Here is a 144,179-nt window from a genome sequence, read left to right as displayed (position 1 = left end):
TGCAAAGCAGAAGCCATAAATCAATACTGTCTAAAAGCGCCGCCCACTTCTTTGGGTCCGGTCTTATCTGAAATGGAAAGTAGCACAGTGGAATCATGTTTTGTGGTCTGACGAGTCAACATTTCAAATAGTTTTTGGACAAAATGGCCATTGTGTTCTCTGGGTTAAAGAGGAAATTGACCATCCAAGCTGTTATCAGCATCAGGTCCAAAAGCCAGCATCTGTCATGGTATGGAGGTGTGTCAGTCCCCATGGCATGGGTACCTTGCACATCTGTGAGGGCACCATTAATGCAGAAAGATATGTACCCATTTTGGAGCAACATATTCTGCCATCCAGAGCAGGACAATGCCAAACCACATTCTGCCCGGATTAAATTTAACCAACTGCTTTCTTCAGTGCTCAAATGCTTAATAAGTGTTACTATTAAAAGAAAAGGTGATGTTACATAGTGGTAAACAGTCAACAGTCCCAACTTTTTTGGAGTGTGTTGCAGTCATCAGATTTGAAATTAGTGTATATTTTCAAAAATAAATAATGTGTTAATAGTGTGTTTTCAATATAATACAGGGTGAACTAAATTTTCAAATGACTTTTTTTTCCTCACATTTTCCATACTGTCACAACTTTTTCGTAATTGGGGTTGTATTATGTTCCCTTTCAAAGGGAACTCCATGTTGAGTTTAGCATAACACTTTGGGAGCGCCCATAGTGTTATGCTCAACGCAACATCTCGTTCCTTTCTCAGGGAACAGGGTTACATGTGTAACCCAGACTTTTTCTTGTGTTGTGTTGCATTTATAGTGATATATATTATTATTGTTATAGTGTATAAACAAATATCCCTCTTATATTACTTTTATATGCTACATACATATATACTTAAATATTTTTTATAGATGAAGTCATACTTGTATGCACATTTACATAGGCATGCACATACATACATATGCATACAATGTGCACTAGAGAAAGAATAGTTTGTATATTATGTAACCCACTAAAAATCACTAATTGGATGTGACAGGTCTAGGTCAAAGGTCATCATCAAATCTAATTATGTTAACCAATCAAATGTCATTAGTAACCGTCATTATCTAATTAGCTGTCGTTAATGGCCATCACCAACCGTCATTTTCGAATTTGCTGTCGTTAATGTCAATGTTAATTTGAATGTTAATTCGCGAATGTTAATTCGCTGTCGTCACACACATCTTTAACACATCCCTCTCTACTGGCACATACCCTACATCACAACCCTACAGGCCTGGGTTACCCCACTGCTTAAAAAACCATCACTTAACCCTGCTGTAGTTGACAACTACAGACCCGTTTCCCTCCTCCCTTTTCTTTCTAAAACTCTTGAAAGAGCCATTTTTAATCAACTCTCCAATTTTCTCACACAGAACAACCTCCTGGACACCAAGCAGTCTGGCTTCAAGAGCAATCACTCCACAGAGACTGCTCTGCTTTCCGTCACTGAAGCCTTACGACTAGAAAGAGCAACCTCTAGATCATCTGTCCTCATCCTACTTGACCTCTCTGCTGCTTTCGACACTGTGAACCATCAGATCCTCCTGTCAACTCTCTCCAGCCTGGGCATCACTGGAACGGTTCTGCGCTGGGTGGAATCCTATCTCTCTGACAGATCCTTCAAGGTATCATGGAGGGGAAGTATTTCTGAAACTCAGCAACTCACAACTGGCGTTCCACAGGGGTCAGTTCTGGGTCCACTCCTCTCTTCTATCTACACTACATCTCTATGGCAGGTGATTGAGTCTCATGGCTTCTCATATCATTGCTATGCTGATGACACCCAGCTCTATTTGTCCTTCCAGCCTGACGATCCATCCGTTTCTGCACGCATCTCTGCTTGCCTGTCGGACATCTTGCTCTGGATGAGGGAACACCATCTTAAGCTCAACCTGGCAACATCTGAGCTTCTCGTCATCCCACCCTCAATCAACCACAACCTCACTGTACAGCTCAACTCAACCACACTCAAGCCGACCAGGATGGCCAGGAACCTTGGCGTGATTCTTGATGACAGCTTGACCTTTTCAGACCACATCTCAACAACTGCACGGTCCTGTAGGTTCATCCTATACAACATCAAGAAAATCCGACCCTACCTCACCGAACAGGCTACACAGATACTAGTCCAGGCTCTTGTTATCTCAAAACTGGACTACTGCAACACACTACTCTCGGGCCTCCCGGCCAGCTCCATCAAACCCCTTCAGATGATTCAGAATGCTGCAGCACGCCTCGTCTTCAACCAGCCCAAGAGAACCCATGTCACACCCCTCTTCATCTCCCTCCACTGGCTTCCTGTAGCTGCCCGCATCAAATTCAAGGCCTTGATGCTCACCTACAAGACCTTGTCTGGAACAGCACCCTCCTACCTCAACTCTCTCCTGAAGGCTTACATTCCCTTACGCAATCTGTGATCGATAAGCGACCGACGTTTAGTAGTTCCCACTCAGCGTGGCGCAAGGTCCCTTTCCAGAACCTTCACACTAACTGTTCCTCAGTGGTGGAATGAACTTCCAACCTCAATCCGGACTGCAGAATCTCTCACCATCTTCAAAAAACAGCTAAAGACCCACCTCTTCCGTGAACACCTAACCAACTCATATTTAAAAAAAAAAAAAAAAAAAAAAAAAAAAAAAAAAAAAATTGCACTTACACCTCTACTCTGTGCACTTTGCTTCTTCTGGAACTCAATTAATGGATCTTGTATGGTAGCACTACTTGTATTGTTCTCTGCTTGATATATCGCTTGTATTTTTCTCATTTGTAAGTTGCTTTGGATAAAAGCGTCTGCTAAATGAATAAATGTAAATGGCCATCACCAACTGTCATTTTCTAATTAGCTGTTGTTAATGGTCATCACCAACTGTCATGTTCTTAACAGCTGTCGTTAATGGTCATCATCTTTAATCCTAATTATGTTAGAGTTGTATATCAAAGATGATGTTACATACATTTTGCACTTATGATCTGCACTTATATCAAGTAATCATATGTTGAGCCATGTACACATATGGTCTGCACTTAGATCAAGTAATCATATTATGTTGAGAGAATCACACCAAAGATAATATTACATATGGTCTACACGTATGTCATTAGCAACCGTCATTATCTTAACAGATGTAGGTCATCATCAACCATCATTTTCTTAACAGTTGTTGTTAAAAATGGATAATGGTTTATATAATAAAGGTTTGTTGTAATCTGTTGCGTTCCCACACACACACAGAGAAGATACCCCTGACCAATCAGAACAAAAGAAATTAAAATGCTACATCCAGTAGGTGGCGATATATACACCATAAGTTTATAGAAGAAGAAGAAGACCACACCCACCCTCTTGATTTAATATACTTTGTACTTACAACACAACGTGTATGAGATTTCAACATGGCTTGCCCTAATGCACTGAAAAAAGTTCACTCTTTTTTGGGAAGATTAGAAAAAAATTTAGAGCATGGAAAGATTCAATATTGGGTAATGTCAAACGGTTGTACAGCCGGATTTTTTTTCGATGCAGAAAAAGGAGACGTTGTGCTTTTCGAGTTCTCGGTCCCGGGTCACATCCACTGGAGCCGTGCTACAGCGATCGTAACTTTTGGTGAGGGTGACTGGAAAAAGTTCAGAAAATGGTGTAAAGATTTTGACTACATTGTTAGAATGGATTTCTTTTCCCCATATGCGTACAGACGTAAATTGAGCAGTACATCTCTGCAATGCAAATACCACATCAGAGCAACAAATTTCTCCAAGAACCAGGTTTCACTGCACTGTGTTGCTGTATTATCAGGTGACGACGCACCTGATAACAAAGAGAACTGTGAAGTGAGGTATGAACGAACCAGCTGGCACGATCTACAATGCTACGTACAACAAATCGATGAACTATTCCAAAAATTTGGAAGAAACAAAGGAACAGTGAAAATAAAAGTAAGGCTAGAAGATCTCTTCTGAGATCGTCAATATACTACTCTTGAGCTGAAACTCCACCTTCCCCAAGACTTCTCCTGCATGATATATAAAAATCAGTCTGACTACATCTCAAGTCAAAGCCTTCTGAGCATCAACAAGCAATATGGCTCGTGAATTCATCCCCGTTTTCTACAACTCTGTTTCTACCCTGGATGATGATGATGTGAGCAGTTCAGGTTTTGAAAACGGCGAAAACCTAGGAAAAAAAAATCTGACCTTTCTGACAACGAACAATGAAACCGACGGGTGTATAACCAACACCGTGCTAGCCATCATGCGTGCGGTTAAGGGAGAACTGCTGGACAGAATTATCCTACAAGATCTGAAGGACAACTGCCACGGCTGCACGATCGATCGTCTGAGTCAACTCCAACACTCGTGTTTGTTCAATCCTGATGAGTACTATCTGCACCTAAACACCTACAGATTGCTGAAAAAACTGTTTAAACCGTGGTTCAAATACACGTTGGCAAAAGGTCTGAAACTGTGTGGTATCAATCACACTCCATCCCTGGAAAAAATTCAAGGTATCGCAGAAGCCATCGTGTGTGAATGGCGAGACGAGCCTCACACCAAAACCGTGCTGAACGAGGTCAAAGAGAAAACCAAAGACATTTTCAACGAGCAGGTGTACGAAGACGTTGTGGACTACTGGACCTTTCACTCATCTCTGGAACTCGCTGATCCCCCACATACATGGGAAACTTCAAAACACCCCACGTCTATTCTGACTGCGAGAAAAGCCTGAAGCCAAACAAAAACAAAATGCTGAAGACATTCGTAAATAACATGTGTCCATTACACACTTGTGTGTATCAAGTTTTACATGTTTTGCTCAAACGTTTGAATATAACTTGAGTATAACTTATCGTATGTCTAAACCTGTGTGTGATGTAAAGTTGTTTAGAAAGGAAAACGTTGCTTTGATTGAATTTGTAATACCATGCTCACGTGTTCTGAGATAAAATGCTTAATCTACACTTGTGTTCGATCATTCATGTCTTGACACTCGAAAATGACTGAACGATTAATGAAGAATATATATTATACGCCGTCAGAACCTGGTTTGTACGGTGGCGTTGAGAGTTTGCAAAGAGCTATTGTTGAGAAAATAGGTAAAAGAGCTAATGATACTGAAATAAAAAACTGGTTAGCAGAGCAGGATGCATACAGTCTACATAAACCAGTATCTACAAAGTTTAAAAGAAAAAAGGTTTTTGTAAAGAACATCGATGAACAATGGTAAGCTGATTTAGTCGATATGAGCAACCTGTCAGAGAGTAATGACAACGTGAAATTTATGATCACGTGCATAGATATTTTATCCAAATTTGCCTGGGTACGTGTGTTACGAAACAAGACCGGTCTCGAGGTAACTAAAGCCTTTGATTCCATTCTGAAGGAAGGTAGAGTCCCCAAAAAACTACAAACTGACCAAAGGAAGGAGTTTTTTAACAAAAATTTTCAAACATTAATGAAAAAACATGACATTGTTCACTTTGCTACAGGTACGGAGCTAAAAGCATCGGTGTGTGAAATGTTCAACAGAACGCTAAAGACCAGGATGTGGAGATATTTTACTGCTTTTAACACGAGAAAATACACCGACATAGTCCAAGATTTGGTTCAAGCATACAATCACAATTACCATTCCAGCATCAAAATGAAACCTGCCGAGGTCAACGAAGCCAATTCCTTCAGAGTATTTAAAACCCTCTACGGACTGTTCTCACCTAAATTAAAGAAACTAAAATTTAAGTTTAAAGTCGGTGATATCGTTAGAATTTCCCGTGTAAAAAGACAGCAAAACTTTTTGATGAATATTTTACAATCTCCGAGCAGATACCGAGAGATCCCCCGGTATATAAATTACAAGACTATGGTGGTGAAAAAATCGAGGGAATATTTTATGTACCCGAGTTACAAAAGATCCTTATTGGGAAGGACAAGGCATTTAAAATTGAAAAAATCTTGTCTGAAAAAACCGGAAACCGGAAAAAAGTTTGCCTGGTGAAGTGGCCCGATAAATTTAATTCCTGGGTCCCAGTCGAAGACGTAGTTAACATAACAAAAGGATCGTCGTGAACAAAACTGAAATCTATATTCATTAAACCATGGAAGAGTGTGGATTCTTTGTGACCCTTCTAAGCAACGCGTCGTTGGATATTTTCCCTAATAATAAGATCGCGCACTGCACTACTAAATTCGCCAAACCAATTAATTTGAACGTAATATGGCAAGTCTCGCTTGCGGAGGTTCAACATATCCAGAGTTGGTACTCGTTAACAGAGGAAGACTGTCTATGTCATATTATCCAGAAGGGTGGAAAGAAAACACAAAACAGTAACTTTAATATCATTCAAGGATATTATAAAAGTATCGAAGAACTGATTAGTGAAATCAACAAAAACATGAAGAAATTGGATCTTGGAATAGAGATAACCTATAACCTATAACTATAATATGCATCGTGTCCCAAAAACATTTTGTGTTCAAAGCTAATGGAAAATTAGCATATATGCTCGGTATAAACCCCGGTGTTCCGATAACGGCTCGAGAACCAGATGCACCTAACCCCGCTGATATTCACGCAGGCTTTTACACGATGTATGTACATACAAACGTTATCGAGTATCAACGAGTCGGTGACAGTTTTGCCCTGTTACTGAGATGCGTACATATATCGGGTGAAAACAGCAAAGTCGTCACAATTAGTTATGATAAGCTGCATTACGTACCTCTCACCAAGAACCACATAACCGATATAGTAATCGAAGTCAAATCGGATCAGAACAAGCCTATACCTTTTAGTTACGGGAAATTTATAGCTAAACTACACTTTAAACTTTTACACTAAACATTCATTCCGTATGTAAAATGATGGATAGGGGCTACGTTCATCCGCAGTCCTACGTGGATTATCAGGCATCCATCAGGCTGGAAATGGTCTTCCGGGTTTTCAAGGCACCCCCACCATGTATGGGTCGGGTTTGGAAGGACTGTTCAAGGGTCTTTTTGGAATGCGGTTCTGTTCCTCAAAAGGGGGTTTGCTATTGCAAAACCTCATTTAAAAACAGCGGCTAAAGGTTTAGTAAGCGACGTAGTGAGCAACATTATGAGGAAGACACAAACTCAGAATCAAGACGGATCGGGGCTTGCGTTGATTGCGTGTAAAAAATCTAAAAGGCTCCCAGGGCGTCGACACGTGATTCCGAATAGAAGACTTAAGGTTACTAAAATCAAGACCAGTGTGAAAAAGACCAGGCAGAGAGGCAACAGGCATCCTTCCATCTCTCACAAGAGAAAGCGACTGAACATTTTCTAACATCATGGCTTTCTTACACAGTCTATCCTCAGAGTGTACCAAGACAGAATTGTATATTTTCACATTACCTTATACCCAAACGAGTATCGAAAAGTACACTTATGTCGAAATACCTCCACTTTCCGCTCTTACGGACAACGGGCCCCTGGAGTTCTACGTGGCTGGAAACGGGGAGGATTACCTCGACTTGAACAACACTTTTTTACAACTGGCCTGTAAAATCGTGAACCTCGACAGTTCCAATATAGGTAACGATGCAAAGGTTGGGTCGTTAACTATCCAGTAGATTCACTTTTTTCACAAGTGGATGTCATGCTCGGGGATCGTCTTATTTCTCAATCAAGCAGTACATACCCATACCAAAGCTGAATTCTGTTTGATGAAGGAAAGAAATACGAACTTCTTTCTGAAAATACTTGACGCTTCTCTTTTTGTGAAGAAAGTAACTGTCTCACCGTCTATAAAAATCGGTCACGGGCAAGCACTTCTCAGTGCCACAGCCAAGTATCCGATCGAAAGAGTCTGTTTGACCTTCAGTCTAGCTGCAGGGAGCCGCATTTGTTCACAACAGCCCTTTACCTAAAACCATTATCTTTGGGATGGTAGACAACAATGCCTTTAGCAGGTCTTACAATAAAAACCCTTTTAATTTTAAACATTACGTTGCAGAGTGTATCGCACTCTATGTAGACAGTCCTCAATATCCTGCAAAACCATTTCAGCCTGTTTTTCAGTCCGGTAACGTGGTCTGGGAATTCCATTCTTTAATTTTAGCATCAGGAAAGCAGCTGAAAGATCAGGCTTTGTCAATAAACAGAGAAGAGTACCTGAACGGATATACTTTATTCGCATTCAACCTGAATCCTGACGACGATTGCGGGCAAGATTTGTCATTAATAAAGTCGGGAAATATGAGATTGGAACTCAGATTTCGACAACCACTTCCGAGCATGGTGAATCTAATCGTGTACGCCAGTTTCGATAGTATTCTAGAAAAAAACAATCGAAGAAACGTGCTCATCGATTACCAGTAATGCATGGATAACAGAGAACAAATGGAGGTTATGAGAAGTTGTCCTGAAATAGATAAAATATTTCACGGCGTGATGGCCTGTGACGAGCTACCTACAAGTACACTGAGAAAGTTTCCTGCTTTGTTCATCGTAAACACATGCCGGGTGAGCACTGACTAGCTTTATGCCTTAATGACGAAACCACCGGAGAATTTTTTGACTCGTACAGAAACCCTCCAGACTACGAACTCTTTCCTCGATCGATTCATTTTTTTTTTGACAAAGAACTGTTGCAAAATAAAATATAACCCTGTACAAGTTCAAAACTTTACTTCAGTTTGCTGCGGGCAACACTGCGTGTTTTTTCTGTGTCACAAAGCTAAAGGTTATTCGTTTAAACGTATTATGTCCATGTATAGCAAAGATTTAAATAGAAATGATAATGCTGTTGTGTCTTTTGTTAAAAAAAAATGTACCCTAGATTAAATAAAAAGCATTCATTTACTTGTGTCCAATGTGTTAACTCTAGATATGTTTCATTTGCATGTGTAGCGGAATGTTAAATAACGACGCTTCACAAGAAAATTGTTAAACAAAAGTTAATTTATTGAAATAAAGGGTAACACATTATAACATTCGTTGTCCCTCGTCATTTCAAAACCCAAACCAGTCAGAAGTGTTAAAAACGGGGGATTTGAAAACTCAAATCCTAGTCTCAGAATCATAGTCTTTGCTTTTAGGTGGGGAAACAAGGTGAGAGGTATCTTTAGATCTTTTTATGTCAGATATTTTGCGTCGAACACCTCCATTAGGTATTGCTGAAAAGGGTATATTTAGGTTGGCTACTGTCTGTAAGAACTCTTTCCAGCCTAAAGGCCTCCGTTTATCGGATACTCGTCGAGGGGCAGTGAGATTTTTAAGCAAATCCACCATGTGTGATCCTTTGATAGTGTTTCCTTTAAAAATAAATTCACCATATCGTTCCACGAAGCACCGGCTTTTAAAAGTTTTTCCATAATGTTCAAAGCGTTTCTTTTGTTTCTCGCAGAAATGTTAGCGAGCACCTCTTTTACGATCTCATCTTTGGGCGGTTCGGTCACCGCTGCTTCCATTTTGCTTTCCGGTATTTTAGGTAGGGTCAGGTCCAGTTGAGCGGTTTCCTGCTCTCCTAGTTTAACCAAGTTTAAAAAATTTTGCAGTGCTGACGTGTAGAGTTTCACCTTATCGTAATTGTTCAGATCACTCCTTGACAAAATACCTCGTATTGCATCGTCCAAGTTGTTTTCGACACTCTTTCTTAAGCTTTCCTTCTCTGCGGTGATGTTTCTAAGTTTATCGAGCTGATGTTGAGGGACTAAATACATTTTCTCCGTGGTCTCCATGTTAATTGTTGTGGGATGCAATTATGCTGCTTATAAAAGGGATGGCTACACTGAGCAAAGGCAGAAGAAATCCTCCGGATTGATTAATAACTTTCCCTTTTCAACAAATAAATACCCGTAAGGTCTAGAAAACATTCTAAAAAATACTTGCTGTTACCCGGATACATTTGACGAGCCAGTATGCTGATCTGTAATTTGTCCCTAGGGTTTTTAAAAAGAACCATGTAGTTGGTGTTCAGGTTGATTGTTCTGCTAGTCTTGCCTTGAAAAAACAAGTTTTGAACGAGGTAAATGACACTCAGATTTCTGTGATGTGTGTATTTTGTAAAAGCCTTTTCTACTTCATCGTTTTTACTGGCGGATTCCATGAAGTCATCGATTACCAACAAGTTTTTTTTATTGGGAGGAAATAGTTCATCATTGCACAAAGAATCAGGGATTCCTTGAAGAAATTTTATATTTATTCTGGTCATCATTTCATCGTACAGAGGTTGCCAACACGTATAACACCAGACAATGCTTTCGGGAACTACCGACATTGCCTCTTTACAGTTTTCCAACAACATTTTGATAAAATAAGTTTTTCCACTATTACTCGGTCCACATACGATACATGAAAAGGGAAGTTGCATCCTAGCGTCAAAAACAGTCACGTTCATATTTTCCATTACAAAACACATCAACAGAAACTATATACACATATATACATGAATAGTCTTAATATCCGTAAGGGAGAGTTGTAAAATCGGGTAATAACACACGCTTATTGTACACAACCCTGAACCTTTTCAACTGTGTTTTGTTTCTCAAATGAAACCCCTTTTTATCTCTCACGATTTGGTTATGCGTGGTTACGAGTTGACCGGTTTGATCCGGATTTTTCACTCGCTCGTCCACCAGATCTGTCAGTGATTTCAAATTGACAATTTCAGAATTGATACAATTTAAAGTAATGTCTTTAGCTTTCATGGTTGTTTTTCCTTTGACGGTTTTGTAACCGTCGGTTTTAGGACCCGCGCTAACAAATTCTATGATTTGATCATCATCATCTAGTTCGCTGGTAAGACCACCCAAGTAATCGCTTAAGGGCGGCATCCAGTCACCTTCCTTACTTTTAAAAATGATGCTGTCGGTGTCTGTATACAAACAACGCTGATCCAATCGAGCCATCAAATTCTACAGCTCAAGTCTAGCGTACGCTGTAGAGAAAATGCCGATGAATACATCGGCATTCAGCGGTTTAATCAGTCTCTTGTCTGCGTACCACCACTGAACCATTGCAACCTCCTCATTCCAAAAAGAGAACTGGCTCACATTATAAATATCAGAGAACATGAACTGTAAAAACTCGGCAGTATCACAAATTAAGGTCGTGGTTGATCTGTCTGGTCTTTGACACATCTTACCCCACAACGAATTTAGCGCGAGTTTAGCCACGGATCTTTTGGGAGGATTAGCGGTGATACATTTCGCATCCAACGTGATCCCTTCGTTCTCCTTATATTTGTGAATGTACTCACTTTTAGAGGATTCATCAATGACCCAGGATGGATAACCTGAACTTTACTGTTTGGTCTTGAGGAACATTTTAATATATCTCGTAAAAAGCTTATCAGACCTTTTAGGAAAGTGCCACACTTCAAACACTTTTAGAATTTTGTAACCTTTATCGACAGCTTTCTCAATTTCGACAGAAGCCCATGTTCCTGTAAGAGCGCTCTCCTGATCCGTATGATCAGATTGTTTTAGCTGATGCTCAGCACACGTTCTACATAAAGGAAAGAGGAGTTTGCTTTTTACACGACACGGGAGAACAGGTGTCCACAGACCCCTAGGCGGTAATACGTTTGCTCTGACGATACCAAAGTAATATTTCAGTGGTTTGAAGTCGCGATAAATTATGATAGGGTGATCGATCGGGTACGTGTTTGTCTTATTTACAAATGGATAAAGAGAGGTAAAATCGAAATAATCGATTCTCTCACCGGACTGAGCTACATAATGCAAACGCATTTGTTCAACCGCCGTAAAGAGCATCTCGCGGGTTTTAAACGCTCAGAAAAGTCAAAGTCTTTTAGAAAGTTTAGCATGCGGTTGTCGTTTTTCTTCATTTCATTCCACTCGTGTTCCCACAACAGAGTAACTTGAAAATTGAGAGTGTCTTGCAAATTTTTAATTCTCTCCATCGATTTTTGATGGACATCTCCTTGGATGAGCTAAGAGGATGCGGGGTCATTGAGGCAAAACACTTTTCACAGCCGTGATAAAAACATCCAAGAAACCCAAAAACCTTACGTTTCCCCCCATCTTCACAGTAACCATCTATGTAATAGTTACCAAACCTGACTTCACCTTTGTTCAAAGCGTGCCGAATGGGTAGGTTTTGCGTTTTAGAGACGTATTTGAGCCATTGTATGGAAGGTGTTGAGAAAGATTTCTGTCCGGTGATGTAATTATCAAGTGGCGGAATAGCTAAAGTGTCTTTATGTAGGAACTTGGTTCTAAAGATTTTCATGCACACAGAAGCGATCCTTATGCATTTAAAAGGATCGACCTTTGTACTTTTCAGAATTTCTTCTCTGAAAGCTAAACAGCCCTTTCTCAAAATGTCTACGTCATTTGCACAGTATTCGGCCATCTCTTTCTTGAAATCAAAGACTTTGTCGGAAACCATTCTGTATCACTTAAAGAATTCTTCTCTATCCTTAGGCATCATGCCATCTACACCGTAAAACTTAGGGTCAGGATATGGTCCTACGTAATCCTGATGTTCTACGGTGTTCCGGGGAAATGGGGAAAATAGCCTTTCTTGCTTTCCGAAAACCCCATGGCTTTCGGGATGCTGCTCAACTTCATGGGTAAGAACGATAGACTATCAATGTAGGACTGGCGAAACGCTGTATCAATGAAACACAAAATTTTACCGCCTTGCGCTATGATTTCGGGCGTGATTCCTTCCTTCACTAAATGGTTTAACAAAAGGTATGAATCGAACCCTCTAGCGTTATGCGCGATAAACATATAACCATTGTAGGTATTACAACGAAACTTCTTAAAGAAGGCATTGACGCAATCATCCCCTTCAGCCACCCACTCCCTTAAAATCAATACAGCATATGAAATTAGCTACATGAGTTCCTGTTTCCTGTCTAGTCTCGAAATCGGAAAACACATAATCCTTATTTTTGCATTCTTTCCTAGCCCGCTGTATAAAACATCTATGCTCGATATCCTCGTCGAATTTTTGGCCACAGAGTATGCATTTCGAGTGCGCGCACTCATGTTTCTCACGATTAGAAGGTTTATCCCGTATCACACGATTACATTTACCGCAGTAGAATCCCGTTTCACACATAGAATATCCGCCTTTGCGCGACTGAATCGTTGCCTTATGCCTGTTGAAACAGTATTGCAATCTATATAGTCTATGACACTCTGGGCATTTAGTTACATTCTTAGGGTGCTTGTGACAATCGGGATCGTGACAAACGTTGCAGCTATAATCTCATTTATGTTTCCATAAAACGCCAAACCCCGAGTGACAGAAATGACAAACATGATTCGTTCCTAAAAGTCCGGTGATACTTTTAACCCCATAATAGTGGTTGTCATGCAAAAATAAGTAAATCGTTTTTTCATGGGGAGTCTTGCTAGTTTGAAAGAAAGAGTAACCGGCTTTGCTGACAGAACAGTGTACAATTACGATTTTACAATTCAAATGTCTCTCAAATCTCGATATATCAGCGAAGCTGACCGTGGTGTTTACGGATAAACCCACATCATGTTATAATTTTCTAGCGATTTGTTCGGTTTCAAAATCGTTTTTTTCATGATTCAAAAGTTGGGTAATGCACAATGCGAAACACATGTTGTCTCTGTTGTGCAAAACGTATAGATGCTTCATTTTCTTCTGCATGGTTTCTGAATTGAATATATGGCCTATTTTTCTTCTAATTCCACCACCCCGAGGTGGTCGGACAATCTGGACGACTATTTCAAGGGTATTATCAGTAAAAATTTTGCATTTACTCTGAATTACATTTTCAAGCATGGTCAGAAAATAATGTAAATCGATGACACCGTTGTCTAATTGAACGCGTGATGAAACATTGATCGTATCACCTCTGATTTCAACGGTGGCAGCATCCTCAGCAGAAATTAAATTGTTCGCGATTTCAATCACACTGTTTAAAATGTCTAAAACATAACTATAAAAATCTGCAAAGCTGTCGACATTAGCGATCGAAGAAAAATTCAATCTTCTCCTAATCTCAGTGTTGTTGAATCTTTCACGATTAATTATTCTAATATTAGGATCTAATCCATCACCATCTTGATCATCTTGGATATTAAGATCTAATCCATCACCATCTTGCTCAACTTGAATATCGGGCGATTGATTGTTTTCCATTTGAGAATCTTGGATATCGGGTGATTGAATGTTTTCCATTTGAGAATCTTGGATATCGGCGATTGAATGTTTTCCATCGGACGGTTGTACTCATTATAGTCTTCCGAATTTTGCGGAATATTGGCTGGGTTTTCGATTAAGTTAAATAGACTATCATTTATCCTTATAAGACTTTGATTTAGCTCATATATCATATCATGAGAAGATAATGGTCTAGGTTCCTGAGCGTTTTCTGGAGTTGAGACGATATTGTGTCCGGGAGATAATGCCATATTTTCACTGAGTTGATTCACCGCATCTATTAAACAAGGATTTATCTGCATAGATTGTCTTTGTTTGTTTAGATTATTTTGTAACTCTAACAGACATTGATTTAATTTGAAAAATATGTTGTGCGACCTCACCGGCGTGCTTGATACAGTTTGACTTGAATTTTGGCTGGGATTTTCATTTTGAGTATTGCTCTGGCCTGACGATCTTAAATTTTCATTTAACTTTTGACTGTATCGATTAGATTAGGGTTTATTTGTACTGAATGACCGTGTTCATTTAGGTTATTTTGTAACTCTAGCAGACATTGATTTAATTCAGAAAATATATCGTATGGTGTCATCGGTGTGTTTATACATTGTAATTTGGACTCTGATTAGGTCTCTCACTAACAACCTGTTGTGACAGAATTAAACTTTCATTAAACCGGTTGATCGTTTCAGTTAAACACGGGTTCAGGGTTGTATACGGATCATGATGTAACGGACCATTTGACGAACTCTGGTTTCCATCATAACAGAAATCATGGGGTAATGGAGAATTTTTGGTTCTCATTTTTTTAGTCACTGTATCCAAACTGCATTTCGGTCGTTTCTGCGCCATATCTATCATACAATTTTCTAATCAACTTTATGTTCACTGTGAGGCAACTATTCAAATTTTCAAGTGTGTTGTACAGTAAAGGGACAAATCCCGTACCTCGACCAGATTCAAATGTATTATCAAGCTGAACAAAGTTTTCCAATAAAGCAGTCTTTGCTTCAAAGAATTCACGCCACGCTGTACAGATCTCCTGTAATTCAAGGTCGGGTTGAATGTTGGCTTCCGAGTTAAATTCCTCTCGCTCTTCTATTGCATCAAAATTTCCGACAACACTCGTATCTATAAGTCACAGAACACGTGAAAGAATTTTATTTATTTATTTTTGTGATGGACAAATAGAGGGTAAAATATGTCGACTCACCTGAAATATCTCCGTCATAATCACTGATAGCCACGATGCCCTCAACTTCTGAATATGACATAAACTAAAACATAAATACGTATGAAAGACTTTACAGCATGAAACATTCATAATTTTAGGTTATGACTTACGAGTAGAGCTCAGACTCGATCAGATGTCTCGAGATTCTCATCATCAGAAATAATCACAACGCAGTTATCTTAAATCAGTAAAGCAAATAAAACATACTTTTAGTAACTTAACAGTTCCCTTTTTAGCTCACTACACAGATCTGAGAGACAAATATTAATTACCTATTAGAATCGCATTCGTTTGATACGATATCCTATACCAGGCATGTCCAAAGTCCGGCCAGGGGGCCAAATGAGGCCCGTGTTCAAATTTCCACCGGCCCGCAGCCTCTGTCATAAAATCAATAATTTGCAGCCCGCCAGCACTGTTGACCACAGTATAAAATATACGCGTACAAAAAAGCTATTTTATATTTCACCAGAAGATGGCAGTAGCCCTTTGGCTGCACTCTCGCTGCGTGACCCTTGTGTGACCCTTTCCAGCATATTACTAAAATGGCGACTGTAACTAAAAAAAAGGAAGTAGACAGCGAGGGTCGGCGCTTCCAGGACAAGTGGAAATTGGAGTATTTTTCAGTGAAATACGAAACAACTGTGTCTGCCTAATTTGCCAATAGACTGTGGCTGTTTGCGGGATTTTTCAGCTATTGAAAAGGAGATCACACTTTTTTCCACTCCTTTCTCCGTGGACCCTGATGACGCTCCAGACCACCTGCAGCTGGAGCTCATTGAGCTGCAGTGTGACACCGAGTGTCACAGTCGGCACCAACAGCTCCCTCTTGTCAAATTTTACCACCAGCTGGATAAAGGCAGGTTCCAAGAGATTCGAACCTTTGCTAAGAAAATGCTGAGCTTGTTTGGCTCAACATACTTATGCGAGAAGACATTCTCGGTTATGAACACTAACAAGAACCGCGTGAGGACGAGACTAAGTGACTCTCACCTGCGTGACATCTTGCGCATCAAAACCACAGTTTTTGAGCCAGACCTGGCCTATTTACTGCAGTCGAGATCTCAGTATCACCCTTCACATTAGTGCAGGAAAGTTATTTGTTTAGTCTTCTGAGGTGAATAAATTCTAAAATCTCAGTGTATTGATTTTTATTTTTTTGTGTGTGTGATGATCAAAACCACAGTTTTGAATATGCGCTGAGTCTTTTTAATCGGTGTATTATTTGTTCTTGTGTTTTTGAATTGACAATCAAACTGGGTCTCGTAAACCCGACAAATTAAATATTAAAATCAAATTCGGTCCGGCAGCCCATTTTTCCATTTTGTATTTTCGATCTGAGTCTAAAATTGAAATAATGAGAACTTTTTTGTTTTTGATATTCGATTTGAAATCAAATAGCATATTTTTGTTTTTTGATGGTCAATTAAGTTTAGTGAGCATTTAATAGTGAATAATATGTAATGTTTCAAATGAATATAAGTGTTTTAATCTTCCCAAAAGTTTTTTTTTTTTTCCTGACAGACATTTCCTTCATTTTATGTGGTCTTCAAATATGAAAGGCAGAGTGATTTTGGTAAAAACTTGTTTAGATTTATTTGTGTTCTGTGTGAAGAAATGAAATGCATGCCATTTGCAATAAAAAATTTCATGAAATAGATAATTTGCATTTAATGATAATGGTTCAAAGAATGTCAGGCTGAATGGTCATTTTTCACCTCACCAAATCTGGCCCTCTTTGCAAAAAGTTTGGACACCCCTGTCCTAGACACTACAATCAGATGAATTTAGTTCAGTCTTGCTCTGTAATATAAGTGTATTGAACATTACATTTTAGATATAGTATCCTACCAGGTTACATAATGGGTGGATAAGGATAATGATTGTTGCACTCAGAAAGGTTAGGGTTATATCAATATCAAATGGATAATTACATAAACATTCTATTTTATTTGTTTAACATACATCTTACCTGCTGAGAAATCCATGGTGTCTGGAAGTTTTGAAGTGTAGAGTCTGGAACTTCTTTCGATGCTTTGCCAATTTTCCAAACCGAGTGTCTGACTTTTATAGACAAGGGCATATGCGTTTATGTACGTGTAGAATGCACAATGAACGTACGGCTCAAAGTGCTGACCATATGTGTACATGTCTCAACATAATATGATTACCTGATCTAAGTGCAGTTATCTTTGGTGTACATATCTCAACATAATATGATTACTTGATCTAAGTGCAGTCCTTATGTATAGAACAACGTATGGATCTAAGTGCTGTGCATGTGTGTACATATCTCTACATAATATGTTTACTTGATCTAAGTGCAGTCCATATGTATAGAACAACGTACGGATCTAAGTGCTGTGCATGTGTGTACATGACTCAACATAATATGATTACTTGATCTAAGTGCACTTATCTTTGGTGTACATATCTCAACATAATATGATTACTTGATCTAAGTGTAGTCCATATGTGTACATGACTCAACATAATGATTTTTTTTATCTAAGTGCAGTTCATATGCCTAGACTGTATGTAATCTTATCTTTGGTGTACATTTCTCAACATATGATTTTTTATCTAAGTGCAGTCCATATGTAATCTTACGTATCTTTAACCTAAATACTTAACAACCTTATGTCTACACACCAGATTATGTCTACACATCAATTAGCTATGAATTAATTATTGAAACAGATTTATGTGTAAGCCCCGGACTCCGGCGATTTATTTTATTTATTTTTATAGCCGCCTGACTCACAACTTTATTTATTATTATATATTTTTTATTATTATTATTTATTTATTTTTATGGGGCTAGTTGTGTATTCAGCAACTTTATCATTAATTAATTAATCTATTTATTAGACCCGCCGGACTCAGCGGTTGATCAGATTAAGGAAGCTAGAGTCATCGCATACATTTATAACGGAGGTTATAGGTATCTCAAAGAGGAAAATAGATATAACTCACTCGAAGGACAGAGCCACAAATTAGCATTTCATCCGGGACCGAGAACTTGAAAAGCACAACGTCTCCTTTTTCTGCATCGAAAAAAAATCCGGCTGTACAACCGTTTGACATTACCCAATATTGAATCTTTTCATGTTCTAATTTTTTTTCTAATCTTCCCAAAAAAGAGTGAACTTTTTTCGGTGCATTAGGGCAAGTCATGTTGAAATCTCATACACGTTGTGTTGTAAGTACAAAGTATATTAAATCAAGAGGGTGGGTGTGGTCTTCTTCTTCTATAAACTTATGGTGTATATACCGCCACCTACTGGATGTAGCATTTTAATTTCTTTTGTTCTGATTGGTCAGGGGTATCTTCTCTGTGTGTGTGTGGGAACGCAACAGATTACAACAAACCTTTATTATATAAACCATTATCCATTTTTAACAACAACTGTTAAAAAAATGACGGTTGGTGATGACTTACATCTGTTAAGATAATGACGGTTGCTAATGACATACGTGTAGACCATATGTAATATTATCTTTGGTGTGATTCAACATAATATGGTTACTTGATCTAAGTGCAGACCATATGTGTACATGGCTCAACATAATATGATTACTTGATATAAGTGCAGATCATAAGTGCAAAATGTATGTAACATTATCTTTGAAATACAACTCTAACATAATTAGGATTGAAGATGACCATTAACAACAGCTGTTAAGAACATCAGTTGGTGATGACCATTAACAACAGCTAATACGAAAATGACGGTTGGTGATGGCCATTAACGACAGCTAAATAGATAAGGTTGCTAATGACATTTGACCGGTCAACATAATTAGATTTGATGATGACCTAGTGGGTTACATAATATACAAACTATTCTCTCTCTCTCTCTTGCACTTATACACATTAACATATACAAACATACAAGTATTCACCTATTTTTAATTTCCAATTTTTACATATTTTTTGTTGTTGTTATTATGATATATGCATTGCTATTATTAGTTTTCTTTTGATGTAGTTGTATTATTTTTTACATGTTAACTTAGTGTTCTTTATAATATTTAGAAAATTTAACATTGTTTAGGTGGAGGCTTTAAATAAACCCTCATGGGTTTTCTGCCTCTCACTGCACTGTTTATTTGTATTTTTGCTATTTCTTTGTAACAATAAAAGAACAAAAAGAACATGTTAACAACATAAACTTGTCAGCATCTGCATTTAAACAAGACAACAGAGAACAAAAGAACAAACTATGAAACCGAACAGAGAAAGTGTGTGTGTAGACAGAGTGAGTGAGTGTTTTTTTCTTTTTGTTTTGTTTTGTGTGTGTGTGTGTGTGCGCCCTGCCTCCTTCGACAGGTTTGCTTCTTCCCCGTCTCCAAGACTGAGCCGCTAAAAAGTGAGCGGTTGTTGCGTCCGCATTCAGACCACTGCAGCATAACCTTATTATATGTGATATAAACAAATTATTAAAACTACATATTTATTAACATTTAACAGTAACGGAGGAACAGCACAAAATGTAGCAAAGTAAAAGTAAATTTCTGTGATTAAAAATTAACTTGTGTAAGAGTATGGCCAGTAAAACCTAGTCTTACCATAAGGACTAGAGACTCTGAGGGATGGTAGTACTCCTCCAGTCTACACCAATCTCATCCGGATCGGCCACACAGTGGCGCTACAGTGATCAAAACCAAAAGAAAATTACAAAAATGGCCATAACTTTTGATCCGTTTGTCACAGATTTATACAGACATGCCTTACATGTCCTTGGGTCAAGCCGAACAAAACTTATATCTCTGATTTCATTTCTGCCATGAAATATTTTCTGCTATATTGTATTTTTATTTTTTTGTAAAACGTACTTTTGCAAACTAGTCCTAGGCTGTGCACTGAACCAAAACAGTGGAGTCCCATTCTCAATAATTATTGAAAAATGTTGAACTTTTGATTTAACCTCACAACGGCATGTCAAAATGTTTGAATTGGGCGTGGCCACTTTTATTTAAATACCTATAACTCTTGAACGGTATGAAATATTTTTACCAAAACTGACTCACATATATTGGCCCAATCTGAGGACACATAAAAAAAAATAAAAAAAAAATTACTGTGTGTGACCAGTTGGTGGCACTATAACAAGAAAAAAAAATGAAATTGGCTCTAACTAAGGAACCATTGGTCCAAGTGACTTGAAAATTTGAATGCAGTGTCTTTGTCCCATATAAATATATTTGAGGACATTCATATATCTTGCAAAACATGGCTGCCATCAGCCAATTAAATTTCAGTAGCTATTAGACAAGGTTAACAAAGACAGATCGGAACGAAACTTGGTGGATCTGTTTGGTTCTTGTCCCAAGAAGTCAGTGTGAAATTTAAATTCAATCGGCCATTGGATGGTTTTATATACTGTAGTGTTTCACACAAAGACAAGTAATTCATAGGATTTTATATAGCTGCAGATTCTGAAAAAGTATGCCTCAAGAACTACTGGTGTCACTCAAATTCTTTGTTAAATATTTGTGATTAATTTAATAACATTCTTTTGCAAACTAGTCCCAGGTTTTTCGCTCAACCGAAATATAACCAGTGCAGTACAATTGTCTGGACTCCTTCGATCAATAATTATTTAAAAAGTTGAATATTTGATTCATCGCCATGACAGCAGGCAAAAACATATGGGCTCAATCAAATGCACTGCATATCCGAGCTTGGCCACGTGGTGGTGCTATAACAGGACAAAACATGAAATTGGCACTAAATATGGAACCCCTGGTCCAAATGACTTGAAATTTTGTGAGAAGTGTGTTTGACCAAGATCCCATCAGTGTCTATGAGGACAGTATGGATCTGGAAAAACATGGCCACCATTGGCCAATCAATGTTCAGCAGCTATTAGACAAGTTTAATGAAGGCCGATATTCTTAAAATGATCTTGCCTTTTCTCTGATATAGGTGCTTATAGGCTTGCACAATATAAAGTAATATCTTTTCACACATGTTCTTAAAGGCCCTAAGGTGTTAAACCCTGATAATTGCTGCATGCAGCTATATTTAATAGTAGAATCAGAATCCAAATCAGAATGAGCTTCATTTAAATAAATAAAATAAGACATGATAAACTTAAGGCAGAACAGACATGGTATAGATCCTATGTACAGTGATGCAAGGGATAATGCAGTGTACAGAAGGTGGGGGTATACACTGTTGTGAAAAAGTATTTGCATCTTATACTAAATAGTTTTAGATCTTCAAATGAAATACAACATAAAACAAAGGCAACCTGAGAAACACAACACTTTTTATTTATTTATTTTATTGAAGCAAAAAGTTTTCCAATGTCTTTCACCAATGTGAAAAACTAATTGCCCCCTTAAACTTAAAATCTGGTTGTTCCACCTTTAGCAGCAATAACTGCAACCAAATGCTTCCGATAAGTGGAGATCAGTCTTTCACTTACTGCTCGAACTAGGACTGCTGTGGATCATTGTCTTGCTGCATTATCCAGTTGTGTTTGAGTTTTAACTTACAGACTGAACATTCTCCACAGAACATTCTACCAAAAGGTTTGAGGATCATCAAGGTGTGTTTTGGCAAAATTCAGACGAGCCTTAATGTTCTTCTAGGTTATAAGTGGTTTTCACCTCGCCACACATAGATGACATTTTTTTCCCAGTGTCTTTCTGATAGTGACCTTTATTGATGCAAGAGAGGCCTGTTGTCCTTGGCTCTTTTGTGACTTGCTGGATGAGTAGTTGCTGTGCTCTTGGAGGAATTTTGGAAGGCCTGCCACTTCTGGGAAGGTTCACTACTGTGCTGAAGTTTTTCCATTTGGAGATAAAGGATCTCACTGTGGTACTTTGGAGTCCCAGAGCCTTTCAAATAGCTTTGTAACCCTTTCCAGACTAATGTATTTCAATGACCTTCTTCCTCATCATTTTTGGAATTTCTTTCAATTTTGGCATAGTGTGTTACTGAGTAAGACATTTTAACCAACTTCATGCTGTTGAAAAGTTCTATTTAAGTGTTGATTTGTGTTACAAAACAGGACTCGAGACAGGAAGTAAGCGCAGGAGTGCAGTCTTTATTTGCCACTTAACTAAACACACGAGGAGGCGGGAAACCAGGTCTAAACATAAAACTCAAACTTAAGCAAAGAGCATGAAACTTAACAGGGTGTGGAAACTCTACCACATTTAATTGACTTAAACAGTTCTCCTTTAACTAGAAAGGAGGCAGGAAACACTCCTAATTATGGCCTGAACACATCTAACTGTGGCCTGAACGCTTCATTTAACTAGAGCAGGACATCAACTCTGGTATGGCATAAACACTCTTAAAAAGGGATAGCACAAACACTCAACTATGGCGTGGCATAAACACATTCTTAACTATGACAGGGCATAAACTAAGGAACAGGAAAACAGACAGAGCATGGCGACATCGCAACCTGGCACCGTTATTCATTCCATCTTCTCCGCTCCGCTTTGCTTTAACACTTTAACGCCGCACGATGTGCGCAGCAACGCGAGGGGTTTAAGTAACCAGTCTCCTAATTGCCGACAGCTGGCAACACTTGACACGGCTTCAGCGTCCATGCCCACTTCAAACACGTGCACGTTGTCACCACAGCGCCATCTGCCGGCGGGATCGTAACAATTTGATTGAACAGGGCTGGTAGTAATCAGGCCTAGATTCATATAGTCCAGCTGAACCTCATTATGAATGCAGTTTAATAGATTTGCTTCAACAAATACAGTGGGGGAAATAAGTATTGAACGCTTCAACATTTTTTTCAGTAGGTAAATATATTTCCATTGAGGTTATTCACATGAAGTTTTCACCAGACATAAGTATTAACTCAAGAAATCTGCAAATATAAAGAATTCACAACATTAAAGTCCATAAATAAAGTTATGTGTAATAAAGTGGAATGACAGGAAAAAAGTATTGAACATGCGAAGAAAAAGCAGTTTTCCAAGGCAAGGTTAGGCATGGAACCAGCTGAAATCCCTAAGTAGCTAGAAAGTAATTATACGTCCTATCTGTGCAAATTAATATCAGTTGGGTTAGTAAATTGATGGTCTATAAAAGGCTTTTAGTTACCAAGGTGTAACACAAGAAACATCTCATGATGGGTAAAATCAAAGAGCTCTCCCAAGACCATCGCAACCTTATTGATGTAATCAGATACAGACATATTTCAAAACTTCTGAATCTTCCAGTAAACACCATTGGGGCCATTATCCGCAAGTGGAAACAACATCACTCTGTCATCAACCAGCCACACACAGGAGCTCCTCACAAGATTTCTGACCAGGGAGTCCAGAGAATAGTTAGGAGAGTAGCCCATGAGCCAAGGACCACTCGGAAAGAGCTCTAGAGACACTTGGAGGCAACAGGTACCATTGTCACAGAGAAATCAATAGGCAAAGTATTCCACCGCCATGGCCTCTATGCATGCTCACCCTGCTACATTACTCCATTACTAAAGAAAAGGCATGTCGTAGCTCATTTCAAGTTTGCTACAACTCAGTTAGACAAGTCTAGGAAATACTGGGAGAGTGTAGTCTGGTCAGATGAGAGCAAAATTTTACTTTTTGGCTGCCATACTACACACCATATTTGGAGAAGAAATAGCACTGCACACCACCCTAAAAACACTATACCAACAGTGAAGTTTGGAGGTGGAAGCATCATGGTGTGGGGCTGTTTTTCATCGCATGGTACTGGCAGACTTCATATAATTGAAGGAACAATGAATGGAGCCCTTTACCGGGAGATTCTTGAGAAGAATCTGCTGCCATCCACCAGGAAGATGAAGATGAGAAGTGGATGGGCCTTCCAGCAGGACAACGATCCAAAGCATACAGCAAAGAAAAGTCTCAATAGGTTTCACAGAAAAAAAAATCAAGGTGTTAGAATGGCCCAGTCAATCACCTGACTTGAAACCAACTGAACAAGATTTAAAGACAATATGTTTAGAAGAATGGGCCACAATCACACACGAATAATGCGGCTAGTTCATTTCTTCATACAGTAAGTGTCTTGAAGCTGTCATTACAAACAAAGGCTTCTCCATTAAGTATTAAATAAATTTCAATTAGCGTGTTCAATACTTTTTTCGTGTCATTCCACTTTATTACACATAACTTAATTTATGGACTTTAATATTTGGATTACTTTATATATGTGGATTTCTTGAGTTAATACCAAAACCTGGTCATAATTTCATGTGAATAGCCTCATTGGAAATATATTTACTGAAAAAAATTTTGACAAGTACAATACTTATTTCCCCCACTGTAGCATTATCATTTAACAGTTGTATTTTGGGTTTACTCAGGTTGCCTTTGTTTTTATCTGAGATTAATTTCTGAAACAATTTAGTATGAGATGTACAGAAAAACAGAAGAAATCAGGCAAATACTTTTTCACAGGACTGTATACAGTTAGTAGAATAAATAGGAGTGAATTTAAAATTGCACATAAGAGTCTATTCACTGTGGGGGGAAAAAAGCAGTAGGAGGGTCCTTGGAGGTAGTTAACTTCAGGAGGGAGCTGTCCTGTGGGAAAAAGCTGCTCTTGTGTTTGGATGTTCTGGTGATCAGTGCTCTTTAGTGCTGGCCAGAGGGCAGCCATTCAAAGAGGTTGTGGCCAGGGTGAGTTAGGTCTGAGATGATTTTTCCTGTCTGTTTCCTCATTCTGGAGGAGTGCAGTTCCTGGAGGGAGAGCAGAGGAGCACCAATAATCCTCTCAACAGTCTGGACTGTCCGTTGTAGTCTTCTTATGTCTGATTTGGTAGCTGAACTAAACCAGATGGTTACTGAAGTGCACAGAACACACTCAAAGACAGCTGAGTATAACTGGGACAGCAGCTCCCATGACTGGTTGAACTTTCTCAGTTGATGAAGGAAGTACAGCCTCTGCCGGGCCTTTTTCACAGTGGAGTGAAATGGGGTGCTGTTGAGTTCCTCCTAAAGTCCACAATCACTTCCACTGTTTTGAGAGTGTTTAGCTTCACATTGTTTTGACTACACCAGACAGCCAGCTGTTCAACCTCCTTTCTGTATGCAGACTCACTGCCATCCTGGATGAGGCCAATGACTGTGGTGTCATCTGCAATTTTCACGAGCTTCACAGAGGGATCTGTGGAGTTGCAGTCATTTTTGTAGAGGGAGAAAAGCAGTGGGGAGAGCACACAACCCTGGGAGTGCTAGTGCTGATAGTGCAGGTGCTAGATGTGAATTTTCCCAGCTTCACTAGCTTCTGCCTGTCTGTCAGGAAGCTGGTGATCCACTGACAGATGGTGGTTGGCACACAAGCCTGCCTTAATTTACACAGGAGGAGATCTGGGATGATGGTTTTGAAAGTCAAACTGAAGTCCACAAATAGGATCCTTGTATAAGTCCCTGGTCTGTCACGTTGTTGCAGGATATAATGCAGACCCATGTTGACTGTATCATCTACTGACCTGTTTTCTCAATAAGCAAACTGAAGGGGGACCAGCAAGGGCCCAGTGATGCCCTTCAGGTGGGCCAACACCAGTCTCTCAAATGATTTCATGACCACAGACATCAAAGTAACAGGTCGGTAGTCATTCAATCCTGCAATCTTGGGTTTCTTTGGAAGGGGGATAATGGTGGAGCATTTGAAGCAGGAAGGGACTTTACACTGCTCCAGTGATCTGTTGAAGATCTGGGTGAACAGCTGTTCTGTGCAGACTTTCAAACAGCCATGTGTGACACTGACTGGGCCTGGAGCTTTCCTGATCTTCTGTTTCTGGAAGAGCTGGCACACATCCGCTACTGTATTTTTGGCCTGATTGTACAAGACTTTGTCCCCACTTCTGTAAACATCTTCTTTGGCCTGACAGAGCTGTCTGAGTTTTGGTGTAAACCATGGTTTGTCATTAAATTAAATAAGTCCTGGTGGGAACACACAGGTCCTCGCAGAAACTGATATAGGATATTACAGTATCAGTGAGCTCATCCAGATCAGTGGCTGCAGCTTCAAAAACACTCCAATCAGTGCAGTCAAAACAGACTTTTAGTTCTAGTTCTGCTTCACTGGTACATCTCATTAAAGTCCTTAATACATACTTGGCAGATTTAAGTTTCTGCCTGTAGGTCTGGAGAAGATGAACCAGACAGTGATCAGAGTGCCAGGTTTCCATGAAGCACAAAACAGCTTCCTTACCTAAAAGAAAAGCAACAAAAATACAATTTGCTTCCCTAAATTAACACAAAAAACAGAGACCAAAAGGAACCAACTCTCAAAAGAAATGGCAGCCACACACCTACTGCTGGTGAACTAAGTGATACCATATATACAGTGATAAATATACACACTATCTCTTAACACATGCCCATGTGAAAACCATTTCCACCATCCTCCTCCTCTCTTCTCCTCTTCCTCTTTAAATATGGTCGCCTATGAGTGACATCATCATGGGAGGCAGGAGCAAGGCAGGCTACGACAGATCAGAAACTCTGGATGGGAGTTGGACCTGCACATAAAACATGACACAAACACGCACAAAACAGGACTTCCAACAGCAAGATATCAAGGAAGATATCAAGGGCTGTAACAATTGTCTAATGTTTAGCAGTTCGTCCCTGGTAAATGTTACTGGAGAAAAGTGACTAAAGACAGCACAAACAAACAACAAAAACACTGGGGAGCTCCAAAGCAAGGAAACCATCTGCAGCGCCATCTTGGAAGGATCTTTTATTATTATTATTTTATTCACTAAAATGTGATGGGCAGCCCAAACCGTAAGTTATAATGTAAGACACACCATGGTGCAGAATTCCATGCCCTGCTCAGCAAAGATAAAGGACCAGCATTGGCCTGATGGTGGTGCTATAGTGCTAGCATTTACAGTTTTGTCATGTATCTCAAGAACCGTAAGTCCCAGACTAAGAATTAATTTTTCTCTCATTCCTTCAATTCTGCCAAATTCAGCTAGACCCCACCAACTAATTTCCACTATGAAAAAATTATTATTATTATTATTTTGCTAATTTCCAAAACCTACTTTTGTGAGCTGGTCCTAGAAATTTTGATTGATTTTAACAAACCTGGTGTCAGTCTATTCAGCAGAGTACCTCAATAATTATTAAAAATAAAGTGACATTTGTGTGACTGCCACATCAAGTAATTCTAATGAAGCAGATAATGAAGTAGAATGTCCTACAGACATTTTACATATTGGCTCATATCACCAATACCTTAAGTCTTACTGTAAAAAATATTTTTAATAATTATCAAATACATGTTGACATTTGTAAACAATATGGCCACCACATCAATCAATTCTGATGTGGCAGAGTGCAATTTACTTAAAAAGCTGTAAGACAAGGTTATCCTTGACATATTGTCACCAAATTTGGTAGTTTTGTTCAACACCACCTACTCAGCCAACTGAAATGTATGCACCTGAAGGGGGTGCTATAATAAATTAATTTACCTTTTGATGTACATCTTTTCAACTGTATGGACTAGGGTAAAACGTTTTATATCAGCAGAATTCCTGAGTCCTCCTGCATCTGGTTGCCTTATGTTTTAATTACTTTTGGCTGGTATACTTTCTGCCATCTTTAATTTTCTAAAACTTATCTATTTCAAACTGTCATCTGATCAACATACAATATAAAGTCTAGGAAGCAATGAAGTTATTTTTCTAATTAATATATTTGGAGCAGAAATTTAGCTTGCCAAAAACTGCGTACTCAGAAAAATTGCAGAGAAAATTTATCAGTAACTGAAATTGTGATCTGGCTGAAATTTGCTGCATTAATGTCCTAATCTATAACTGGATTTTTAATCACCATATTCCCACTAAATTGCTTCAAAAACATGGCCACCTTCAGCCAATAAGCTTTCAGCAGGTCACAAAACATCATGAAGTATGTTCATGTATGGCCTCTATATCATTCTTGTACATTGGCATCATATATACTGTCATGTGAAAAAATAAATATGGAAATTAATTAAGTTTTTAAAAGCATTTATTTAACAGATATATCAGTGGATATGATTCTTCTCTGGAAAAGGTAAATACTGCCTTGGCCTCAGAAGCTAGTATTGCCTCCTTTAGCAGAAATAACTTCTTGTAGATGTTTTGTATAATTGTCCATCAGGCTTGCTAGAATTTTTTGACCACTCTTTCATGCAATATTCTTTCAGTTGCAAGATATTTGAGGGTTTTCTTGCATGTACTGCTTCAAATCCGTCCACAAAATTTGAATCGGATTCAAATGCAGCCCTTGACTAGGCCATTCCATAACCCTCAGTTTCTTCTTTTTGAGCCATTCCTTTGTGCATTTGCTAGTGTGCTTAGGTTCATTATCCTGTTGAAAGGTCCACTTTCAGTTCAACTTCAACTTTTGGACAGATGACCTTACATTATCTTTAAGCACTTTTTGATATGATTCAGAATTCATAGTTGAATCAATGAATACAAGGTGTCCAGTCCTTGAGGTAGTGAAGCAACCCCACACATTTTCACCAACGTGCTTCACAGCTGGTATGAGATGCTTCTCCTGAAAAGCTGTCTTTGGTCTACACCAAACATGTCTGCTGTTACTGTAGCCAAACAACTCTATCTTTGATTTTTCTGTCCAGAGCACATTATTCCAAAAGGCCTGGTCTTTGCCTATATGCTTATTGGCAAACTGTAGTCTTGCAAAAGCTTTTTCCAGGCACTCCTCCAATGCAGGTCAAATTTGTGCAGTCTCTTTCTCTTTCTTTTCTTTATGCATTTCTTTTTTCATTAGATGGTCTGCTCTTGGGCTGAGTTTGCTGGGATGGCCAGTCCTGGACAGTCATTTGAAATCTGCACCATTTGTAGAATATTTTCCTTACAGTGAAATTATGCATTTCAAATAATTATAAATCTTTTTAAATCCCTTACCAGACTCATAGGCATCCACAACCTTTTTTTCTGAAAGCCTTATAGAACTCTTTTGCTCTTGGCATGATGACACCACACACCTCAATAACAAAGGGAACATCAGACACTAGATATTAGAGGGGTATAAATAAGACAGGTTCCACATACACTACTTAAGCAGGTTCTAATCACTGGCACCCAATCTTGAACACCTTATTCTAATTTTATGGATTTGAAGGTGTGATAAATGTAGGAGTGTACTTACTCTTTCCATGTAACTGATCTGTTTTTTCATGTCATTTTTGTGTGTCATTTGATAGAGTGTATCAACTTTATTAATAGGTACTGTTTCAAAGATTAATACTTACTTTATTAATAGGCACTGTTTGCTTGTCCATATATTTTTTAACTTATTTTTTCACATGACTGTATATGTATCATATGTATATTATATGTGTGTGGAAAGCATATTACCAAGAATATTGGCAAGGACTGGTCACTGGAGGCCACTGGACTAAAGATATGGTGAGGTAGGCTTCAGGGAATATTTTCGACATTGTAACACCCAGGCTTTAGCGTTGGGGTGAGACACTGAAGTATGTCTGGATGGCAGGGTAATTCTCCTTAGGCAAAACAGGAATAAATGTGAATAAATATTTGTGAAGGATGTTCAAATTTGCCTATTCTCCCGAATATAGCATATGTTGAATGGTTTCAAATCTTTTGATCTCCAGTAGCCATCCACAATGAGCTCTTATAATCATTCATTAACCATACAATTTTAGCAGTTTACTAAACTGTTCCTTAATCTCCGTGAAGTGCAAACAGTTCATTAGCATTTACTTACGTTAATCCTCAGAAATGATTTTTCTTGCAACTATAACTTTGTCCAAAATTGGCTAACGTGTGTCATCTAATGGCAGAACACACAGGCTGCAAATTCAGTCTTTAGACAGTCTTCAGTTCTTCAGACTGTGCCCATGAGAGTTAAACATCCAGAATATTAAAACAATGTACTTTTCCAGTTCACATCTTCATTATCGGTTGCCTTTCACATTGACCTTACAACACTGACAAACTGCAAAGCCACAGCCATTCAATTCAGCCATTTGCAGAGTGCAATTAGAATCTCTCTCAGAGATGTTTTCTTCAAGCACCAAAGTTATGTGTCACTGGAAATAACAAACTTACAGACTAAAAATTAAAAAGCACACTAAAAAACTAAAAAGCACACTCAATTTCTATCCTCTAATTCAAGGATTTCAGCAGACAAAATCCAGCAAGATGACAACAATGCAGGTGGACATTACTTTTGAATACTGTGCTGTCTTTTTCATACCAGCACTTGCTCACATACCAGTTAAGGCACACCCATGACAAATTTGATAGGCTGTATGTTCATAAGTAGATCATGAGATGCAAAATTAATTTCAAAATACAACCCCAATTCCAAAAGGTTGGGACGCTGTGTAAAATGTAAATAAATGTAAATTAAAACAGAATGCAATGATTTGCAAGTCGCATAAACATATACAGTATCTCACAAAAGTGAGTATACCCCTCACATTTTTGTAAGTATTTGATTATATCTTTTCATGTGACAACACTGAAGAAATTACCTTTTCTACAATGTAAAGTAGTGAGTGTACAGCTTGTATAACACTGTAAATTTGCTGTCCTCTCAAAATAACTCAACACACAGCCATTAATGTCTAAACCGCTGGCAACAAAAGTGAAAATGTCCAAATTGGGCCCAAAGTGTCAATATTTTGTGTGGCCACCATTATTTTCCAGCACTGCCTTAACCTGTGGGCATGGAGTACACCAGAGCCTCACAGGTTGCCACTGGAGTCCTCTTCCACTCCTCCATAATGACATCACGGAGCTGGTGGATGCTGGAGACCTTGTGCTCCTCCACCTTCCGTTTGAGGATGCCCCACAGATGCTCAATACGGTTTAGGTCTGGAGACATGCGGCCAGTCTATCACCTTCACCCTCAGCTTCTTTAGCAAGGCAGTGGTTGTCTTGGAGGTGTTTTTGGGGTCGTTATCATACTGGAATACTGCATACTGATCATGCTCTGCTTCAGTATGTCACAGTACATGTTGGCATTCATGGTTCCCTAAATGAACTGTAGCTCCCCAGTGCCGGCAGCACTCATGCAGCCCCAGATCATGACACTCCCACCACCATGCTTGACTGTAGGCAAGACACACTTGTCTTTGTACTCCTCACCTGATTGCCGCCAAACATGCTTGACACCATCTGAAACAAATAAGTTTATCTTTGTCTCATAATCCATGTCCTTAGTCTACTTGTCTTCAGCAAACTGTTTGCGGACTTTCTTGTGCATCATCTTTAGAAGAGGCTTCCTTCTGGGACGACAGCCATGCAGAGCAATTTGATGCAGTGTGCAGCGTATGGTCTGAGCACTGACAGGCTGACCCCCAACCTCTGCAGCAATGCTGGCAGCACTCATGCATCTATTCATTGAGGGAACCATGAATGCCAACATGTACTGTGACATACTGAAGCAGAGCATGATCAGTATGCAGTATTCCAGCATGATAACACCTCCAAGACGACCACTGCCTTGCTAAAGAAGCTGAGGGTGAAGGTGATGGACTGGCCAAGCATGTCTCCAGACCTAAACCCTATTGAGCATCTGTGGGGCATCCTCAAATGGAAGGTGGAGGAGCACAATGTCTCTAACATCCACCAGCTCCGTGATGTTGTCATGGAGGAGTGGAAGAGGACTCCAGTGGCAACCTGTGAAGCTCTGGTGACCTCCATGCCCAAGAGGGTTAAGGCAGTGCTGGAAAATAATGGTGGCCACACAAAATATTGACAGTTTGAGCCCAATTTGGACATTTTCACTTAGTGGGGTACTCACTTTTGTTGCCAGCGGTTTAGACATTAATGGCTGTGTGTTGAGTTATTTTGAGGGGACAGCAAATTTACACTGTTACACAAGCTGTACACTCACTACTTTACATTGTAGCAAAGTGTCATTTCTTCAGTGTTGTCACATGAAAAGATATAATCAAATATTTACAAAAATGTGAGGGGTGTACTCACTTTTGTGAGATACTGTATGTTATTCACAATAGAACATAGAAAACATATCAAATGTTTAAACTGAGTGAATGTACCATTTTAAGAAAAAAAATAAGGTCAATTTGAATTTGATGACCTCAAAACGTCTCAAAAAATTTGGATGGGGCAACAAAAGGCTGGAAAAGTAAGTGTTGCTAAAAAGAAACAGCTGGAAGAACATTTTGTAACTCATTAGGTTAATTGGCAACAGGTTAGTAACATGATTGGGTATAAAAAGAGTATCTTAGAGAGGCAGAGTCTCTCAGAAGTAAAGATGGGATGGAATCTGGATGGAAGCATATGTAGATATAAAACCTGTATATACCTTTCACCATTGATGGTGCTTTTCCAGATGTGCAAGCTGGCAATTCCATAAGCACTAATGCACCCCCACACCATCGGAGATGCATGCTTTTGAACTGAGAGCTGATGAAAACCGGATGGTCCCTCTCCTCTTTAATCCTCTTTAGTTTAGAGGAGGCTGCATCCATGGTTTTCAAAAAGAATTTCAAATTTCGATTCATCTAACCACAGAACAGTTTTCCACTTTGCCTCAGTCCATTTTAAATGAGCTTTGTCACAGAGAAGACTGTAGCTTTTCTGGATCATGTTCATGTATGGCTTCTTCTTTGCACGATAGAGCTTTAACCAGCATTTGTGGATGGAACAGCAAACTGGGTTCACAAAGAATGAGTTCTGGAGGTGTTACTGAGCCCATGCAGTGATTTCTATTACAGAATCATACCTGTTTTTAATGCAGTGCCGCTTGAGGGCCTGAAGATCATGAGCATGCAATATTGATTTTCACCCTTGTCCCTTGCACACAGAGATTTCTCCAGATTCTCTGAATCTTTTGATAATATTATGTATTGTAGATAATGAGATATTCATAGTCTTTGCAATTTTATGTTGAGGATCATTATTCTGAAATTGTTCCACAAATTGTAGATGCATTTTTACCCATCTTTAATTACATTACATTTACATTTATTCATTTAGCAGACGCTTTTTTGCAAAGTGACTTACATATGAGGAAATCCAAGAAAAGCAATACAAGCGAAGTTTGTATATCAAGCAGAGAACAATACAAGTAGTGCTACCATGCAAGATTTTACAAGTTTTCTATGTTTTAGTGTTCTACTGTGAATAACATATGGGTTTATGAGATTTGCAAATCATTGCATTCTGTTTTTCTTTAAAAAAAATGTAAAAACTTTTTTGGAATTGGGGTTGTAAACTCAGCATCATTGTTAAAATCATCCTGATTTTAAATTGTGTCTAGTCTTCAGCCTGTACTCTTGTTAATTACCAGACTGAGAGTTCAATCGGAATAAACCATGTTCATGTATGCACCTCATTTTGAGGTATTCCCAATGAAAGGCAATCCCAATGAAATTTATATCTGATCAAACAAGGTAACCTTTTCACTACTTGGTTAAATAATGGCCAGTATCAGCCAGAATCTGTGGGTCCGTTTGGGTTATGATGTGCTTCTTTAAAGTGGTCCAGTAAGGAATCATGGTTCATGATACAGATTTGAATCTATTTAATAATATTATGAGATTGAATGTGCAAATGTGAAATTTCGAGTAACTCCACTTGGTCTTAAACTCTACTTTCTCTGTCAGTTTGATAATCACACTTTGCTGACTTTTTACTGATAAAGAAATTATTTAAAACTCATCAAGAACAAGCTCACATGCTCCATGTCGTAGGCCCTAAACTTCGCTCCTCAGATGCACATAACTTTGGATACGATTATATAATGTGCAAATAAATGGAGAATGTCCACAGACTGGTCAGTTAATAGGATTAATAGAATTATTAATTAATAGAAACAGTTTATTAGGAATCTGCAATTGTAATGAACTCATATTCATTACGATACCTGTTAAAGCATAATTTGCTTGTACTATCATTCTGGGAAACACAACTGGATCTTGTTTGTGTGATGTAGTGACTGCAAGTTTGGTTCCTGCTGTCCACCACCCCAAGTACAAGCAGAAAACTCGAATTTATACCCTCTCCAGGTTACAGCTAGGGCCAATTTACCAGCATGTTTTGAGAAGTGGGAAAGTCACTAGATAGTAGCTTATAGCCCAAGTCAAGTGTGATAGCCTCTCCACCAACATCTATGGTCATAAGTCAGTGGTGCCTGCAGGGCTGAAGAACATTGTGTCACAACAGTAGGTTGACCACCACTATTATATGTGGTTATTGTAAACTCATTAATATTAATGATTATAATACACTATGACCAATTGCACCCATTTGTGCTTGTTGAACATCCCATTATAGATTTAGTCCACCTTACAGTTATAGTAACCTCCACTCTTCTGAGAAGGCTTTCCACTAGATTTTGGAATGTGGCTGTGAGAAATTCTGCCATTCAGCCAGAAGAACTTTAGTGAGGTCACGCACTGTTGTCAGACAAGAAGGCCTGGCACGCAGTCAGAGTTCCAAATCATCCCAAATGTGTTCAGTGGGGTTGAGGTCAGGGCTCTGTGCAGGCCATTTGAGCTTTTCCACACCAACCTTGGCAAACCATGTCTTTATGGACCTTGGTGCACTTGGGCATTGTCATGCTGGAACAGGTTTGGCCCCTTAGTCCTAGTAAAGGGGAATTCTTAATGCTACAGCATACAAAAAAGCATTTTAGGACATTGTGTGCTTCAAATTTTGTGGCAACAGTTTGGGGAATGCCAATATATGGGTGTGATAGTCAGTTGTCCAGATACTTTTGCCTATATATTGTAGTATAAATCCAGGATTATTGCATTCAGTATGGTATCACATTATCTGCTTACAACTTTTCATTTCTAAAAAGAATAATATTAAAGGACATATAATATAGTTGCAAGGCAAGTAGTAAATTATGGGATTAGGGAACTCATATAACTGTTTTTAAAAAGTACTGCTATATCTGCATTAATTGATTTCCATATCATAGTACACCCTAATACCTGTACATTCTCACACTCTAAGGAGAAGCCATACCTTTTTGTTGGAAGAGATCTGATTAAAATTATTTAAATATTATTATTCAACGTTTGAGCAAAAAAATAATGGCTTTAATTGGTATAAAAAAAAAAGGAAATGCTGTTTCTTATTCATTAAAAAAATTGTTTCATTAGCTCCTAAAGCTATGGTCAACACCAAATTTGTCTACTAAGAAAGAGGAGCTCTTCCAACTGAATTTAAGGCAAAGATTCTGTCTACAAAAATGATACACCATCATCACCATTGGCAGAGAAAAATATCTTTTTAAATGGATAATCACATCCCTAAAATTTCTCCCCAATCTTTTTCCCCTCTCTTTTTTGTACTTTGCTTTGCCTCTTTTTTCTGCATCTCCCCTCCCTCTCGCTGTCCTTCTTCCCTTCTCTTACTTTCTGTCTTTCCTGCTGCTTTTCATTCCTATTTTCCTTTTCATTGTTTTTTCACCCACCCCTCTTCTCACTGGGACCTCAGTTTCTTCTCTTCCTCTATTCAGTTTTCTTTATTCTCTTTTCTCAATAGTTGCAGTACTTAAAAGGAAAGGGGAAGGAGAAGGGGAGAGAAAGAGAGGTTGGTTTCAGTCAGAGTACAAAACCTCTTCCTACTTGCAGCTAGACTCGGCTAAAGGGACTTTCTCCACTCTGTACAAGCTTGCCTACATCAACAAGTAACACATTTTAGGCACTCTAAGCACCCTTTGGGTAGAGGCTATGGATAGTGGCACCACCATTGCTTGTGTTAAACTGCAAAAGTCATGTACTGCACACATTGTTTATGAAATTTAGCTGATTGTGACAGAAATGTGTTTTCTACAGAGTGCCTTGTTGCAGTTTTGGTATGACTCATAATGGTGTATTGCCAAAACATGTGTTATAACAGTGTTATAACTTACAGAATTTATGACTAAAGGGAATGTCTAAATGTGTTTGTGTGTACACTGAGGGAAAAAACGACCTTTAAGGTCCAATAAGACAACTCAAGAATCCTTAAAGGTTCAAAAATTTCTAAGATTGTATGTTCCATTCCATAGCACTGGTCAGGGCCATTTAGCAGATTAAGAGCAGCAAGAGCATGTTGAGCCAGACACTCAGCACAATATTCAAGATTGGTATTGTTTTGTAGGTCGTATACTATAGGCTTGGAGATTCAAATGCACTGACTTAGCGTGTAAGCTTGAGAACCAACAGCCATGAAATCAGTGTGCAAGGCCACTCTGTTTATTGCACATATAGTGAGCAGTAAAAGTAGTAAAAAGTGGCCAGGACAGAAAATTATTAAAAATGCAGAATTGATAAAGCAACAGATGAAACTTCTGTCTCTCTCTCTCTCTCTCTCTCTCTCTCTCTCTCTCTCTCTCTCTCTCTCACTACTCCATAAGTAAGAAACAGAAAAAAGCCCAGCATGATGGAATGGCAGGCTTGAAGGGGAGAGAAAGGTGAAAGACAGATGAAAGTGAAAAGAGATAAAAGCCAGAGTGAGGAGGGTGCAGGATAAAGCAGGAGGAAGGGAGGCCGAGATGAAAGCAAAATGAGAAAAGATAAGAACAGAGTGAGGGAGACAGAAAGGGAAACGGACGGAGAGATAGTGTATGGTGCAGCAAAAGGGGTAACCATGGAAACAAGAAGGTATAAAAGGAGAGAGAGAGAGAGAGAGAGAGAGAGAGAGAGAGAGAGAGAGACAAAGGGGTTTTGATTTAAAAGAATGAAACTCAGAAGAAAACGAAAAAGTAATTCTGGCTGAAATTTGTAAGCGTGAGGGATAAATACAAAGAACAGGAAAGTCACATGGAAGGGGACCGTGGCTCCCTGTAACCTATATGGAGATGTACAAATGAGGATTTAAGCACAGTCAGACACTATAGAGACACCTAGTGTTAACAGGCCTCGCAGCTTCAACAGAGGCCCTCAGCATGCAATTGGAACACCACTCATTCTACAAATGTAGACTTGTAGCCTCACACTGAAAATCTTACATGTTAAGTTCTGGACAAGTGAACCAATATTAGGAATCTAATGACTCATTTATATGGCCATGATGAAAGCCAACCTTCACTCTGATACAGGACACTGCACAACACATTACCATTTATCAAACATTATTTGGAATAATGAAGCAGGAACAGTGTGCTTTGCTTTCTCATATGACAGCTAGGGGTGTGACCCCATGACACTGGTGGGGCAAAGAAGTGGTTGTGCCTATTTCAGTGAACTTGGGATTATGGTAGTATGTGTATGGCTGTTTTATTCACACACAATCAATATGGCTGAAAATGTGCCTTCATGTTTGCCTATCCATAGAGAAAGTAGGTTCTTATTCTATGGTTTTGAATCTCTCATGGCTCTCTCGTCTTTATCTCTTTCTCCTGTCTCCCTCCCCCTTCTATTTTACGCCTGTGCTCTTTCCCTCTCTTTCCTTTTGCTTTATGTTCTCACCCTTCCTCTTGATCTCGCTTTCCTCACTCTCTCACTCCCTATTTCCACTCTCATCTACCCCACCTTTCTTGTACACGTTGTTGTTCTTCATCTCTTCCTTTTTGCTCCATCTTCCTCTTTCTATAGCTCTCTCTTGTGCTGCCTAGCCTCTAACTCTTCTTTTTATATATTCCTTGGTGAATGCTCTTCTCCTTTCCTCCCTCAACTCCTTTTTTAAATTCTGTCTTTTTCCCTTGCTCTTTCCATTCTTCTACCCTTTCTCAGCACAATCTTATCTTTTCAACTGCATTTTCTGTTTCTCCATTTTGTTCCGCAATGCCAAATCTCTTATTTTTGCATGTGTGAAAATTTGCATATTTTGCACTGCAGTTTGTTGATTTCTGAGGGGTTGTGCTGAAAATACATAGGTATTGAAATGATCACACTTTCTGATTCCAATTCTGATTAAGACATCCAGAAAACCTCTTCAAATATCAGACATGAAGGTGTTCCAAGAGGGGAACAGCTCCTCCTCAGTTCTCCCCAGTGAAGATGGGTAGGTCAGCCCATGTCCTTTCTAGCTGTGTAAGTAAACGTAGGTAAGTAGGTAAGTTCAGCACAAATGTACTTTCATCCAGAAGTGTTTGGGCTATGCAGTCTGGGCTTGCATTTCTTCCTCAGTGCTATATTTCTCTCTCAGTGATGTTAGCAACATCTAGCCTGTCTGCCTACCTCCATACCTCCATTACTGTAGCCTTCCTCTCAGCTTGAACCAGTCTGGCCATTCTCCTCAGACATCTTTCATCAACAAGCTGTTTCATCTATAGAACTGCTGTTTACTGGATGTTTCTTGTTTTTCATACCATTCTGTGTAAACTCTAGAGACAATAGTGTGTGAAAATACAAGGGGATTAGCAATTTCTAAAATACTTAAACCAGTGATGTTTGATATGAACATTAACTGAAGCTCTTCACCTGTATCCACATGATTTTATGCAGACAATACTCTTTATTTGCTCCTAATAGAGTGGACAAATAATTTTATACCAATTTGCAATTAAAAACATTCAATATCTAGACTTCTTGAATGTATATATATATTTGTCCTACTTTTAATAAATGATATCACTTTTATGCTAGCCTAGCCTTGCGCACATAGTGTGTTGGTTAACAAACAAGTTTCAGAACATGTGCAATCTGATTTTATTGCTCCTGAAATAAGTACAAAAGTTAAATTACTTTACAGGATTTATCACTGTGAACATGACCTAACAAATGGCATTATAATGATAATGAGTCTTTATTGGTCACATATATATATATATGCACAGTGAAATTATTTTCTTCGCATACCCCAGCATGTCAGGAAGCTGGGGTCAGAGCGCAGGGTCAGCCATGATACCCATGATTATCTGATGTAAGCAGTGTTTCTCTCACCCAAAATATAAATACAAATAAATTTCTGTTACCTGAAAATAAACCAATATGAATTGTGTGCAATTTCATATCTAATGATACTGAAAGTTCTATTTATTCTCCTGTTTTCCTGTGGAAATCATATAAACATAAAAAGATATGTGACTATAATGATTGTTAGAAAGATCAAAGCTCCAGCCTGAATCATATTGATGTCAATATATTTGTATATGCCACAATAGAAAAAAATCTTGTTTAAAAATCTTTGTGAAACTAAAAATGTATCATTAAATAAGCGTTTACCAATGGCCGATTAAAATATATTCCTATGATTTAATCATAAGTAAAACCTTATTTTCTCTGTGTTCAGAATTGTGTAGGTGTTTCTGATCACATACTAATTGACACCTGCCCTGGGCACTCTCTAATTGTGGATTGTATGCACTCTACTAGTTCCTCCTTCCAGCTAGTTTAAAAAGGTGCACTGATCAGCAGGTCATGGCACTGCAACATGCAGAAGCAGCACACATCACATCTGGTTTAACAAAATGGATTAAAATTACAACCCCAATTCCGAAAAAGTTGGGACAGTATGGAAAATGCTAATAAAAACAAAGAGGAGTGATTTGTAAATGTACTTTGACTTGTATTTAAACAAAAAATGTATAAAGCCAAGGCATTTGATGTTTTAAATACTCAACTGCATAATGTTTTGAAGATAAATGTTTATTTTGAAATTGATGCATGCAACACATTCCAAAAAAGTTGGAACAGGGGCAAGTTAGTACTAATAGCGATGTGGCAAGTTGAAATAAGAAGGTTATGTGAAACAGGTGAGGTAATCATCTAATCATAGTATATAAGGAGCCTCCAAAAAAGGCCTAGTCCTTCAAGAGCAAGGATGGGTCGAGGCTCGCCAATCTGCCAACAGATCCATCAGCAAATAATCCAACCCTTTTGAGAACAACATTCCCCAAAGACAATTTGGTAGGATTTTGGGCATTTCACCTTCTACAGTGCACAATATAATTAAAAGATTCAAGGAATCCTGCCAAATCTTGGTGCATACAGGGCAAGGCTGAAAACCACTTCTGAATGCTTGAGATCTCCAATCCCTCAAATGTCACGGTCTTAAAAACCGTCATGAGTCTGTAATGGATATCCTGAGATGGGTTCGGGAATACCTTGGCAAACCTTTGTCAGTCAACGCCATTCGCCACTGCATCCACAGATGCAAGTTCAGGCTTTACTATGCAAGGCAGAAGCTTTACATCAACACTGTCCAGAAGCACCGCCGACTTCTCTTGGCTCAGTCTCATCTGAGATGGACAATACCACAGTGGAATCGTGTTTTGTGGTCTGACTAGTCAACATTTCAAATAGTTTTTGGACACAACAGCCTCGATGTTCTCCGGGGCAAAGAGGAAAAGGACCATCCAAGGTGTTATCAGCGTCAGGTCCAAAAGCCAGCATCTGTCATGGTATGGGGGTGTGTCAGTGTCCATGGCATGAGTAACTTGCACATATGTGAGGGCACCATTAATGCAGAAAGGTATGTACACATTTTGGAGCAACATATGCTGCCATGCAGAGCAGGAAAACGCCAAACCACATTCTTCCCGGATTACAAGTACATGGTTGCGTAAGCAGAGGGTGTGGTTGCTAGCATGGCCTGCTTGCAGTCCTGACCTGTCTCTGATTGAGAATGTGTGGTGCATTATGAAGCACAAAATAATGCAACAAATGCCACGTACAGTTGCACAGGTGAAAAACGCATAATGGATGAATGGGGGAAACTTCGGCTTGCTAAACTTATTCAACTGGTGTCTTCAGTGCACAAACACTTAATAAGTGTTATGAAAAGTAAAGGTGATGTTACACACTGGTAAACAGTTGACTGTGCCAATTTTTTTGTCGTGTGTTGCAGTCAGAAGATTTGAAATGAGTGTATATTTTCAAAAATAAATTAAATTCATAATGTAAAACATCAAATAATGTGTAAATATGTTTTCAATATACTGTTGCAATCAGAATTATTCAACCCCCATTGCAAATCAGGTTTATTGTCAATTTACAGACTTTCAGCTGTTTGTAATGAACAAATCAAATGAAATAAATTGAAATAGTTCAACACAATGAATGCTTCAAGTGGTTTCCCCAAATTCAACTGAAAATGCAACTTATAATGATTTCTCCAGTTTCAAAATTATTCACCCCCTTCATGGCAAGCATCTTTAGTACTTAATAGAGCACCCTTTTGCTGTTATGACCTGCTGCAAACAAAATGCATAGCCAGACACCAGCTTCTGGCAATGTTTCTGAGGAATCTTAGCCCATTCCTCATGAGCAATGGCCTCCAGTTCAGTAATATTCTTGGGTTTGCGTGCTGCAACCACCTTCTTCAAATTCCACCAGAGATTTTCTGTGGGGTCAGGTGACTGTGGTGGCCCTGTAGAATCTTCCAGGACTTCTTCTGCAACCAAGCCTTGGTGGAATTTGAGGTATGCTTGGGATCATTGTCCTGTTGGAAGGTCCAATGAACCCCAAGTTTCAGCTTCCTCACAGATGGCATGACGTTTTCTCCTAGGATTTCCTGATACTTCAATGAATCCATTTGCCTTCCACACACTGCAGGTTTCCAGTGCCAGAGGACGCAAAGCAGTCCCAGAGCATCACCGAGCCACCACCATGCTTGACTGTAGACATAGTGTTCTTTCTTCATTCTTCTTCCTCCAGACATACCCCTGATCCATCATGCCGAAAAGTTCCAGTTGCCACCGAGTTTTGCTGCAGGTCTTTTGCAGTCATTCGAGGGTTTTTCACAACCTGCCTTCTCAGAAATCTGGTTGTAGCTGTTGATAGCTTCCTTTTGAAGCTGCTAAAGGGCTTCATTAGTTGCACCAGGTGTGCTTGAGCTGGAAAACATGAAATACCTGGATGGGGCAGAAAAAGGAAGCTATCAACAGCTGCAACCAGATTTCTGAGAAGGCAGGTTGTGAAAAACCCTCAAGTGACTGCAAAAGACCTGCAGCAAAACTCGGTGGCAACAAGCACTTAGGTTTCAGTGAGCATGGTTATTATTATTATTAGTTGCATCAGGTGTGCTTGAGACAACACCTGTTTTGCATATTTGTGCTGTTGTTACGGATACTATTCAGGGGGTTGAATAATTTTGCAACTGGAGAAATCATTATAAGTTGCATTTTCAGTTGAATTTGGGGATACCACTTGAAGCATTCATTGTGTTTAACTATTTCAATTGCTTTTGTTTACTTTGTTCATTGTAAACAGCTGAAAATCTGTAAATTCTGACAATAAACCTGATTTGCAATGGGGGTTAAATAATTTTGACTGCAACTGCAGTACAGGGTGAATTGAATTTTCAAATGACTCTTTTTTTCCCATACTGTCCCAACTTTTTCAGAATTGGGGTTGAAGATTTAATGAACTTTTGTTTAACTTATGTTATGTGGTGACAAGCAGCTTATTAAGCATTTTGAATCATGAGTCTTACTGGCTTAGATTAGGTAATTTTTCAGTTTATAATATAGTGAGATAATACAAAGACAAAAAAAACAGTCAGAAACTTGTAAAAAAGAATGGGCCAACGTTGATGTGAGACACAGATAAACTACACGAAATGTTTACTTCAAGTTATGGTTGGTAAAGTTGGTTCTACATGTTACTGAATTATAGGGTGCACATATTTTTCCCATGTGGTTTCTGAATGCTGGTTTACTTTTTGCAAAAATAAAAAATACTATATACTTTGTCACTTTTTTTTTTTTTTTTTTTATAGAATTTGGTGACTACCACACAATTGTTATTTAGGCCCTGATAAATAAAAACATATAATTGAAGGAGAGTCTACTTTCTTTTCCCATGACTGTATATCTAGGTGTGCCCTGTTAGATTGATTGTTTAAACAATTAATAGCTCTAAAAGTCCAGTCTTGGTTTGAGACCCAAGTTTCACTTGTGAAGACTGCATTTGTTGTTACAGAGGATAAACCAACATAAAGACCAGCGAGCTGTCTATGGCAAGCCATTCTGAAGCTGAGAAAAGAGGGAAAATAGATCAGAACACTGCACAAGCATTTCCATAGCCAATACAACAGTTTGGAATGTCCTGAAAAAGAAAGAAACCACATGTGTACTAACAACCAGATGTTGAACAGGTTGGCCAAGAAAAACAACAGTAATTGATAACAAACATTGTGAGAGCTGAAAACCCCAAAAAACAACAGTCAGTGATATCACCAACAACCTCCAAAGGGAAAGGTTAAAGGTATCACAATCCACCTTTTTAAGAAGACTTCAAGAGCAAAATATACAGGCCATTCCACAAGATGCAAAGCACTTACCAGTAAAAATTGGGAGGCCATGTTGGAATTTGCAAACAAAAATTTAAAAAATACAGAGATGAGCCACAAAAAGTTCTGGAACCAAAATTAACCTTTACCAAAATGATGGAAAGGCCAAAGTGTGGAGAAAGAAAGGAAACATACAAGCTTATCAATCAAGCATGGTGGAGTTAGTGCCTTGGCTTTGGCTTGCATAAATGCAGCAGAATTAATTCAGAAGTGTACAAAAGCATTCTGTCTACCAATTTATAGAGAATACATCTAACCTAATTGGGAGGAACTTCAATATGTAGCAAGACAGTTACCAAAAACAGAGATTTTTTCCTTCTTTTGACTGCTCTATTTGGAGTCACCACAGTGGATCACCCATCTGCATATTTTGATTCTGATTCTTTGTTTTACACCTGATGCAACCCTCCCACATTTTTCCAGGCTTGGAACCGGCACAGAGACTGTACTGGCTTGTGTAACCCTCCATTGGCTAGAGTTGATTCCCTGACCAGGAATCCAACTAAGGGTTTTGAAACCAGATATTAAGTTTTATTGACCAGTTCCAATACATTTGGTCATCCTAAAAATTGGGTGGTGTGCCATGAAAGGTGCCATGTTCCAACATCAAGATATAAATATCAGGAAATGAAAGCTGAAATTCTGATCTATTGTCTCGTATTCATCTGTTGATCTCAAACCCAAATGTCTTCAGTGTATAGCAAAAAAAAGATTTGAACTTGCTGTTCCAATACTTTCAGAGGGGACAGTATGTCCATGTAGGCAACCTCTTGTGCAACCTCACCCTAACTGTCCATAAGTACAGTGCCTTGAATGAGTATTCATTCCCTTGAACCTTTCCACATTTTATAGTGACACTGAAGTGGACTTAATTGGGATTACAAAATACTGATGTGGAGGGAAAAAAAAAATAGTTTGCAATGTTTTTGTTACCAATTAAAATGTAAGTTATTGCATGAATATTCACTCCCTTGGTCTGAAAACCCTAAATTAGTGCTATTGCAACCACGGGCGTAACCTGGACTGGGCATTCGGGGCTGTAGCCCTGAAGATTTTTTTCTTTAGCCCCGAATAATTTTCCACTTGGAGTGGTTTGTCACTACATAACTGAACGTCAATAAAAGAAGACAGCCTGTAATTTTATATCTTCAGTGAACAGAGAGGAGACCAATCAGACAGGGTTTACAGGAAAATACATGGAAATGTGTCTTACTGGCTGACAGCTCTCAATTCTGAGACACTGTCAGCGTGAGGATAAATGGATATACGCTGATTATTAAAAAATTTTAAACCAGTAAATGGGTTGAAACTGAAACACTAACATCCTCTCATGCTGAGCAGGAAGGTGTGTAAATGTCTATATGATTTCGTGACTATGTATAAGTTATGTGAACATGATCTGAACAGAGCATAAGGACAGATAATGAACTCTGCATGGCACTGTAGCAGCTAAACGCATACAATGATGAATTAGTTGTGCCTCCCCTTGACTAGCAACAACAAACTAGCCATGTCTTATGTTAGATAGCCAAAAAGTTTTATATTTTATCGGTCTTGTAGTTCTGCAAACAGTGATAACACCTGAGGCAAGTTTTATGATAAATCCAACTTTTTGTCCAATTTTAAATTTTATTAAGCAATTAGCCTTCACAAACAAGAAAAAAATGCATGCGAATAGTCTATTTAGAAGTATGTTTTAAAAAGGTTGTTGTTTTTTTCGATGGAGAAGAATCTGGGCTCAGCCCCAGACGATTAACAGTTCAACTAATGCCCTTGGTTGCAAACAGTTGCCACCACATAGTCACGTAATTAGTTGAATGGAGTCTACCTGTGTGCAATTAAAGTGTCACATAATCTCAATAATAATTATACCTGTTCCTAGAAAGCCCCAGAGTTTGTAAGATAACATATCCAAACAAACACCAATGAGCTATCAAAACAAGTGAGGGACTTTTAGAGCTCATTGGTTGAAATAGTGTAAGCTTGGGATATAAGAATGTGATCCATGTGGCTAATGCCACAAAAACATAAACCATAAATATTTTGCTTACTTAGCAAGTATAAATACATTGCTATACTCTTACCTCTTATTTTAAGAGGTAAGAGTGTCAAAAAAAAAATAGAGACGATTTCAGTGTGTGTGTGTTTGTCCCTGGTTTCATCTGCTTTGCATGTGTATGAATGTGGAAATCCCAGTGTTGATTCTCAGTAGCTCAACTTAGTCCAGTTAAAGGCCAACTTCCCTTTTTCCTGTCTCAATCCCTCCTGCTGTCTTTCCTTCTTCCTTTTTCCCCAGTGCCCCTACACTGTTTCTCTGCTTCTTCTTTAAGAAGAGTTGGCTACAGAAAAATGACAAAAGAAGTCTTTCTCACTGCTGTAGAAATCAGGGTACATGTCTACCAGATAATGCAACATGTCTTGGCTTGGAAAATTACTCACAATCCTTTACCAGGAAACCGAGCCATACTTAAGTACCTGTGCTAAATTTGGTTACCCTTCTTGTCCAGGTACCAATATGGTGGAGCCAAAAATAGTATAGATGATTTATCAAACAGTTGCACCAATGTCCTGTTTATGGTCTCTGATTGAAATTGTTTCTTTACCATTTATATTTACATTTATAGCATTTGGCCAACACCCTTATCCAGAGCGACTTACAGAAGTGCTTTTTACTGGTACAAAAATATTCAGAAGTTAGATAGTGTAGTGTCAAATTTTCTCACTCTTTTCAAAAGTTCATTTTCTGGTGGATTTAAGCAGGATTCAAACAGCATTTTAAGGTTTCAGAATATTAACTAATTTTTATTTACCCATGGAAACGTAAGTTCATCTGCAGTTGGGTGCATGGCCAGCCATTAAATGAAAGTTTTCACTAAACATTAAAGTACTGGCATGAAAACAACTCGCTGTGTCTCATGCTTTCTTTCACAGCAGCGTTGCACACATTTTAACAATCAAATGACATATGCCAGGTTTCATTTAAAAATAGTTATTTCAAATAGTCATTTAAAAATGACATTTTCAGTAGTATTTCACTGCTTGTGTCTATCAAATCACAACCCAATAACCTGTAGAGAAACTGCTAATTTCAATGGTAGAGGTATGCAATGGAAAAGCAACACACACACTTGGCCGGGATATAGATAGTCCCGGGTTTGCATTTGTTGCCGAGCCATGGTAAGCCGCACACTTTGGTGGAGAAGTGCTAAAGTATGACTAAAGTAGAACTTGCAGTCTCCCTCACTTGAACTCTTTGTAGAGAACAGAGATTCAGAAACTGAATAAACACAGTATATAGAGTAATCTTTTGCCCAGGAAAATTTCCTCTGCAATAACCGGTAGAAACACACAGACAGACAGACAGACAGACAGACACACAAGTGAACAGAACACAAAAAGTCTACTTAGTGTGCACTATTCTTTGTGCATTATTCAGTGTGCAAGTGTGATTTTAGAGTTTTTCTGCAGACATCTGATACTTCTGGGCAAGTAGACTTGAGATGTAGGACTGGATTGGAGCCAGCATATTGCTTCTTTTCCTCAACTTTTACTGTTGATTCCATTCTCCCTTTTCCCCTATAGGCATGGCCATGTATTGTTTCATGTACACGTCCCCAGCCATTACTTCTTTCATAAGGTTTCTTTGCCTTTCTGTCATTTATCTTTTTGTTTTTTTTCCCCTTGCACTCTTTCTATTTTCTCATTCTGTCTCTCAACTTCTGGCTGTGTCCACCCTCCTCCCAGCCTCCCTCAATCTCTCTTTATCTCTGTCTCTCTACCCTCCCTTTCCCGATATCTTTCCCTCTATCCTCTTGCTCTCTTCATTTCGCTTGCTCACACACATTCATCTCATCTCTTTCACAGCCAAACATACACACACACACACTCCTTTTCTCTTCCTTGCTCCCTCTCACACATTCTCTCAGTACTTTCCTACAATGTCATATTTTTTCTTTGTTTCTTTTTACTTTGTTTATTTAATGGATTGCCGTTTCCTGTTCAGCAATTTTAAAATTCTCCCCTCTCCCTCATACAGTACATAGCGTTAAAGCCACCCAGGTGTGTTCCATTTTAGAATACACAGATCGCACGAGGTGAGCGCTTTTGTGAGATGACAGGTTCGGGCCCCTGTGTTAACCAGCCTACAGGAAGTTTTATTCTAATTCTCTGAGTTTTTTCTATAATCGAGAAACAACTGAGGTTCAAATCACCTTTGGTATACACCCAGCAAACAGCCACCAGGTGCATTCACACTAACCAAAACTAGAACTACAACAGTTAAAAATTATATATTTTTTGTTGTTCTTATCTTTCCATTTTTTCTTTCTTTTCTCTCTCTTATCCTGCTCCCTCCATCCCTCGTCCTCCTCTCTATTCTGCATTTGCAGTCTATCTTTTTCATGATTATTCTTTTATTTTCACCCTCCACCATTTCCCTTTTTGACTGTTTCTCTTACCTTCACTGCATTCTCTTTCACCCTTCTGTTCCCTCTCTCCTGCAATCCCCACCCTCCCTAGTGCACCCCTCCCTACTCTCTCTTTCTGTCTTATTTCTTTGACCTCATCTTTTCTTATGTTCTCGCTATCCCTCCCCCAGTTTCTTTTCCTCCTTTTTTGCTGCATTCTCTTTCTCTCACCCTCCCCCACACCTCTCTTTCTATTTCTCTGTCATCCCCCATACCTCTCTCACCCCCTCCCTCTTCCTCTCATTCTCTCTCCCCTGTCTGTCTCCCTCCCTAGCTCTTTTTCCAAAATGCTTTTCTCTCTGCTTTTCTTTAGGCACTTTTTTCACACTAGCTTTCAGATATTGTATAATGTGCTGCAGCTTAATTATTTGAAATTTGGAAATAAACAAGAGTAACTACCCACAGCTGCTCTAGGAAGTACATTACACATCACTTATTACAAATCTGTGTATGTGTATATTTTGATGGCTTGAAATGTGTTTTTAAAGAATATGTGGCTAAGGGGGAAACGGTGTGTGCATGTGTGTTTCTAAAGAATAAAAGCAAGAGCTTTTGTTTGTATAGGCTATTTAGAGGTATATGTTTGTTGAAGGGCCATAGGGCCATGTAGTGTGTGTGTGTGTGTCAGGGAGAAAGAGGAGTAATACAAAAGTGTGTGTGTGTGTGCGTGCGCGAGCACACTGGCATGTGTGAATGAGAGAGAAAAAAGAAAGAAGGGCAAAGAGGGAAAGAGAAAGAAAGAAAAAAGAATGTGTGTGTGTGTGTGTGTGTGTGTGTGTGTGTGTGTGTGTGTGTGTGTGTGTGTGTGCGTGAGAGAGAAAGAAAGAGAGGCCGGCACAGTCAGTTCTGATAACAGCAACAGTGGGAGGAGGAGGATGAGCAGAGGCACCACCCCTTTCTCTCCCTCAGCTATAAATAAGAGGTGGGTTTTTTTGCTCCACACTTCACTTGAAGGATGAGAGCTTTGAAACACCTTAAACATCACTCCCGGAGCAATGTGGTAAGTACAGTTTTAACACACAAGATTTAACACTATCGGTAATTGCATTACAGCTTCACTTTAAAGTTTGTTAATTGCTGTCCAAAAAGTTTCACTTTTTAAAATGTTTTCCTTTCCTGAAAATGGGAAACTTCAGAGTGACAGGAGTAAATCCTTTACTAATAAAGGATATACTCTATCTCTCCAACATACTCTTGTCAATTTTAACTATAGTATATCATCTCTCAGTCACACTCATACACATTTATATATGCACCATTGGTTAATATCATGGTTTTGTTTATATTAACATTCAGTTCAGCTCTGCTCTTAGTGACAGTGCACCTATCCAGCCTGACTGGCTCTCTTTCATTTGTCTTTCTGTCTTTCATTTTCTCTGCCTTTCATTTTGCCAGTTATTTTCTCTGCTCTTTCTCTTTCCTACTCCCTCCCTTCCTGCTCTTGCTTTTTTTCTCACCCTCTATCTCTCTTTCTTTCTGTTTCAGTCTCTCACTCCCCACAACCCCTCCCACTCTGTCTCTCTCTTTATCTTTCCCTTGTACTCTCTGTTTCTGTCTCTCTTCCCCCGCCATCCCCTTGCTTTTTCCTCTCACTCTTTCTCTATTTGTGTCTCTCTTTATCTCTCTCCCCTTCCTTCTTCCTTCTCTCCCTCACCCCTTCATTTTCCTCTTTCACATGTTTCCTCCATCAACCCTCACTTTCCTTTTGTTTCAATTTCATTCTCTCTACGGCAATCACCCAATCATCCCCCCACCCCACCCCCATCTGCTTTACATAAATAATTATAAATGACGTGGTTATCAGGCCATCCAGTTTTCCTTCTTGCTGTTTCTCTCACTTCTCTCTGTTCCCTTTTCCTCCATTTGTCATTCATCTTTCAGTATAACTGTCTTTCACTTATGTGTTCTTATGCAGACAAATTATTAGCATTTGCACATATCATATTTCATATTTATCTGGGCTTGAATTTATACCGGTCAAGGTAACACATTGTTAAAAATCATAATCAGTCTGGTGTTAATGATATTTTACTCTGCACACAGAGGGTGAATATTCTTCTACTGCTGTGTGTCCTGTTTACAGGTGTTTTTATATTATATTCCAGTAACCTCAGAGCTAATATATTACATTACATCACCATTCACATTGCTCTGTAGGAGAGCATTAGAGTGCCACATCATTAGTCTAGTTGCAAGAATGCCTTTATCCTTAGTCCTGGGACAGGCTGTATTGTAATTACTGATGTTTGCTGAAGTTGAACTTTATATCTAAGTTCTTTGTAACCAAAGTTGCACTAGTTTTAGTGTTAGCATGTCCTCCAACCCAACAATAGCACTGCTGGACTATAGGAAATGCTGTGGAGAGTCTACGGATGTTGGCTTCCGGGTTGGCCCTATGCTCCAGTGCCATGTGTTCTTTTAAAAGCCATTGAGGAAGGAACCATGGCATTTTGCATAAATCTTCACCTCCTATATTAAACATACTCTCAGGCCTTATTGAGGAGCATTGCTTTTTTGTTGTGTAGCCATGGTAAATAACATGCAAGGAATTTTTTTAGGTGTATGGGGAAGGTTGGCATTGGTATTGGTTAAAGTAAAATATGTAAACTTGGCTTGTTCTCTCTCTCATTTTCCTTCATGTCACATTTATTCAGATGATGTGAATGCTATAATTCTACTGTAGTGACTGTTGCCATGACTGTAGTTTACAGCCATAGGATTTACTATTATATGTTTTCTGACGGTATGTCATTCGCTGTCTTGAAGGAGGAGCATGCAGTTCCTCTGGTGTGCTGCTACAATGAAGTGATGGGGAATGTGGTGGATGCTGGCACACAAACTGATCCAGTGGTGGTCCTGTCCCTGGCTCAAGCCGCTGTGCTAGGTCTCATATCTCAGAATGAAGTCTTTGGCACCACCATCGCCCCTAATGGCTTTTACACTGGAGAGGCTCGTGAATGCCCACCTCCACCTCCAGATGCAATGGAGTATGAGTATTCTGACCAGTTGATTGGCGCAAATGGAGACTACCTACCTGAGCCCAATGGAGAAAATAGGAGCCCACATGGACTTTTGGGGGTGGAAAAGAGGCGTTCAGGACCTCAGGGAAAGGCCAAGAGGCACCAACGTGAAAACAAAGAGGCAGTAGAACTGGCTAAGAAATCCATAGATGTACAGACTTGGGTGAAAGGAGAGCAGCCTGAGTATTCAATCCCCTGTTATTACTCAAATGTTCATTGCAATGACAGCGAGTCTGAAGTGTTGGACCTTGCCCCCCACAGACTGACATTAAAGGAGGAGCAAAATAAAGGCAGCCCTGAGGATGCAAAGGAGTCAAACAACCAGCAGAGTGATCCAGATTCAGACGCAACTTCACAGGATGCTGATCACACACAAGAAATGGAAGCAGGCAGCCAGCCTGAAGGAGGACACACCAAAGAGGAGGGGCCAGACAAGCAAAGAGCACCGAATCTTAAGACTCCTGAGGAGGAAGTGAGCCCTGTGATAAGACGCTACTATGAATCTAGTATTTTGACCTATGAAGCTGCTGAGTCAGACCTGACACCAGCAGACTACGATGATGGTGTGCAGGTGGCGACATGGGCAGATGGTGAGAATCCTGCAGCCCGCCGTGTGCAGATTGACCGTCTGGACGTCAATGTGCAGATCGACGAGTCATACTGTGTGGATGTGGGAGAAGGCCTGAAGCGCTGGAAGTGCCGGATGTGTGAGAAGTCTTACACATCAAAGTACAATCTGGTTACACACATCCTGGGTCACAGTGGGGTCAAGCCACATGAGTGCCTGCACTGTGGAAAACTGTTCAAGCAACCAAGCCACCTGCAGACACATCTGCTTACGCACCAAGGCACAAGGCCACATAAGTGTACTGTGTGCAAGAAGGCCTTCACACAGACCAGCCACCTCAAGCGCCATATGCTGCAGCATAGTGACATCAAGCCATACAGCTGCCGCTTCTGTGGACGTGGGTTTGCCTACCCCAGCGAGTTGCGCACACACGAGGCCAAGCACGAGAATGGGCGGTGTCATATTTGCACACAATGCACCATGGAATTCCCCACCTATGCCCACCTCAGGCGGCACCAGGTCAGTCACCAGGGGCCTGCCGCCTTTCAGTGTAGTGAGTGCCATAAGAGCTTTGCCTACCGGAGCCAGCTGCAGAACCACCTAATGAAGCACCAGAACATGCGGCCCCACATTTGTTCTGAGTGTGGCTTAGAGTTTGCACAGGTTCACCACCTCAAACAGCACCTGCTCACACACAAGGTACTAGTACAGCAGGTCCTCGAACACAAGGTACTTTTAAGCTCAGTTTCTTCCTGCAATTCTTTTGTAATCCTACCTGTCTGGAGGGTTTTTGGCCTATGCTCTTTACCCTTCATTTCTTTAGTAATACAGCTATAACAAAGCATGCAAAGTGAAATGTGTTCCTGGAGGAAAAAGTGAGATGATAATGGGCGATAGTATGATAGCATTTATCACAACATGTCTGTGAGACTCAGATTGCCACAGCTTTTTTCAGTTTAATCTGAGCCCTCTGAGTCAGTCCCTACCCTTTCATTTAGTCAGTCAAATCCACTTTTCTAGCTGTTGTAGAACCATCCTTCATTTTATTCATAGCACCAATAGGTAATTGACATTTTTCCTGTATATACTTTGTACTTTGAATATTTCTCATTGTAACAGTAATTCCCCTTTTTAATTCTTCACTTCACAGTAATTACTATATAACTTTATGACTACAGACACTGTAAATAAACTGGCTCAAATGCATGTAAGCCAAAACACTCAACTTGCACTAGCTGTATAATTATTTAACTAGTCAATCCACTTATCTAAAATGTATAATGCCACAGTGTATATAGGTTATGTGACTGTCCTAAAATACTTACAGTTAGAGGATTATATCATTCACAACATGTTACTGGACATTAATTAAGCCTTCATGCAAGCTCACAAGAAATACATTTGATTAAAACACATAATATTACAGTAGAATTTCCTGTAAGATTAGCCAGCCCACACCTAATCCAAGCAGAAAAAAAAACATTCCACATGTTACAAATATATTAGTAGCCCAAAAAGAAACCATCCCCTAGGACCAATTTAATATAGAGAGATCATTGGCATTGAGCACTAATGCTATTAACATTTATAAAGACATTCAAATAAGTAGAGTGCAGATACATAATTCCTCTAAACATTTTCTTATAACATTATTGAGATGAGATTGTTGAACCACACCTTCAACAATCTCTGGGTACCACAAGTTCTATAACATTTGATGGACGTAAGCAGCATCTATGGAAACTGTATCCACTTCCACTAGAATGTCCTTTTCCCACCTCAGTTAACCTATACATTAAATAAGAGTTGATAGTAAGTGTAGGAAGTTAATTCTTCTAAACAGGGAACAAATCCAAATTGTTTTACTGACTTGGTTGTGCGGGGACACGGTGACTTAGTAGTTAGCATGTTTGCTTCACATCTCGAGGGTTGGGAGTTCAAATCCTGGCTCCGCCCTGCATGCATGGAGCTTGGATGTTCTACCCATGCTTCATGGGCTTCCTTCGGGTACTCTGGTTTTCCTCCCCAAGTCCAAAGAGATGTGTTGTAGGCTGATTAGCATTTCCAGATTGTGTGATGTGTGTGCAATTGTGTCCTGCAATGGACTGGTCTCCCATCTAGTGTTTTCCCCGCCTCATGCCCTGAGTTCCCTGGGATAGGCTCCCATGCTACCCTGTCTAGGATAAGCAGTAGAGAAAATGGATGGATGGTAGGGTCTCTTTTAAAGGGGATGAAACAGAAAAAATGTGACGTGTGTTCTTGTGAGTTTTGCATTATATACCAAAACACTCAACTTGCACTAGCTGTAAATTTATTTAACCAGTCAATTGACTGATCTCAAATTTATAATGCGACAGTGTAATTAGGTTATGTGACTGTCCTATAATACTTACAGTTAGGGGATTATATCGTTCACATGTTAATGGACATTAATTAAGTCTTCTTGTAAGCTCAGAAGAAATACATTTGATTAAAACATAGTAGAATTTCCTGTAAAATTAGCCACATAATCCAAGATATTCCACCTAAACCACCTAATCCAAGCAGCAATAAATAAATAAATAAATACATAAATAAATTCCACGTTACAAATATATTAGTAGCCCAAAAGGAAATAATCCCCATGACCAATTTTATATTGAGATCATGAACTGCTATTAACATTTATAAAGTCATTCAAATACATAGAGATAAGATTTCTAATAACTTCATTGAGATGAGAATGTTAAACCACACCTTCAGTTGAAGATAGAAGAATAGAAGATCTATAGCACTTGGTGGACATAAGCAGCAACTATGAAAACTGTATCAATTTCCACTATGATTCCATTACTATGTCCCTTTCCCACCTCAGTTAATCTACACATTAAATAAGAGTTGATAGTAAGTGTAGGAAGCTAATTCTTCTAAACAAGAAACCAAACCAAATTGTTTTTACTTACTTGGTTGTGTCTCTTTTAAAGGGGATGAAAGAGTACAAATGTGACGTGTGTTCACGTGAGTTCACCCTGTCAGCCAATCTGAAGCGACACATGCTGATCCACACCAGTATGCGACCTTTCCAGTGCCACATCTGCTTTAAGACCTTCGTCCAGAAACAGACCCTCAAAACCCACATGATTGTCCACCTTCCAGTCAAACCCTTCAAATGCAAGGTTAGATAGGAACAACTTTGCAGGGTCTGAGTGTATACAATTTTTTTCATTTATTTTTTTTAACTTTAGGCCTAAACTGGAATATAGACATGATATCTTCACTGAGACACAGCTGATTTGGGTGTCCTAAACTAGAATCATAAATGTGCTGTTCACCAATTTTGCTTTGTAGGTGTGTGGGAAATCATTTAATAGAATGTATAACCTACTTGGCCACATGCACCTTCATGCTGGTAGCAAGCCCTTCAAGTGCCCCTACTGCAGCAGCAAGTTCAACCTAAAGGGAAATCTTAGCAGGCATATGAAGGTGAAGCATGGAATTCTAGATGTCTTGCCTGATGGCCAAGGTAAGAATGTACTTGTTTATGGCTTGCTTTGACCTGCGATTTAGGGCTGCCTTTGAAATGTTATTCTGCTCTCTTGACTGATCATTACAAAAGGTTTAACATAACATTTTAATGTTAAACTTTAAATTTAGCACAAAATTGTCAATTGGACACCTAATACAACTGATTGACTTGTGTAAATATAATTGATGTCTCAATAATTGTCTTGTATATTCAGACAACCACCCTGATATGGAAGGTCAGGAGGACTATGAAGAAGACAGCTTTGACTACAGTGAAAGAGAAAATCTGGCTAACAACAACACACAAGACCTGGCCAAACTGGCTGAGATGGGCTTTTACAACTATACAAAGGCTGCTGCATACTACACTACAGCATAATGCACTGTGAGACACTCAAACTCACAAATTGCCTGTTTTTTTAAACCTCAAAGTTTTAACATAGACTAATGATGAAATGGCTGCCTGGTGGTCATGCACTGGTATGTTGATTACTCTGTAAGAGGAAATCATTTATATGCCTCCAGACCATTAGAGCTTCTTAGGTTCTATTTAAACGCAAATGTAATACTATATTTAGGTATTACACAGTGGGTAATAGTTTGAGGACATCAGCTGAAAATTCCTTGTGTATAATGATCTAATGCCATACTGCACTTCAGAAAGCCTTCAAAAATAACATTTTTGTGATAAATTCAAAATTGCCATGCAGCAGTCTATACAGGGGCACTTAACAGACAACCCTCAGCCCTTTGGAAATATCCCTGATGTAATTGTAAACCATCAAAGCTTATACAAAAACATAATGTAGAATAATAAATTGTATTTAACATAAAAAAAAAGGTGATGAACAAAATAGATTAGGAACATCTTTACCATCATAAAAATGCTACGATCCGGTTAACTAGGTTATTCACTTCTAGTAAATCATCTTACATTTGTCACATGCAAACCCAAGTGGGATTTTAGTAGGAGGCTTGATTTGCATAGTCATATTCAGCTAATTATTTAACAATAGCCAAATCTGTCAACATAAACTAGATCCATCAATACTATTTTGTTCATTATTAGCATTAGCTAAATTAGCTAGCCATCTTAGCATGCAAGTTATGTCTTAAAGTTTCTAGGTACCAGTACCACATCATTCTTAAATTTTGGATGTGGGGAGTCCAAAGAAGTGGAGTGTATTTTGTAGTATTGATAACTGATTCGCATACGCTCCCTGAATCAGATTTTTAGGGAATTTTGTGGTTTTATGTGTGATATTGAAAAAATTCTCAATTTATATAAACAGAATCAGGTGAAAGAGGAGTTAACTATTTAAAATGTTTTCAGGGTAGGGGTGTGCCATTTGACAAAAATATATCACATCACGATTATTTCTATGATGTATCACAATATAGGTTTTCTCTCAAACAAGCAATACAGTAGTGTTGCATTAACAAATGGTTAAATCAAAGCAAATTTATTAATAATAAACAAATTGAATACATTTTTATTTTTACATTTATTTTATCAGTTTTTGTATTATTTCATTGTTTTTGCTTTATTTTAAAAAATATTTAACACTGAAAGAGAAACCAATTTTAAAAAATCTGTAGCGCTCCCAAGTGGCGCAAGCCAGAGACTGCGATTTTGAATCACAATGATGCCACAGCCATCCTTTGCCAGGAGACAAATAGAGCAAAATTGGCCATGTTCAGAGATGTGGTCAGCTGGCTTCATGTGCCCTGTTGGAAGCACATGATAGCCTTTGTTTTTTTGTTTATGTTTTAATAAAACTTAACATTTTACAATTTTAAAGACCAAGTACAAAATTTGTACACACATCAGCTTGTAATTATTTAAAAAATTATATCTTTTCTAAAATGTATAAAGAGATTCACAGAAAAGTGAATTGTAGCATAATTTATCACATTATAGATATTATATTGTCATTTCACCCAGGGGACTTACTGCCATTGTAACTTATTTACACCACAAGCACACTAATAATCTGGAGTTGAGTAGCAACTTGTCTTTCATGTTAGCAGCTACTACAAAAGCAGACAATGTGCAAAATCTTGTCTGTTTGGCTTCTAACTGTGTGGTACAACTTAATTTCTGATATCTTAAATTAAAAAACAAAAGTTTTGACAAATTGGTTGAGGAACACTTAAGTGACTGCAAACTGCATCTACTGTCCAGGTCCCATTGCAGAAACAGTTCAGTGTCATACCTTTCTGGTATATTTGTGCCATTTTTATTTTGCACAATTTTATTTTCTTGGGATGCTCAAGGGTAACATACTTTTGATGTTTCATATCTGTAAAGCACTCTACAATTTTTAGTCTGGGATTATATATGGGGTTTAAAAAACAGTAACTAAAGCTTTAGAGATAAAGCTAAAGAAAGATTACATATTCTTACCACATTTGTTTACCTGACAATACAAGGAACACTTAAAATGCCCAGGAAAAACATCACAGCATTACACCTAAGGCTATTTTTGGTCTCTAAGGCAGAATGTGATCATGCCCCAAACAACTTTATTACTACTATATTAACTATCCATGTGTAACACTGTGTACCATCCATCTTTTCCATATGGTGCTCTAAAGTGATGAATTACAGTCTGCAAATGTGTGGCAGGACCATAGATGCAAGACAGAATGATTGTAAAGTAGAGACAATAATTTTACAGAAAATTTCTCATTCACCCCCTCTGAACAGCCACCTGGACAATGCTACATGTTAATAAAGCACATCCTAGTCAAGAATGGACATTTCTACTGTTTTAAATGCTGTCCTGAATTCTTCAGGTATCCTGCCATGCTAAGCAAGGCAAGTCTTGTTTTGTATAAGCTTTGATTTTGTTTGCACATCATTGTGAATATGCTGTTGATAAAGTTCTATGTTAAATGTGGTGCTCTGGACAACACTGTATATTAATAAATTTACCTTTAAAACTGGTATGTTATAAATAGTACAAAAAAAGAAGACGAAACAAATTTATTAGAAGGTTTCCAAAATGGCCTTTCATGTTTCCAGGTTTAATACAGTATTACATACAGTACTTCATATTACAAAACTTAAACCTTGTAGTTATAAGGACAGTTAGGAAATGGAGTGGACTGATGACACCTACAGTTGAGCTAACACTAACCAACAACGCCGCTGCAGAGAAACAAGTTTCTTTTCAACTTTTCCCTTCCCAATAATGGTTATGGTAACAATGACATTTAAGTTGAATGAGGTACAAAAAGGAAAAGATGTGCTTCAGTATCCTCCTCCTTCATTTACCCAGGGCTTTGTCCAGGTTGGTCTTGATTGCATCTAGGAAGTCCGTGGTGTTGACATAGTGCTCATTAAGCTTGACACTGTAGTCAAAAAAGTAAGGCAAGTTACAAATAAGTATAAAGAAAATACTGAGAAATAAGTCATTCATTTGACTGATTTCAAGGATTACTGATTGAGAAAACCTACAGTATTTACTACAATTCATGGTTCGTACAGATGCTTTATAATAAAATTCCAGGACTTTCAAGGACTTTTCAAACACTATTTTGACAATGTCATTCAAACATTTCTTTTCTTCTTTTAACTTTTTTTTACTACTACTACTACTACTACTACTACTAATAATAATAATAATACACAACCAATTTTATATGGCACCTTTTCCAGCCATGCTAGCCTAAATTTGCATTTCCTAGGCATTGCTTCTTCACAATAAATGTTAATATACTCTAGGTGAGTGACAGGAGCGCTGTTCCCAACAACTTTGAATGGAAAAGAAAATCGGATTTATAACCGCAACAAAATCATCATACACAAGTTAAAGATGACAGGTGTGTTGTGATTTCAGCTATATTCACATGTAAAATGATCACTCATAGATAAAGTTAGAAGCAATAAAATGTCTTTTTTTTTTTTTTTTCCCCCCTCTCATACTGAATTTGCAGCTCCTCTCTGCTACTCACTGAAGAGGAGTAACCACAGAGAGCAGTGTACCTGCTGCAGAAAAGCAGGACCACGCGCTCGTGGGGGAATACGGGTGAAAATAATTGAGTGAACAGCAGGAGAAGGGAGAGGGACTGCAGCAGGGTGTCATATTTTGAGTGCATTAGTGTTCTATTGAAAATAAACACTTTAAAGTTATTAAGCAACTTCATATTTATTGACTTTTTATAATTCAAGCACTTTTTAAGCACCACTAGATAAACAAAATGCCTATTTTCAAGGGTTCTAATACTTAAATTTCAAAAAGCCAAAGTACTTCAAACGGTTACAGTGAGGGGAAATAAGGATTGAAAGTCAACATTTTTTTAGTAAATATATTTCCAATGAGGCTATTTACATGAAATTTTCACCAGATATTGGTATCAATGCAAGAAATACAGAATTCACAACATTAAAGTCCTTAAATAAAGTTATGTGTAATAAAGTGGAATGACAGGAAAAAAGTACACACTAAGAAAAAGCAGTTCTCCAAGGCAAGGTACCAGCTGAAATCCATAAGTAATTATACCTCCTATCTGTGCAAATTAATATCAGCTGGGTTAGTAAATTGATGGTCTATGAAAAGGCTTTTTGTTACCAAGATGTCACACAAGAAACATCTAATGATGGGTAAAAGCAAAGAGCTCTCCCAAGAACTTCGGAACCTTATTGTTGCAAAACATATTGATGGAATCAGATACAGACACATTTAAAAACTTCTGAATCATTGGGGCCATTGGGACCATTATCTGCAAGTGGAAGCAACATCTCTCAGTCATCAACCGGCCACGCACAGGAGCTCCTCGCAAGATTTCTGACCAGGGAGTCAGAAAAGTAGTCCAAGAGTAGCCCAAAAGCCAAGTCAGAAAGAGCTCCAGAAACACTTGAAGGCAGCAGGTGCCATTGTCACAGAGAAAACAATATTCAATGCACTCCACTGCTCGCGCTCAACCCACAAGACTCCATTACTAAAGAAAAGGCACGTCCAAGCTCATTTAAAGTTTGCTACAACTCATTTGGAGAAGTCTGTCTGGGAGAGTGTAGTCTGGTCAGACAAGAGCAAAATTGAACTTTTTGGCTGCCGTACTACACACCATCTTTGGAGAAGATTTGGCACTGCACATCACCCTTAAAACACTATACCAACAGTGAAGTTTGGAGGTGGAAGCATCATGGTGTAGGGCTATTTTTCATCACATGGTACTGGCAGACTTCATATACTTGAAGGAACGATGAATGGAGCCCTGTACCGGGATATTCTTGAGAAGAATCTGCTGCCATCCTCCAGGAAGATGAGACGTGGGTGGACCTTCCAGCAGGACAATGATCCAAAGCATAGAGCAAAGGAAATGCAATTGGTTTCAGAGGGAAAAAAAAATCAAGGTGTTAGAATGGCCCAGTCAATCACCTGACTTGACTCGAATTGAACAAGATTTAAAGACAATATGTTTAGAATAATGGGCCAAAATCACACCTGAATACTGCGGCCGATTAATTCCTTTATACATGAAACATCTTGAAGCTGTCTTTACAAACAAAGGCTTCTCCACTAAGTACTAAATAAATTTCAGTTAGCATATTCAATACTTTTTTTCCTGCGTCATTCCACTTTATTAAACATAACTTTATTTATGGACTTAAATTTTTGGATTTCTTTATACGTGTGGATTACTTGATGTCTGGTGAAAATTTCATGTGAATAGCCTCACTGGAAATATATTTACTGAAAAAAAAATGTTGACGCTTTCAATACTTATTTCTCCCACTGTATAACACAAACACAAGAAAAAAATAAAATCAACATAAATATAACTTTTTTTGTTGCTAAATGTGTTTTTTGTTTTGCTTGTATTCTCTCATTTGTAAGTTGCTTTGGATAAAAGCGTCTGTTAAATGAATAAATGTAAAAGTAATCCGATCTGTATTTTAAACTGAGAACTACCAAGTAGACATCTAGTAAATCTGCTACAGGAATTAGTTCCCAAATTGCATAAATGTGGGTACCACATGAAGTCTTATCATAAACATATACTACAAAATGCCTTGGTAAAAATAGTTGGTGTATGACTTTGCAGAAGAAAACAGTTTGACAAATTTTTATGGACTATATATGGAAATAGATTAATTACTTTGAGAGCCCATGAATGCATCCAGCCAGATCCTTGGTCATGACCCCATTCTCCACAGTGTCTACACACACTCGTTCCAGAGTCTGAGAAAACCTGGGGATAGCAAGGCATTTTGAGAATTCACATTCACATGTCAAAACTGCTTAAAGAAGCTACCTGTGCAGTAGGTGATACTGGATCATGCTCAAAGTATGCGTTGGAATTGCAACCCCAAAAGACACTACAGAAAAAGTCATGGGAGCAGGCAGCCAGATATGAAGCTCAGGGGACAAAGAAAGGCATGTTTGTTCAGGGCCACTAGAGCAATGGGAGCTGGCATTTGACCCTGCACTTTTCAAACTACTGGGGCAGTGATCCAGCACTTCAGGCAATTACAGACAGGTCTGATTCAATTGAAATGCCAATCAAAACTTCCAGTTCAGCTGGGGGGTGGGACATTTCTCTTAAAGGGGATCTCCTATGAGTGATAAAGGGTTAAATGCGCTATGGCGCTCACTGGTACTTAATCATGTGTTGAATCAGTTTCAATATTTTAAGTGACATATGCGCATTCTGTATTCTTAGTCAATTATAGGAACATTCCTCAAAGTATATTCTTCAAATAAAGTAAGTAAGGCTTGCTGGAAAAATGTTTAGGAAAACAGACAGTTACTACAGTGTCTATTATGGGAACGTGAACATGTCTTTTAGAATTAGTGCTATCTAACTTTGAACCATTTTTTTTGCTGTTATTAGCTGCCTGAGGTGTTAAATGAAAAATGAAGCATGTGAAGTCGATACAAACTACTCTTGTGTTCATTAAAAGGTCTGTGCATCGTTAATAGCTTAAACTTTATCCTTAAAAGCATCAAATTATGAGCAGTGGTGCCACCCCTGTGTTCATTAACACACTGGGTAAAAGCATACTGGGTGCTCGTGGGTGGTTTAAATTAAATTTTAAATTAAAACTAAGTTCATTAGCAAATTTCACAGGCAGGTGCAAACAAAGCAGCAGGTTTTAAGTTTTCCTTTTGAAGTGAAATAAAATGAACTAAGTATTTTAGATGTCTGTGGAATTGGATGGCGCACACAGCCAAGATAACAAAGGAGTGCCTACAGGACAACTCTGTGAATGTCCCTGAGTGGCCCAGCCAGAGCCCAGACTTGAACCTGATTGAACATCTCTGGAGAGATCTGAAAATGGCTGTGCACTGACGCTCCCCATCCAACCTGATGGAGAGCTCCTGCAAAGAAGAATGGGAGAAACTGCCCGATAATAGGTGTGCCAAGCTTGTAGCATCATACTCAAAAAGACTTGAGGCTGTAATTGGTGCCAAAGGTGCTTCAACAAACTATTGAACAAAGGCTGTGAATACTTACGAACATGTGCTTTTTTTTTGTTTTTTTATTTTTAATAAATCTGCAAAGATTTCAAACAAACTTCTTTCACGTTGTCATTATGGGGTATTGTTTGTAGAATTTTGAGGAAAATAATGAATTTAATCCATTTTGGAATAAAGCTGTAACATAACAAAATGTGGAAAAAGTGAAGCGCTGTGAATACTTTCCGGATGCACTGTATCAGCTGTCAAATTCAGCTTTACACTACCCTACAATCCCAAACTTTTAAATCAGTAAATTACCTAAGGTACCTATGTAGTTCAATAAAAACACATTTTCAAATTTACTATCAGCCTTAAAATGTGTGGCCCCTGGCTTACTTTACTGTAGTCAGTCAATGTGGCCCTTGGTGCAAAAAATTTGCACTTATGGCTTAGAGCATGATGCTACTACTAAAGTATTTAATCGTAAAAATGGTGTTACGTGGGTGTTAGGCTGTATTTGGTTTGTGAGAAACGTTGTGCTTTGGCTCAAATTTAGTCTCACCAGAGCACAAAATCTTCTATCAAAGTCTTTTTCCCCTCACATTTTTTATCATGGCCTTTCTGATGAGACAAAAGTACCTGTACTAGGACCACAGGCAGATCAGAAGGTCTTTGGTCTCTGGATGGTCTTTCAGTTACATCATTTGCAGCAGTAAAATACCTTGGTGTGATTATTGACTACAGTATCTCATTTGAAGCTCATGTGGATAAGATTACTATGATAACCTTCTTACATCTCAGAAATAATGCTAAGAAATATGTCACTACATGATGCAGAAAAACTAGTTCATGCTTTTGTTACCTCTAGGATGGATTAATGCTTTTCTGTCTGGATGTTCCAATAGGTGCAAAACAAGCTCCAGTCCCGCAGTTATGGAACAGTTGCCCAATTAGTGTTTGAGACTCTGAGTCTCAGAGTTTAAGTCTAAGCTGAAGTTATATTTGTTTTGTCAAGTCTTTTGTTACTAGCTTTTTTCTTGGGTAAAGGCATATACAATGCATCCGGAAAGTATTCACAGCGCTTCACTTTTTCCACATTTTGTTACGTTACAGCCTTATTCCAAAATGGATTAAATTCATTATTTTCCTCAAAATTCTACAAACAATATCCCATAATGACAACGTGAAAGAAGTTTGTTTGAAATCTTTGCAAATTTATTAAAAATGAAAAACAAAAAAAGCACATGTACGTAAGTATTCACAACCTTTGCTCAATACTTTGTTGAAACACGTTTGGCACCAATTTCAGCCTCAAGTCTTTTTGAGTATGATGCTACAAGCTCGGCACACCTATTTTTTTGGCAGTTTCTCCCATTCTTCTTTGCAGGACCTCTCAAGCTCCATCGGGTTGGATGGGGAGCATCAGTGCACAGCCATTTTCAGATCTCTCCAGAGATGTTCAATCAGGTTCAAGTCTGGGCTCTGGCTGGGCCACTCAAGGACATTCACAGAGTTGTCCTGTAGCCACTCCTTTGTTATCTTGGCTGTGTGCTTAGGGTCGTTGTCCTGTTGGAAGATGAACCTTCGCCCCAGTCTGAGGTCCAGAGCACTCTGGAGTAGGTTTTCATCAAGGATGTCTCTGTACATTGGTGCATTCATCTTTCCCTCAATCCTGACTAGTCTCCCAGTTCCTGACACTGAAAAACATCCCCACAGCATGATGCTTCCACCACCATGCTTCACTGCAGGGATGGCATTGGCCAGGTGATGACTGGTGCCTGGTTTCCTCCAGACATGACGCTTGCCATTCAGGCCAAATAGTTCAATCTTTGTTTCTCATGGTCTGAGAGTCCTTCAGGTGCCTTTTGGCAAACTCCAGGCGGGCTGTCATGTGCCTTTTACTGAGGAGTGGCTTCCGTCTGGCCACTCTACCATACAGGCCTGATTGGTGGACTGCTGCAGAGATGGTTGTTCTTCTGGAAGGTTCTCCTCTCTCCCCAGAGACACGCTGGAGCTCTACATACTGGCCCTCACGTTTAGTTATGCGGTCATTACTTGTCTTGCCAGAGTCCCTGCTTGCACTCTGCACGCAATGTACATTTTCTGAAACAATTACAGGACAAGAGCATACCTAATAATCTGCGTTCTCATTCTCCCTCTCTTCCCCATCCCTCTTACTTTCCCCTCTCTCTAGCTACACATGCTACTCCCAAGTTACCAGAGATTGCACCATACAGTGTCACCCAGATGAGAAAGGTTTTCCTTTTGTATCTGGTTCCATTCATGGATTCTTCCTCATGTCATCTCAGGGAGTTTTTCCTTGTCACTGCAGCCCCTGGCTTGCTCATTATGAATAAATTTATAATTTTAATTTATATATTATTGTAAAGCTGCTTTATAACAATGTCCATTGTTAAAAGCGCTACACAAATAAAACTGAATTGAATATAGCTTTCATTCAGGAGTCTCATTTGAGGGTTGTAGATGTGCGTCAGTTTTCCAACAAACATTACTACGTGGCTGCATCGACCTCTAAATGATATAGATCATGTGTTTTATTGAAATATAACTTTTCAATTACTATTTAGGAAAGGGTTGGCAGCAATAATAGTAGAATTTCTTAAATTAAGACAAATATCTATGGACGCAAGTTCTCGGTCATATCGGTATATGCTCGCTCTAAATACAAGTCTGATTTTACGAATTTGACTACAATTTTGCAATGCATTCAAGACTATTTCTGTGTTGGGTGCAAATATCATTATTACAGATGCAGTACTTGAACCTGCTTCATGAATCTTTAGTGCTTTTTGATTTCACATCAGATCTCAGCTTAAATTTATATTGCGCCATGAACCCCTCAACAGTTCACTTTTTTACTTTGCCAGACGTACAGACTACATATGAGCATCCACTGCACCATTTTACATAGATTTTAAATACATAATGTGGAAATTCGGCCTTGTCCACTATCAGACAATAGTACTGTTTAAGCCCATTGTACAGTCATATGAACACCAGCTAGATGGCACTTTGACACCACACTGTTAAATTTTTGCACATACTTTAAAGAAAATCATTCATGTAAGTTAATGCTGCCTCTGTGGCTGAACCTAGGATTTTGTTGGATGCCATAAAAGGATGCATTAGAGACAATCCTGTTTGCATCACACCGTAACAAACATAGTTAAGCAAAAGCAATATGATGGAAATGCCTTGAGAATTCCATACAGAGGACACACAGAAGAGGGAAAATGTGACAAAAACAGAGCTTAATTTTACCTTAAGATACAGAACTGAGTTTCTAAAATTATAAAACTAAAAGTACTATAATGGGGCAACAAAGACAACACTAGATAAAAAGCAATGAAAAATATTCATGATGGCCATTAATACACCTCTTGGTGTCATGACTGATCCCCGGGATACTAATGCTGAATTTAAGTCCTTTTATTCCACCCTCTATAAAATCAGATCTCTATTTTTTTTATGTAATTTTTTTTTCCAGACCTCAATTTAATATGAAGAATGAGAGCCCCTATTCCATTAGAAAAGTTGAGAGAAATGCTAGTCAATATAAAAAATAAAAGTCTCCTGAATGGGATGGGATTGGAATGGCAATACAAAAGATTTGGTGTAGGGATTTTTCTGGTGTGGATCATGAGGGGAGGGAGAATTGTTGGGATCAGGGATGCAAACTCATCAAGAGTGAAAAAGGTGACAAAGATTGTAACTAGTTTTTTTGCGCTTTTCAGCTATTGCAACTGCTGTTTGGTCAATTAAACACAGGGCTTAAATATGAAGTTCATAAATTGATTTCACAACCACTACAACTAAAAGTGTCACAAGTGTCAAGGTGATTTAAATTTAGCTTCTGTTGTTTTCAGTGAGCTTAGCATTTGGCCCCATCTCAAGGGACATAATTAGGCTACTGTAACAAGCGTTCTGTTTAACTACATCATAAATAACGTAGGTCCATTTTAGCTAAATACTTACACGTTGTCTCATTAATTAGTCTCATGTTCCAAAACAAATCCAAAAGCAAATTGTTTAATTACATCATGGTTATGACAGTATTAGCCTTGCTAATATTATCTTAGCATAAAAAAAATGGAATCATCAGGGGTAAACCTTCGGTGTTAGCTCAACTTGTGCTGAGCTAACACCGAAGGTTTACCTTTATTTATTCAATTAAGTTGTCATTCATAGTTCTTTGGACCGGCCCGTCAGTGGGTGAAGCTCCTACTGGATAGGAAATGTGGGAACCTTGATAGTGTAGAACAGTTTGTGGTGGAGTACATGATGCGGTTCGGGAGTCCGGAAGCAACGGCCGAGCTAGAACAACTTTTGGGGGGGTAAGTCTCGCATGCAAACCTGCCCTGCCGTTTACCTACTACTACAGTCAAGCCCGTGCGGAGCTCCAGCCCAAGACCTACAGGGAGGTCTCAGCTCCGGAGCTCCAGCCTGAGGTTAACCTGATGACCTCTGGGCCCCAGTCTGAGGTCAACTTGGCGGCCTCAGAGCTCCAGCCCAAGACCTATGGGGAGGTCTCAGCTCCGGAGCCCCAGCCCGAGGTTAACCTGGCGACCTCTGGGCCCCCGTCTGAGGTCAACTTGGCAGCCTCAGCGCTCCAGCCCGAGACCTACGGGGAGATCTCAGCTCCGGAGCTCCAGCCCGAGGTTAACCTGGCGACCTCTGGGCCCCCGTCTGAGGTCAACTTGGCGGCCTCAGAGCTCCAGGCTGAGGTTAACCTGGCGATCTCTGGGCCCCCGTCTGAGGTCAACTTGGTGGCCTCAGAGCTCCAGCCCAAGACCTACGGGGAGGTCTCAGCTCCGGAGCCTCAGCCCGAGGTTAACCTGGCGACCTCGGAGTTCCAGCCAGAGAACCGCGGGGATGTCTCTGCCACTGAGGGGGCTGTCCCGCTGCCCTGTTCAGTCGAGGAAGCTGCTCCACTGCCCTGTTCTGCTGAGGAAGCCATCCCACTGCCCGAGGAAGCTGTCCCGCTGCCCTGCCGGGGAGGCTGTCCTGCTGCCCTGCCGAGGAAGCTGTCCCGCTGTCCTGTTCTGCCGAGGAAGCTGTCCCATTGTCCAGCCCCGCAGAGGACGTCTCTCTGCTTTCCTGCACCGCTGAGTATGCCACTCTGTTTGACTGCTGATCTAAGTATGGCATTCCGTTTGCCTGCCCCACTGAGTACAGTGTTCTGTTTGCCTGCGCCGATGAGGACGTCACTCTGTTTTCTTGCTCCGAAGAGGAAGTCAAGCAGCCTTCCAGCCCCGCTGGGGACGTCACCCAGCGTTCCAGTCCCGCTGAGAACGTCGCCCCGAGCTTCAGTCCCACTGGGGGTGGTGCTCCGCCTGTCTGCTGCCCGGCGGAGGCCGCCTTGTTTTCCAATGCATCAAGAGACAGATTACACAGGGGCCCAGGACAGGGGGTTCTGTTACTGTATCGCCAGCAGATGGTGCTGTGGCGACAACATGCACGAGCAGCTTGAGAACGTGCACGTGCACGTGAGTGAAGTGCGCATGGATGCTAAAGCTGGGTTAAGTGTTGCCAGCTGTCGGCAATCAAGGGACTGTCTACTTAAACCCCTCGCATTGCTGCACACATCGCATTGCTGCACACATCGCATTGCTGCACACATCGCATTGCTGCACACATCGCGCGGCATTAAACTAAGCTAAGCTAACCTAAAGGGTTGTAGTAAAGCAACGTAAGGTCAAGCCAAGTAAAGTAAAGAGGAGAAAGGACTAACAGAGAAGACGACAGAATGTATAATGGTACCAGGTTGTGATATTGCCATGCTCTGTCTGTTTTCCTGTTCTTTAGTTGATACCCTGTCGTAGTTGAGTGTTTATATCCTGTTTGAGTTACATGAGATGTTCCTGTTCTAGTTTAACGAGACTTTCCTGTTCTAGTTTAACGAGATGGTCCTGTTCTAGTCTGATGAGATGTTCCTGTTCTAGTCTGATGAGATGTTCCTGCTCTAGTTAAATGGGAGATTCCTGCTTTAGTTAAATGGGAAGTTCCTGCTTTAGTTAAAAGAAGTTTTCCTACTCTAGGTATATGAAGTGTCCATGCTCTAGGTTAGAGTTTTATGTTTAGATCTGGTTTCCTGCCTCCTCGTATGTTTATTTAAGTGGCACAATACAGACTGCTCTCCTGCGCTTACTTCCTGTCTCCGGGCCCCTGTTTCATAACAACTGCAGGGTAAATAAATTTCAATTGTTATATTTACCATTTTACTACTCTTTTCTTGTTTTTAATTTTGTTAATTAAAAAAATAAAATCATGTATTTTTAAATCTTTAACCTAAACCATTTACAATGTCTTCATTTTGGAAAATACCAATTCATATAGCCAAGATGAATGAGATAACAAAATGACAAAATAATCTTACTTGATCAAATCTGGGTTTCCATCAAGCTTGCCTCTATGCTCCAGTCCCCTGGTCCAGGCAAAGATGCTCGCAATAGGATTGGTGCTGGTTGGTCTTCCCTGAGGATAAATTAATACCAAAAAAAAAAAAAGGTGTGAACCTCCAAATTAAGGTTTGAGTATCTGTATAAAAACATACAGTACATTAAAATAAGAAAACCATTCCAGTCATTGCTGCTGCCACTACTCGATGCAATTATCTAAAACCCATTCAAGACTCCAAGGCCAGTGAATGAAATCTTACTGTAGAAGCTTACATTTAACTCTTGTTCTTTTATGACTTACATTAAATCTCAACAGGCTTAATTTTTTTTGTATATATAAAAATATTTGTACTTATTAACCAAAAACAAGCACAAACGTCAATAAATATTTACTTTGATAATAAACCATTTACGTTAATAGTGTAATAATTAAATGTAATATTCAATAGTAAATAAGTATTCTAAACAAATATTTTAAATGTCTTGCAACACAAAGTGAAATAACTTATAAATTCAAAAGCAACTGCCCAGGCTGATGATACCCAGGAGGGGGGAAAAAAACAATACTGTTAGACAATTAGTGTACAGTAGGGCTGAACGGTATACCAGTACTACGGTAGTATCGCGATACTAAAGCTTCAAAATACCATCAGTGCCACTGTTTTTTAAAAGGTGGTATCGTCAATATGGTAAGTAATGTATGTGCAGCAGTTAATAATCTTTTTGCTAAAACGAGATATCTCACTGCTTTTGTAGAATACATAAAAGGTTAGTGACAGTTAAATTAGCCTAAATTCTTTACATTAATCTGTAAAGATTTCCTGTTTGCTACCAAGCGAGCTAACATTACTCTAACCTCTCTGTGTAAATAGTAAAATTAGCCGTGTTTGCTAGTAATCAAGCTAACGTTAGGCTAAACGCTGTCTAAATATGAAAAAGAGGGCCCATTTATTTTAACAGACAGCTCCGGTCCACTTCTCAGACTCCTTTAGTGACTTCTTTTCCCTTAAAAATAGCACCTAGTGACAAATCTAGCGACTTTTTGGGCAAACCTTGGCTACTTTCCATAGAAGAGAGTTGCCAATACTGCCACGCAAGCACGAGGTCCTGCTTTCCTGCTGCAGACACACCTCTCTGTGGCTACTCTGTTCAGTAAGTGGCAGAGAGAGAGAGAGAGAGAGAGCGCGAGAGCACACAGCACATTCATTCGCTTCTCAGTTTCTCCGAGTGATCATTTTACATATAGCCAAAATCACAGCACAGCCGTCTTTAACCTGTATGGTGATTTTGTTACAGGACGTCGGTTATAAATCAGGATTTTAGCAGTGCAGAGCAGCAGCATGGAAATGGCTTGGAAGTGACTGCTGGTTAACAAGTAGTTTTAATGGGCTACATTTCAATCCCTATTTCATACTCGTTCCGTTGTTTGACAACAGAATCAGAAAAATATGTAAATAAGAACAACTTAATTAGGAATTTGGCAGTAGTAAAATACAGTATGTGAGCACAGAGAGTAGGAGAGATGTAAAGGGCTTACACTATGCAGAATGCAAATACGACACGATGATAATGAATATGCTAATTGGCACATGACATCATCTAGCTAACTTTTAGCAACTTTCCAATGAATGTTGTTGGCAACAGTGCTCCTGCCACTCACCTTGACGTTATGGTGAAGGCACTGCAATGCCTGGAACTGGAAATTTATTCCAGCATGGCTTGAAAAGGCACCATATATAAATTGGTTGTGTTTTTTTATTATTATTATTATAATTTTTCTTTTTTTGGAATTTAAAAAGAAGAAATGAATATTTTAGAATGACAGATCTTGTATAGTCCTTGAATTTCATTATGAATCATCTGTATGAACCCTGTAAAATTATCCATGTTATTTTATTGTAAGCATGCTAACGTTCCCAATTTTATGAATTTTTTGAAGTTCATTTCCAAATTCAGTTATTTATTCCTAATGTGTTCATTCTTGTTGAGGACAATTTCCATTTGCACGATTACATTGCTCTAGGGAACAATAGATCAAATATGTGGCAGACTGAATTAGCTGTTTGCCAACTCTATGATTGTTCTTGAGTTTTTCCAGTTATTCATTCTCATTAATAAAGTATTGAGAGGAAAATCTGGTTTGTCTGCTTTCATTTATATTTATGTATTTCTGTAAATTTGGTTCATTTTGCAGATTTGAATTATGAATTATTACGTAGTATATCTTAATACTTCAGCTGGTATAGTATCATAAGATATGTTTATGGTTTCATGACAACCATAGTAGTCAGTAAAAAGAGTTAAATCAGTGATTAAGAGGAAGTAGGCTGGACTAACCTTCTGATGCTCACGGTAATGCCTAGTGACTGTGCCATGGGCAGCTTCAGCCTCAATGGTCTTTCCATCAGGACACACAAGAACAGAGGTCATCAACCCCAGGGAGCCAAAACCTGGGGACAACACTCTACTTTAAACAAACACTGGTGAGTACAGCAATATGCTAAAATTACCATTAAGCCCATGAAAATGGCATTTAAAAGCTAAACTAAACCACAACAGTAAACTAAAATGCAAAATTCTACAATAGATCAGTAGGCTCGGTTTTGCTCCTCATTGACCATCCTCATCAGCGAGGGGGTACAGTGTGCTCCTGGTTTCCATTCCTGTCAAATTTCCAGCCATTTCAGGCATGAAAATTTGGTTATGGATTCAACTGTGCTTAATGTTATTTTTATTGCTTATATACAAACACACACACACACATACAGAGTGCCCTCCACTAACACTGGCACACTTGGTAAATATGAGCAAAGAAGGCTGTCAAAAAAAATGTCTATTTAACCTTTTGATCTTTTGTTTAAAAAAAAAAAAAAAAAAAAAAAAAAAAATCACACAAATACTCTGCTCTCATGGACATCAAATTGCAAACAAAATAGGTTCATATTAAAATAAATAAATAAAAATAAGTTATTGGCACCCTCTCAGTCAATACCTTGTGCTACCTCCTCTACCAATATAACAGCTCTGAGTCTTCTCCTATAATGCTTGATGAGGTTGGCGAATACATTGCAAGGGATCTGAGACCATTCCTCCATAAAGAATCTTCCCAGATCCTTCAAATTTTGAGGTCCACGCTGATGGACTCTTCAGTTCACCCCACAGGTTTTCTATGGGTTTCAAGTCAGGGGACCTGACAGGACCTTGATTTTGTGGTCAGTAAACCATTTTTGTGTTGATTTTGATGCAAGTTTTGGATCATTGTTGGGAGATCTAACCACGGCCCATTTTAAGTTTTCTGGCAGAGGCAGTCAAGTTTTCATTTAATATCTGTTGATATTTGAGTACATGATGCCATGTATCCTAACAAAATGTCTAGGTCCTCTGGCAGAAAAAACAGCTCCAAAACATTAAAGAGCCACCACCATATATAACCTTAGGCATGAGGTACTTTTCAATATAGCTACCTGTCTGTGTTTATAATCATTCTGTTAGTGTCTGGCAAACTGAAGACACCCAAGTTTGTTTTTGGATGAGATCAGAGGCTTTTTTCTTGAAACCCTTCCATACAACCTGTGGTGATGTAGGTGACTTTGGATTATAGTTTTGGAGACTTTCTGATCCTAAGACACAACTAACTTCTGCAATTCTCCAGCTGTGTTCCTTAGAGATTTTTTGGCCACTCGAACCATCCTCTTCATAGTGCGTTATGGCAATATAGACACATCCTCTTCCAGGTTGATTCATAACATTTACTGTTGGCTGGAATTTCTTAATTATTGCCCTGATGGTCGAAATGGGTATTTTTAATGCTTGTCCTATTTTCGGATAGCCACTTCCCATTTTGTGAAGCTTAACAACCGTCACATCACCACAGCTACATTTCTTGGTCTAACCCATTGTTATGAATGACTAATGTATTTTGGCTAAGGGAATGTGTTGCTTCTGATTTATACCCCTGTGAAAATATGAAGTCATGGTTCAATTTCCTGTTCCTTGTCACCCAGGTGTACTAAAAAAAAACTGAAATATCAATGGGAATATATTTCAAATATAGTTTTCTCATATGAATTTATAGGGGTGTCAATAATTGTTGCACACCTATATTTATTTATCTTTTACTAAACCTGTGTTGTATTTGCAATTGTTTGATATGCATGGGAGCAGATTTTTTTTAAAACAAAAAGACCAAAAGGCTAAATAATAAATTTTTTTTACACACCCTTCTTCACTCGTATTTACCAAGGGTGACAATATTAGTGGAGGGCACTGTGTGTATGCATTACCTGATATGTGAAGATCAATGACCAATGAATATTTTGTGTTGATCTATGGTTTATCCTACTGTTAATGGATCTCAAATGGATTTTACACTTGTGGGAAATTCATATTTGAAAACTAGGAATAAAGGACGTGGTTAAAGACAACAAAAGAGTTCCTGGGGACTAATAATGAAAAGACTTTGAAAGAATTAAAATTTGTTAACATTTATTTAAAAAATACTCCTTAGGAGAGTCTTGACAGTTTTGAAAGAATATACTATTATTTAAAAAGTAGTTCTGATGAAAATGGCTTTATCTTTAGAACAAAGAAATAGTTTTAAAGGATGAAAGAGTTTCTCTGTAAACTTTGTGTATTATAAAACTTACCTTGAGCCAAAATATCTGACTGGACATCTCCATCATAGTTCTTGCAAGCCCAAACAAAAGCACCAGAGGACTTCAACACTTGTGCCACCATGTCATCAATAAGTCTGTGCTCATACCAGATCTTCAGCTTGTCAAACTCAGGCTTATATTTCCTGTTGACATGTTAATAAATAGCTGAGTACACTGCTTCTTGCAAATGACCCATGCTTCTACTTTAAAAGGAACCACGACTATGAAGATTTGTGGGCCTTAACATGTAATTGCCCTCTCCTACTAAAATACGTGGTTAGAAACACATGAAATGTTAATTACTTTAAAAATCCTTAATATCTAATACATATTTTAACCTATGCAATGCACTCTGAGGTGATGACCTAAGCATGACCTTGAGCACTCAAAAGAATTAGCTACTAGCCCCTGCAGCAGGAAAAGAATGCCACACTGTGCTGCTTTTGGCTTTAATTTTCTAGTTCTTGTGTGTTGTGATACAGGGGGTATCTGTAAAAATAATCAAACCTGTAAGGATCTTGTTAGTGTGTTTATGTATATTCTCATAACATAAAGCTCCTGTAAAATTAGCCTAAAATGCCTAGCCAAGGAATACCCAAAGTAAACTTAAAGATGTTCTTGAACCATTTGGAGTACATACATGGCTTCTGCTTTTGAAAGGTGGACTAAATATTTTTACATAACTGGACCTTTGCCAGTGTAACAAGACTGTTTTTGTCAGGATGTTATGGATTAGTAGATTACTATGAGGCTTCATATGAGGCGAGTTGCCTCCGTTTCATAAGTGCTTGTATCTTCATTTTGAGTAATGTCTTCTATATTAGCCTCCTCGCATGTTACGCTCCGGTTCAAATTGAAAAGGCTGAAGACATATTTATATCGCTGGAGAATCAAGACCGTTGCAACCATTTGACATCACCCAGAATGCATTGCGACGTAAAAAGCAATGGCGGCCTACGAGTGCAAGGATTTATTTATTTTTTTAAAAATTGAGCGTTTTTGTGTAGCGGATTTATATAGCGGATGTCAGCATAAATCTAATAAGCCATACAAGTCTTGCTAGTCGGGTTTCCCTTTAACAATTTGTTATATTCCTTCTAACCGATAGCAGTGGTAAATATCACCTGGACATTGGTGTTTGAGATCTATACAAGTACACTAGTTGATTCCTACACTCAAAGACACAGAGACACTGAAGTATATGGATGTCTGACTTCTATGTGCTCAAACCAATGATCAGGCCACCTGGGACACGTCCATCCTCCTTGCACACATTAAGGCACTCTCGCCCAAACACTAACACAAGTGACCCAATTTATTGGTAACAAGCTAAATTTGTTAAGCATGCCAGCTATCACATGTGGCAGACATAATTGAGAAAAAAATATTGAAACAGGTGACTGACAGATGTTCGTTACCCAGGTGTGTCCCATTAGATGGATTGTTTAAACAAGAAATAGCTCTGAACATCTACTCTTGGTTTTAGACTTCAGTTTCATCTCTGAAGACTGCATTTGTTAAAAAGGATAAGCCTTTTAACATGTAGCTGTATGGGAGAAAAGCAAACTTTTTTGAAGCTGAGAAGAGAGGGAAAATCAAACAGAGCGATGGCACAAACATTGGGCATAGCCGAGAAAACAATTTGGAATGTCCTGAAAAAGAAGAAGCCACTTATGTACTGAACAACAGACACCGAATGAGTTGGCCAAGGAAAACAGCTGATGAACATTGTGAGAGCTGTGAAGAAAAACCCAAAAACAGGACAGTGACATCAGGACAGTAGGATGTGTCACAATAGGACAGTGACATCAGCAACCGAGACATGGCAGGTGTGAAAGTATCACAATCCAAGAAGACTTTGAGAGCAGAAATAGAGAGGCCATACCACAAGATACAAACCACTCACCAACAGTAAGAATCAGAAAGCCAGACTGGAATTCAAAAAGAAATACAGAGATGAGCCCCAAAAGTTCTAGAACCAAGATTAACCTCAAAGTAATGGAAAGGCCAAAGAGTAGCGAAAGAAAGGATCCCAAACATGGTGATGGTAATGTCATGGCTTGGGCTTGCATGGCTGCTTCTGGAACAGGCTCACTAAGCTTCATTGATACAACTTTTGATGGCAGCAGCAGAATGAAGTAAGTTACAGGAACATTTTGTCTGCCAATTTACAGAGAAATGCATCCAAATTAATCAGGAGGAACTTTATCATGCAGAAAGACAATGATCCAAATCACACTGTCAACTGAACAAAGGACTTTATCAGGGGAAAACTGGAAGGTTTTAGACCAGCCAAGACAGTCTCTAAGCCTTAACTCAATTGAGCATGCTTTCACTTCCTGAAGAGGAGACTGAAGGGAGAACCCCAAAACAAACAACAATGAAAGAGGCTGCAATAAAAGTCTGGAAAAGCATCACAAAAGAATAATCCAACAATTTGTCGATGTCAGTGAGTCACAACCTTGATGCAGTTATTGCAAGCAAGGGATATGCAACCAAATATTAACTGTTATTTACTTCAAAACTTGTTCTTATACTTTTGCTAGCCTAAAAATTGGGTGGTCGGAAACAAAAGGTTCTATGTTTGTTTTTTGTTTAACACAACTAGATGTAAATAACAGGAAATAAGACATATTTTGATCTCAAACCCAAATGTCTGGTGTACAGCACAAACAAATGAATTGGCCTTGCTATACCAATAGTTTCAGAGGAGACTGTATGCTATACGCTTACTGTTCACTTTATTAGGAACACCTGTACATTCAGGCAGTTATTTAATCAGACGATCATGTGGCAACAGTGCAATGCAAAAAATCATGCAGGTAAAAAGCAAGAGCTTCAGTTAATGTTCACATCAAATATCAGAATTAAGAAAAAATATTGATCTCTGACTCTGATTGTGGCATGGATGTTGGAACCAGAAGGGTTTGAGTATTTCATAAACTCAAACTGATCTCCTGGGAATTTCACACACAGTCTCTAGAGTTTACAGAGAATTAGATAACAGCGTGAATGTGCAAGTGTTCCTAATAAAATGGATGCTTCGTGTATTTTTGTTCTAATTTAGTAGTGCATTTTGAAGTACGACACATTTACATATTTACTTGCAGAATTGCAACCTGGGTAGCCAGCAAATTAGCTATAGCTAACTAATGTTACTGGTGTACTGAGCTATAGACAATCAACTACCAACATCGACTTGATTGAGCTTTGAAGAGATAAATTAAAATGTATTGCAATTCCATTTTTGTAGCTAAATGTGGAATTGCTCTAAAACACAAACATGATCATATATATTAATTGTACAATGAGTCATTTAATTTTGGAGTATGATTATACATAATTATTCTTGTATACATGATTTGGTTATTTTTGGAGTGTGATAACTAAACAGATACAAATGCGAGTAAATATTCATATATCTTTTCATAAATCTTGCAATTTTTTAAATCCAATTAAAACATTTGTGTTTGAGCTCAAAAGATAAATATGAGACAACAGATCACAATTTCAGTATTCATTTCCTGATATGTACATTTAGATGTGTTGAATAACTTTGGTGGCAAACCACCCAGTTTTTAGGTGAGCAAAAGTATAGGAACAGATAGTCTTAAGGAAATAACACTATTTGGTTGCATATACCTTGCTTGCAATAACTGCATCAAGCTGGCGAACCAATGGCCACCAAACTGTTGTATTATTTATTTTATTTTATTTTTTAAATGCTTTTACAGGATTATACTAGGAGCATCGCTATACCCTTTTTACTGGGGCAGGAGCCGCAGCCCAAGAGACAAACTTACTTTGCAACACAGTTGCAATCAAACTTATTCAACCCCCATTGCAAATCACGTTTGACAATTTACAGACTTTCAGCTGTTTACAATGAAAAAAAAATCAAACAAAAGCAATTGAAAGTTCAACACAATGAATGTTTCAAGTGGTTTCCCCAAATTCAACTGAAAATGCAACTTAATGATTTCTCCAGTTTCAAAGTTATTCAACCCCCTGAATAGAATCCCTCACAACAGCACAAATGTGCAAAACAGGTGTTGTCTCAAGCACACCTGATGCAAATAATAAAGGGCTTCATTAGTTGCATCAGGTGTGTTTGAGCTGTAACACATGAAATACCTGAACTGGCTAGGAGCAGAAAATTAATGAAATACCTGGACGGGGCAGAAAAAGGAAGCCATCAACGGCTTCAACCAGATTTTTGAGAAGGCAGGTTGTGAAAAACCCTCGAGTGACCGCAAAAGACCTGCAGCAAGTCTTGGTGGCAACAGGCACTGAGTGAGCACAGTATGGCACGTACTAAACGCAGGTTCGCATGCCAGAACTCCAAGACATACACCATTACTGACCCAAAAGCACAAGTTGGCTCAAAATCATATTTATATTTTAGTTTGCAGCATGCAAACCCAAGAATATTACTGAACTGGAGGCCATTGCTAATAAGGAATGGGCTAAGATTCCTCAGGAACGTTGCCAGAAGCTGGTGTCTGGCTATGCATCTCGTTTGCAGCAACTCATAACAGCAAAAGGGTGCTCTACTAAATACTAAAGATGCTTGCCATGAAGGGGTTGAATAATTTTGAAACTGGAGATAAGTTGCATTTTCAGTTGCATTTGGGGAAACCACTCGAAGCATTCATTGTGTTGAACTATTTCAATTGCTTTTGTTTGATTTGTTCATTGCAAACAACTGAAAGGCTAAATTGACAAACCTGATTTGCAATAAGGGTTGAATACTTTTGATTGTAATTGTACATACACATACACACACGTGAATTTTGATTGATTCACACAGTACGGTACGATACAACTCAATTCAATGACATGGAACCGAAGTAGGAAGTAAGTAAATTCAATGAGGTTTTTTTTTTCCACGCCAGTGTGTGGACTTCTGTGTTCACTTTAAACCAGTTCTTAAATAACTTTTAATCTAAGAAAAGAACAAAAGTTTCCATTGGCTATAAAGGAGGACATGGAATTAATTCAACGTTAGCTTGAGGAACTTTCTACAGTGGAAAAAATAACCCACTTATTTAAAAACATTGAACTAAGCTGAGACTCGAACCCCAGCCGCACTAAACCTGCATGATACCACTGCACTACCCAAATACACATGCACCATGCACATTATTTACCTATACCATGTGACTCGACTATGCTCACTCTTGTAACAAAAACTTGTTTAAATTAGGTTTATTGTACATGTTGATGAGAAATGTAATATTTTTATGTAAACCATATGAATTTTTTTTCTTAACTCTAATAGACCACATATTTAATTGTTTTCAGGATTGACAACATTTAATGTGCGCTTCTACTTGTTGCCAAATGGTTCCGAGAGAGGTTCATAGATCCGCGGGCCAGGCCCAAGCAGATCACGGGTTTCAGTACAAGAAAAAGCACCATTTGGTTGGTAAAACAATGTATGTGTATACAGTATATGTCCAGGCAGAACTACTTTATGTATTAGCAAGCTGTGTTTATTCAAATGAAACATGACTGCCCCCTACTGGTCCTGTATTTCCTGGTCCCACAGCAAGCGCGTGATTCTGCATGAAATCGTAGGATCCCTTTTTTAATGGCCACATCTGTACAGTGGGGGAAATAAATATTGAACTTGTCAACATTTTTTTCAGAAAATACATTTCCCATGAGGTTATTCACATGAAATTTTCACCAGACTTTGGTATTAACTCAAGAAATTCACACATATAAAGAAATCCAAACATTAATGTCCATAAATTAAGTCATGTGTAATAAAGTGGAATGACAGGAAAAAATTATTGAACAGGCTAACTGAAATACAATAAACATTGTCTATAAATCTTGTTCAATTGGATTCAAGTCAGGTGATTGACTGGGCCTTTCTAACACCTTGATTTTCTTTCTCTGAAACCAACTGGGAGTTTCCTTTGCTCTATGCTTTGGATTGCTCTCCTGCTGGAAGGTCCAGTCAGGTATCATCGTCATCATCCTGGTGGAAGGTAGCAGATTCTTCTCAAGAATCTCCTGGTAAAGGGCTCCATTCATCGTTTCTACAATTATATGAAGTTTGCCAGTACCATGTGATGAAACAGTCCCATACCATGATGCTTACACCTCAAAACTTCACTGTTGGTATAGTGTTTTAGAGTGATGTGCAGTGCCATTTCTTCTCCAAACAAGGTGTGTAGTATGACAGCCAAAAAGTTAAATTTTGCTCTCGTCTAACCAGACAACACTCTCCAAGTATTTCATAGGCTTGTCCAAATGAGTTGTAGCAAACTTTAAACGAGCTTGACATGCCTTTTCTTTAGTAATGGAGTCATGTGGGGTGAGTATGAGCAGTGGAGTGCATTGCGTATTGTTTTGTCTGTGACGATGGTACCTGCTGCCTCCAAGTGTTTTTGGAGCCCTTTCCGAGTGGTCTTTGGCTCGAGCTACTCTTCTGACTATTCTTCTGACTCCCTGGTCAGAAATCATGTGAGGAGCTCCTGTATGTGGCTGGTTGATGACTGAGTGATGGTGCTTCCATTTGCGGATAATGGCCCCAAGGGTCCTTACTGGAGGATTCAGAAGTTTGGAAATGCGTCTGTAACCGATTCCATCAATATGTTTTGCAACAATGTTACAATAATGTAACAAAAAGCCTTTTTAGAGACCATCAGTTTATTAACCGAGCTGATAATTTGCACAAAGAAGAAATATAATTACTTAGTCATTTCAGCTGGTTCCTTGCCTAACCTTGCCTTGGAGAACTGCTTTTTCTTATGTTCAATATTTTTTCCTGTGTCATTCCACTTTATTATACATAACTTTATTTATGGATTTTAATGTTGGGAATTCTTTATATTTCCGGCTTTCTTATGTTAATACTAATGTCTGGTGAAAATTTCATGTGAATAGTCTCATTGGAAATATATTTACTGAAAAAATGTTGAGGCATTCAATACTTATTTCCCACACTGTGCATGTAACACACGCACACACACTAAAAGGCCCATTATAAAAGGGTGCACCCACTTACACAACCGGGTTATTTTAAGTTTCTTTTTCCTATAACATTTTTTACACTTGACAATTGTTGGTTGCTATATCACAATAAAGGTGGAAAAAGATCTGATACGATTGATCTTAGTTAAAAAATTATTTTTTAACATCAATAACTCCTGTCATTTTAACAGTGGTGTCAACTTTTTATACACAATACATGTTAATTTTGTAATAATTGTATAACAAGCTTAGCTGGTTGCCAAATCAATTTCTTCCGATTGCAGTTAAAGATCACTTTAACCAAGATGGTTTATAATTATTCTATTAGCAAGGCTGGAGGACATCTTACTCTGTTTTATTGAATAAATTATAATATATACAGTTGTGGCCGGAGGTTTACATACACTCATCATGGACATGAATGTCATGGCAATATTGGGCTTTCAATAATTTCTTTGAACTGTTGTTTTTCTGGGGCAGAATGATTGGACAACATACATCTTTAATTAAAAAAAAAAAAAAAAAAAGAATTTTGTTTACAATTTATTTGGGGTTATCTATTATCAACACAAGGTCAAAATTATATATACACGGTCAAAAATATACATACAGCACACCTAATATTTAGTTTAATGTCCCTTAGCAAGTTTTACCTCGAGCAGACGCTTTTGGTAGCAAATCAACCAGCTTCTGGCAGAATTCTGGTTGGATATTTGACCCCTCTTCTTGGCAGAATTGGTAAAGTGACATTTGTTGGTTTCCTGGCCCTGACTCGACTTTTAAACACAGTCCACAAATTTTCGATAGGGTTGAGATCAGGACTTTCGGAAGGCCATTGCAAAAGCTTAATGGTAGCCTGCTTTATCCATTCCACAACCAGCTTTGATGCGTGTTTGGGATCATTGTCCTGTTGGAACACCCAATTGTGTCCAAGTTTCAACCATCTGGCTGATGGTTTGAGATTATGCTGAATAATACTAAGGTAGTCCGCCTTCATTATTCCATCCATTTTGTGCAATGCACCAGTTCCGCCGCAAAACAGCCCCAGAGAATAATGCTACCACCATGCTTAACAGTTGGTACAGTGTTTTTTACTCCTCCAAACATAACTCCAGTCATTGTGGCCAAACAACTCAATCTTTGTCTCATCTGACCATCCGAACCAATTTCCTCTCAGCTGAGGGTGACGGTTTGGGTCTTCTTCCAGACCTTGGCAAAGTGGCTACACTTCCCAATAACTTGTACGTATGTACAATTGTTTGAACTGATGATCCTGGAATCTGCAATTGTTTAGAAATGGCTCCAAAAGACGTTCCTGCCTTGTGTAAATCCACCATACTCTTTTTCAGATCTGCACTGTGCTCCTTGGACTGTCTCCATAGTATTGTGTGTTGGTATAGTACATAGTGCTGTCAAACAAACCCTTTTTATGTTAGCACAGAGAAGCTGCTAGCTGTAGTCAATCATGATCACTAACAGGAAATTAAGAGGCCTTGGTCTTGGCAAATTAAAGGACATTTTGGAACTTTCAGCACCACTGAATTAATAATCTAAGTGTTTGTGTGTATATTTTTGACCCTGTATGTATAATTTTGGTCCTGACTTGATTACAGAAAACCCCAAACTTGTGAACCAAATTCTTTTTTTTTAATTAAAAGATGTCATACAATCATTCTGCCCTAGAAAAAGAAAAAGTTCAAAGAAATTATTTAAAGCCCAATATTGCCATGACATTCATGTCCATGATGAGTATGTAAACTTCCGACCGCAACTGTAGGAGCATCTCCTTCTCATGGTCTATGGTGGTTACAGTCAAAGTAAAAACTGCAACTGTGCCAGACGTTATCACATACAGAGAACTTAACATTTCATGACATGACTGATCGCCCAAACATTAAGTATTGTTTAACCAATATTAACAATTAAACATGTATTCTATTTTACAGATATTTGTGATTCAAATTTCTATTTTTCTAAAACTTCTCCAGGCCTGGAAATTGCTATTTTAAAATTCCATGATTTTTCCAGGTTTTTCATGACTGTTCGAACCCTGCTTATGACATTGTGGAATATGTTGTCCAGGTGATAGTCACCACCCTTGGCGGTTAGGAAGGGTGAAAGTGCAGTAGAGCCAGATGTACACTACATGGCCAAAAGTTTGAGAACAACTGACAATCACACCCTTCCCCAAACTACTGCCACAAAGATGGAAACACACAATTCTATAGGATGTTCTTGTATGCTATAGGATTAAGATTTTCCTTCACCAGAACCAAGAGGCCTAGCCCAAACCTGCTCCAGCATGACAATGCTCATGTGCACAAAGTGAGGGCACCCAACCTTGCTAATGCTCTTGTGGCTGAATAAACAAATCCCCACAGCCATGCTTCAAAGCCTAGTGGAATGCCTTCCCTGAAAAGTGGAGACTTTTGGCAAACTCTACATTAATTAGTTTTGGAAAGGGATGTTCAAGAAGCACATACAAGTGTGATGAGTGGCCACATATTTTTGGCCATCTAGTGTAGTTCTTTCACTTTCTAAACTGTGCACTATTCATCTATGTTCAACACAGCTCACTTCTCGAAGATGTCCTGGAAGATGTCCTTGAAGCGCCCATCATACGCTTTCAAGATGGTATTCTTAGTGCTCATGTAAAGAGGCCATTTTTTCTGGATAGCATACTGGAAGCAGCTGTGAGCAAAGCCAGTGATGGACTTGTGGAGAGAGAGAGAGAGATCATAATCATTTGAAATATGAGCCCTTCAGCAAGTAGGAAAATGCAGGCAAAATGCAAATGTTAGGTTTTTAAAATAACTTGATTCATATTCTTGACCTACAGCTTCTTTTTAGTTTGTAATAAAAAAAAAACGTCCTATCCTAAAACACATTTTGTCTTTGGAAAAGCAAGAAAGAAAAAGAAAAAAAAACCAAACACCCTTCATTCTAGCTTTCAGTGTGTGGGTACTGCCGTACACAACAAATTTGTGTTTAATAGTTCCACATATCACCACACTAAATAAAATGTGTTTCCTGGTTCTCATTTAATTGACTAGTGCCTCTATGACTTAGGCATCAAATTGTTTGCTTTTTGATAGTTTGTCAGAGTTTTAACTCATGGCTCTATTTGACTTAACAGAGCTCCACTGATCAATCTTCTTTGGCGTGGTACAATGTGTGCTGGTTAGAATTTGTTTGCAACATGAGCTAGACTGAAATGTTTAGAACCATGAACTACAGTAACTGCACAGACACTTAATTTGGGGTTTAGACAATTAGTGGCCAACATTCATGTTTGTTTCTTTAATATATTTCAAGACCTTCAATTCCATCATCTCTAAGTCCTGTAGCTTTTCTTCAGTGTGTGTTGGTAATATTCTGCAGTCTATATAATACCATCATAGCCTTATCACATCAATATAATAGCCTTCACTATTAATGTTAATTACATTTATGCTGCTTTTTATCCAGATAAATGGAAAAATACTCATAGGTACTGAGAATAAAAGAATGGGAATTTCTTCACACAGTAGACACAGCACCTACCATATTAAGGAGTGCTGTGCTTAAACATTAAGAAGGGCCTAGTCAAGGTCAATTGAGAGATTCTCAGAAATATAATTTAAAGAATCTGAAAAGATTTTAAACTGTGCATCCCTTTTGCTCTTTCAGAAACCAGTGGCCTAGCATTTCTCTAGGATTCTGATCTTAAAGAATATTAATCATTTGCTTTTCAATGCACAATCACTAAATAATTAATTAACTAAATAAAAATGAACAATTTAAAAAATATATATACACATTTCCCTGACCTCATCAGTATTGTACATGCCCATGCCACAGCCACCCCCAAGGAAATTGAAAACTTCCCACTCCTGGCCTTTGCTTCCATCAGCGGGAATAAAGCTGATCATAAATTTGCCTGGTGTATTCACAACAAAGTCTGTGGCTCTGTACTGTAAACAGGAGATAATTACATAATTACACACACGGTTAAAGAAAGACATCTGTTGTAATTTACTAAGAATAAAATAATCCAAGAATAGAAGACCTGGTCACCAAAGGCATGTCTGCCAATTGTGATGGGCTGTGTCCAACCAGGAACAAGTCTGGGAATGTTCTTGCAGATGATGGGTTCACGAAAAACTGTGCCACCCAAGATGTTTCTGATGGTTCCATTAGGACTTTTCCACATTTTCTTCAACTTGAATTCTGAGTGAGAGTATGGCATCTTCAGTCTGGCTAATTGATTAATCGTGGTAATTAAAGTTATAACGGGAAAGCTAAAATACTAAACAAAAACAATAACTTTACCTTCGACCCTGGCCTCGTCAGGAGTGATGGTCGCACACTTGACAGCAACATTGTACTTCTTGGTTGCTAAGGCAGAGTCAATGGTGACCTGGTCATTAGTCTGGTCACGGTAGGGGAGGCCCAGGTCATAGTATTTCAGCTCCACATCAACATTGGACAGGATGAGCTTAGGAGACCAGATGCATGTATACAGGAGAGACAAGAACACCACACACACATACATATACCACTGTGTAGATATGAGGCCAAATGTCAACCCTCTACAATTATTTCAATTACTCACATCAAGCATTACCAGTAAACATAAGCAATGCCAATAGAATTGCGCTACATTTATCTTAACATTTGATCTTAATTGCACATTTATTATTCAACATGACTATAGAATATAGCATTGTCTGAAAGCTTCAGTTTATACATTGAAACCAATGAAAATGCAAATAACTACAGGCAATGTATTTTGCATTCGCTGCCAATCTTTACTGTCTTGTAATTAAAAATTACTACAACTATATGCATTTTATCTCTGCAATAACATAACTGTTCTACTTTACTTTCGTGGGATCAATAGCTATTATGCATCCTCTGAGTCAGCTATATTCTACAAGTTAACAAAACCTGTTCACCATCTGTCAGTTTCCAAGAATGGTCAGCAGTTGGAGTCATCCTATCCCCAACCCCCAGTTTTAGCTTAAAACTTCTCGTTTAGTTTCACTTCTTTCATTACCCCAATTTTACCTGTGTGTTGCTGTTTTTCTCCCTCATTATGTTTTCTTTTGCACACACTCTCACTCATGTCACAAATATAAAAATAGAACAGTCACTCCCTGCAGTCAGTTTCCCCTACTCCCTTCTCAGGCTCCCACTTTTTTCACCTTTTCTTTGATGAATTCCCAGATTATCCTAGTCATCTCATCTCCGTCCATCTCCACCACTGGCTGGGCCACCTTGATGCGCTTGTCAGCATCTGTTATTAAGAAAAAATATATATATATATCTGTATTTATACAAACAGAAAGCAAATATTGCCTTCACTATGTTTGGGCCATCCAAACATCAAGCCAGTAAAGGAATTATGCATATGGTGGCTCATCCAATCATTCCAACCTACCATAGCAGCAACTGGCAGATAAAGTTTATTCATAGCCCTTATGGTAGGTAGGCCAAATACAAAATGCCTTATTAACCTTTATCAAGCTGTTCTTAGTCCAAGTAATGTCTAGAGTCAATTTGTTTAGTCTTGGTTTATCGTTTGTCAAATGTCAGAGTTCAATATCTACCATCCTGTTTGTCATACAGAAATGTTATTTACACTGCGTGGCCAAAAGTATGTGGACACCTGACCACCACACACGTGCTTGTTAAACATCCCATTCCAAAGCCATGGGCATGAATATGAAGTTACTCCACCCACTGCAGCTATAACAGTCTCAATGCTTTTGGGAAGGTTTTGCAATAGATTTGAGTGTGGCTGAAGTTGGGCAACGGCAATATTGGGCAAGAAGAACTAGCATACAGTCTGCGTTCCAGTTCAACCGAAAGATGTTCAGTGGGGTTAAGGTCAGGGCTTTGTGCGCTCAAGTTCTTCCACACCAACCTTGGTAAACCATGTGCCAAGGACCTCATTTTGTGCACAGGGGCATTGTCATGCTGGGATAAATTTGGGTCCCTTAGTGCCAGTGAACATAAATCAATTCTACAGCATAGAGACATATAGACAATTGTGTTCCTCCAATTTTGTGGCAACAGTTTGGGGAAGTCCCACATATGGGTATAAGGGTCAGGTGTTAACATACTTTTGGCCATATAAATGTACCTGGTCATATTTAAGAACTCAAGGCCCATTTTCAATTTTGCCACAGGTCTGTCTATGTGTGAGGCCCTACTGTATCTGCACCGTTTATTATTAGGGCCCAAGGACCAACGTCATGATGCCCTTTTAGATCTACTCCGTTTATTATTATTAGGGCCCGAGCACCGATGGTGTGACGTCCGATTGGATCTGTTCCATTTATTATTATTAGGGCACGAACACTGGAGGTGAAAAAAAACCCCATAGTTTTTGTAATGTTTTTTCACAATTATGATTCATTTTTATTTTTTAACACATTCATGCATTTTTTAGGCATCTGTCATACGTGAAAACTCAAAACGTGGCACACACATCAGACCTGCGTAAAATCAAAACGTTATGTAGTGTTTAGGCTTGGGTGTGGTCTCGGAGCGCTACAGCACCACCAAACACAGTCAATGGTTGGGATGAAGTTGCTCAGAGGTGCACGAGATATGGTTATTGATCTCATCATGTAAGAAAGTTCACTTGGTTTTATCTGACTCCACCCAACAGGAAGTCAGCCATGTTGGATGCAAGGATCTTGAAATTTTCCTGCTGTCTTTTGAGGGGCTTACGATGGCTGAAAACTTAAAAGTTTACAAGTTTACACATTCATTTGTCTTAGGATATCTTTAAATTTGTTGTTGTAATTCGGTAGAAAGTAGTTTGCAAATACAGATTTCATGCCTTTGGAATACTTGAAAACTTGAAACATGGGACACCTATCAAAGATTAGCAATATTCAATAATTCTTTTGTCATTTGTCCTGGGTGTGGCCAATGGACTCCATAGCGCCCCCAAACTTTTCCGAATGAGTTTATCGCTGTGGTTGCCACACAGTTTGTCCGATTAGCACAAAGTTTGGTGGGGACATTCTCACCATGACATACATTTTTCCCTTTGGCTTGTATTAGCTCTGCCCAACAGGAAGTCTGCCATTTTGGCTTGTTTGAAAAAACGCATTCTCTGGATTTTTAAATACTCCTCCTAGGGGATTTATGTGGCCAGTAGCAATCAAGGCCAACATCATGCCAAGACACTAAAGATGCTAAATTACAAAACATATATCCAACGGTGTTGCCCTGGCATGGTGATAAAATTAAGAGCATAAAAATGAGATATAGGAAGAGCTCATATCTTTGGTTTGCATTGTGTGATTTAGGTCAAAATTGAGATTTATATTTGGTATTGGGGGCTGAACACATGGATGTCACTAATGTTGGGCATGGTCATAGCACCACCAGCTGGCAGCAGGAAGTGTGGACAGGTGGGGGGTGGGGCTCTGAATTGCACCCTTTGAATTATATGCCTTTTTGGGATTCTATGTTGCACATCATTTTTCAGCTAGTCACCTCAGTGATGTATAGATTTCATCAAGCCAGACAACTTCGGGCTGACAGTCTTAAGCTCTGGCCAATGGGAAGTCGGCTAGGAAGTGGGTATAATTTGGTCATGCTTTGTTTCATCAGCTTAAAATCGTGCATGGTTAAAAATGGGCCATTCCTGATTGCACCAACATGCCAATTATAAGTCATTGCTCCACCTATACTGAAATAGTTATGCCGCACTTTGAAGTAGAGTTTAAGGTTTTCTGGGGTACCAGAGAGTTTATGTGATTTGCCTGAAAAGTAGTCAAACACTACAAATTAACATGCAATATTAATCCGAATACGGTCTGTTCTATGGCAATGAATGATGGCATGCCAAATAGGAAGTGGTAATTTTCTGACCCAATAAGGGGGCTTTATTTTGTCCCCTTTAAAATATGCATTTTTGGTATGCCCATTTTTCAGCTGCAGTCAACAATCACTGTACATATATAGTGAGTATAACTTGTTCTATCTGTTTAGTTTCAAATTGTGCATTGTTACCAGTGGGCCATCCCTGATTACACCAACATGGCAACTACAAGTCAGTTATATTATATCTAAATGTACTGTAAAACATTATACTGGCAGAGGTAAATTATTGTTGTAAGTTTTACATCAATTTTTATTGTAGTTTGAAATACACAACCCTACCATAATAATCACTCACTCATCTGTCTACACAAATCAATATTAGCACCATGCTTTAAAACTAAAACATATGTTTGCCAGTTTGCTCTAGCTATGACATTCGAGGGCCCTAGGTCCACCTGTGACGGGGGACCACTCTTTATTAGGGCCCGAGCACCGCTGGTGTGAGGCCCTATTGGATCTGTGTCGTTTATGTTTATTATTATCATCATGTCAAATTAATCGCATTTTAGAGGGCCTAAAAATGCGTGAACACTCACGAAACTTTGCAGATGCATCAAAACTGGTGAAAATTTGATATCTGATAGTGGTTCCAGAACTGAGTGTTGCAAAACGGCTCGATAGTACCACCTACAAAATTTCAACAATGTACAAAATTCGGTACGCATACAAAAAAAGAAAAGGCTCTTGAACCCATGCCCTAAACTCAGTAGGACATCAGCCATTTTGATTTTTCTCCATGTTTTACTGCGTTTTTGCCATTTCAAGGCCTCATACTTTAACAAACTCCTCCTAGAGATTTAATCAGATCAACATCACATTCGGTTGGTCTCATCTAAAAGGCCTTGTTGATGGTAAATTGCGAAGCTTTTGAGTTTTCACTGCACGGCGTGGTGGTCTGACAAAGTTAGATTTTTCACCATAAAACATGAAGTTATAACTCATGCATACAATGTCCAAATCATCCCAAACTTCACACTTGATAACAGTCCTGGCCTGAATACATCCACGTGCCAATATTTAGTTATAGTCATAGTGCCACCCAAGGTAACAGTAACGGAGGTGTTTTACACCATGATGCACTCCTATCAATGTACTAAGACATGTTAAAATAATCGCTGTGATCAGCCTAGAGCTAAATAGTCATAGGGCCTCCTACTGCCAACAGGAAATTACATGTTTTACATCGTGATACACACCTAACATAAGTGCTAAAAAGTACTTTAAAAAATGGAATGGCATTCCCCTGGCAGAGAAGCCCCAACGTGCACCCGGTGTGAGGGCCCGTTCATCACTTCTTGCAGATTTAATTAGATTTTGGAATTGATCCAAACAAGATGAAGGTCACATTAAATGTCTGAAATATTTTTTCTTTAAATTAAAAAGGTCCATATGTTGTACAATAAGTCTATAAAGTAATTATTCGTGACAGGAGTACACGTGGGTGCTTGAAAGTTCTGTCCTAAAAGTAGACAAAGAGAACCCATTTAAACAAACAAGACAAAAATATTGTAATGGGTCGTTTATTCATTGAGGAAAATGATCAAACATAACTGTGAGTGGAAAAAAAGGTATGTGAAGCTCTAGGATTAGCAGTAAATTTGAAGTTGAAATTAGAGTCAGGTGTTTTCAATTAATGAGATGACAAGCAGGTGTGAGTGAGTGCCCTGTTTTATTAAAGGCCCCTAATGCTATTCATATGCCTTGATGATGTACTGTGTCCAAGATTCAGATATACGATTTCCCGGCTGATCCATACACTATACATCCATAATCCAGGTGTGATCGAATTAATGTTCTGTAAAGATTTAGAAAAAATGAACTTTCTGCATCCCATTTTCTTTTAGCTAAAACCTTTAAAATGTTCATGGCATTAAGACATTTATCTTTTAAAATCTTTATGTGGGGGATAAAATTCAGTTTACTGTCGAGTTATTCAGGGGAATTTGGTTTCCTTAACCACTCTGATGTGTTCATCATCCAAGAATATCTCTGGATCAAGATGAAGAGAGCGTAGCTGGCAAAAATGCATACAAACAGTTTTTGGTCTTTGAAAATTTAGAAGCATTCGATACTGACCAGTAGGGCTGCACAATTATGGGGAAAATGATCATCCCGATTATTTTGATCAATACTGAGATTCCGATTATTTATCACGATTATTAATTCATTTTAGGGACAACATATTTTTATTGCACTTTCACATTTAAATAAACAGACCGCTGCTTTCACCTCCATGTTTTGCTACATTCCTGCTAATGTACAAATCTTTGCATCAAATTAGACTGATCCTTAAAGTGCACCATCTTGTAGAAGCAAATTATAAATAAAATAGTACCCAATTTATAGGATAAGTAAAAATAAAAATGCCATCAACCAAATGAAAATATGCATCAAATATAACAATATGCAACCAAATGAAAACATTCAGGAGTATGCAGAAAATGCAATGATAGTGTTTACAGGAGGAGATACGCAGTCTAATCACCCAATAGAGCGGTGCAGAGGCGACATCATTTTGTACCGGAACCTGGAAGTTAGCATCACACCGGTTCCCTCGACAAAAACCCAATAGGATTTTCACATAGACTTTTGAATTATTTCAAAAATGGCATGACAACTTGAGCTTGTCAATTATGACAGAATTTAGGAACATAGTGTGAGCCATAAGACATTTATTTAACCTTCTGATAAACTAAACGTAATATTTTCAGTTAAATTTCAGGCTGTATGCAAAAAACAACCATTAACCTGTTCCACCTTGTAAACAAAAACATCAACATTCAGTCTTTGAAGTCTGCTCCTCTTAAATATATTTAAGGCTACACTATTTCCACTGTCATGGTTTTGGGTTGGAGCCAGTTCTCGAACTGCTCTGTGTAAATTGTGTATATATATGTATGAATAATCTCACATAGGATGTGATGGGGTCAGTTAATTTACCCGTCGGATGCAAAGCGCTTTTGGGGGATTAAATCAAAACATGGAAACTGGAGTTGACTTTTCTAGTGATATCTGGCAACCATGAGTTTATATTAAGTAAATGCACTGTGAGTTGGTGTAGGAGAGCAGCAGTGTACTGTATGTTTACAGACTGAACAGTTGCTACTCTTGTTTATGATTGGTGAATTATTTAATAAAGAATTTTGAATTAAACCCACCTTGTAGCATTATTATTAATTTACTCCGCCCGACGCCGCTGTGGCTACATGAGCAGGTCACGGTAGCAGGTTCAGGTCATTTTGCAGGATCAATAAAAGATGGCGGTTGTGAGATCGGGAAGATGAGAGAAGCAGATGATGTTCAGTGTTACACTTCATCATAATGGCTTCTCTGCAGTATTTACACACTTGTTCGGTTGACTGAGGTGATGAAAAGCAGTGTGAAAGTAACTGTTGCTTGGTGTAGATGCATTTTGGACTTCCTGTAGCTATAGTTGCACAAAGTACTTTTCAAAAGACTGAAATTGTCGCACTGTAGAGCCGTGAGTTTATCTGCAAAGTGTTTTCCTGTTCGGCGTTATGACGTTTAACGTAGTGCCATTTAGCAACATGTTAGTGTCATGATTTCCCCTCGCACAAAGTGCTGGAGCTCACAGCAAAACTGGCAGATCGAGCGCTAAAATCCTAACCCCGTTTCCAGGTTTTGGCATACAAAATGATGTCATCCCTGCGCCGCTCTATGGCGACTGGCTGTAAGTTTAGGAAGCGTTTGATTTGATCTGCAGCGGTGTTTTCAATTAGCGGAGGACGAACTTTAAACGACAATATCGCAGTCGATCATGTTCATGTAATCGTGGGCAGTCAAAATCGTAATCACGATCGATATTCGATTAATTGTGCAGCCCTACTGACCAGGACTGCATACTGTTAATTGTCAGCTGAATTTTCTGTTCAATGTTATTTATTGATATTTGCCTCTGTAGCAAATGCCAAGGTCATCCACATAAAGACTGCAATGGATATCAGCCCAATGGCTTTTGCAATGCCATTGATTTTGATATTAAAAGTGTAACTGATAAAATGCTTCCTTGTGGTACTCCTAGTTCTTGTTTATGTGAGTCAGATAGGGTATTACCTACTTGGACTTTAAAATGTCTCTTTGAGAGAAAGAAAAAAAATTGCAATAAAAATGGGTGTCATCTAAAACCAAGTTGATATAAATCCTTTAAAATACCGAACTTCCAAGAGGTGTCATAAGCTTTCGCAAAGTCAAAAAAGAAGGCCACTGCATGAAAGCATCTTATACATGGCATTAAAGGCTGATTAGGTGATCAACAGTACTTCTTCCTTTTCTGAAGCCACACTGAACCTTACTTAAGAGATGCTGTGATTCCAGAATCCATACTAGACGTTCATTAACCATTCTCTCCATGGTTTTGCATAAGCAACTTGTCAGGGCTGTTTGGTGATAGTTGTTGGGATCATTATGACCTTTTCCTACTTTTGGGATGGGAATGATTATTGCTTCTTTCCAAGAGAGTGGAATATTCCCTGATATCCAAATAGAGTTAAAAAGTTTGAACAGTAAAGACTGGATAATGTGAGGCAAACTTTTTAAAAACTGGTAGTGGATATCGGGTCCTACTGCTGTATCATGTGCGCCGTTTATGGCTCGTGTCAACTGTGAACTGTTGATAAGTTTCTGTATTAGATGAAAAATTTGTACCTTTTTTCCATCCTGTGCTAAGAAAACTTGAAAGTTATTAAGGCAATTTCCAATGTAGGAGATGTTTTCAAAAGTTTCTGCTAGCATATTTGCAATCTCTTGTTTTGAAGTTAGAATTGTGTCTTGATATTTGATGTGCTGAATTTGAGCTCCATCATTCCTGCTCTTCATCCTGCAAATCAGATTCCAGACCTTTATTGTTGAAGTACTTGATGCGAGACCAGATACAAATTGTCTCTAATTTTTCCTTTTAGCTTCATTTATTATTCTTTGAGCTTGTGCCCTACTTATTTTAACCTTAAGATTTTCACTTGTTGGCCTTCTGAAGAATAATCTTTCTGCCTTCTTCCGTTCTTTTACAGCCATCTTGCATTCATCATCAAACCATGGCATCCATTTGCATATGATTTTGAAATGGTGTTATTTGTGAAATGAGTTTACTGGTGAAACGTTTGGATCTGGATCATCTTCAGAGGCTTCATTAAACCTTTCATAAAGTGTTTGAAAATGATACCAGTTAACTTTTTTTTTAAACTGCCATCTTGGTATTTTTAGAGCTTTTCTTCCTTTTAGAGTCAATATTAATGGAAAGGGGTCACTACCACAAAGGCGCCATACTTTCTATGAAGGGTCTAAAAATATTTCAGGCTCACAAATTGTTAGGTCAATTGCAGAGTATGTTCCGTGTCCTGGGTGTAGGTAAGTGCTGGAGCCATCATTTAGAAGAATTAAGGCGTGTCTAGGAATTCCTCCATTCTCTTTCCTTTGATGACACAATGGGCATTTCCCCATAGAGTGTTGTGACTATTAAAGTCTCCCATAAATATACACGGAGAAGGGCTACTAGGCCATCCATGTCCTTGTGTGTAACAGTAAGATTCAGTAGTATGTATATGGAACATACTTTCTCTGCAGGGTTAAACACACTGCTGTTCAGGGCTCTATGGTAACAATGTCTTTACATTACAAAAATTTGGGAGCACAGTCAAAAATTTTGGCACACAGTTGAAGTTTAGGTGTTTTTTTTGTTTTGTTTTTTAAACAGATGGTAACGTTAATGCGTCACAATATAACACACAAGTAGGCATGAGAAAACTTGAGCTTTTGAGGATCTATTTTACTCTGAATCCTTACAGAGAGATGAATAATTGTATTAGCACATCTAGATGGAAAAAGCATGTACAAAAGATAATCGAGAAAATTGTAACCAGCATAAGGTAGGCCCAAAGGTTATTCTCTCTTGCCCAAGGAGAAGGCCGTAGCACTATGGAGAGAAGGAGTATCCGACCAAGAAGATTGGTCTCCTGTTTGGTGTCGAGGAAAGCCCAGCTTGCCACCCAGCAGCTGCTGTCACAGACACATCTGGAGTATCAGAGCATCCTGCAGCAAGACAACCAGACACCAGAGGAGCATTGTTGAAGTTTCCAGTCTCTGCAGCTCACAGAGCTCAGCCATATTAAAGTCCATGGTTTTCAGACAGAATGTCCAACAGGCTTTTAACACCACAGATCATATTACTTCCCTTGATAGACTAAAAAAATTTTGCTAGCGTGGGCACAACCCTCTCCTAGCCCCGGTCTTATTTGACTGATTTATCAGTTTGTAGGTGTAAATGCGGACCTTTCAGTGGATATTACGATAAAGTTTGGTGTTCCACAAGGTTCTGTTTTAGGCCCTCTGCTTTGTTCTCCATTTGCTGCCTCTGGGTAAAGTTATTTGTAAGCATGGTATTAGTTTCCAATGATATGCTGATGACACACAGTTGTATATTTCCCCTAGCCAGCAGAGAGACACTAGCTTAATTAAGTTGAGGAATGTGTAAACGACAATAGACCCTGGATGCTTATTAACATCTCAAAGCATAGTGTGTGTTTATGCAAGTCACATGTTTATGTTCCGGGGTTCTGCCCATAGCCTATTCCATCAATGATGGCAAGTCATCCTGGTGCAGATGCAACAAAATAAGCCCAAACCATGATACTGCCATCACCATGTTTCACAGATGGGATAAGGTTCTTATGTGAGAATGCAGTATTTTCCTTTTTCCAAACGGAATGCTTTTCATTTAAACTAAAAAGTTCTATTTTGCAATGTACTTTTTGGAGGCCAGCGGCCTTCTCCTTGCAACCCTGCCATGCACATAATTGTCCAGTGTTCTGATGGTGGACTCATGACCATTAACCTTAGCCAATGTGAATGAGGCCTTTATATGCTTAGCTGTTACCCAAGGTTCCTTTATGACCTTGTGGACTATTACACATCTTGCTCTTGGAGAGATCTTTGTTGGTCGACTACTCCTGGTGACGGTAACAATGGTTTTGAATTTCCATTTCCATTTGTACACAATCTGTCTGACTGGATTGGTGGAGTCAAAACTCTTTAGAGGCAGTTCTGTAACCTTTTCCAGCCTGATGAACATCAGTAACTCTCTGAGGTCCTCAGAAATCTCCTTTGTTCGTGCCATGATACAGTTCCACAAACGATCGAAATTAACTTTTTGACTTGGTAGCACTGATGCTCCGAACTTTTTAAAATATATATAATAAATATATTATATTAATATTATATTAGTATATATTATATATTAGTGGTAGCTCAGCGGTTAAGACGTTGGACTTCTGATCGGAACATTGAGAGTTCAAATCCCAGCACTGCCAAGCAGCCACTGTTGGGCACTTGAGCAAGGCCCTTAACCCTCAACTACATAAATATGAGATTGTAAGTGGCCTTGGATAAGGGTGTCTGCCAAATGCTGTAAAACATTTTTTTATATATTAATAAAAAATAGATTTATTTAATTTAAAAACACAACCACTCACGCACAGTGGCTTAGTGGTTAGCATGTTCGACTCACACCTCCAGGGTTGGGGGTTTGATTCCCACCACAGCCCAGTTTGCAGAGTTTGCATGTTCTCCCCGTGCTGCACGGGTTTCTTCCTGGTACTCCGGTTTCCTCCCCTAGTCCAAAGACATGCTTGGTAGGCTGACTGGCATGTCCAAAGTGTCCACAGTGTATGAAAAGGTGTGCGAATGTGTACGTGATTGCGCCCTGCAATGGATTGGCACCCTGTCCAGGCTTGTGCCCCATGCTCCCTGGGATAGGCTCCAGGTTTCCCGCAACCGTTTAGGATAAGCAGTAGAGAAAATGGATGGATGGACCACCGCTCATTTTAAGCATGAGTGGATTCAGTGGCAAACGCAGTGTTACCTGCAACCTCTGTCCCACAGGCTTTACAATGATCGCAGTGCATTGAGCCATTTTCAAAGCGGTGCCACCCGAACTCTTTCAGACACTCGCTCCGAAAACTGTAACGCCAGTTCACATCACAGGAGCATAGCAGAGCGCAATTTGAGGTGCGAGTGCCATGTGCTTTCACACCAGCAGCGTTTCACATGAAGAACCTGCAGCGCGCTTTGCTAAAAGGTTCTTGGGTTCCATAGTCAATTTCCTTGAAAAGCAAACCAAAAAAAATATACAACAGTTATTGTGAGTGCGCTGTTGAGCTTTGTTAACTTGATCGTTACGTAATATAACATTTACTTAATGGGAGCAGCACATTTAAAATTCACATGTGACAAAAACTTCAAGAATCTGAGAGTGCATTTTGGATTTTAACTTTATACTGAGCCTGATCAACACATCTTGAAATTGGTAGCAGTATTATAATAGAAAACAACTTTGACAGGTGCTTCTGTTTTAGCAACCCATCACTTTTATTGCAGTACCTCCAAACCAAAAATAACACTATTCTCATTCACGAGAAGTGTATATTAAATGCAAAAAAAACATACTACTCTACAAATGTATGCTTTTTCTGTGCAATATATAGTTCTTTTGTGCCAACTCTTCATTAAAATCTTTCAACAGTGTACTGCCGCTTTAATTCAGGACGAGCAGCTTGAGCAGCGCAGAAAAAAAGACTCGAAACCGAAACTCACGCTTCTTGTGCTGCACTGCTACATCATCTAGTGGACAAGCACTCATTCGTAAACATGCACGCCGAAAAAATATGCACAGCTTCTGCCCTGTTGCAACGTGCAGTGTGAAACAGGCTTTTAGCCTTCTTTTCCGCTGGTGGCTTCACATTCACCAAATAATAGCCATCACCAACTCGAGATACATTATCTGTAACTTTAGGCAGCTTACAAAAGAAATCCATGTTCTTTTCATCTTCTCTCTTCAGCATGCGTCTACTTTTTCCTCTTTGTCTACTTTTAGGGCTTCTAGCAGAAAGTCTGATGTTTTAGGTCATTTATGCAGATGTATAGAAAATTCTAACTCATACAAGCACCACTGTAATTTGTTCCACAGAGGAACTAAAGCCTCTCTCATTGAGATGCTCACTAAACACTTTGTAAACCTCAGTGCGTTTGTGTTTTTGAAAGTTGTTCAGAAATATGCTCATCAGACCAAATTTCAGCAAGGCATTTTACCTCGACTTTGGTCGAAGTTAAACCGTGATTCATGTTGCGAGCCATTAGTAAAATAAACGTTTAAGTAATGCAGTTCTCATTAAAGGATCATGAAACGGCCCTCTTTCAGCTACTGAAGTCTACCTCTCAATGTTTTTGAAAAATGCAGCTTAAATGGGCATGGAAGGCTGTGCGAAGAAAGGAGGGGGAGAGGGCGTGGCAGGGAAAGGCAGGAGAGGAAGGCGAGCCTTCAGAACACTCAAAAAATAATAATAATAATCAAAAAAATATGTTATAGTGACAAAAAGTTTGACTTCTCTCCTCCTGAATCCCGAGGGCTAAATGGAGACGCAATAGATAACGGTCCTCTGCCCTATCCATTTGAACCATTAGCCCCTGGAGTGATTATGGAGGAAAAGGTGAAATAAAGCCAGAGGCAGCACAGACAGGAGGAGGTTTGGAATGGTAGCTAGCTAATAGTCTCAAGCTTTTCATGAATAAAAGGGGTAAGGCTCTTCCCTTCTACGCAGACTCTCGTTGCATAGTTTAGCACGCGACGGCCTTTAAGCGGTTTAATTAGCTCAAAAAGGCAAGTAAAACTGTCATGGTTAAAAATTAGACACCTCATTTGAAGGGATGGAAAAGACATCGGGACTGAATACCGCATCATTGTGTAGACGCAAACTGCTTTCATGAGTAAGTCCGAAGTCCACCTTTCACCAATTCTCATAGCTCTCCTGAGAACACGCACTCGAAGGCTTACACCACTGAAACAAACTCTTGCAACCCATTTAAACACCTCTCTCATCTACTACATCTGTAGGAAAGCACCACATGCTGTCATGAATAATTAAGAGACAGCATCTTCTCATAGGATAAGAATACGTAGGCTCATGAATAATTATGACACCCCGACACATCATCGAAGTACTATAGTACATTGCCATGTCACTGCCTGTGATGTGTGACAGGACAAGATTTTAAACGAAAATAGCGGGAAAAAGCTCAAATTAATGGATGCTAAGATTGTCTTTTATGTTGTGCAATACGAATGCCTTAAAATCTAAAATGTAGTTTAGTGTTTCATGACACTTTAAGCATTGCTATACAGGTTGGTTCGTTGGGTCGGAATTGCTTTCTCAACACAAGCAAACTGCTCCAGAGTTCATTTGCAATCGTTCAGGTGGTCTCGGCCCAATTGTTTTGGTGCAGATCTGAGCACGATTGCTGTATTCATATATGTCTAAACAAATCGCACCAGGTTCCAAAACAAACGCTCCAAATGAGCCAGGTGTGAAAACGCCCTTAAAAAGAAGGACCACACTGGTGAGGGTCAGGAACACCAAAAGGCCCAGAAGCCGACAAAAAACAACTGTCATGGATGACCAAAGAATTCTTTCCCTGGTGAAGAAAACCCCATCACAACAGCTGGCTATATAAGGACACACTCCAGGAGGTGGGTGTATACTTTTCACCAGAGTTAATACAGAGCCATTGGTAAGCTTCAAAAACAGGAAGACCAGATTAGAGCTTGACAAAATCATCTTTAAAAGCCTGTACAGTTCTGGAACACCACCCTAGGGACAGATGAGACAAAGCTCAACTTGTATCAGAATGATGGGAGAAGGGGCTATAGCTGCTCAGATTCAGCCAAATGCTTCAAAACCCAGTGGACAGAGCTTAACAAAGCAGATGGACAAAGACCTGAAGCATACTTCGAAAGCAACCCAAGACTTTAAGGCAAAGAAGCGGTATGTTCTGCAATGGCTAATTCAATCACCTGACCTGAATCCAACTGAGGAGGCATTTTACTTGCTGAAGGCAAAAATGCACCAATAACAGGAACTAAAGACAACTGTAGTGAAGGCTTAGCAGAGTGTCACCAGGTGTGTGTGTGTGTTATATATATATATATATATATATATATATATATATATATATATATACACACACACACACACACACACACACACACACACACATATAAATAAATTTTTTTAAAAAAAGCATCTGGTGATATCTATGGATCCGAGACTTTAAGCAGTCAATGACTACAAAAGAATTGAATCCAAATTTGAGTCGATAATTTACACTATTTAATTTCTCTAAATGCCAATATACTGTGGTAGACAGCTCAAATAACATTGTTAATGTCCAAATATTTATGTAACTGCACGTACAGCCCCCTCCAAAAGTATAGGAACAGTAAGGCCAATGCTTTTGCTATTTACTGAAGACATTTGGGTTTGAGTTTGAGCCTTCATTTCCTGAAATTTACATATAGATGTGTTAAACAACTTACAGCATGGCACCTTTGCTGGCAGACCACCCAATGCTTAGGTGAGCAAAAGTATAGGAACAGATCATCTTAAAGGAAATAACATATTTGGTTGCATATCCCTCGCTTGCAATAGCTGCATCAAGCTGGTGAGCTACTGACACCAAACTACGGCATTCTTCTTTTGTGATGCTTTTCCAAGCTTGTACTGCAGCTTCTTTCAGTTGTTTGTTTTAGGGGGGGGGGTTTCTCCCTTCAGCCTCCTCATCAGGAGGTGAACTGCATGGTCAATTGGCGTAAGGGCTGGTGATTGATTTGATCAGTCTAAAACCTTCCACTTTTTTCCTCCTTAATAAAGTCCTTTGATGGGCTTGCACTGTGTTTTGGGTCATTGTATTGCTGCATGGTGAAGTTCCTCTCAATTAATTTGGATGCATTTCTCTAAAGTGGCAGGCAAAATGTTCCTGTAAACTGCTGAATTCATTCTACTGTTACCATCACTATCATCAACAATAAAGATTAGTGAGCATGTTCCAGAAGAAGCAAGTCAAGCTCAAGCCATGATAGTACCCCCATCAGGCTTGACTGATGAGATTCTATGTTCTGGATCATGAACAGATCCATTCTTTCTCCACACTTTGGCCTTTCAGTGATTTTGGTACAGGTTAATCTTGGTTCCAGAACTTTTGTGACTCATCTCTGTATTGCTTTGCAAACTCCAATCTGGCTTTCTGATTCTTACTGCTGATGAGTGGTTTGCATCCTGTGGTATGGCCTCTTTTTCTGCACACGAATTCTTCTTCAAATGGTGGATTGTGTTACATTCACCCCTGCCCTGTGCAGCAAGAAACACCCATCAGTCACATGTTTCTAAATTTATTGATCACTTAAAAAAATGGGTGGGCTCAAACAAAAAAAGTTACTGAACACATCTAGACATAAATATCAGGAGATGAATGCTCAAATTCTGATCTGTCGTATTCTTTTAATCTTAAACCCAAATGTCTTCAATGTATAGCGAAAACAATAGAATTGGCCTTGCTGTTCCAATAACTCCAGGTGGGACTGTAGTACTCCATCATGCTACTCAGGCAAGCAAGAGGGGCCAGATTGGCCAAAAGGTGGCACTATAGCTCAACAGTTTTGGCTCGTATAACAATCAGTATGTTTACATGGACAACAATAATCCGATATTAACCCAATTAAGTCAATACTCTGATGAAGAAACTATCATATAAACAGCTATGATTGATTACCTTAAAGGGGGTAAAGTCATACTCAAAGTAAACACAAATTGAATTAAGACATTGAGTATTCGTATTTTAGTCGCGTTGTCCATGTGCATTACAGACATGTACACACCATAATCACACTAACATGGTGTGGGAGTTTTCACCACATTTTGGGACAGGACAAACACATATGGCAGTACTCAACCATTTGACAGCAAACAAGAGAGCATTGCCAAATCTGAAACCGCATACCTACCTGCTATATATTAGGTGAAATACACATATTTTGGTTACTATATAGTAGGCAAGTATGCCGTTTCGGACGCAGCCCATGGTATCAAGCAGTCGTCTATATGCGTCTATAGCATGACAAACATTGACTACATTTACATGGACAGCAATAATTTAATTATTGACCTTATTCTGAATAAGACAATATTGTGATTAAGGTGTTTATAGAACAGAGGTTTTCAACTTTTTGCAACTAAAGCCCCCCAAGCCTCCCCGATCATGTAGCAAGCCCCTCCAAAGCCTCCCCTATCATGTGGCAAGGCCCCCCCATGCCCACTCTCATGGAGACCAGGTATAATGATTATCTATGTTATATTAAATCTATCTATATATAACCTAATCTATAATCTGTTTTGATGGATAGAGAGATAGATGTACTTTTTTCAAATTACTTTTCATAACTTATGATTTTTTTTTAACTTTTATAAAATTATATAATGGACAGGTATGGAACATGAATTATCAGAAATGTTTCTGAACACTATAACTACACTGAACAAGAGAACTAGGCTGTAAAAACATGTACTATTTTACATGTAAAACATGTTGCATTCCATTCTAAAAACACACGCATACAAATTATGTAAATTGGGATGAAGGGTGCGTCTCGTAAGTCATGACATTGTTAAATCAATCAGTGGGACACCTGCGTTTGCTTTTTACATTCATGTCTGAGGGGGACCGTGTTTGAAATATGCTAGGGGTCCAGTGCTCACAAGGTTGAGGAACCACTGGTCCAGTGTATGAATTTTAAAAAGGTAATATCTTTTCTTTAAAAAAGAAAAAAAAAAAAAAAAAAGAGAGAACCAGATGATTATGTGAATGTTTTTAATGTGTGCTTCTGCGTTATGTGTGTATGAATTATGAAAGGATTCAGTTGTAATGAATAAGTGAATAAGAAATTCCTGTAATACCGCTGTTGAGACAAGGGTTTGGAACCCCCTCAACAGGGCTGCTTGGAAACAGGAAGCGTGAGGCCTCACTCCCTTGAATACCACTGCCAAGGTAAGGCTGGGCTGCTTGGTGAGGGACAATATCCTGGGCCTAGGTCTGCGTATCTGCTGAAAAAGGGGTAAGAGCAATAAGAGCCAACCCTTTTTGTGAAAGCAGACCCAGTGTGTGTATGAGTGTGATGTGTGTGCATAGGAGATGAATGCATGAGTAAATGAATGAATAAATACCTAACAGAGTGGATACAATATTGGGTTATTGGGCAAATGGTGAAGATATGAAAATATAGGGCTGCACAATTATGGCCAAAATGATAACCCCAATTATTGATCAATATTGAGATCTTGATTATTTATCACGATTATTAATTGATTTTAGTGACAACATATTTTTTATTGCACTTTCACATTTATCAAGTTCTCATGCCACAATATAACACACAAGTAGGCATGAGAAAACTTGAGCTGGTCAATTATGACAGAATTTAGGAACATAGTGTGAGCCATGACATTAATTTGCCTTCTGATAAACTAAATGTAATATTTTCAGTTCATTTTACAGACTGTGTGCAAAAAACAACCGTTAACCTGTTCCACCTTGTAAACAAATACAATAAACATCAATGTTTGAAGTCTTAAATATATTTAAAGCTATACTATTAGACATTTTCCATTGTCATGGTTCTGGGCTGGAGTCAGTTCTCGAACCGCTCTGTGTATATTGTGTATATATCTGAATAATCTCATATAGGATGTGATTGGGTGAGTTCATTTACCCGTCAGACGCAAAGCGCTTTAGTTTAATGGTGTTCATTACTGATGCTCCGATCAGGATTTTTACAAACGATACCAATCCAGATACCAATCTTTTTTTATTTAAGCTTTAATCAGGGAGTCTATCATAAACAGTTAAATGTAAGCTCTCTGCTCATGGTCACTGTTAATTGAATTAAAATAATAGCAATGAGAAATACTGTTGGTTAATTGATAAATAAACAGCAAAAAATATTTATTTTAAAATATCTTAAACAACAGACAGTCCTAATTAAGAGCAGACTAACAAAAAAATGATCCATATTAGGAAAAAGGCTAATAGCTTTCTAAGGAAATAGCAATCTAAGCTTAAGGTCAAATTGCTATTAAATGCAACCCATAGTAATTAAACATTATTTCATTTCTCATTTTATTTATATTTCATGAAGTTATTATATCTATTTTTTTATATTAAATGATTTATTTATAACTAAGCACATTTTCTGTCATTACATTTTAGTATTTTTATTTTTGTTTGTTTATCAGTTTTAGATCAGATCCCCAGTACAGTGTCACCATGTCTGCTGATAATATTGTGTTTTGTGGGGGATAAAAATCAAAACATGGAAACTGATGTTGACTTTTCTAGTGATATCTGGCAACCGTGAGATTAAATGAAGTGAATTTGAGGTGAGGAATTATTTAATAAAGAAGTTTGAATTAAACCCACGTTGTAGCGTTAGCATTATTATTAATTTACTCTGCCCGAAGCCGCTGTGTCTACACGAGCAGGTGAAAGTTCCGGTCATTTTGCGGGATCAATAAAAGATGGCGGTTTGTGAGATCAGGAAGTTGAAGCAGATGTTACTCGTCATCATAATGACTTCTCTGCAGTATTTCCACACTTGTACGGTTGACTGAGGAGATGAAAAGCAGTGTGAAAGTAACTGTTGCGCGGTGTAGATGCATTTTGGACTTCCTGTAGTTTTTATTCCGATTGTATTATACAACTCCAAACAGGTCACTCGCACCGGTGCGAATACATATTTATTCACAGTCGCACAAAGTACTTTTCAATCACAAATGCGAGTGAAATGGTCGCACTGTAGAGTCCTGAGTTTATCTGCAAAGTTTTTTCCCGTTTGGCGTGATGAGGTTTAATGTCCCCGACAACCTCTGAAGTGCTATTTAGCATTGTGCTAATTTCATGATTTCCCCTCGCGCAAGCGCTGGAGCTCGAAGCGAAGCTAACAGCTTGAGGGCTAAAATGCTAATTCCGTTTCGGGGTTTTGGAACTACAAAATGACGTCATCCCTGCGCTGCTCTATGGTGATTGGCTGTAGTGTAGGAAGCACCTGATTTGATCTGTAGTGGAGTTTTCTATGAGCGGAGGATAAAATTTAGATGTCAATATCGCAGTCGATCATGTTCATTTAATCGTGGGCAGTCAAAATCGTAATCGCGATCGATATTCGATTAATTGTGCAGCCCTATGAAAATATATTAGATGGTAGTAAGAACATGAGGTGTAACTGGAAAATAATGTGTAAAAAGGTTTGTTCATTATTTTGGAAAGTTGTGTGGATAATTAGCGAATATTGTTGGGCCCCTAGGAAAAAAGGCTGAGCTGAGAGGCAGAAGTGAGTAGAGACCTACCATACCTCTACCCACCAGAAAAAGACAAAAAAGATAAATGCACAAGAATCATAAAAAACAGACAAAAAGGTGAGGGGAGTAAATATTTATAATCACGAACACCAGTCATACGAGCATTGAAGAAAGTTTCGAGGGAATTCACAGTATAGTCAGTCCAGACAACTCCGTAGTGTAATTATTGCTATTGCTAGGAGTTGATTGGTTAGCAATCAGGCTATAGGCAAACTGGGTGTGGGTCATGAGTTACAGCCTCAGGAAAATACCCAATCAATATATTTTGGTGATAAGCCACATCATAAGTAACCTAGGAGTAACTAGGGAATAAACGTAATTCACAGAGTATGGAGTCTCCAGTAGAGATAATAAGGAAACATAAAAAATGATTAAAATTATATAAGGCATTGTTGCAAAAAAAATGGCATGACCGGACAGCTGGAGAGTTGCAATGGCCAACAGAGGGAAAATTTGATGAACGGATATGCCAAAAACATGAAGCATAGGTTAGCTTGCTGGAATGAGAAGAAAAAGGGAGAAAAAGCCACGGCCAGGTTAGAGAAAAAAAGAGGAAATAGTGGGGTGGTTTGAGCTAGAACGAAAGAAGGATAGGAAAAGGAAAGAACAACCAAGGAAAGAACAACCAAGGAAAGAGCTGGAGAAGAAACAACTGGAGGATTCTGGAGGGAAGAAATTAAGGAACACAAAGAGAAACTGAAGGAAAGTAAGAGGGAGAGTGAAAAATCTAAAAAAGGATAGGGAGAAAGGGACAGCACCACCATACAGGATGCAGCAGGGACCCAGCATCCCACCACCGTACAACCTGCAGTACACCCCCAACCACCTCCACACACGGTGGGAAAACACCCATAACTGACACAAGGGGACATACCAGACATCAAAAGATGGGAACCTGCTAGGATGAAATTGCTTGGAACGTTTGATGGGATGTGCAGGCCACTGGACAAAGAGGAAGCTAGGGGAGACAATGTCTACGTCTCAAGGAGACACAAAAGCACGCTGTCTGTACCCCCATAAGTGCAGAGGACATACTGGGAATAGGCACCTCGGTTACAACATACTAGCAGCTGCATATGGGAAACAACCAGCAGGGTGGCTCTCCCGGAGTGCATACTCCAAGAAGAGGATGGGGGGGGGGGGGGGCTACGAAGACAGGAAGAAAACAGAAAAAGACACACAAAGGAGACGCGACTGTAGATCCCCCCCCTCCAAAGTAAGTGAAAGGTTGAACGATGCGGCAAATGGACAACACGGATCACAAAGGCAAATTGTATTTGTAAGAACTAATGACACGCCAGATCGTTCACAAGGAAGGAGACATGACAATAACTGCACTGAGAAACAAGGAAGGAGAGACTAGGGAATCTGGAGGGTTTGGTACAGGAAAAAGGAAGAGAATTCCACCAAGTGAGAGAATTGGCCATGAGGGCATGCTAGGCCGCTGAGGAAATCCGCAATGCAGGTCACACACAATTAGAAAGTATGAGATTAATAGAAGAAATCAAACAGATGAATCACTCCATAGAAGATCAGAAAGAATTATTGGAGCTAACTAAACGAAGATTGCAAGAACTAGAAGAGACGGAGACCTCAGTGGAGGAGCAAGATGAAGTGGAGGAAGAAGGGGATGCTGAGATGAACTTTACTAACGTAAATGCCCAACACAATGAGAAAGGTGGCTCTGGCCATATGAAAAGATGGAATTATGTGACCGAAATTCACTCCAAGCTCCAAATCAATTTACAAATGAGCGCACTAGCAAGAGATGTGCTACAAAAACCGTACAGAAAGAGAAACAGACTAAAACGGGAACACTCTGCCACCTTTTACACACTGATAACAAAGGGCAAGACAGTGCAATATGTACCATGGACCTTTATGGACTTAACAGGATTGGTACAGAAACTTCCAAATCTGTACAACGGAGGTCAAAGGTGGATAACCAACTTTGAAAACAACAGGACAACTGTTGGCTACTGGGGACATAAAAGCCATATTGTGTCAGACTGACGGCAAATGTTGAACTGAAGAAATAATGGAGATGGCTGACTTGAAGAAAGACATGGATGACCCCAGGTGTGATCCAATGCCTTTTGGCTCGAGGTGGAATGTTGTATGGGGAGCAATATGAAAAATGTACCCCACAAAGTTAGATGCAGGCAGATAGAAACTATCAAACTGAAAGAGAAAGAAAATATAAAGCAAATTCGTGCAAGAGTTTCAGGATAAATGGAGCGATGAGACAGGAGGCAAATGGGATAAGTCCTCAGCCAGTGCAGGACTCTTCAGGATGATGCTAAAGAAGGCCCTACCTGAGGAAGTGCAAGAAAAATTAGAAGGCATAGTGGGACTGAATACAATGGAATGGAACTCATTCATGGCACACAACACGTCATGTAGATCAGTACAGGAAAAAGAAAAAGGAAATTAAAGAAGCAGCCGAGGCACTGATGACCCAACTGTACAAGGCACAGCTGGGAGAGATAGCAAGACCAAAGCAAGAAGAGAAGGAAAAGAAGAAAGAGTGCCAAACAAGCTGTGCTGATGGTGACACCACAAGCCACTGCACCTCAGGTACAGCCAATTGTGGCCCCCATCCCAGTGGTGGCACCGACACAAGCAACATACACTCCTGTACAGATACCTGCAATACAGCTGGCACCTGTTGAATACATCTATACAGGAAGGCCCCAAGCTTCCAAGAATTACAGATTTCAAGGACAGATGCCTCAGAACAGGGGCCGAGGCTTCTTACGTGGAGGCCCAATGCAAGGACCCACCAGACAGAGCATGTCTGTTGAAGGATGTTGGACATGTGGAGACCCAAGTCACCTCAGGAGAAATTGTCCACAGGCAATGGCCAGGTACACATGGGAAGAGCATGTGGATAGGGCTGAGAAGTCAGACCCTAGGGCCACAGGCCATGGGACAGGGACAAGGAAACCAATGGATGGAACAACGGCAGCCCCCAGTGCCTCCTGGAGGGTCAATGTTTGGCCCTAATGGAGGACCAAACCCACACCAGAGTTGAAGAGGCCCAGAGAAGTCAGGGGGAGCTGATGCAGTATGTCACCACACTGCACCCGGAACAAGAACCAACGGCCCCGGTGTCAGTCGGGAAGGGATTAAAGGTACCCTTCATGATTGATACAGGGGCTACTTATTCAAGCATTGGGAAAGAAGGCTCTCAGCTCCTCCTCGCCCGTAAAGCGATTCAAACTATGGGCTTCTCAGGAAAAAAACAGACTTTACGCTTTACAGAGCCTTAGGAACTTACACTCAATGGTATTACTATACAGACACCCCTGCCCAGGGGCATCAGTGAACTTACTAGGCCGAGATGCCCTGTGTAAACTAGGGGCAAAGATACAATGTGACCCGACTGGGCTGTGGGTTACCTTTCCGATGCCCATAGCTACACAATACTTGCTCCTCCAAGAACAAGACACGACTCCCCCAGTTATTGACAGTGTACTGGTTGGAAGTGGAGGACATGGAGAAATTATGGGAAAAGTTTGAAGAATGGAAACTCTGGCTGAAGTATATGTGCCCGGACTGCCATGAAACCCAAACTCCGTTACACTGTACAATCAACTATGAAAGGGAGGACAGGATGAGGAGTTTGCCCAGTTGTGGGAAAAACTCAAAGGAGGTAAAGTGGCAGTAAAGACTTTGGATGCAATAAGTGGGCCCCAAGGGATAGCAGCCATGGTACAACTGCCAGACAGACTGAAAAATTGGTACCATGTGGAGGATTCAGTAACTCTGAACCTAAAGATTTAGGAGCAATGGTTAAGCAGGCTAGGGAAGTGAGGGAATGGAACCCAACTGAGAACCATACCTTCACAGGTCACCTGATGGGCAGTTCATACAAATCTCTGTAACAGCAGTAGACCCAATGGTAGCAACATGCATCGTGATTCATAAGGTAGCTGCAGGGGAAAAGCGGATGGTAATGGTAGAGGAAGGAAAAGATCCAGATGAGGAAGAACTGCTAAGAAAAGTGCCAGATAAGTTATGGACAAAGCACCCAACAGAGGTAGCGTTAGTTGAATCAGCAGAGCTAGCAAAGATAAAAGTCAAAAAGAACATTCGCCTGCCGTATGAAAGACAATATCCTTTTGTCCTCACAAGCCAGGGAAGGTATAACACCAACCATACAAGGGCTAATCGAAGCAGGTGCATTGATTCCCACCAGGAGCCCTTGCAACACTCCAATCTTTCCTGTCAAGAAGCCTGATTCAGATAAATGGAGATTGGTACACGATTTCAGAGCTATAAACCAAACCAAATTTAGTTAGTTTATATTATATACACACACGTACTTATGCATTTTTTTATGGATTCACAAAAAGCACAGAATTAAACTACAGTCCTAAATTAATAATATATTCTTGTGTGTGTTGGGTTTTTTCTGTTTTGGACAAACAGTTGTGTAAAGTTTTAGTCTGAATTTATAGTTGTAACACTCAGTTTGTGGATTTTATTTAAAAAAAAAAAAAGGCACTGAATGGTTGCCCCGCCCCCATCCGATTAATGAAAATAATAATTGGCCAACTAATCGATTATGAAAACAATCGTTAGTTGCAGCCCTACTCTCCACCCAGCTTCACAGCATCTATTTGCATTCACTTATACTTGACAACAATACACATACATGAGACTTCCCCAGGGATATTGTGAAAGCCCCTCTATATTTAACCAGGTTCTAGCTCGTGACCTTGATATTCTGAATTGTCGTAGTACACTGTCTCAGTATGTGGACGACCTTTTGCTTTGTAGCCCGACCAAATAACAGTGTCAGGAAGACTCGGTAAAGGTGTTAACTACGCTAGCCGAAAACAGCCACAAAGTGAGTAGGGAAAAACCAACCCATAAAACAAATGTTAGCATTCTTAGAAATGGCAGGTTTTAGCTGACCATGGGTCTGTGACTTTGCGTTAACTTGTGCATCTGCTGTATTGACAACAGCAACAAGGTGCAGGTTAACAACCTATAGCGTACGACAGTACTGCATTGGATAAAGTTGAGAAGAGAATGCCACCGTGTTATCGTGCCTTGCCAGCTGTCGCCGTTGCACACCAAAAGGCATCCTCAATTACAATGGGGCATCCAGTCACGCTGTACACAACACATGCATTGCATGCATTATTGAACAGTCAGTCTTTCATCATTACCAACTCACAATGCGCAAGGTACGATGTCATTGTCGGCCCGAGTTAACTATTGAAAGGTGTAACAGTCAATCCCGCTGACAAAATGTTTACTCCACAAGACGGATTGCCCCATGAATGCGTGTCCAAATCAGAAAAATTCGTTAAAGCACGTGCCAACTTAGAGAATCAGCCCTTGTCAAACGTACAACATGTGTTCTTTGTAGATGGGTCGTATTTTCGAGCTGATACACGGAATAAAGCTGGATTTGCTGTCGTAGAGGTTAGGGTGGATCCTCTTTTGTTTAAAACAGTAATAGATGTCTCTTTACCCCAACCCTGCTCAGCACATTTGGTAGAAATTAGGACTCTGACTGCTGCATGTGAACTAATAAGTGGTAAATGCTGTACAATTTATACTGATTCAGCATACGCATATGGAGTATGTAACGTATTTGGGCCTATATGGGCACAGAGAGGATTTCAGAGGGCAGATGAGTCCACAATTACTCATGGACCAGCTATATCAGACTTGCTTGCTATGACCTTGCCAGCTGAAATAGCGATTGTGAAATATCAGCCTCAAGACTGATGGCACTTCTGTTACTAGGGGTAACACGGCAGCAGACAAGGCAGCAAAGAAAGATGCTTTAGGAACATCACCAATGATGGCCTTGATAAACCTGGGAGAGGAAGAAGTCCGATACCCGCAAGAGGATAATGTGGAACAAATCATGGAAATACAAAAAGAGGTCAGTGAGGCAGAAAATAGCTAAATAGATAGCTACAGGAGCAAAGAACAGGGCACAGGGTTGTGACGGACTGTAGATGGCTTGTGTGTGGCCCCACTGAGTCTCTTACCGCTGCTCGTAAAAGATGCACATGGTTTAGACCATGCTAATAGAGGAGAAACCTTGAAAATCAGAGGTTTGGTGGTCCACCTACTTAGCTAGCATGATTACTAAGGCACTAAATCAAAGCATGACATGCATACGACACAATGTCCGCAAGAGCTTCACAGCCCCTATAGGGCACATTCCAGAACCAAGGGGCCCATTCAGGCACATGATAATGGACTTTGTGGATATGGGCAGTGACAACCGGAAGGAGAGTAAGAGATGCATATTGGTGGTGGAAGACCGCTTCAGTTGCTGGGTGGAGGTTGTTGCAATGGCCAATCAGGAGGCATTTACAGTGGCCAAGTTTCTATGTAGGGGAGTATTCCACAATTTGGAGTCCCGGATTTCATTAGCTCAGACAATGCTCCGCATTTTGATAATCAGGTTATAAAGGCGGTAGCTAAGGCTTTGTGTATGGAGCATAAGTTGGGGTGTGTGTACCATCCACAGTCACAGGGAATGGTGGAAAGGGCTAATGGAATAATAAACAAGGTTACAAAGATCTGTGAAAGCTCATGGCTTAAATGGGTTCAAGCATTGCCACTAGCTCTAATGAAAATGTGGTCTCAGACTAAACGTACTACTCATCTAACCCCACGTGAGATGTTGACAGACTGCCCTATGCCTATGGCGTTTACTCGGGGTCCCTACTAGGACCCACCTCTTGAACAACTAGAGGGCAAAATGCAGGAATATGTGCGCCACCTAACCCAAATCCACAGGCACTTGTATTCACAGGTTCACCACACCAGAAAGACGTCACCACACCAGAAAGACTGGTTGAAACAGGGGACTACATGTACATACGCACGTTCAAAAGGAAGCACTTCAACAACCCTCAAAGAGAAGGACCATTCGAGGTGGCTGCAGCAACTCCAACTGCAGTAAAAGTTGATGGTAAGGAGCATAGGTATCACCTAAACCACTGCAGCCGTGGGGGGGGGGGGAGAGGCAGACATTGTGCCCCACTGAGGACGGGGAAGATAGGCTCCAGCATCGTAATCAAGGAGGAAAAGGTAGACTCCTGCGTCCCGCCGGAGAAACAGACGGCACATACTGTGTAGATAATCAAGAAGACCTAGGCTTCGCAAGCGACAGCGACCCCCAGGCAGGTCCATCCCACAGAACACGTGGACAAATTAGGAGGAGGGGAGAGTGCAGAGCACACTGACAGGCAGCAAGTGACAGCGACAACCCTACGAGTAAACCAGGTGGTAGCACTGCAGAGCACAGACCATTGATGATTCGAGGCTACGGCTCATGGGTAGTACCAGACATGGCTGACATACCACCTGAGGAAGTCCCTGCACCTCCTGTTCCAGACCCAGACCAGATTCCTGAGGCCCCTTTCATACTTGACAACGAGACTGGGGAGGGAGTGGTGCAGTTGTTAGAGGACGACCGCCACCCATACGAGCAGCCATTTGGGACTCTAGATCTACAGGATCTGAGAGATCTCGATATCCTTGCTTATCCCCAGCAACCCCAACAGCGCCTGAACACTGTCCCTGTCATAAATATAAACCAACAAATTCTAGAGCTCCTTTCACCTGAATTCGCAGTTCCGTTGCCGAAGGTAGCTCATGCAGTTGGACCAGATGTAATTCCCCAAGCTGGCCCCAAGGCCATATCCCTGGATGCGGCTGAACCGCTCCAGCCATCACATTAAAATCCGGGCGCTTCTTGCGGCCATCGTTGTAAACAATATCGCACCTCCACTTTTCCTTTCATTGTAACCAGACGGCCTGCAGTGATCACCCCCAAACCGTTGTAGACGAGAGGACCGCCGCAGCCCAAGTGGTAAAGCTGCAGAGATGTAGCTTTTATATGGAGGTTACCCACCCTCGCAGTAATATGTATTTAGATTGGAGGTTTCATATGGCTCGCACAGTTACCAATCACACCTGTCTCATATATCATGAGCGCAGTGCTCGACCCCCACTTATGCGACCTTTGGGAAATTTGGATGAATGTTTAGTAGAACCTTACAATGAACATTACTTGTGTCCGACTGTCTGCCAGTTGGGGGCAGCTTCCTTCAGCAATGGCCCAGTTTGGATGCGCAATGTCAGCCAGAGGTGTGACTTCAGCCCAGTGAGTACCCCTCTTGATGCTCCTATTCCAGTATATGTTGGCTTCCCCTCCAACTTTCCTCTCGGTGTTTGTTCTGAGGAAGGCCTTGATTTTGTAGGCAACATATTTAGTGACTGTATTCACATTAAGCCAGCCCTCGTGCCTATGGTATCCACCCACACCCAGTGTTACAACAATACAGATTACACGTGTACAGACTCATCGATGGTTCGTATACAGTTGCCGGATTTAGTAGATGGCACTCTGCCTTTGGTGGACATTTTTTGTTATTGTGGCGGAGACCAGGTCCGCCAGACCATCCCTGTGGATTGGCTGGGGTGCTGCAGCCTAGTATGCCTGGAAGGTAAGACTCGTGTGCTCCAGTTGACTAACGACACACAACATTACTGTGCTTTCAAGCCCAAGAAGGGACGTTGCACACGTATCCTCATGGACAGATTATGTGCGAGATGTTGATATACAGTACTCTGACTGGACTCCGGACCCAAGTGTATCTCTTGAATTTGGTGGAGCACCTGTGGGTATGCCGAATCAATATAAGGCCATTGAATACGTGGGTGGTGGATTTGCCGCCGTACTACCCAGGGTCCAAGTAATCCATAACACAGCATGGATTAACTACTGGTACAATCAACAGCAGTTCATTAACTATTCGCTTGATGCTTTGGGTCTGGTCCATGGGCAACTGCATGCTACCTCTATTATGGCTGCTCAGAACCGCTTTGATATTGATCAAATGCGTGCCCCAGATGAAGGAGTGTGCACCATGGTTGGGGCTGAACGTTGTGCTATTATACCCTTGCATACAGGAACATGTGGTGCCCTCACCAAGGTCTTGACCCGGCTTAAACAACTGCAGGAGAAAAATATCCATAACACAGGTTTTACCCCCCCCATTGGCCATCGTGGTCGTCTTGGTTTTTCTCAGCTGATTGGGCATCCACATTGACCCACCTCAAGATTGCCATTGCTATGGCTTTGTGTATGACAGGATTCATCGCATGCTGTGTTATCCCCCTTGGCAAGCACCTTATCCTATTTGCTGTCAATAATGTTGCTGGCCAGTATGTGGTCATCCAGACTTGTGCTGGTCCGCCCTTCCCTCATCTCCCATAGTTGAGGCGTGTCCACCTCAGAAGGGGGGAGGGGTTATATTACAATGTGTGTTAAATGCCCTGGAATACTCTAGATTACAGGTATATTATGCAGTGATAAAAGAGTAGAGTTGAGTGTACTATGTAAATACAGGGATGCTAGAAATGTACTCATGATACACACTAATGTACCATTACCGATGTTTGCATAACCCCATTTTGCATGAAAAAATTGGCTCACTTACACACCTACTAGTTGCTACTGCATGGCAATTATAACACGTAAAGAACGCTGAAGCAACACTCTGTAATGCATGACCAAGGCTTGCAGTAATTATTAAGGAATGTACAAGTATGCTAAAAGTGTCTAGGTGCAGGGAACAGACTTCACACAGTCAGCACTTGCAAGACTTCTTGCGCAGGAGAAACAGCAGGTCCCAGAACTCTGTATAGAAAGAGGATTAATGAGCCATGCTCTGGGTGTAAGTGCTAGCCTAACCTCTCCCCAAGGGCGGCTGGCTGCGATACGCAAAGTATCTGGGTCGAAGATATCGTTTCAGTAGAGGTGGACAAGGACATAACACAATGAGTTCCCCATGTGGACCACCTTATGGACATAAGGCATGATGAACTGTAGGTGGCGTGGGCCCCATGAATAATGAAATATGGATCAGAATGGACTTTTAGAAGATTTATACTTGTATCATGATGTGTACTGTGGTTACAGTAACACATTGTCAAAAGCTGAGCCAGGTGTAGCCACTGGGAATTTTTCCTTGCAACTGGGCTAAGAGGATGTTTTTCGCCCATCCCTGGGTCAGACTTCTTTTGAGAAACACAAATGAACCCTTGAGTCCTGAAAATACAAGGTAGTGGTCAATAAGGCCTATCCGAGAAAATAGGGACGCTATAGGGATATTATCATTAGACGTAGTCAAAAATAGGAGCATTATTAGTGCTTGACGTATTCATCAGAATATAGTCAACTGTATCACTTATACTCAGTACTCAACAAGATAGTATCAATTCACATCAGCCAAATATCTGAGCACCTTGATTTAGATACTTATACAAGTAGAAGCCATGGCAGTGTATTGGTATGTGGGTCCTGCTCAGCCTGGTGATAGGTCATTACGTCCAGTTTTACAGCTGCCGTGTTATTCTGAATGGAACAGCAGTACGAGAGTGGGTTTTTTTTTTTTTTTTTTTTTTTAAATATACCTCCGATAGCTCAAAATTTGCTCGAGACACACCCAGGTCAGGCAATTGTAGAGGTCTCAGCTGCAGTGGACGATATAGGGCAGGAGAGATTGGACAGACGGCATGCAGGGTATATAACAGTAACTGTAACACTAACACTAAGACAGTTGACTCAAGGTAACCAAAGGGTGAAAAAGGCAGTATTTATAAATAGTATACCTTAAATTAAGAGAAGTGTGAGGCTTAGAGATCCTCAAAGGGGGGAATGTGGGAATAAATTTAAGACACAGGAAAACACAAGGGTAACAGAGTATGAAGTTTATTAAGAATCACCATCATACACATGAAGAAAAGAGACATTCCAGCAGAGCCATAACATCGACAGCCAAATAAGCCAGTTGATGACTTATATATTCACCCAGGCCTGTGACATTGAGCAGCCGAGCGAGCGAGAGAGAGAGACAGACACAAGCGTTGATCAGCTGGACAGAGATCAGAGAGAAAGGACAAAAATTAGATAAAACAGTAGTGGTAACACTTAAAATATATTCACATAAATACATGTACAACCACATGCAAAGAATGTAGGAAACAGTGATCAATACAGGACATGGAAAAAGCATAAAGTTGAGGGAAAAAAAAAAAAAAAAAAAGGAAAAATACACTCATACGATGTTTGAGAAACACACACCCACACACACACACACACACACACCTACTCACAGAATGTCTAAGAAGCACCAAAAACAAACAAATTTAGAATTAGAGAAGAAACTTGTGTAACATTAAGCAATAATAAAAATGTATATCTCACCCATAATGAAGTGATGAAAATATCCAAATTGTTCAGGACAACGGGGTGACGAGATGCGCACAGCTTGGCTACCGGAAGTGGGAATGGCAGTAAGGGCCTTGGAAAAATTTTTAAATACCCGAAAGAAAAACATGAAGATAAGGGGATATCCAATGGCTGAAAATGGGTTTTAAGGGGATTTCAGAGCAACAAAATTTGGTTCTAATGGCATTTCAAAATGAGGAAAGTAGGATTTAAGGGAATATCAAGAAAGACATTAATAAAGCATATTGGGATTTCAAAAGAATGAGATAATTGGGCGCAACCTAAAGAGAAGACTGTATAAATAGGGCATGGAGTCTGTGTTTAGATTCAGATCACTTTGGGACACCTCACTGAGTGGATCTAACATTTTTTGAACGATAAACTGGATTTTTTTCTTCTCTCAGGTATCTTGTTCGTGATATATATACACACAAACACACATACATATGTATACAGTGAGGGAAAAAAGTATTTGATCCCCTGCTGATTTCATACATTTGCCCACTGAAAGAAATGATCAGTCTATAATTTTAATGGTAGATTTATTTGAACAGTGAGAGACAGAATAACAAAGAAATCCAGAAAAACGCATGTCAAAAATGTTACAAATTGATTTGCATTTTAATGAGGGAAATAAGTATTTAACCCCTCTGCAAAACATGACTTAGTACTTGGTGGCAAAACCCTTGTTGGCAATCACAGAGGTCAGACGTTTCTTGTAGTTGGCCACCAGGTTTGCACACATCTCAGGAGGGATTTTGTCCCACTCCTCTTTGCAGATCTTCTCCAAGTCATTAAGGTTTCAAGGCTGACGTTTGGCAACTCGAACCTTCAGCTCCCTCCACAGATTTTCTATGGGATTAAGGTCTGGAGACTGGGTCTGGAGACTAGGCCACTCCAGGACCTTAAATGTGCTTCTTCTTGAGCCACTCCTTTGTTGCCTTGGCCATGTGTTTTGGGTCATTGCCATGCTGGAATACCCATCCACGACCCATTTTCAATGCCCTGGATGAGGGATGGAGGTTCTCACCCAAGATTTGAAGGTACATGGCCCCGTCCATCGTCCCTTTGATGCAGTGAAGTTGTCCTGTCCCCTTAGTAGAAAAACACCCCCAAAGCATAATGTTTCCACCTCCATGTTTGACGGTGGGGACAGTGTTCTTGGGGTCATCGGCAGCATTTCTCCTCCTCCAAACACGGCGAGTTGATTTGAAGCCAAAGAGCTCCATTTTGGTCTCATCTGACCACAACACTTTCACCCAGTTGTCCTCTGAATCATTCAGATGTTCACTGGCAAACTTCAGACGGGCATGTATATGTGCTTTCTTGAGCAGGGGGGCCCTTGTGGGCGCTGCAGGATTTCAGTCCTTCACAGCGTAGTGCGTTACCAATTGTTTTCTTGGTGACTATGGTCCCAGCTGCCTTGAGATCATTGACAAGATCCTCCAGTGTAGTTCTGGGCTGATTCCTCACTGTTCTTATGATCATTGCAACTCCACGAGGTGAGATCTTGCATGGAGCCCCAGGCCGAGGGAGATTGACAGTTCTTTTGTGTTTCTTCCATTTGCGAATAATCGCACCAACTGTTGTCACCTTCTCACCAAGCTGCTTGGCAATGGTCTTGTAGCCCATTCCAGACTTGTGTAGGTCTACAACCTTGTCCCCGACATCGTTGGAGAGCTCTTTGGTCTTGGCCATGGTGGAGAGTTTGGAATCTGATTGATTGATTGCTTCTGTGGACAGGTGTCTTTTATACAGGTAACAAGCTGAGATTAGGAGCACTCCCTTTAAGAGTGTGCTCCTAATCTCAGCTCGTTACCTGTATAAAAGACACCTGGGAGCCAGAAATCTTTCTGATTGAGAGGGGGTCAAATACTTATTTCCCTCATTAAAATGCAAATCAATTTATAACATTTTTGACATGCGTTTTTCTGGATTTTCTTGTTGTTATTCTGTATCTCACTGTTCAAATAAACCTACCATTAAAATTATAGACTGAACATTTCTTTGTCAGTGGGCAAACGTACAAAATCAGCAGGGGATCAAATACTTCTTTCCCTCACTGTGTGTGTGTGTGTGTGTGTGTGTGTGTGTGTATATATATATATATATATATATATGTGTGTGTGTGTGTATATTACATATACATACATACATATATACATATATATATATATATATACATATATATATACACACACACACACACATATACATACACACATGTAAATAATCAAAATGTTATATATAAAATTATATCTATTTATATATATATGAAAATATATCATATAGTACTATATATAATTATACAATATATGCTATTTAATATATATAATTTATATAATATATATTGTATATAATTAATATATATAAATATTTTATATATATAATGTAGAAAAGATGCTAAATTTCTAAATTTATGATACTAAATTTCTCAGCCGATCCTGATAATCAATTATCCAGAGTGATATCAGCTGATACAGACAGTTCTGCCTTTTATATGTCCGGTTGACATACCCTTGGTAGCCAAGGAAAACGTCGTCCGAGGAGCTAGAAAGATTACCAGAATTTTTTGGTTTTCTTTTCTGTTCATTTCTCCCACTGTAGGGTAGCAAGATTTTAAATTGCACACAAACATTCCGAACATCTTCCCCAGTTTTTTCCAAGACAAATTGATCGTTCACAGGTCCCAGTTTTCTTACTACTCTGTAAGTACCCTTCCATTTTTTAGCCAGCTTGGCAGTAAAGTGATGTAACTGGGGAAAACTTCTTACCCAGACTCTGTCTTGAAATATGAAAGAAACTTCCCTTCAGTTCTTGTAATTCCTAAGTTGCCGAAGACGTGCTTCCTTAGAACTGACTTCCGCATTGGCTTGAAACCGTTTCAGTGAGTGGACAGTCACATAGGGGAGAGTATCTGGAGACACCGGGACATCGGCCTGAAGGAGTTTGTCCATAGGACTTCGAAGTTTCCTTCCCAAATGTAGTTCCGCAAGGGTCACTCCGGTAGTTTCCTGTACTGCAGAATTTAACACAAATCTGAAGTCTGGAAGATACATATCCCATTTTCAGTAATTATCATCCACATAAGACACAATCATACATTTTAAGGTATGATTAACACGTTCTGTCATGTTGGTCTGAGGGTGGTATGCGGTGGTAAGCTTTGGTGAAACTGTCCATTGACCACAGAGCTCCTGAAACACTGTGGAAATGAACTGAACCTCTATCTGAAAGGATGCATGTTGGAACTCCCCATCTTGTAAAGATTTCTGATCGTAGTAGACATGCAATAGTCAGAGCAGTTGCGTTTCGTATGGGGAAACTCTACCCATCTGGTATGGTAGTCCACAATCACATACTCGTGTTGTTGAGAGCTACGAGGAAAGGGGCCCATGATGTCAACTCCTAACATCTCATTAGGACTTAACAATGGTCTGCTGCATTTACCCTGCTGGTTTCTTCTTGTTGGCCTTCAATACTTGGATTTCTCACAACCTTTGATGAGCTTTTTGACATCTGACCACATCCCGGGGGCCATCATGCAACATCATGAAGCCTTTTAAAAGTCTTGAAAATTCCTAGATGGCCATTGAGGGGCCTGGAACATCTGCAAAGTGAAGCTGGAATGTAAATATGGTAGTGAGTTTGTTGATCAGTTACCTGGGTTTTAAAGTATAACTTATCTTCCAGAACCATGTATTTCTCCATAGCCTCCATGTCCTTCTGCAATCATCATTTTTTCAATCTCAGGGTCTAGGTGTTGTTCTTCCCAAATGAGATCGGCAGTGAACGGGAGGTCATCAATCTCCTTTTGTGAAGAAACTAGAGCATACCCAGCAGTGGTAGGAAGGCAAGAAAGAGCGTCCGGGACTACGTTAAGCTTACCCTTAAGGTACTCTACTATGAAATCAAATTTCTGTAGCCTTAGGGCCCATCTTAAAAGGCGACTAGTGGTTTTGGTGGAAGTCAGGACCCACTGTAAGGCTGAGTGATCAGTGACCACAGTGAACGTGTTGGTTCGATAATACCAGAGGATAACATCTCCTCGAGGCTTTCCTTGACAATGGTCTGCTTCTCAGAAGACATTCGATAGGGTTTTTATTTAATGGGAATGGTAGTTGTGGAATATATGTGATGCTGTAGTACATTGGTTCTACCGGTTTGTGTGTACACACCTGAGGATTTGATTGAAGAACGTTCTTCAGTTGCTGCTTTTCAGCCTCATTCAGCTGAGCAGATGATACCGTCTGATCAATTTAATCTTCCACATTCAGTTGAATCACTTCTGAAAAACATAGGTGGGGGAGTGGAGCTGTAGAGCCCAAGCTGATGTTTCTGTTCATACCTTCCTATGCTTTTCTTGGTTTCTGGACCTTTCCATCCAGACACACAAGCATTGCCAGGTTGGAAGGAATATACAACAGACGGTATAAGTTTAAACCCATATATCTAATCTGCTACATTTACTCATAGTTGGCTGTGGGAAATGAAGTCAAGGCCAAGGACAATTCTATATGCAAGGGCTTTGGCTGGAAGCACCGCTGCAGGGGTGTTGATGACCTTTCCATGAAACTCAATGTCCAAAACAACCCAACCCAGAGGTGACTGCTTCCCCATTGGCTAAATACAAAGGACAATGGGTCTTAGGTTTCCATTTGAACTATTCAGTTCAACCCAGAGATGTTCATGTAGAAGAGTATAGCTGGCCCCTGTGACAATAGCTTTTCATACCACGACTTAATCTGTATGGGTACCACCAATTGTGATAAAATAACCACTGAATCAAAAGGAGAAGTCATTGAAGAAATCAAAGTATTTTTTCTGAGGTTGCTTGGAGGTTACTGTTGATGCAGAGGAGTTGCAGGAGGGTCCACTGTTTGAGTTGTAAGGTTTTTGCTTATTTTGGGGAGGAAAATGAGAAGACTATGTAGATGTATACTAGGGCAAGATCCAGGGAAATGGGCACCTTTGCATCGCCAACACATAGGCAGTTTTTCCTCCTTGTTGACCACCCAGATGCAATCCTTTCTGCATTTGGTTCACTTTCCTTCCCTGGAGGTTACGTTATGCTAGCTGTTGGTCACGGTCTCTCTCAAATTGATGACCGAGCCATACAAGATCATCCACGTCGAGAACTCTTCCACTGAGCTGACTGGCGAGGTAAGGTTTTATGTGTTTCAGAATGAGCTTTTACGAAGTCTAATTCAGTCAGTTTAGGATTCCATCGTGTGCATAGAGCTCTATACGAATAAGCAAATTCTCAAAATCTCTGACAGAAAGTAAACTGAAGAAAGTCATTGTCGGTGACTCCGGGTGTCTGCTAATGCTAGCGTGCGAATGACATCATGCGCCATCGCCTAGGAAGCGGCTTACGCTTCCGGTTAGTAAAAAAGTGTTATATTAGAGATGATATTACCTTTCTAAAATTCACACACTAGACGGTAGTGCAAAGTGCAGTGTGAGTGTACAGTACTTCATTTGGGACACAGCTTTAGTATTTACTCTCCAAAGCATGTTTTCAGAATAGAAGTGACGTAATGAGTAAATCTCCCCCGTGCCACACGCAGACCAACTAATTGGTAGAGATTCGTTGACAACGATTTTCATAATCAATTTTGTCGATTAGTTGTTGCAGCTCTAATTTTAACATACCAGTTCAATAAATTAATCCATGTTACTGTTTTATAAGAAACAAGATTGTAGCAGACTGCTCTGTCTGATCTTTGATCAGGGGCATATGCTAATGTAAATCAAAGATTCATACGTTTCTTTTTGGTTCACTTCTCAACTTCTCATCTTAAACTTGGAATTTTATTATACATAATTTTCATTATTTGATATTAAAAATGCATTAGGGTAATCATACCATCTAAGCCCATTTAAATTTGACATCAAATTTAAAAAACAAAAAAGAAAGAAAAAGAAAAAATGTGCACTGTTGGTTGTTTTACCCAGTTCTGCTATTTGTTACTAGAACAATATTTTCTGTTGCACGTCAATCAGATATGCATGTCAATAATGACCTGCAATGCACATGCAGTCCTATTTGAGCTTGAAGATAAACTTTGCTGTTCAACAGGCTCCCAGAAATATATATAATTCTCTGTTTTCAGCCATTACTGTGAAAACTATTGTAATGTTACATAAGGCAAAACATTACTCCCTCAATTTGGTGAGAGATTAAATGCTCCTTTAACAGAACTATTTCTTGTCAAACAGAAAACCGAATTCTCCAAGTTAGCAAAGACACTGCAAAGTATGGTCAAAACATTAGTGCGATAATGAGGTGCATTGTCAAAGGATCAAGCATGTTAAACATGCAAATTGAACATTCTCTAATGTTTTCCCATCTCACTATATCATATGTTTGATTTAACCAAATTTCAGTAAATCAGCACTTATTTTTTTCAGGTGGGCTTAAATAATACAGCATGACATACTGTATAAATATTATTAATTAATTATTGTTTTTATAGACTAAAGTAGTAATATATGTTTTATGCTATGTGGGTGGAAACAGTTAGTAAAATAGTTAATATACATTTTAGGAATCATAGTAAACATGTGAAGTGTGCCCACCCCCCCCCCCAATCAACTTTCGCAGAGAAATTATAGCTGTCCAAATAAGGGTAGAAGCATTTTTTCAATCCGTAAAAAAAAGTTCTGTACATTTTTTATAATCTTTCTGCCCTTGCTATAAAATATGACTGTCAGACAGTATGCAGGTAGTCTGTAAAAAATAAGACTTCTTCCTCTATATAATGCGATGATTATTATGCTAAAAACTGCAGCATTGCATGAGCCCTGAATGAATTCACACTACCCAATGATGGAAGTCATGTCATATGTCATGAAGTTTCTTGATAAAGGCCCAAACAGCACCTTTTCTTTTTACCTTTGCGAGAAAAGGTAGATGAGAAAATAAGGTTTACTCTGCTATTAAACCTTATTTTCTCATCTTCTACCTTTATCCAAATGACGGACAGTATTAAGTGAAAAAACTAACTGAAAAATGTTAAATCAGCTAACAGAATAAAGTTATAAAACAATTCCTTGTTGATTTGGTACAAGATAATGTTTTACTGTTGGGTTGATTGTGGTTGGGATTGAGGATTTTAATTCAAATAAATTACAGTGTTACAAATATAAACTTTAGACTAAATATTTACATTAACAACTGTGACACTTTGTATGCATGTTATGAATGACTAAAAGGAATTCATATGGGAATATACTTCAAATATATTTCTCTCATGTGTATTCATAGAGGTGCCAATAATTGTTTCACACCTATATTTAAAGATTTTTTTTTATATATATAAACCTGTTTTGTTTGCAATTGTTTGATATCCATGAGAGTATTTTTGTGAACGTTTAACAAAAGATCAAAAGGTGAAACAATAAAGAATTCAGCCGCCTTTGCCCACATTTACCAAGGGTGCCAATATTAGTGAAGAGCACTATAATTTTTTATATAATATATTTATATTATGGGTGCTTTAATTTGACATTACAGATCTTACTTGCGTGACCAATTTATCACCGTGTCTACATTGCAAGTGAGGAGCACTCTAAAGGACTCTAAATGACTTGTCCATGACACTGGCATTACAAGCATTCTCTAATCTCCCTTCTACCTTTGTTGATTGGTTGAACAGACCCTCTGTAGCAACACTGGCTACAACTCAATTCCAATTCCATGAAACCCTGCCTAGTGATTTACCCACCCCCTGGGTCAATAGCTGTATGAGACAATGATGAGTAATGCGGCACAATACGTTAGCTCCTTTACAATGGCTAGCAATTATATATGTAGGGTAATTAACATTTAAGCATTAAATGGAAAGGGAATATTTGACCACCTCCCCCCCTTAGTACTTTGTTTCTGCCCCAACCCACTACCCCAGCTCCATTCATGTTAATTTCCCAAAACCAATTAAAATAATTAAAATGAGATTTGTGTTATACAACATAGTTGGCATTTACTAATATACTTGGGCACAGCACAAAAATGGCGTGGTGGAAACACAACTGACCTTGCTATCTAAATAAGAGAGAGGTTGTTAACAATAACTATGATTGTTCCCAAACCTGATTACAATGCTAGGCAAATTCCATCCATGGTAACTGATTTCCCAATACAGACAATTAAAGTCAAAATGATAACTCCATTGTACTGCCTAATTCTCCCTGCCCTACTGTGTGGTGACTGCCCTTCACATGCCCTAGTCAGCCATGTGCAGCTCCAAAGTCAAAGAGGGCTTTGAGAGGAAAAAAAAACGTTCCTCAAAACTATACTTCCGACACAAGTGCTCAATAACTCACCACACACTAATCTCCACCAGCTGACCTTGACATTAGAGTATTACAACAGTGCAGAACTGAGCATAATAGCTGTTTCAATCATTCTGACAACACAACAGTCAAAATAATGATAATATTGCTTAATATTACCAGTTTGTGTGTAAAACTTTAGTGACTAGCTAGCAGCTGTGGTCAACTCGATCCCTATACGCCATTTCCCTTAAGTTAGCCAGCCTCCACCAGCTGCCAGTTTCAAGCTAGTTGGGTTGAGCCTGTTAAGTCTCAGCCAGCTCTGTCTAATCATTTTGTAGGACTAAACCCACCAGGAGGTAGTCTGGAATCTTGGGTAATTTATATGAAACACAGTATGGTAATTGATTTCCCAGCACAAGGCACTGAAGTCAACCAGACAGCTCTGCTGTACTGCCCAATTCTCACTGCCCTTGGTGTGCCCTAGTCAGCCATGCACAGCTCCAAAGTCAAAGAGCTTTGGGGCAAAACGGTTTCTCACCACTACACTTCCTACAGCTGCTAAATAACGCATTATACGAAGTCCTTCAAAGCAGCCTTACATAAAGTTCACACAACCTCTTCATATAAAAAAAAAAAAAGAAATGCCGTAGAACAGTAGTAATGTGGTAAACCTAAATCACTTGTGTAAGCTAAATTGTGGGTAGATTAGAATTAAGAAAAAGCTTTAAACCAACAGGGTCATGCGGCCGTAAACCACACACTTCTCCACCGGCTTGACCTTGAAATCGTAAGGTGTTGCAACATGCGCAGAACCGAACGTTAATCCTCGTTTCACTCATTCTGACAACACACTACAAGCGAATAATGATCATATGGTTTAGAATGGTCAATTTGTGGGTGGAACTCTAGTGACTAGCTAGTCGCTGTAGTCAGTTCAATCCCTATACTCCATCTGTTCAAATTCGGGCAACTGGGGGGTGGGATTCGTCCGAAGGTTTAAATATGCACATCTCTTCATAAAGACATACGTGACTCGAGGTTTCCAGTAGGTTGGGCTACTTAATTAAAGTCGAAGAAAATGCACTTTATTAACACGTTTGAAACACACAAAGACGCGCTAGCGAGTTAGCCGGCCTCCCTCGGCTGCCGGTTTCAAAATAGTTAGCTCGAGCCGTTGAGGTCTCCAACAGCTCAGCAGAATTGTATTGTACGAGTAAACCCACCAGGAGATAGTCTGGAAACTTTAAGGTAATTTATATGATAGACAGTGATAAGTAACATCTAACGTAAATGATACTACGGAACAGGAAAACCACTTATGCGAGCTCTTCATTCAAACAACAGAGAAATAGCGCCGCATTTAGCAAGGCTTTAAGTGCGACAATAACTCCAAATTAATTTGCCACGTCAAAAGGAAACAATCAACTACTTAATTCTAACTAGATTTAAAGACCATTACTTTAAAACTCACAGTTCCTCTGCTGTAAAGTCTGGCAAGCTTGAGCAGCAAGGACCACGGGGCTTCTGGATAAAGCAGTAGCAGACCTGGTGAGAGAGCTGAGGATCTTTAGATAACCTGCCATGTTTAGCTAATAAGCTGCTTTTGTTCGACTACTCCGAACGAAGTGAGGAGCAAAATGAATGACCGTGCACTGCAATATGCCTGTGTGCGCCCCCTGCGTCACATTAAGGGAAGAGGAGGGGCTACTAGCTAGCGCCGTCTGTGCAACGTCATCGCTCAAGCAGCGAGACAGTTTTTCAAGGACTGCGGCAGCAACACACTAATTAATTGATCTCCGATTTTATTATTTGTCATTTGCCGATTTTATTATTTTTATTATTTTTCATTCTGAGATGTATAACCAGAATTCAATTCAGTTTGGACATTACAACCACATAAAAAAAACTCTAGAAGTATTTATGTAGGCTAGATTGATCATATTGAAATTAAATCAATCCATCAATATAAATAATAAATTATATTATTCACTAAAGAGTAAATAATTATTCTAGCAAAATGTCATATTCGCAAATGCAATCATTCCAAACCATATGTGTGTATGTGGATGGTGCCCTGTGATGGATTGGAGTATTCCTGGGACAAGCTCCGGATCAGAGGCTGACTGGGGCTGACTGAGGTGATAGCCAATGAAGCACTGGTGGTCAACTGCGGGAGGAAAAAAGAATATATCCCCATTATATGCCAATGTTATTAATATGGCCAGATTAACTGATGGTAGATCATGCATTAAATTATTAATTAATTTAATAATTTAACAAATTAATGGCTAATCACCTCTCCTACTGCTGTCTGACATCCTCCTGAAATGTATGAGCATAACACTTTTCAGTATAATTGTACAAATCACTTGGTGATTTTATTTAGTTTCATTTTTGGACAATATTTAAAATGTTATGATAATCCGCATTAGAATATGCAATGTGTCAAAGATTATAATGTACAATGGACAGGAATAAACCCTCATTCCTTCCTTGTGCTGCTATGCTAAATGACCATGCTAAATTTAGCTGTGGCTGAGTTACCATACTGGGGGAAGGAATGAGAAGGGTGCAATCATATGACAACAGAACTACAGTCAGCCAGAGTTTAGTGCAGAGACTGAAAAGTTAACCTTAAGTAAGTTTTGAGTAAAAGCCTTTACTCAAGATTTATTGTACTTGAAGTATGGAAGTTAAATAATGGTGCAATGAAATGTCAAAAAGTATGTATTGTGTTTGTATTTACAAATGTAAATTCACCTCCTTATAACCGATAATTGAACGCTGGAGTTGCCAAAACAGATTACAATTGAAGTGTACTGAGCACTTTCTCTTGCCAGTAGCTCATATGGAAATGCAGCTGAGATGCATTCAGTATTGGTATTGATCAGTATTGAGTACCAAAAATCATGTACTTGTACTCAGTCTTTAAGTTGTTTAAGCCACAAAGACGTATGAAAAATATGTCTCCCTTAATGCCTGAACTTTTTGGGGTAGTTTCAGGTGTTTTTGTGATGTTGGGGTGAAATTTTTTGCTGAGACCTGGCAAGGCTGCACACCAGATAGCTAATGTTTAATTTTGTTGCATTCTAATGCACAGCTTCTGTTTCATTATATGCTGTGAAATTCTTACTCTACAAATCCTCCCAGCAAGCTCTGACATGCAGGACATATGGAAAACACAAAAACATACATTACAAATAGTGCAAAAACATGTGCAAGAGAATGTGTATATGTGCAATGTAAACATGTGAAAAGACCTGTAGTGATAGGCTCAGTAGTGGTCCATGATGTTGTTCTCATGTAAATGAGTATGTGGGATAGGCAGGGTGGGTTAATGCTGGGAACTTCTCAAGATCAGAGGGCAAATTGTGTCTGCACTGTTGGGGGGAGGGGTAGTGGATAAGAGTCATTCACAAGCCTGATGACCTGTTGTTAAAAACTGTTTTTCAGCCTTGTAGTTCTTGCTTTTGCACTCCCGTATCATCTGCCTGATGGTAGGAGTATGAATAGGCTGTTTGGGGGGTGGCTATTGTCCTTAATTATGTTGTGAGCCCTCCTGATGACCCTGACCTGGTAGAGGCTTTCCAGTGTTGGTACAGTAAGGCTGTTACAGAGATGGTTTGGGTGGCTTTCACCACTCTCTGTATCGCCTTATGGTTCAGAGATGTGCAGCTTCCAAACCAGACTGTGATGGAGTTCATGAGGATGCTCTGGATTGTACACCTGTAGAAGCTGCTGAGAGTTCTGCTTGGCTGCCAAATTTCCTCAGCGTTCTCAAGAAGTACATGCATTGCCAAGATTTCTTCACCGGGTGTGTAGTATTGTGAGTCCAGGTGAGATCCTCTGTGGTGTGAACACAGAGGAATTTTTATAAGTGCTCACTCTCTCCACCTTTGTCTCGCCAATGTGCAGTGCTGAGTGCTGCTCCCACCTCCTCCATGGATCAACAATCATCTCCTTTGTTTTATTAACATTTAGGGAGAGATTGTTGTCTTGACACCACTTCACTAGGTCAGCCACTTCCATCCTGTACTCATCACCCCCAGTTATCAGTCCAATGACTGTAGTATCATCAATAAATTGGTGTTTTTCTGGGACGACACACAGTTGTGGGTGAAAAGCAAGGGTGCCAATTCCTATGTTTATAGTTATTGTCCTGGATGTGTGATTCCTTATTCTAACAGACTAGCGTCTGCCTGTTAGACAGTCCAGAACCCAGTTGCAGAGGGTAGGTGGCACACCAAGTGTGTTAAGCTAAGTTGGTCAGCTTAGATGGTATCACCACGTTGAATGTTGAGCTATAGTTGATAAACTTTTTGATCATAGAATTTTTATTGGAAATTTGCATTTTACACATTATAACACCACACCCAACAACCCCAACAAAACAACCACAGCCAAAACCAAAAGAAAGGGGGAAACAAAAGACAATAACAAACAAACATTCAAAGAAAAACACACACACACAAAAAAAGGTAAGATGATTAGTGTTTACCATCTACCTTTCCTCAATCCACCTCCAGGGTGCATACATCATTGAAGTAGGTAATAAACTGTTGCCATTTTCCCAAAAATGAGTCACCCCTGCCTCTGATGTTGTACTTGATTTTTTCAAGTTTTAAAAAGAACATTAAGTCTTTAAGCCAGACTGATATAGAGGGGGGGTTGTGGAGAGGTCCAAGACAACAATATTCTGCGCTGAGCAAGTAACAATGCAAAGGCCACAACACTAGCTTGTTTATGGTTCAGAGGCTGACGCTGAGATGAAACACCAAAGATGGCAATTAAAGGACAGACATCCAATTTGATTTTAGAAAGAGTTCCAAAAGTTCTGCAGTTTGGGACAGAGTGCAAACATATGACTCAGGTTACAGGGCGAAAGTTTGAATTTTTCACACATGTCAGGAACATTGGGATATATTTTAGACAATTTACTCCTAGAGAGGTGAGCTCTGTGGACTACTTTAAATTGTATGAAACTAAGTCTAGCACAGGACGTGGTGGTACATATATTATCTAACGCCCCAGTAATCATCCTCAAGCTCCAGGCCCAATTCCTCTTCCCATGCACTAATGATTTTGATATTGTAAAAATCGTCCTGTGACCAGATCGTTGCATATATCCATGAGATAATGCCACCCTTATGAGGATTCAGCTTGAACACCTCTTCCCATGCAGACTTTGTAGGTAAGGAGGATAAACCAGTGAATAGGGAGGAGACACAATGCCTAATTTGAAAGAAACGGAATAGGTGAGACGGAGGCAGACTGAATGACGAGGACAACTCAGAAAAGTTTGCAAACACATTATTAATGAAAAGATCCTCAAAGCATTTCAGACCCTTCTTTTCCCACAAAGAGAATGTGGAATCTATACAGGAGGGGGGAAAGAGGTGGTTATTACATATTGGTGCCATGGTTGAGGCCGAGATAGATTTAAAATGACGGCGAAACTGATAGAAAATTTTTATAGAGGTACATACTATTGGATTATCCGTGTGTTGTGAAAGGGCTATAGGAAGGGAGGAGAACATCAACGCAGGGAGGGAGGTTGAAATACAAGACTTTGCTTCTAAGTGGCACCATGGAAGAGAGGGGGCCTGCACCCAGAGCACCAGTTTCTGAATATTAGCCACCCAATAATAATACATGCAATTGGGCAATGAGAGGCCACCACTTAGTCGACTCTTTTGAAGTGAACATTTGGAAACCCTGGGAGTTTTTCCCTGTCCATATGAAAGAGGAGATTAATTGGTCTATATTCTTGAAGAAAGATTTGGGTAAAAACAAAGGGATGGATTGAAAAAGGTAGAGGAATTTTGGAAGAATGTTCATTTTTACCGTGTTTATTCTACCAAGATAATGGTAGAGCTGCCCATCTTTGAAAGGCTGACTGCATATATGAAATTAAGGGTGTAAAATTCACCGACATTAATGCAGAATAGGAACAGGTGACATTAACTCCGAGATATTTGAATTTTGAATCCTCCAAATGAAAAGGTATTTCAGTCTGTTTTATCTTTTGGCCAGATTGGTTTATGGGTAAGCATGCACTCTTTTGTAGGTTCAGTTTATACCCTGAAAATTTCCCAAAGTCATTATCTCTGGAATAGATGCAATTGGATCTGTAACATAAAGTAGTAAGTCGTCAGCATACAGGGCTAGTTTATGTTCAATTCCTTTGCGAATTATACCCTGAAATACAGGAAGAGTTCTAAGCGTTATCGAGAGAGGCTCACTCGCTATGGCAAAAAGTAAAGGAGACAGAGGACATCCCTGGCACGTAACCCGTGACAAAGTAAAATAGTCAGATTTAGCATCGTTGGTATATATGGAAGCTTGCGGTTCCACATATAATAAACGGATCCATGATATCAGTCCATCCCCAAAGCCGAACCTCTTTAGCACTATAAAAAGATATTCCCATTCTATCCTATCAAACGCCTTTTCTGCGTCCAAAGAGATGACCACTTCAGAGGAGTCGCTGTTTATTGTTTTGAATACAAAATACTAAGCAGAGTACGAATATTAGAAAAGGAATGCCGTCCTTTTATATATCCGGTTTGCTCCTCTGAAATAATGCTAGGAAGAATCCCCTCTAAAAAGTTTGGCTAAAATCTTGACATCAACATTGAGGAGGCTAATAGGTCTATACGAATTACATAATGTTGGGTCCTTCCCATCTTTGAGCAATAGAGTTATAGATGCTTGTCTCAATGTTTGTGGCAACGTACCTAGTTCTAAGGATTCCTTGAATACAGCCAGAAGTAATGGGGCCAATGCAACATGAAATTTCTTATAAAATTCGGAAGGAAACCCGTCCAGGCCAGGTGATTTCTTAGATTGCAATGAATTGATTGAGTTAATGATCTCATCTAAGGTGATGGGGCTGTCAAGTTCAGATGCCAATAAAGGGTCAACTCTGGGAAAATCAGTATTTCTAAGAAAATGGTCCATGTTACCTGAATTGTCAGGAGCCCCAGCTGTGTATGAAGATGAGTAAAAACTTTTAAAAGTTGAATTAATTTCTACAGGATCTGAGGTTAATCCACCACTGGACTGCATAATCTGAGTAATAGAGCGCGAAGCCGCTCAGCTACGCAATTGGTGAGCCAACAACCGACCGACCTTATCTCCATATTCATAATAATTGCCACACGTATGTAACAACAGCCTCTCCGCCTCACCTGTCGATAACAAATCAAACTCTGCCTGCAAATTAAGCCTTTGTTTATGCAGCTCGGGGTCGGGTTGAGAGCATATTGGTCATCAATAGCTCGAATATTATCAGATAACTCTTTTTTCTTATTCTTGCGTTGCTTATTGGCATGAGCAGAATAAGAGATTATCTTTCCCCTTAAGAAGGCCTTTAGAGTTTACCAAAGTAAAGCGTAAGAGGCTGAATCAGTTTGATTAGTAAGAAGAAAATCATCTATCGAAGTAGAAATATACTTGCAAAATGCTGAATCGGATAAAAGTAGAGAATTAAGCCTCCATGGTGGGCGAAAGGAGTCAATGTCAAGAATGTCAAGACTTAGAGGAGCGTGGTCTGAAATAACAATTGGTAGATATTCAGAGTTTACAACCCGAGAAATTAGAGAATTATTAATAAAAAAGTAATCATTGCGAGAAAAAGATTTATGTACGTGAGAAAAAAAAGAATATTTTCTCACTGTGGGGTTAAAATACCTCCACGGATCTATGTAACCATTCTGAACCATAAACTCAGAAAATACCTTTGCCATTGCAGAGGGAGCCTTTGCAACAGTGCTAGATTTGTCGAAAACTGGGTCAATAACACAGTTTAAATCTCCCCCAAATATCAAGAGATGTGTGTTCAAAGCAGGAATCTTTGACAACAAATTCTGAGCAAAAGGAGCATTATTAAAATTCGGGGCATATACATTCACCAAAACTATTGGCGTTTGTGAAATTTCCCTTCCACAATCACATATCTACCATTTACATCAGAAATAACATTATCAAAGGAAAAGGGCGCAGTCTTACTTATCAGGATAGAAACTCCCCTGGACCTGGAATCAAAATTGGAGTGGAACATATGCGATGTCCAGCGAGCTTGGAGTCTGCGTTGATCCCTGAGACGGAGATGAGTTTCCTGAAGAAATGCAACGTCAGGTTTTTGTAGTTTTAAATGTGTCAAAATCTTGGATCTTGTAATGGGACCATTCAGACCTTTAACATTCCAACTTAGGAATCTGAACAAGCTTCGGGTATTTTCCATCAATTTAGATTAGTACATAATGGAGAACAGAGAGGTTGATATCAATAGGGGGAAAAAACCCAACGAAGGAAAAAAAATAAATAAGAAAAAATAAATTTAAAAAAAAGTTTAAAAAAAAAGGCAAAAGCCAAAATAAAAAAACCCCTACACAACAACACAGCATCCCACCCCTCCCTGCCTCCCACCCCACCCTCCCCCCCACCCTATAGTTGATAAACAGCATTCGACATAGCTGTCCTTGTTCTCAAGGTGTGTGAGGGCAGTATGTATTGCTGTGTTGATGGCGTCCTCTGTGGACCTATTTGTTCTGTATGCGAACTGGAGAGGGTCCAGAGTGTCCAGTGTGATGGTCTGGATGTGATTCATGACGATTCTCTCAAAGTACTTCAGCACTATTGGAGTCAGTGCTGTAGTAGATTGATAAATTATGGCAGTAAGTTGATTAAGGTTAAAATGATCAGGAATGTGTTTCAGAGGTACCAGATATACTAAAACTGGTCATCTAAACTGTGTTTAATTACATTCCTCAGGACATGTTTGGTATCATTTATATCCATATTTCATAGTGAATGATGTGGTGATATCATAAATATCATATAGATTTAGGAGACAACATTTACAATATATGTTGCAATATGTGCCTCTTTCTCCACCCACACACACTCACACACACACACACACACACACACACACACACACCCTGGTTTGCACGGGAGACATTCTTCCTTTGTTCCCACGGACTCATGCTACATTCACACATACAGTGATTTTATCGCTGCAAGTCGCCAGTCACTGTACTATGAAGTCGCAGGTAGGTGTTCCTACTACTGGTTGCCATAGTAACATGGGTGGCGCAACTAACTTCCACTTTTGACAACAAACCAGTTTTCTTGCTGCTAAAATGAAACATTCTGGAGGGAGAGGATCTTATATAAAATTCACCAGTGTACTGTATATATGCATCAGAGAGAAATAGTTTGTATATATTGTAACCTTATTTTTGACAGGTCTAGGTCAAAGGTCAAAAAGATACATATTCTTACTCTCTATATCTAGGTCAAAGGTCATGATCATAAAATATATTTATAGTTATGTTAAATCCGGATCACATACATTCCAGACACAAATGTTACCATACATGGTGTGGGCATGTGTATTCCAGACACCCACACACGTTGCACATCTTCTTTCTAACACTCTGAGGTAGGTCATAAAAATATATATAGTTATGTTAAATCGGGTTCCCATCTATTCCTGACACAAACGTTACCATACATGGTACGGCCATATGTATTCCAGATACCCACACACGTTGCACACACATGTTCTTTCTAACACTCTGAGGTAGGTCTAGGTCATAAAAATATATATACTTATGTTAACTCTGGATCACATACATTCCTGACACAAACGTTACCATACATGGTACAGCCATATGTATTCTAGACACCCACACACGTTGCACACATGTTCTTTCTAACACTCTGAGGTAGGTCATAATATATATATATATAGTTATGTTAAACCCATCCATTCCTGACACAAATGTTACCATACATGGTATGGCCATGTGTATTACATAGACGTACATCACACATCTGATGAACGAGATTTCCTCTCCTGTGCTGTAATGATGGCTGGAAACTGGGACTTAATGGCATATACTGTAGAAAGGTCATAGAGAAATCTCATTGGGAATTAAGTCACCTTTCACGTTGCCTTTCATTCTGATCACAACCAGACAGTTATATTGTTTCTGAGTTTAATAATAAGTTTAATGTTTATACTTTTTTTGATGCTGAAGAAGCAAAAATCTAAGGAACCCTTAACCTTCAGACTAATGATTTGCAATGTCTGAAAACGATGCTTGAAAAGAAACATGTATAATGAACTTGAAAAGGTAGAGAGGGGTTCTATGAATTAGTTAATGGGTATCTCTCTCTCTCTTTATATCTCTATTACAGTAGTGCTTAAACAGATACATAACAGACAAATATACATAGAGAGTTTTATTTTGTACACGCATACCAACTTAATCTTCACCTATCATCGTTCCCTGTTAACGAAATCTGTCACCACCTAAAAAAACAGTTTAAGTCACTAACCAAAGTAAGTATACAAACTGAAGCTATGATAAAAGAACAAAAACAATGAACCTTTCTTAAAGAAATTCCTAAATCCTCTGACCAGGTATATGGCTGTGCCATCTGTCTATTAAATAAATGCCAGTCCTTCATGCTGAAAAAGAAGGATCAAAATATTATACCAGTAGTTTGGCACTGTGACTCAAAAAGTTGTTTTATATCTGACATCTGAAAGCTAACTACTGTCCCAACAGTTGAACAATACTGATCATGCTCTTACACTTAAGAGGGCTGAATGGCAGACCTTGTTAAATAATATTTTATGTTTCTTCCTCATAATGTGTTATATTTTATAAATATATTCTTATATATCTTATATTACTTTTTGCCTTTTCTTATACGTTGACATGGGAGAAGAGGGGATCAATGCTGGTGCGAAGGTGATCCTGCACAAGGACATGTCTTTGTAACTGTAAGTGACGAGTCAACTTAATCCTTCACATGGTATTCATAAGGTGTCATACGTTTCTGCTACTCTATGGATCATGCTGAAGTTTGAATAAAATGGTTTGACTTAATATCTGCAGCAGTAGTGTACAAGTCATTTCTTCCTAATTTGTTTATTAACTTTTATTGTATGCCTAAATGCAATAAAAGTTATTTGCCAGATTCAGATGCTCCTAAACAAATTGTTATAAAGTATGAGTTGGTAACTGATCAACAAAGATTGTACTATCATTTCTAATATAATGCATTAAATATGGACCAATATTTTCACTGAAATATTTCAGAGAATTTTTTTTACACTAGTTTACACTAAATGTCTAATATTCTGTTCTGTTGGAAATATGCCTGAACTGTTATTTTTCCCCAGAACCTTTTAAAATAACTCGACTGCTTCTATAACTTTGGCTTGTAGTGTATATGACTGCTCCCTGTCATAAACCCCTACAAAGAAATAAACAGTAATAATTTTGACTGCAGATCAGGAGTGGGTAAAGACAGACTGGTGATCTGATCTATATTATATATGCATGTACTTTAGATAATGCCTGTCTGAGGGCCATGGTGGGACGTTCCCGAGTTGAAGTACTGTACAACTCCTAAGCATTAGATCACCCCAATTACTCTTGTATACTCTTTCCATACCATCGTGATCTTTGCCTGATGAAGCCATACACAAAACATATTTGACAGTTGGGGCCTAATTCTAAAATCACCAGATACCAAATGCACAACCGTTTTGTCTTGCTGCCATCAGAAAATAAAAATGTTTAAACCTTAAGTAACGTAGTCACGGAGGGTGTATATATTTTTCACACTACACGAAGGGTGGGGATCCTTATAGACTGTGTAACAGAAATGTACTCAGTGTGTCTCCACCGATTTATTTCATATTAGAGTACAGCCATTTTTCTTTTTTTACCATTATGGATGAAACACTCGTTTCTTTTAAAACACCATCTTTAAATGTTTTTCTACCTCCTAACTAAACCCTCGGACTTAAGACACGATCTTTGGAGTTGTTGACGCCCTGCTCAGGGTTAAACAACGTCTTTATATTACCTTCATGAATAAATTGTCAAACTAACATCTTGGTTTTTTTTGTTTGTTTGTTTGTTTTTCTTTTTTTTTTTCTTGGAGCAAAAGTCAGGTCCTCTCTCATTTCAACAGGTCCACTTGTTTGTGAATACACAGCAATCTTCTAAGGGTATTAGGATTTCTTGTAACAGATAGTTGCAGAGTTTCTTCTGTGTTTTAACTACAAAGACTTAACCATTATTTAAACACTGAGACACATGACTCCCCTTAATTCGTTAACATAAACACATTTGTAAGAATTCTGGTCAGCAAAACCCCCAAAAGAACACCTCTCTCTCTCTCTCTCTCTCTCTCTCTCTCTCTCTCTCACTCACTCACACACACACACACACACACACGGTCACCAGAGGTCATAAATGTACACGACTCGATTATCAGCCAGCGGGGACATGGGATGTCAAAGCATAGACAAAAGCTTATGTATTTAGCGACAGTTCTGTGTAAGTATCCTCGTTGGTGAACCATTTTCCGAAATCTTGTTTATAGTTTAAACAAAACGCATGATTCTTTCAAAACACCATCTGTTTAGAAGGTATGCTATGTAATACATATTTTCATTTTCTTTAGACAATTTGTCACTTCAGTCTCCACAACGAATAACACCGATGGTTTTGGCCTTTATTTCAGTAAAAGAGAACAACGACATCGTACAGCCTTGAAGGACTGTAGAAATGTTTTACACATCAAAGTGTTTTTCTCAACAACGTAGCCAATAAATAGTTCAATTATTTCACAAACCTCAGTCTGTTAATTTCTTGACAGAAGCATTACACATAAATCATACACATAGGGAGCTACACATGCATAACATGTCCAAAATTCTAATAGTTCTACCACATTCAGTCACCAGGTCTAGTATTTTCTGATAGATTAGTTACACAAACTGATAATTACCACAGAAGTAAATTCAGAAACAAAGACTGACTTAAACCACAAATGTACACATTGGTAGGGGTCGTAAAACCCTGAAACACACGACTCGTCCCTTAATTCATTAACATAAACACACTGTAAGTATTCAGGTCAGCAAACCCCCAGGAAACACATGACTCTCTCTCTCTCTCTCTCTCTCTCTCTCTCTCTCTCTCTAACACACCCACACACACGCACGCACACCCACACACCCACATACACACACACACACTTCAGACACTGTCACCAGAGCTCATAAATGTAAAATGTACACTATCTACAGAACTACGGGAAAACACATGTGTAGGACGGTGTGTATAGGCCTACAAGACATCGCCCAAAAAACTTGTCTTCTAGTTTAAACAAAACTCACGATTCTTTTAAGCAAGACTTTAAACATTTTACATCCTAAAGGGTTATGTTTAGAAGGCTTGTAATACGCACGTTTCTTATAAAACACCGTCTTTAAAATGTTTACCTCCTAAAGGGACCTATTTAGAAGGTATGTAAAACCTTTTTTTTCTTTTCTTTTTTTTTTTTAACATTTATTCGGGTATATCAATGTTTTAGAGTATTATTTCAGTAAATTTTTATTCAAAGTCATGCAATTTTCTCAAAAATGTAATTAATAAAGTTTCATTTATTTCACAAACTTACATTCTGCTCATTTATGTTCACATTCAACCATTGTGTATTTTCTAACAGCGGAGTTACACAAAACAAACCCATCCATCCAGCCATCTTCTACCGCTTACTCCTTTTCAGGGTCACGGGGAACCTGGAGCCTATCCCAGGGAGCATCGGGCACAAGGCGGGGTACACCCTGGACAGGGTACAAAACAAACCCCCACAATCTAAATCTAAAATGTGTGGTTGCAAGATAAAAATTCTAATTTATTGAATTAATTAAATATTTAAAGTTGTACACATTATTTTGATGAGTTGTGTTGACATAACAATGTTGATAATTACATCAACTTAATATTGTGTGTAATTTCTGCATTAATTGATTTAAAACAAAATTTACGCTGTAGTACATTTACATTTATTCATTTAACAGTGTGTTAGAGGACCTGTAGACTGAACAAATACTAAGGACATTACAATGTGAGTATCGTTTCACTTACAATTAAATTCTACTAAAGCAATGAATTTGGGGCATATTCTCAATTGTGATATGACCAATAGTGGACTCGTGTATAAGCTACACCCGCTAATACATTTGATGGACTATTTTGCACTACTACACGTAGCTAATGCTAGTCATATTTAGCAGTGTAATTTGAATATCTACTCTTTAGTTTACGGTAGCAATGGATAAGAACGAAAAAAGTTTCATTTGACAAATCTGCTCAACTAGAGAGGGCTTTTCATTTGTGCTATAGGAAAGATAAGCATGATTACATTTCTGCTTATTCATGTAAACCTCAACTACATTGTGTAATCTAATTTCATGTATTGATACATTTTTTATTTTATTTTTTAAATCTTTTGTCATTCGCACATGTGGCCTTCTAGCTCCACAGCCTTTGGATTGTGGATAGTTCTATGAGAGAGATAAAAGTAGTAGACACAGAGTGTTTTTTTTTTTGTCTATATTGCTCATTTCATTCAGTGCTTTAACGTCTATAAATCCTGCAGAGATGTTATGTATGAGATTTGTAATGTAAATCACACTGTATTTTACTTACTATTGTTATACAACTTAAAGGCAGTCATTTTTCCTGGTTTAAAAGACTTTAAAAGCATTCTACTGCAGACAATCTAAATGGAGCAATGTAATTTTAAAAATGATTGTCAACTTAACAACTTGTGTTCATAATCATGGTAATTTAGTACATAACACTTAAATTCCTTTTAAATAATGTGAAAATAAAGTGTGTTTGTGTGTGTCATATTTTTGTTTGGATGTGTGTGTGTGTGTGTGTCATATTTTTGTTTGGATGTGTAATACACATGGCCATACCATGTATGGTAACATTTGTGTCAGGAATGGATGTGATCTGGATTTAACATAAATATATATATATTTTATGACCTACCTCAGAGTGTTAGAAAGAACATGTGTGCAACGTGTGTGGGTGTCTAGAATACATATAGCAGTACCATGTATGGTAACATTTGTGTCAGGAATGTATGTGGTCCGGATTTAACATAACTATATATATATTTTATGACCTACCTCAGAGTGTTAGAAAGAACATGTGTGCAACGTGTGTGGGTGTCTGGAATACACATGGCCATACCATGTATGGTAACGTTTGTGTCAGGAATGGATGGGAACCCGATTTAACATAACTATATATATATATTATGACCTACCTCAGAGTGTTAGAAAGAACATGTGTGCAATGTGTGTGGGTGTCTAGAATACATATGGCCGTACCATGTATGGTAACATTTGTGTCAGGAATGTATGTGGTCCGGATTTAACATAACTATATATATTTTTATGACCTACCTCAGAGTGTTAGAAAGAACATGTGTGCAACGTGTGTGGGTATCTGGAATACATACGGCCGTACCATGTATGGTAACGTTTGTGTCAGGAATGTATGTGATCCAGATTTAACATAACTATATATATTTTTATGACCTAGACCTACCTCAGAGTGTTAGAAAGAACATGTGTGCAATGTGTGTGGGTGTCTGGAATACATATGGCCGTACCATGTATGGTAACATTTGTGTCAGGAATAGATGGGAACCCAATTTAACATAACTATATATATTTTTATGACCTACCTCAGAGTGTTAGAAAGAACATGTGCAACGTGTGTGGGTGTCTGGAATACACATGCCCACACCATGTATGGTAACATTTGTGTCTGGAATGTATGTGATCCGGATTTAACATAACTATAAATATATTTTATGATCATGACCTTTGACCTAGATATAGAGAGTAAGAATATGTATCTTTTTGACCTTTGACCTAGACCTGTCAAAAATAAGGTTACAATATATACAAACTATTTCTCTCTTGCATCATATCCTACGAAATGAAGGAGAAGCGGTGTGTGCTCGGCCATCAACCTGTAGCAAAAGCCAAACACCAATTAGCTTAGCTTATGGCCTTAGCACGTTTAAAGCAAAATAATAATAATGAAACACACTCACTTTTTCTTGCAATTGAGCAAAATCCCGGTGTAGCTCCTGTCTCAGCATCACCATCAGGGTGTCATTCACTATATGTTCAATGGCGACCAGGAGCCAGACCGCAGCTCTTCGGCCATGGCCTCCGTGCTTCCTGGGTGAAGTGTCCAGCTTGGTGCTGCTCATTCTCGGGCGCCGAAGCAGCAACAAGCCGGACACTTCACCCACGATAGGAGCTACACTGGGATTTTGCTCGATTGCCACAAAAAGTGAGTGTTTCATTATAATTAATTAATAATTAATTTTATTTATTTATTTATTGCTTAAACCTGCTAAGATCCTAATATAAGCTAAGCTAATTGGCTACTGCCACAATGGCGCTGCTTCTGCTAGTGAACACGGGTGGCCACAGATGACGTGTGCTCTAATGTCTTCAATCCCATTGGTAATCGCTGCACCAAGTCGCTCCAAATTTGCATAAAGATAAACTTTTCTCAACTTTCCAAGTCGCTGGACATGCCAACATCCGGTCACCAATGGTTGCCGGAAGTCGCCAGCTCTCATTGAAAATGAACAGTTTCTGATCACATTGTTGCTGCGAGTCGCTCTATGTGTGAATGTACCTTCATTCTCAGCAACTTAATTAGGGGTCGAGCCCTGAAGGGAATATTGTATTCATTAGTTTTCTTCTTCTTCCTCTTCTTAATCTTCTTCTTATTTTTATTATTCTGCTTCCGCTCTTGAGTCTATGGCAGCCCATAGAACCGCTTACGGGAAAGTTATGAAATTTGGCACATAAATAGAGAATAGGCTAATATGTTAATACAGCAAATTTGGAGTCTCTAACTCAATGACTCTAGTGCCACCAACTGTCCAAAGTCATGAAAATTTTTCCACCATTTTGAATTTTCTGAAAAACCTACTTTTTCGAACCTGTCCAAGGCCGATTTGCATGAAGATTGGTGTGCAACATCTAGAGACACTTGTGACAAAAAGATATACACAAAGATAATTTTGATAAACCACTGAATGGTGCTTGAATGAATTTGATGGCGAGCACGCCAAAATGGAAGTGAGGGTATATCTCCGTAATGCTTTCAAGGATTGTAATGAAACTTGGAATGTGTCATCAGCATTAGGCCTGGTTAGCTGCAGCGTTTCAGAACAGCACCACCTAGTGATCATGAGATATGAAAAAAGCAAATTTTTGCTTATTACATCTGAACAGTTTGTCATAAAATCCTCAAATTAGTCTCATTAGATTCAGGGGGGCATACCAAGTCCAACAATATGAAAAATTTAGCCATGTCGGCCATTTTCGATGTCGGCCATTTTGAATTTAGACATAAAATGCTGTATTTTACGAATGACTTGGCATATCATTACAAAACTTGGTATGTGTCTTTGAGACAATGCTCTGAAGGGACTCAAAAAGTTTTGGTACAGCACCACCTTGCGGTCAAAAATTATAATGCCATTTCTAAAAATGCTAATAGCTATTAGACTCCTTTTGCCTACTGTCATGAAACTGGTCTTGATAGATTCCATGTTTATGCTGAGAATAATGATTACAATTATGTCATGGTCGAGCAAACGTCCTGTCCACTATTTTCTAAATGTTTGAAAATCTACTTTTTCGAACTTCTCCTAGACCTTTTGTCCGAAAATTGGCCTGCATCATCTAGATGTGCTCATGACAAAAACTTATTCACAGAATTTTGATAAACCGGTTTCGAATTTTGAATGGTGTTTCAATGAATTTGAAGAACATGCTAAATTTAATTTGAGGCTGTATCTACGCTACGCTTTGAGGGATTGTGACGAAATCACCATTACATCTTGAGGTGACCTGCAGAGTTTTGGCCCACTGCCCCCTACTGGTAAGGAGATAGCAAAAACAGCATTTTTTTCAGTTTCAGAACAGCACCACACTGGATAAAATTTCTAAGAAGTAGCTATTTTTAGTTATTTTAAAAATAAATGTTTTTTTTTATGATTGAAAGTTCACTTTTTCTAACTCCTCATATACTGTTCATCAGACTCTAACGAAACGAAAAACATGTCACAAAGCTTATTTTGCTTCTCATGGTGCTGATAATTGGCTTGACCCAGGTATTGCTGCTTGCAGCTATATTTAACATATAGTTCCTAATAAGCTGGGGGTCCATCTTGCCATAAAACACATTGTTTCATTTCCCATTTGGTATCTTTGTCACATACATTTCAAAGAGGCTCAGGGGTATAAGAGGATATGCTTGGTATAACCCAAGGTTGGCTTTGTAACATCAGTTGGCTTTGTAACATCAGTGGGCTGGTAACATAGAAAAAAGGCTTTTTACCATCAGAGATGCTTTAACATCAAGCATCCTATGTCCTTGATACAGATCAACATTTTGTAAGTTCTCCTTGTTTCTGTTTTCTGTATATCATTCATTTGTGTTTGTACAATAAACCCATTCATTATTTTATCTCTAAATACTCAGTGGTTCTTCTGAAAAAGTATAGAGAATTCAGGATGGCCGCCGCCTCAGGCTCTAGGTGAGGGCGTCACCCTGATCCTCTCTCTATCCCTCTCTCTCTCTCGCGGCTGACTGAAGCTCAGTGCCGCGTCCTCCCTGTCTCTTCTTCCCCGTGGAGACGCCATGTCCTCCACATCGTCCTGCTCCTTGTCGGGGGAGACGAGCCTGGAGGACATTCCCCAAGGCGGAGGAACTATCCGCGTCTACCTCCCCAACAAACAGCGCACAGTGGTGAACGTGCGTCCGGGTCAGACGGTGTATGACAGTCTGGACAAAGCGCTCAAGGTGCGAGGCCTCACTCAGGACTGTTGCGCCGTTTTCCGCCCCCTCGAAGGTCGTAAAAGGCTGACAGAATGGAACACTGACATCACGCCGCTCGTCGGCGAGGAGCTTCTCGTCGAGGTTTTGGACGACGTCCCCCTCACCATGCACAACTTTGTTCGTAAAACCTTCTTTAAGTTAGCGTACTGTGACTTCTGCCACAAGTTCCTGTTCAACGGCTTCCGGTGCCAGACGTGCATCTACAAGTTCCACCAGCACTGCAGCAGCAAAGTTCCCACGGTCTGCCTGGACATGGACACCATAAAACGGAGTGCAGGAGACTGCGCGGTGGTCACTGATATAGTCGTGTCCGATCCTATCCCCACTGACATCCCCTTAACGCCCGAGCCTGCTTGTTCGGCGCTGTTGTCATGATATATATATATATATATTCCTGCTGTGCATTCCTTGTTTCTGTAACACATCAGCAAAACTTTCCAATCGTTCCATTTCTGATTGGTCCTCTGATGGAATTCACTCGTATTTTACCCAAGAGCATTTTAAATTAAAAAAAATGTTTTGTTTTTTTAACTCTCAGCTGAAATCCGTCACAAACTCGATTTGATTGTGAACGTAGAGAAACTAAAGTGTTACTGATATGTAGTGATGCGTTTGTCTTCCGTTACGGGAATTCTTGATCATATTTCTCATCAAAACTCATTTCGGTCACGTTTCGATGCGGGATTGTGAACGTCCGATTCCGCGTTTTGGAAACACCAGTCGGTTTGCACTTTTAACATTCGAAAATACGTACAGGACGAGCGAACACTACGCGTTTTCTAAAGCACCCGTACCTTCCTGTCATTTTTAAAAATTTATTTCTTCTTTTTTTTAAAAAAAAAAACATAAAAATTGCACTCTCATGTGGCTTCATTAGCATAATCGGTTGTGCAGAGTATCCCAGTAATCAGCGTGTTACCGTTTTGTTACTGTGGTAACGGAGCACGTTTATCCTTGCGCAGAGCAAGGTTCCTGTCAGATATCCGTTCCTCTTATCTTCAGCCCTTAGTAAACAGGAAGTAGTTACAGTTCCCTCTGAAAGTATTGGAAAGGCAATGCCAATTCGTTTGTCACTATACACCAAAGAGATGAAAAGATGGGTATGAGATGA

At 39.3% G+C, this 144,179-nt stretch overlaps 3 protein-coding genes across 6 annotated transcripts; 2 read left to right on the top strand and 1 right to left on the bottom strand.

Moving 5' to 3' along the window:
• The first annotated feature begins 48,913 nt into the window (after positions 1 to 48,913).
• Positions 48,914 to 59,460, top strand: znf710a (zinc finger protein 710a). Of its 4 annotated transcripts, XR_008385749.1 has the most exons (7): positions 48,914 to 49,026; positions 50,793 to 52,343; positions 54,578 to 54,769; positions 54,942 to 55,116; positions 55,334 to 55,503; positions 58,849 to 58,946; positions 59,061 to 59,460. XR_008385749.1 is itself a non-coding variant. In XM_053623252.1 (6 exons), the coding sequence occupies exons 1-5, from the start codon at positions 48,982 to 48,984 to the stop codon at positions 55,495 to 55,497; spliced, it is 2,127 nt and encodes a 708-aa protein (XP_053479227.1). In that variant the 5' UTR covers positions 48,914 to 48,981; the 3' UTR covers positions 55,498 to 55,503; positions 58,849 to 59,460. The 4 variants fall into 4 exon arrangements, 3 of the variants coding, with proteins under 3 accessions (XP_053479227.1, XP_053479228.1, XP_053479226.1); XM_053623252.1 differs by having other exon boundaries at positions 58,849 to 59,460; XM_053623253.1 differs by lacking the exons at positions 58,849 to 58,946; positions 59,061 to 59,460 and having other exon boundaries at positions 48,915 to 49,026; positions 50,793 to 52,313; positions 55,334 to 56,894.
• On the bottom strand, positions 58,093 to 125,942 carry idh2 (isocitrate dehydrogenase (NADP(+)) 2). Its single transcript, XM_053623256.1, has 11 exons — positions 125,761 to 125,942; positions 85,778 to 85,869; positions 84,903 to 85,068; positions 84,640 to 84,800; positions 84,401 to 84,544; positions 83,169 to 83,305; positions 73,596 to 73,747; positions 71,287 to 71,399; positions 68,928 to 69,025; positions 61,227 to 61,319; positions 58,093 to 58,475 (listed from the first exon to the last, which is right to left on the bottom strand). The coding sequence occupies exons 1-11, from the start codon at positions 125,870 to 125,872 to the stop codon at positions 58,391 to 58,393; spliced, it is 1,353 nt and encodes a 450-aa protein (XP_053479231.1). The 5' UTR covers positions 125,873 to 125,942; the 3' UTR covers positions 58,093 to 58,390.
• A 16,928-nt stretch (positions 125,943 to 142,870) lies between these two features.
• On the top strand, positions 142,871 to 143,506 carry LOC128606816 (serine/threonine-protein kinase A-Raf-like). Its single transcript, XM_053623263.1, has one exon. The coding sequence runs from the start codon at positions 142,871 to 142,873 to the stop codon at positions 143,441 to 143,443; it is 573 nt and encodes a 190-aa protein (XP_053479238.1). The 3' UTR covers positions 143,444 to 143,506.
• Positions 143,507 to 144,179: the final 673 nt, after the last annotated feature.

This window comes from Ictalurus furcatus, chromosome 4 (genome assembly GCF_023375685.1).
Source record: "Ictalurus furcatus strain D&B chromosome 4, Billie_1.0, whole genome shotgun sequence".
In the NCBI taxonomy this organism is placed as follows: Eukaryota; Metazoa; Chordata; class Actinopteri; order Siluriformes; family Ictaluridae; genus Ictalurus; species Ictalurus furcatus.
Note: the sequence above shows the minus strand (reverse complement) of the source record. Positions and strands in the feature narration are given on the sequence as shown.

Coding starts and splice junctions, on each gene's coding strand:
- idh2 (XM_053623256.1), bottom strand. CDS start 125,872: ATGGCAGGTTATCTAAAGATCCTCAGCTCTCTCACCAGGTCTGCTACT. Junction 83,306..84,400: donor GCATGTACAATACTGATGAG/GTCAGGGAAATG, acceptor TCTCTCCACAAG/TCCATCACTGGCTTTGCTCA. Junction 58,476..61,226: donor TGCATTCATGGGCTCTCAAA/GTAATTAATCTA, acceptor TTTTGACTACAG/TGTCAAGCTTAATGAGCACT.
- znf710a (XM_053623252.1), top strand. CDS start 48,982: ATGAGAGCTTTGAAACACCTTAAACATCACTCCCGGAGCAATGTG. Junction 54,770..54,941: donor TCAAACCCTTCAAATGCAAG/GTTAGATAGGAA, acceptor TTTGCTTTGTAG/GTGTGTGGGAAATCATTTAA. Junction 55,117..55,333: donor TGTCTTGCCTGATGGCCAAG/GTAAGAATGTAC, acceptor TTGTATATTCAG/ACAACCACCCTGATATGGAA.
- LOC128606816 (XM_053623263.1), top strand. CDS start 142,871: ATGTCCTCCACATCGTCCTGCTCCTTGTCGGGGGAGACGAGCCTGGAG.